This window comes from Gossypium raimondii, chromosome 10 (assembly GCF_025698545.1).
Source record: "Gossypium raimondii isolate GPD5lz chromosome 10, ASM2569854v1, whole genome shotgun sequence".
Taxonomy (NCBI): domain Eukaryota; kingdom Viridiplantae; phylum Streptophyta; class Magnoliopsida; order Malvales; family Malvaceae; genus Gossypium; species Gossypium raimondii.
Window position 1 is genome coordinate 5,151,312 of NC_068574.1, and position 121,233 is coordinate 5,272,544.

At 33.4% G+C, this 121,233-nt stretch overlaps 8 protein-coding genes and 1 long non-coding RNA gene across 17 annotated transcripts; 2 read left to right on the top strand and 7 right to left on the bottom strand.

Annotated features, from left to right (window-relative positions):
* Positions 1-16,821: 16,821 nt before the first annotated feature.
* Positions 16,822-18,611, top strand: LOC105776224 (protein TIFY 11B). Its single transcript, XM_012598771.2, has 5 exons — positions 16,822-17,174; positions 17,389-17,578; positions 17,732-18,030; positions 18,130-18,187; positions 18,298-18,611. The coding sequence occupies exons 1-5, from the start codon at positions 17,048-17,050 to the stop codon at positions 18,434-18,436; spliced, it is 813 nt and encodes a 270-aa protein (XP_012454225.1). The 5' UTR covers positions 16,822-17,047; the 3' UTR covers positions 18,437-18,611.
* A 2,469-nt stretch (positions 18,612-21,080) lies between these two features.
* On the top strand, positions 21,081-26,130 carry LOC105776221 (oligouridylate-binding protein 1B). The gene is made up of 12 exons (XM_012598764.2): positions 21,081-21,377; positions 22,421-22,482; positions 22,805-22,907; positions 23,066-23,142; positions 23,218-23,279; positions 23,384-23,471; positions 23,673-23,748; positions 23,846-23,876; positions 24,227-24,346; positions 24,528-24,613; positions 25,145-25,321; positions 25,597-26,130. The coding sequence occupies exons 1-12, from the start codon at positions 21,276-21,278 to the stop codon at positions 25,876-25,878; spliced, it is 1,266 nt and encodes a 421-aa protein (XP_012454218.1). The 5' UTR covers positions 21,081-21,275; the 3' UTR covers positions 25,879-26,130.
* A 140-nt stretch (positions 26,131-26,270) lies between these two features.
* Positions 26,271-29,871, bottom strand: LOC105776223 (peroxisomal (S)-2-hydroxyacid oxidase GLO4). 3 transcript variants are annotated; one of them, XM_012598769.2, is made up of 14 exons: positions 29,714-29,871; positions 29,578-29,630; positions 29,143-29,182; positions 28,879-29,033; positions 28,673-28,797; positions 28,547-28,593; positions 28,378-28,455; positions 28,160-28,284; positions 27,921-27,978; positions 27,736-27,801; positions 27,260-27,329; positions 27,005-27,105; positions 26,775-26,879; positions 26,271-26,616 (listed from the first exon to the last, which is right to left on the bottom strand). In XM_012598769.2, the coding sequence occupies exons 4-14, from the start codon at positions 29,019-29,021 to the stop codon at positions 26,434-26,436; spliced, it is 1,101 nt and encodes a 366-aa protein (XP_012454223.1). In that variant the 5' UTR covers positions 29,022-29,033; positions 29,143-29,182; positions 29,578-29,630; positions 29,714-29,871; the 3' UTR covers positions 26,271-26,433. The 3 variants fall into 3 exon arrangements, with proteins under 3 accessions (XP_012454223.1, XP_052478205.1, XP_012454224.1); XM_052622245.1 differs by having other exon boundaries at positions 29,768-29,823; XM_012598770.2 differs by lacking the exons at positions 29,578-29,630; positions 29,714-29,871 and adding an exon at positions 29,268-29,402.
* A 305-nt stretch (positions 29,872-30,176) lies between these two features.
* LOC105775154 (zinc finger CCCH domain-containing protein 62-like) lies at positions 30,177-33,161 on the bottom strand. Its single transcript, XM_052622243.1, is given in 10 exon segments — positions 30,177-30,434; positions 30,437-30,933; positions 31,074-31,201; positions 31,285-31,383; positions 31,720-31,831; positions 32,079-32,130; positions 32,301-32,362; positions 32,458-32,572; positions 32,707-32,813; positions 32,965-33,161. Coding segments are annotated over 10 exon segments (1,485 nt in total). The 5' UTR covers positions 33,141-33,161; the 3' UTR covers positions 30,177-30,297.
* A 1,280-nt stretch (positions 33,162-34,441) lies between these two features.
* LOC105776222 (peroxisomal (S)-2-hydroxyacid oxidase GLO4) lies at positions 34,442-37,565 on the bottom strand. 3 transcript variants are annotated; one of them, XM_052622247.1, is made up of 12 exons: positions 37,475-37,565; positions 36,568-36,714; positions 36,360-36,484; positions 36,229-36,275; positions 36,078-36,155; positions 35,838-35,962; positions 35,679-35,736; positions 35,513-35,575; positions 35,306-35,375; positions 35,108-35,208; positions 34,903-35,007; positions 34,442-34,814 (listed from the first exon to the last, which is right to left on the bottom strand). In XM_052622247.1, the coding sequence occupies exons 2-12, from the start codon at positions 36,708-36,710 to the stop codon at positions 34,632-34,634; spliced, it is 1,098 nt and encodes a 365-aa protein (XP_052478207.1). In that variant the 5' UTR covers positions 36,711-36,714; positions 37,475-37,565; the 3' UTR covers positions 34,442-34,631. The 3 variants fall into 3 exon arrangements, with proteins under 3 accessions (XP_052478207.1, XP_052478206.1, XP_012454222.1); XM_052622246.1 differs by lacking the exon at positions 37,475-37,565 and adding an exon at positions 37,228-37,458 and having other exon boundaries at positions 36,568-36,734; XM_012598768.2 differs by lacking the exon at positions 37,475-37,565 and adding an exon at positions 37,228-37,457.
* Positions 37,566-38,175: 610 nt separating this feature from the next.
* On the bottom strand, positions 38,176-41,761 carry LOC105777725 (25.3 kDa vesicle transport protein). Its single transcript, XM_012601118.2, has 7 exons — positions 41,708-41,761; positions 41,501-41,582; positions 40,740-40,969; positions 40,402-40,562; positions 40,154-40,300; positions 39,364-39,440; positions 38,176-38,674 (listed from the first exon to the last, which is right to left on the bottom strand). The coding sequence occupies exons 3-7, from the start codon at positions 40,925-40,927 to the stop codon at positions 38,591-38,593; spliced, it is 657 nt and encodes a 218-aa protein (XP_012456572.1). The 5' UTR covers positions 40,928-40,969; positions 41,501-41,582; positions 41,708-41,761; the 3' UTR covers positions 38,176-38,590.
* Positions 41,762-45,890: 4,129 nt separating this feature from the next.
* Positions 45,891-79,301, bottom strand: LOC105776396 (midasin). Of its 4 annotated transcripts, XM_012599024.2 has the most exons (78): positions 79,198-79,301; positions 78,872-79,116; positions 78,173-78,489; positions 77,494-77,578; positions 76,800-77,074; positions 76,476-76,679; positions 76,196-76,365; positions 75,222-75,331; positions 75,016-75,135; positions 74,486-74,564; positions 73,655-73,777; positions 73,477-73,576; positions 73,308-73,404; positions 73,074-73,208; positions 72,932-72,988; positions 72,676-72,852; positions 72,437-72,562; positions 70,590-72,350; positions 69,817-69,857; positions 69,531-69,726; positions 69,343-69,447; positions 68,940-69,245; positions 68,478-68,671; positions 68,346-68,400; positions 67,664-67,808; positions 67,299-67,372; positions 65,979-66,123; positions 65,430-65,528; positions 65,145-65,245; positions 64,966-65,055; positions 64,823-64,888; positions 64,493-64,657; positions 64,191-64,398; positions 63,202-64,076; positions 61,596-63,107; positions 61,287-61,464; positions 61,126-61,191; positions 60,213-60,295; positions 59,858-60,103; positions 59,594-59,732; positions 59,432-59,517; positions 59,268-59,353; positions 58,732-58,873; positions 58,567-58,653; positions 58,291-58,414; positions 58,058-58,212; positions 57,427-57,540; positions 57,188-57,337; positions 56,913-57,092; positions 56,643-56,825; positions 56,454-56,555; positions 56,156-56,380; positions 55,941-56,063; positions 55,484-55,565; positions 55,279-55,409; positions 55,005-55,169; positions 54,604-54,679; positions 54,405-54,517; positions 53,637-53,716; positions 53,449-53,562; positions 53,133-53,201; positions 52,878-53,034; positions 52,599-52,762; positions 52,402-52,499; positions 52,066-52,298; positions 51,727-51,972; positions 51,265-51,486; positions 51,036-51,194; positions 50,738-50,962; positions 50,313-50,615; positions 50,082-50,228; positions 49,526-49,732; positions 47,688-49,433; positions 47,304-47,585; positions 46,909-47,088; positions 46,699-46,797; positions 46,478-46,618; positions 45,891-46,383 (listed from the first exon to the last, which is right to left on the bottom strand). In XM_012599024.2, exons 2-78 carry the CDS (start codon positions 78,974-78,976, stop codon positions 46,351-46,353), a joined length of 16,359 nt encoding a protein of 5,452 aa, XP_012454478.1. In that variant the 5' UTR covers positions 78,977-79,116; positions 79,198-79,301; the 3' UTR covers positions 45,891-46,350. The 4 variants fall into 4 exon arrangements, with proteins under 4 accessions (XP_012454478.1, XP_012454481.1, XP_012454477.1 ...); XM_012599027.2 differs by having other exon boundaries at positions 52,066-52,289; positions 78,872-79,290; XM_012599023.2 differs by having other exon boundaries at positions 78,872-79,290.
* A 7,100-nt stretch (positions 79,302-86,401) lies between these two features.
* LOC105776708 (myosin-17) lies at positions 86,402-101,165 on the bottom strand. Its single transcript, XM_012599555.2, has 38 exons — positions 100,614-101,165; positions 99,455-99,583; positions 98,705-98,848; positions 98,431-98,576; positions 98,178-98,334; positions 98,034-98,092; positions 97,718-97,877; positions 96,571-96,720; positions 96,349-96,485; positions 96,098-96,244; positions 95,874-95,975; positions 95,728-95,785; positions 95,542-95,643; positions 95,353-95,390; positions 95,095-95,221; positions 94,838-95,008; positions 93,981-94,112; positions 93,744-93,853; positions 93,557-93,617; positions 92,652-92,829; positions 92,003-92,208; positions 91,732-91,851; positions 91,540-91,638; positions 91,196-91,417; positions 90,553-90,692; positions 90,067-90,184; positions 89,863-89,976; positions 89,523-89,693; positions 89,210-89,365; positions 88,895-89,101; positions 88,276-88,413; positions 88,118-88,188; positions 87,910-88,009; positions 87,761-87,817; positions 87,596-87,652; positions 87,424-87,504; positions 86,983-87,065; positions 86,402-86,894 (listed from the first exon to the last, which is right to left on the bottom strand). The coding sequence occupies exons 1-38, from the start codon at positions 100,614-100,616 to the stop codon at positions 86,771-86,773; spliced, it is 4,575 nt and encodes a 1,524-aa protein (XP_012455009.1). The 5' UTR covers positions 100,617-101,165; the 3' UTR covers positions 86,402-86,770.
* A 10,331-nt stretch (positions 101,166-111,496) lies between these two features.
* On the bottom strand, positions 111,497-113,758 carry LOC105778201 (uncharacterized). 2 transcript variants are annotated; one of them, XR_001128582.2, is made up of 5 exons: positions 113,561-113,758; positions 113,376-113,468; positions 113,102-113,301; positions 112,464-112,555; positions 111,497-111,689 (listed from the first exon to the last, which is right to left on the bottom strand). It is a non-coding gene; the product is annotated as an uncharacterized LOC105778201 (long non-coding RNA). The 2 variants fall into 2 exon arrangements; XR_001128580.2 differs by having other exon boundaries at positions 113,102-113,308; positions 113,561-113,756.
* Between the last annotated feature and the right edge of the window lie 7,475 nt (positions 113,759-121,233).

The following is a 121,233-nucleotide window of genomic DNA, read 5'->3' on the forward strand; positions in this document are numbered from 1 at the left end:
ATGTAATTTAAGTATAATATTAATGTAAGTTATGTAAGTTATGTAAGTTATGTATAATATTAATTAACTAACTTATGTAATTTAAGTATAATATTAATGTAAGTTATGTATAATATTAATGTAATTAGTTATGTAATTTATGTATTTTAATTAACTAACTTATGTAATTTAAGTATTATTTTAAGCAATTTAATAATTAATATTAACAGCATGTGTAAGCTTACACATTCTCATCAATGATCTAATGTTATGTATAATACAAAAATTTAAGTATAATATTAATTAACTAACTTATGTAATTTAAGTATAATATTAATGTAAGTTATGTATTTTAATTAATGTACTTAGTTATATATGTAAGTTATGTATAGTATTAATGTAATTAGTTATGTAATTTATGTATTTTAATTAACTAACTTATGTAATTTAAGTATTATTTTAAGCAATTTAATAATTAATATTAATAGCATGTGTAAGCTTACACATTCTGTCAATGATCTAATGTGTTGTATAATACAAAAATTTAAGTATAATATTAATTAACTAACTTATGTAATTTAAGTATAATATTAATGTAAGTTATGTATAATATTAATGTACTTAGTTATGTAAGTTATGTATAGTATTAATGTAATTAGTTATGTAATTTATGTATTTTAATTAACTAACTTATGTAATTTAAGTATAATATTAATGTAAGTTATGTATTTTAATTAATGTACTTAGTTATATATGTAAGTTATGTATAGTATTAATGTAATTAGTTATGTAATTTATGTATTTTAATTAACTAACTTATGTAATTTAAGTATTATTTCAAGCAATTTAATAATTAATAGCATGTGTAAGCTTACACATTCTGTCAATGATCTAATGTAAAGTCTAATACAAAAATTGCTTGCCAAGTCTAATTAATAGCATGTGTAAGCTTACTGATTTGGTACTTGGATTAGAGTCAAATTTATACTTTCACTATATTTAAATATGGAATTTTGCTACTGCACATTCCATTTCATTGATTTATAAATAAAAGAATTGATTATTAGAATATTTCCTATTGCATACAATTTGTTAATGTTCAATAATGATTTATGTTCACTAACACAAACTTAATGAAATATTCAGATTATTAGTTTGAATTGATTGATTTAATTAGTTACCTTAAGGTGATTCTAGAATTAATAATATCATTTTCATTATTATGATTGGTGGTCATAAATTATTCACTCGACAATTAAATTATTTTGACAAAACTTACTATTTTCCTCTAAAACATGTATATTCATGAATCTTGAATTTGATCCCAGTGGAGGAAAATTTTAATTTTATGGCTATGAATTTGGAAGAGTTCAAGTTCATCTTCATCAAAGAGATGACAAAGCTATTACCTTGTCATAGAGGAAGGTAGAGCAATTTACCGTGAAGAAATTTGTCAAAATTTACCTCAAGCTAATGGCTTAACAATTGAAGTAACGAATGATACGTAAGCGAGACAAATGATGCGAGGCGAGACAAATTTCATGATTGAAGTAGAATGCTCAAGTTAGGTTTACGGGTTCAAAATTACACTCTATCACATTCAACTATAGAACCAAAAGGGGAAAAGGAAGAAAAACAATAAGGCGAAAATAAGGAATGAGAAATTGAACCAAAAGGCATAAAATATAGAAATAGAAGGAATACAATAAGAGATTCCAAGAAAAGAGATGAACAGATTTGCAAAGAACTATTTGAAAATGAAAGTATTATCAAAAAACCGAACGGATTTGAAATCCAACCACAAACTTGCACAATTTCACATGAACTGAATCAAAAGGAAGTTGCAAACGTAAATCAAATTACAAAAAGTAAAAGAAGTCTCTAATAAAATGATAAAATCAAATCACAACAATGAAAAGGAATATACCCTTGGCTCGATTCGATGTCGAGAAGAAACGAAAAGCTTACAGTAGTTTCGTTACGGCTTGAACCCACGATTGGGCTTTCTCAGTTAGAAGAAAAGGGGAAGTTCTGAAAGTGAAATCTCGTAAAAATCAGAAATAATTAGAATGAAAAAAAAACGTGGCTGATTTTTATGACAGAAATAATCAAAAATCTCGCAAATTGCTCACTTGAAATCGATTCACCGAATAAACAAATTTTTATGACAGACTCAGTTTATTCGAAACCCTAGATCCCAAAAAAACAAAACCCTAAAATTTTAATCTTAATCGGCCATCGACAGAAATGGCTTACCTGGGATACAAATCTCGCAGCTTTGCCCAACAATGGTGTAAAGATCGATTCCAAACGAAGTTGATTCCTGAGATGTCGGCTCCTAGAACTTAGTTGCTATTTTTTTTTCTTCCCTCTCGAATCGCTGCTGTTACTCTGCAAAAATTTTGAAAATTTTGGTAAAGGAGACGGAGGGGAGGGATGAAGTAAAAATGTCCTCTTAGGAAACGACACCGTTTAAGGTAATTTTAAGTCTCGTTTGCGGCGTTTTTAAAAAAAACGCCTCTATTGTATTCACATTTGCGGCGTTTTAGACAGAAACGCCACTAATATTTTAAAGCACGTAAAGAAACGGCGTCGTTTTAATAAATTATAGTGCCTCTTGTGGCATTTTCTGAAAAAACGCCACAAAAATTAATAACCTGAATTAAACCGGCGCCGTTTTTACAAACACTTATATATCCTTGCGGCGTTTTCAATAAAACGCCAGTAATAGATTATATTCTTCCACTGAAACGGCGTCGTTTTCCAATATTTTAAATTTTATCCATAAACTGAAACGACGTCGTATCAAAACAGCTTGGAATTCTTTTGTGGCATTTTTTATAAAAACACCGATAATGTCCACCTTTAGCGGCGTTTTTGGCAAAACCGCCACCAAGGAATTTAAATTCTATTACCAAATCGGTTCCGTTTTGGAAAATTTGTATATATATTAGCGGCGTTTTTTCTAAAAACGCCACTAAATTTCACATTATTTATTTATTTATTTTATTGTATTTTCATTAAAATTTTAGTAAATAATTATTAAAGTTTAAAGTAATCTTTAAAAGTTTTTGATTAAATTAACATTATTAGTTTTTATTTCCTTTTTTTTCTTATATTTTGGTCCAAATTAAATAATTAATTACACATATATATATATATATATATATATATATATATATTCATATAAAAAATATCAAATTGTTAAGGCTAAATATTTTTCAGACATTTTAGTATTAATTAATTGTGTCATTTAACAAGTCTCAAATAAACCTTGTATCAATTAGTATGGTAGTGACGAAAAATTGGGGAAACAAAACACATACGGCAGGGCGGTCAATATATAAATTAATATATTTTAGAAATATATACTCATAATTTAAATATATTTATTTTATTATTAAGAACATATTTAATATATAAATTAATAAAACTAATTAATCTGAGCTTAAACCTTAATCTGATCTAAACCCTTAAATCACTAACTCTTAACCCTAAACTACAAACCCCAAACCCCTAAACCCTAAACATTATTTAATATGTAAATTATAAAACACTAATCAATCTAAATCCTAAACCCTAATTGGACCCCGAATCACTAACCCCAAACCCCTAAACATTATTTATTAATATATATAAATTAAAAAAACTAATTAATCTAAATCCTAAACCCTAACTCGACCCCAAATCACTAACCCCTAACCCCTAAATATTATTTAATATATCAATTAAAAAACACTAATTAATCTAAACCCTAATCCTAAATCCCTAACCCCTAAACAATATTATTTAATATTATATAATTTAATATATATATATTACTTAGTCTAAACCCTAAACTCTAACCTAACACCGAATCCATAGACCCTAAACTTCTAACCTTTAAAGGTCAAATTTAACCTCTAACCCCTAACCCCTAACCAATAAACCCCCTAATTCCATATTCTATATATAAACCTTAAAATTGTAACTCTTAAACCGGCCCTAATTAATCCTAAATTAACCATATATTTATACCCTAAACTATAATAATAATTACGTTAAATATTTTTAAATTAATACTATCGTATCTTTTACAATTATATTTGAAATTATTTAATATATACTTTAAAATTAATCAATTATGTACCCAAAAATTTTAAAATAATTTTAAATAATAGTATTGTAATTTCTCCATTTTTAACATATATTTTTCTATGTTTTTTTATTTCAAATTATTTCTACGTGTCATTATTTCAAATTTATTCATTTTAACAAATATTCAATTAAAATAAATTGGATTTTAATTAATATAAATAAACAAATTACATAGCAAATAGATAGACAAAATGTTTTTATGCGCTTTTTTTAAAAACGCTAAAGACTGAGCATTAGCGCGCTTATTCGAAACGCGCTAAAGACCCTAAAACTCGAAAACGGTGCCGTTGGGCTTAGGCTTTTTGCGCTTTTAAAAAACGCTAAACACTCAAGATTAGCGGCGCTTTGAAAAACGCCGCTAAAGACCCCAAAACTCGAAAACGGTGCCGCTTTGGCTTAGGCTTTTGCAGCTTTTAACAAAATGCCGCTAAAAGACCTAAGAATTAGCGGCGCATTACAAAAATGCCGCGAAAGACCCCCAAAAACTCAGAAAACGGTGCCGTTGGGTTTAGGCTTGTTGCGGCGCTTTTAAAAAAACGCCGCTAAAGACCTGAGCATTAGCGGCGCAGTGCAGAAACGCCGCTAAAGACCCCAAAACTCGTAAAACTGCATCAGTTGGGTTTAGGCTTTTTATACCGTTAAAAACCGCCGCTACAGACCTGAGAATTAGCTGCGCTTTATAGAAACGCCACTAAAGACCCCCAAAAACTCAGAAAACGGTACCGTTTGGCTTAGGCTTTTTGCGGCGCTTTCAAATAAACGCCGCTAATGCTTATTTTTAGCGGCGATTTTTAAAAAACGCCGCGAATAATCGACCCTTACCGGCGTTTTCCTAAAAGCGCCGCTAATGCTTGATTTGTAGTGGCGTATTTTGTTTAATCGCCGCTAAAAGCCAGTTTTGGTGTAGTGGTTCCAATCTATGTTAAATAAGTGTTTGATAATAACTTTAATTAACCATTGCTCCATACAAGTCAAGACTTGTGATATTACTTTTTTTTTTAGCGCAAATCGCTTTTCAATAAAACTATAAAGAAAAGAAGTAAAGAATTAGTCTAACACCAAATTGAAAGGGAACTACACTAACCCCAAGTCAACAGACTTACTCCGTACACCTAGTCTTAAACATCCCTTTCAACCGTAAAGTTATTCAGACATTGCTCAAAACTTAAAATTTTAAAAAGACTAGAGAAGAAACAAAATATGTATGATTTGTACTGGAGAAGACAGTCCTAGCCAGACTGTGAACCGCTTTATTAACAGTTTGACGTGTCGAATGGAAAGAAAATATTGAAATTGTGTTTTCAATTGTAACAATCACGCAAAATTAAACAATATTAAGATAATCCTAAAGATTGACTATTAAGTGAAATAATAGCATCCTTGGTGTTTGACTCAACCTGGACATTATCCCACCCTTTTGACTTAATCCAAGAGAGAGCTTCTCGGATGGACAACGTTTTTATCATAAACAAATCCTAGAGTACCAGACAAAAATTTGTCAATCCAACTGCAAATCGCCCATATTCATAAAAGTATACTAATAACTTCAAAATATATGCACAAATTAAAGAAATAAACCCTTCAAAATATAAATGCGACCTAACGCTAGAAGCGTAAATGAGAAATTGATGCTCATAATTATTCGAATTGGACTGGGGTCGCAACAGGAGGTGCGAGGGGCGGAGGTACCTGCAGTATGATACAAGCTGCACAAGTAAAATCCGTATGGAAGTTTACTTCCTCTATTTGATGTTGATTAGAATAAGGTATTTTAATCTTACTACATTATTTCTATCTGACTTTGATTATAATATAAGATTTTTAAACCTATAAATAGGCGTAATCATTTCTCCTCTTGTGTCATTCGAATTCGACATAGTGAATTTTTTTCCAAAAATATTTTCACGTAAAATTCTGTGTGTTCTATTTTTTCTCTCTTTCTTTGTGATTCATTATCATTATCGACATTTAATTCTCACGCACGTATTAAGTCTAGGGTAGGATACGTGTTGATGTGCATGGAACCTATTTAGTACGTCACATCAATAAATAATATTCATATCATATAAATAATCAAACATCACGATCTAAGGAAGACGGGGAAGAAGACTCATCAATAAGAAAAAGGAAAAAAGAGAGAAAATGTTTAAAACAATAATACATGATGAAAACAATTCCTGCTAAATTTTTTGTTTTTATTCCACACAGTACCTGCCCATAGTCCTATCGGATCACTGGATGGGGCATATTTTCTTTTTTTTCTTTCTTCGTACTTGTTTTTTTTATCTAAGTTAGTCCACATTGTCGACCTAAATTCACTATTCAATTAATTACACTTTAAAAATATATTTATTAATATTTATAATTTTTTATAACCGAGTTAAATAGAAATAAGTTTTTAATTATAAACCCATGTTAAGCCTATTAAATTATGCAATTTAGACTTAAATCAATTTAAACTCTAATCGGTAAGAAATTAAATTCATTATTTAAATTATATTAAAAATAAAAATATAATAAATAAATCAAAATTTATAAAACCTCTATCGAAACTCTAATTAACACTTAAACCTAGTTTAATAATACTTCTCAAAAATACTTCTGAAAAAAAACATTTTAGGGAGAAGTTGAAATTTTCAACTTTGAAAACAGTGCTTTTGAATAGGAGCATTTAAATTTCGGTTAAAATCGAATTAACCAATTAAACACTCTTACTTTTGGGCCACTTAAGAGAAACAATTTTTCTCTTAAAATTTTTGTGTTAAAAGCATTTTTTGTGGTAAAAACACTTTTGAGAAACACGTTTAATCAGTTACAGTTATTGGTGCTTTGAGGACTTCAACCCCCAAAGTTGAAACTTGTATATAAAATAAATAACTATGGTCAAGGAGCGGCTACTAACTAGGGATGAGAATACTTAGACAAGTCACCTCTTTGACTTTTATATTTTGTTAATGTGAGAATAGGGAGACCTTATTTTTGGGTTTACTTTTGGTCAATATACATTTTAAGACTCGTTCAAGAAAAATAAAAAGTCTCGTTAATTAATACTATCATTTTAGGTCTTTTTCTTTTTCTTTTTAAATTATTCATAATATTTATAATAAATTTATTAATACTATAATTTATAATTTTATTTTTTATTTATATTTTCGTGGCTAATATTTGTGTGAGAGGAATAATTCACTTTTATGGCGTTGTAAAATTAAATTGGTTTTAATATTTTTATAATTTTTGTATAATTTTTATTTTTGTAGATAAAGTAGATCAAAGTTCGATGAAAATTAAAATTTTCTTACTATTTGTTATTGTAGGTAAAATATTAATTGTTAAATATATTAATATAAATAATTTTTAGATTGACGGGTAGAGATATTGAATCGATTTAATAATTTACATAACAACAAACACAATTATATTAATAAATTGAGTGGTTGGATTATTAAATTATCTAAAAAATTACAAAAATAAGTAAATTAATTTTAATTTAAAATTGTGTAAGCGGATCTCTCCTCTTTTGAAGAGTTATTCATTTACACCTAGGGGTGAATTTAGTTCAGTCTGGTTTTTTGAATTTTTCAGATCGTGTATGATAATTCGATTTGGTTCTTCAAATTTTTCATATTAATTTTGAATTTTGAGTTTTTAAAAAAATTAATTTAACAAAATGAGTTCGGTTAATAACTTTTGTGTGATATTTGATAAGTTTTAAAAAAAATCATAATTATTTCTAAAAATTCATTTCTCAAGCAAATAAAAAAAATCAAGAATCATTATGTAATTTTTATTAAAAATAAAATTATTTCTACAATTTTAAATATAAAATATTTATTTTGAGGGTTAAATATAAAATTGGTACTCGGATTTGTCTACTTCTCTCAGATTTGTACTTATAGTTTTTTTGTCCTAGATTGGTATCCGAATTTTTTTCCGTCCACTATATTGGTACCTAAGACGAACGACATTAACTTTTTACTGACGTGCAGCGGTAACCAATCACATGCCGCCACGTGGCATCCTAGTGTACCTCCTTTTCCTTTTTATTTTCCCTCCTCTCCCCTTTTTCTTTTCTTTTCTTATTTTTCTTTTTGTTTTCTGAGTCTGCTCCTATACTTCATCTTTCTTTTTTTTTTCTTCTGTCAAAAACCCCTAAAATTTTCCCCAATGTTCGTACATCTTTCTTTTTCTTTTCTTTTTATTTTCATTAAATCTCTCTCTCAGTTTTCTACTTTTCCATGAATCAAGAGTGGCGTCGTTAAATCTAGAAGGAAGCATTTGAGTTCTTCCTCTAGATAATTTCAACAACGGAGGCTTAAAGTTCCTCTTGGAGCTCTTCTTATTTTGTTTCGCTTTATTCAAACTCATCGAATTCGACTCGAATTCACCAGCCCAGTACGAATCCTCGCTACTCCAATAACTTGAACCGTTATTGAAATCATCAAACTCGTCGTATGAATAATAACTGTTCGATTTTAATCTCTTCAGATTACCATTGTAATTGTAAAAGATCTCTTCTTCTCCCCCTTTTCTGTATCCAAACCCTGATTTTCACATCGAAACAAAGCCTCCAAGTAGATTTAAAACCCAATCACTTATCCTAATTTCAAAGCAAATATCATACACAATCACACCTGAATCCAATAATGAAAACTCTAAAAATACGATCCATACAATAAAGATAAAAAATTTGCACATTCTTCCTGTGAATCCAAACCCTGATTTTGTTCTTTGTTTTTCAAAAATAAACCTTAGAGGAGAATAAAAGACAGATGAACAACACTCTTCAAACAAACTCAAGAAGCGTCGCCTAAATTCCTTGTGGTTGTAACATGCCTATACATGAATGATACCATGTACCAACGACAAAGTTCCGTTCTTTCTTTCTCTCTCAGCTGAACAAAAGAGAAATTTTAGACTCTCAAAGAAAGAAGAAAAAGAGAAGAAGCTTTTGATTAAAAAAAGTTGAAAATCTTTTAGATTTGAAAATATGAAAAAAAAAAAAAAGAGAGAGAGAGAGAAATGAAAGAGATTTGGGGACAGAAAGATGAAGAAGAAGAAGAAGAAAAAAAGGAACAACAAAATTGGGGGTATGATCTCACGTGTTATAATTTTATCCTGCCACGTATTTTAAACTTAATTTAGACTCAGGTATTGAATTAGTTGATAAAAAATTTCAAGTACCAATTTGGAACAAAAAAATCATAAATATTAATATAGAAAAAGTGAATAAGTTTAGGTACTAATATTATATTTAACTCTTATTTTTACAGCATAAATTTTAAAACTATTTATAAATTAAATTAAAATAAAATTCAATTTAATTTAATTTTAGTAACCATAATTTTTAAATTTGTATTCCATAAATCATCTAAAACTTTTATTTAAATTAATTTTCTACTTCTCGATTTTCTTGCTCAGTATTAGTTACACAATATAAAACTAAATTAATTTTACACAAATTAAAATTTTTGTAAGATTAATATTTTAAATAATTTAACCTATTAATAATTATTTATTTTGTGTAGAAAAATTACATCCATATATAATATAAAATATGGGATAATATTTTGAGCCCATTTTGGAGTCCACCGAGACAAGAATTGTTTATCACGTGCTTTATTATTAAATATTTAATAAGCAGGAACCTACTACCTAGTCAATGTAAGGTAGCGAATCATATATATATATTTAAAAAGAATTTTGAGGCTCATGGGACCCACAGTGCAACCACTGTCGGCACTTGTGTGTGTATAAATCCATCCAACTACCACCCTTAAAAATGCGCCTAACTTTGTCTTCTCACTGTTACCAATCAGAACCTTCCTTGCATTTAATTACCACCCCTACCCTTTTTTATATTTCATTTGATTTTTTAATTAATTAAAGATTTTTTTAGTAATTGAGGCATGAATTATCCAAAAATGCTGATTTTAAAAAAAATTATCGGATTAGGTCGATTTTGGTGAGAGAATGAAAACGCTTTTTGATGGAAGAATTTTCAACAGAGTTGATAGGAAAATATTTTCAAATAGATGCACTTTCCTGATCAATTAGCAAAACGTGTCTAGTTGGAAATATTTTCCTACTCTCCCCATAATTTAGGCCTTTTAGAGTCTTAAAGTTCATATTTAAGATTTTTTTGAGGGTTTTTGTTTAGGACTTATAAGGTTTTTTGTAATTTAAGGTATAGGGTTTAGGATTTAGGTCCCAAAATTTTATTTCAAGAACTATTTTAATTTTAACATTTTTATATATTCTTTACAATTTTATAATATTTATATTTGGTGGAGAATATAAATTTTAGAATTGTTATAAATATTTTGAGTTTTAAAATAATATTATTTTTAACATTTTAAAATTATTCTAATTTTTTTGTTATTATTTTGAGACCAATTTGGTAAATTTTAAAATTGATAGGTATCAAAGGGTATTTATACTAATCTGTTATTCAAATAAATCAAATTGTAAAATTTAACTCGATTCGAAATCGAAACTCGAATTACTCACTTTGATTAACTCAAAGTTCGTATTTTTTCTATTTTTTCCAATTGAATCGAGTTTTGGTCACCCATAATTTATGGTAGGTGGAGGTCAACCCAAAATGTACAAAAAATATTATCCCGGGATTCTCAAGACATTTGACAGGTGAGTGGCAACTTTGCAAGGGATTGAATTTGTGAGAGTAAAAATGCTACCCACAAGGCGCATTTTCAGTGACATGTAAAAAAAAAACTGAAAGCGCGCCCAGCTGAAGCATTTATAGCACAGTTGGCTTTCAACCCGATCATACAATTATCGAAGCTTTGTGTAAGAATTAGGAAAAAAATTATTGAATCCACCCAGATGAGAATATCGTCATTGAAGTATCGATTTTGTGTCTCGGTCAACCCAGTTAAATATGAGGCTTTAGATATTAGAGGTGCAAATGGGATGGAGGTGATGGTCCAAACGCATATTTCTAATGGATCACTAATACTCGAGTTATATACGGAGTTTGCAACCACAGATGAAAGTAGTCGGAGGTCAACATGTGTTCTAGTTCGAGAGGCCAGAACGGAAGTGCATGCTGAGAGTCTCACGACACCATTGTGCGGTGAGTTCCCGGCTTTGTTAGAAAGTTTCCATTATGATATCCCGAAATCATCAATAGGAAGATACTAATCTATTTTATCCTTAAATTTTAACCGTGACAGGCAAAACGTCCAACAGTCAAGGTTTGGTAGTAACCTAGAATTCGACACCCCGACACGACACTGTTGGAAAAAATTCGGTTTGAAAACGATTTTCTTACACAACAACAAATTGAATTTTTGAAAACCGACCAGGTTTGTGATATTTATAACAATGAACCTTAAACCAAAACCGTACCTGTGTTTTTAGATAAGCGGATCCTTGATATTTTTCGGCTTTCAACCAAACAATCTTATCCACTATTCTTGTAACACCCCTAATCATATCCATCGCCGGAACAGGGATATAGAACATTACCGAAATTTACAAATCAAATACAGTTATTTCATATAATTTAACATTCGTATCAGAAATAAATCATGTTTAATCATTTTGTTCCTTACATGAGCCTTCGAGGCCCAAAATATTCATTGAAAGCAAGTCGGGAATAAACCGGGTACTTAGAGAATTTTTCGCAAAATGTCAAAATTTTTCCTAGGTGCAGAGGACACACGCCCGTGTGGCCAGGCCATGTGTCTCACACAGTCAAGAGACACACGCGTGTCTCAGGTCGTGTGGGCATTCGAAATATGGATAGATAGCCGTGTCCCAGCTCGTGTCCAAATTAGGGTTGTTACTGGCTTGGGTCACATTGCCAAGCTACACATGCCCGTGTGCTAGACCTTGTGAGCATACTGACTTACATAAATTAGGTGCAGGGTTCACACGGCCAAGTTACGCGCCCGTGTGAAAATTTCTGAGCATTCTGTTTTGTAAATTTAAATATGCAGGGGACCGTGTGTCACACACGGCTAAGACACACGCTCGTGTGGACGAAAATAAGTCATTTCCAAGGCCATATTTCTCACTAAAACTTGATATAATAGCCCAGTTTTAGTTAAATCAGAACAGTAGTTTCAGAACCATAAATCTGAGGTCGTAAAATTTATTTTTTTATTTTAATAAGGTTTATAGTATGATAGAATTACTATGTGAAAGCTTCGTAAAGAAATTTTACTATCATAAACCAATATGTTTATATGATTTTCATCACTCATTCATTTTAAACACACATCAAGCATATTAAGACCATTTTACATATCAAAACTTACCAAACATAAGCCATTCAAATGGCTATTATCAACCAAACACTTACATGCCAACATTTGGCCAATTTATCCTATACATACCATTATAACCAAAGTTGATTTACTATATATACCGAAATGGATCGAAGGATAGTGTGAGATATCTACGCCAAGCTTCCAACCCAACAAGCTTCTGAATACTATAAAACAGAGAAAATAACACAGAGTAAGCATTTAATGCTTAGTAAGTTCGTATAACGGGAAATTAACTTACCATTCATTTACATTTAAGGTAAGCATGCAAAATTCATCCAAAGAAATTTGGCAATTAGCCTAATTATATATAACATCATCAAACATGTTAGTCATGTACTTCATGTAAATATCAAGAAACAAAGATGAGCCCATTATGTAACCATTTCCATGTATTTTCAAGTAGACACAAATAATGATTCATGAAGAACTTATCTTTAACTTTTATCGGAACTTTGCCTGTTGAACCATATGAAATATCGATGGACTTACGGGTAGTACACACGAAATGTACGAATCTGTAATCTATCAATTCATATTCGGGAGTGCTCATTAGAGCACATAATTGGGAAGCCCTCTCTCGAGCTATATAACGGGAAGCTCATGTGAGCCATGTAACCGAAAGCTTATCTGAGCTATAGAACGGGAAGCTCATAATAGCCAATAACGGATAACTCTGAAGAGCATTTAATCAGGAAGCTCATAAAGAACCTTTAATCGAAAAGCACTGAAGAGCCATATATCGGGACGCTCATAAGAGCTACGGTGTGTCCACAACACATGCAGGATCACAACCGATCGGGATGCTCTGAAGAGCTATTAACGGGAAGCTCGCAAGAACCATATAACAGGAAACTCGAGAAGGCTAATAACGGGACGCTCTTTCGAGCTATGGTGTGTCCGTAACATATGCAGGACCGTAACCAATACTGGTAATCCTGTATCCATCGAATTGTATTTATTCAAACGAGACTTGACATTTATCGAGCTTTTGTCAGATATGTAATCAATTTCATATTAATAGTAATTACACAATTCTCATATACAACATTCAATTCAAACATATAAATATACACGATTTAGTTATACGAACTTACCTCGATAATATTCGTGTATGCAAAATCTACTAATCCGACACTTTCTATTTTCCTCGATCCATTTTCGTATTTGGTCTATCCGGATCTATATGAATGAATTTAACATCAATTCATATTTATTTCAATTCAATTCATATATTTGGGAAAATTACCGTTTTGTCCCTATACTTTTAATTATTGATGATTTCGTCCTTAGGTTCTGAAAATGAAATTCATGCAATTTAATCCTTATTCCAAGCCTAGCCGATTTTTACATATAACATTAGCAGCCCATGTTTTTCGCAAAATTTAGAATTTTTCATGAATTTTATATATTTTCAATTTAGTCCCTAAATCAGGATTTCATCAAAATTTCATTAACAAAAGTTGTTTATCTATCAACAACCTTTCATTTTCTACCATAAAGCTTCATAATTAAACTATATTCATCCATGAAAAAACCCTAGTAATTTTATAACTTTGCAAATTAATCCCCAAGATAGCTAGATTAAGTTATTACGATATCGGAAACATGAAAATTACTAAAAATGGGACAAGAAAACATGCCTAATTGAGCCAAATAAGATTGTCTTTCTTCAAGCTTCAAACTAGGGTTTCCATGTCTTAGTTTTTAGGAAAGATGATAATATGATGATATTTTATGTTATTTTATTATTTATCATCTTTTCATCTTTTTCTTTCCAAATTTAGTCATTTTTCTTTATTTAATTTTTCATGGATGAATCATCATACTTATCTACTAACTCCTATTAATGGTCTATTTACCACATACGGATCTCAAATTTTGAATTCCATAGCTATTTGATACTTATAGCTACTAGAACTCAACTTTTGCATTTTATGCAATTTGGTCCTTTCCATCTAATTAGACATGTAATCGGTAAAATTTTCCTAACGAAATATCTGTAGGACATTCCTATCATACAGTAGATCATAAAATAATATTAAAATAATTTTTTCTTTCAAACTCAAATTTGTGGTCCCAAAACTACTGTTTCGATTTTACTGAAAATGGGTTGTTACAATTCTCGTACCACAAACTGCTTCAAGTGTGGACTTGAACCAATTAAATCAAAACATAAAATTATAAAAAGTTTTATTTTCCTTTTGGGGTTAAAATGAAAATTCTCTCTTCTTTAATAGAAAATGGTAGAATTGTTATTCTAGAAAAATATTTAATAGTTGAGAATAAATTCTTTTTATTTTTCGGTAAAGTAACAATATATTAAAGTTGTGTAAATAGCTCTACATGTAACATCTAATTATAGGGAGAGAAGGTAAAACCCTTACTAAATTGTAGAGATTTATTTCAAATAGAAAAACAACTTCTTAGTCTAACTAGGAGTGGGAGCGGGGATAATAGGATGTGTTTCCCCTTATATGTATTATTATGGGGATTCGGGCCTCTCTTTGTATTGGGCATAATTATATATGCTTTCTAGATTTTTAACCCAACAATTTATAATTTAATCCAACCCAATACATATTTTTCTATTTTTGAGAATAAAATTAATTTTCCAATTAAATAATTTTATTATCCCAATTTTACCTTCGATAAAATTGTGACGATTTTTACTCTTGGTAAAATTTCTAAGAAAGTATATTTAATATTTCACAACTCAACTTGTTCACTATGATAGAATGATTTATTTTCATTTTAGGCTTTAAAACTGCTTAAAACACAAACTCATTGTTTTAATCATTTCTCAAGAATTCATGTACATTTGCAAATGAAATATTTCTCATTTTCATTTTTATTTTCATTTTGAGAAAATTACATTCATTTCCAAATGATTTTATTTTTTCATTTCGGAGAAAACCATAATCACTTTTAAATATTTTTCATTTCTCTATTTCTATTCATTCTGTTCATTTTTGATTCAACACACAATTCATTTATGGTTTCAACGAGCTAGTGGAGGGACCAATTGGACATATGTAATTAGGGCTCAAATGATTTATAATTAAGTTTCGATTTTTTTGGCCCACCAATGGGTCCCCTTTGAGTTATTCTGATAGGCAACTTCTTTCGACATCTCGATAGTGCCTTCGCAACCTAAGCTCGGATAATAACTGTTACAGGGCTAGAACTTTAGTCTCGCAATTTGTGTGGCCTTAGGCGATTCTCTCGTTTCAGACACACCTAAGTCAACCTAACCATCAACAATTGGGGATTCTCGCAGAATTTCTCCAAGGCACCAATTTATATAGCGGAAGCAACACAAAGCCAAAGGAATGCTCAAATAATAAAATAGCCACAAAAAATAATACACGATAGGTATTTGAGTAAATGCTCTCACTTTATTATTTCTCTCAAAGAATAATGAATACAATGGAACAATTGATGATTTACAAATGAGGGGGAGACTCTATAGTTGAGCTCCTCTCAAACCGACAGTCTAGATCAAGTTACATCGACGGATGAGCTGGAGCCTATCCCTACAATTAAGGGGTTTACATGATTTACAATATCAAATCACATTTAATCTTATAAGATATTATTCTACTCAATCTTCTAAGATTAGATTCCCTATTTACCAAGGTAGCTTAAATTTTCATATCTGCATCATTGGGTAACCTAGGCTTTAAACGGACAAGATTCTCCAACAGTTCTTTAAATCGAGTCAGCTCTCGTGGGTCAAATAATCATAATCTAAACGGTAGACCTTCATAATATGCATTTTGTACAATGGACACGAGTTTTGAGCTACGACCCATGACAGTAGTCTGTTAGGATCCGATTGGTCATGAACATCGTAAGGTGCTGCTCTTCGCGAATCCCAGCATACCCCTGGTTGGGATGGGTAGGCCCACCACTTCACTTTCACTTAGGCCCGGGCCAAGTCGATGAAGAGACTTTGTCAAGTTGCTCCCCCCCCCCCCAAAAAAAAAACTTCGCTTATTTAGATATATCGTTCCGTCTATCACCACAACCATCTCCTCCATTGTTGAACAATTATACCAACAAAATTTAAAGAAAAAATCTATTTGCTCACATTTATAATAACATTTTGAAAAAAAATGCGAGTAAAAACATGAGAACCACGAAATCTTATCCAATAATTTAAGAATTATTCAAATATTAAAGGAGAAAAAAAGAAGAAAGAGAAACAGTAAGGGCAAGCATGGAAAAAAGTGAGGTAGGCAATTGCATAGAAACCCCATCTGCATCCCACTTGACTTCTTCTACTTGTTTAATATTGTTATTTTTTCCTTTTAATCTTCTGTGCAAAAGAAAAACGTGCTTCAAATAAAATAAAATAATAAAGATTTTAATAATTACATGATAAAGAAACCAAGACAACTCACAGCTAATCAGGTTCAAGGAACATGGTGTGAGTAGGGTTCAATTTGTTGAAACTTGCTTCACCTTATATTTCTTCCCGTCATCATTTTTTAGCATTAATCTCTCTCAAAGTAGCTAAACCTTTTGAACACCCCGAATCTTCATGTTTCTGTAGATTTATTTTCTTTGACAAACAATTCATTCATTTGAGTTTTTGTAAGAAACTTGAGGGAGTTTTCAAACATCAGAAGGGAGGAATGTCTAATTTAGGGCAAAAATCTCCTGACAGAGCAAGTTTTGTCAATCTTCTAAGCCAGTACTTGAAAGAAAAAAGGAATCTTGGGGATTTCAGCCTTGGAATGACTTCAAAACCAGATGCTAAAGGTACCTTTTTTTTTTTAGGCTTCTATTAGTAAAATACTGAGGTTTTTGTTTGGGTTTTTTTTTAAAAAAATCTCTGTGGAGGATGTTTGGTGAGCGGAATTTATGATTTCTTGATTTGTCAAAGAATTTTGTTTCTTCTTATGGATGTTGTTAGGAAAAAAAAGGGTTCTTGGATTTGGAAAGAAGGATGACATGTATATGGTTATGTTTGCAGGGCTTGAAACATCTAGGCAACATGCAAAAAACATGAATTTTTTGTCCAATATGCCGAATTGTTCTGAGAGTTCAAGACCAAATCTTGTGGCATCTACCTCAAATGTGAAATCTTCAGATTTCTTTCCAGAGATTGGCAGTTTTGGTGCCTCCAGTTCCAAGGAAGATACCTTTAACAAGACAGATTTCATGTATGTGTTTTTGTTTCTCATTTATATACCCCCCCCCGCCGTTTGATCTTTAATTGGAAGCAATTAGTCTATTTTAGTTGAAATTGTTAGATCCTGACCTTGTTAGAAACATCTATGGTGTATGGACTCACAATCTTGTTTTTTTTGGTTTAGGAAATCAGCAGCAGTGGAACCAAAGAATGCTCAGCTGACCATATTTTTTGGTGGCCAAGTGTTTGTATATAATGATTTTCCCGCGGACAAGGTGAAGGAGATCATGGCCGTAGCTAACCGTGGATGGTCAACTGCATGTAGTGGTGTTGTTGCCGACTCTGCCATGGAAAAACTGAATGCTAACCTTGACAAAATTGACTACAGCAGTCCTCATATCCCTGACTTGAACATCACCTCTGCAACCGCAAATAGTCCAGCTCAAGATCCTTCGGTCGAGCGATGCCAATATGTCGGTTCAGGTAATTGATATAAAACCAGGCCTTAAATCATGTTGATGAAGTTTCATGACCGTTAATGACAAAACCCCTAACTTGTTTGCGTTCCTTTGATCTCTGCAGATTTGAGAATTGCAAGAAGAAACTCACTTCACAAGTTCTTTGAAAAGAGAAAAGACAGGTACTATAAAAACTACAAATTTGAGAATTTGAGATTTAACCTTGTTCTTCTTCACTTCATTATGGAATGATATTGCACTAAATTGATCATCAATGGCATTCGTTTTGCAGGGCGGCCATGAGAGCACCATACCAACTGAACAACCACCAAGGTTCCCCGCCTCCACCTAAGCCCGACGAAAACAAGCCATCTCACGAGGAAGGTCAATCATCAAAAGAAACGCCAAGAGACATTGATCTCAACTTATAGTTACATCCATCACTTGTGTTGTAACTTTAGTATACTTTTAGTGATACAGGCTTAAAAAGGTCTTAAAACTCTTTTGACTATTGTTTATTAGGCATTTTTATACTTCCACCAATATGTTGCTCTCTTTTTTTGTAACTAATCTATTTACAATTGAATTGAGATTTGATTTTTTTTTTTTGCCCCCGTTCATGCCAAGTTTTAATCCGTTGATTGTTTAGCAAACTCAGAAACAATTGATGGGTTCCATTTTTGAAAGTTACTGTGACAGTGGATAAATGGAGTGAATGTCCTATTGTACTAGTTGTTGCCTGTAATACAAAACTATCAAAATCCCAAAGGCCCTAAATAAATTCTATGAAATGTCTTGGAATCCTTTTCTCTCACTAATCAGAGGCCACAAATCTCAACTTAGGTTTGGTTGCATGGTGAGTGGTGGAAGAAGCCTATTATCTGTTTGAAATGGGCCCAAGTACAGTACAAAGCAGAAAACAGACCAAAGTTTTAACAGGGAGATCAATATCATGAGGTATTGCCCCCCTGACGATGGCTAAATCCCAGTGGCTATTTTGATATCAATTCGTCTTTATACATTTCAGCTTTTCCGGTGCCTTAGCTTGTCCAAATTCAGAAAAATGGGTTAATGAAGACTAATTCACACTATACTAACAGCGACAAAAGAACTTGTACACCATGTCCATGATGTATGAATTAGTGACGCAGGATTTGGTCATTTGCTCAAACTTTTAAATCTTGTTCGAAATTCGAAAGGGTTTAGAAATGAAATATCAAGTCCAAAAATAAGCTCATACAAAAATTAAAATAGAGACAAAGCTTCGACTCCAACATTTAAAGCTTAAGTTATGCTTTAATCCATTAATTGAATCTTTAGTTAATAGTATGTAAAAATAGTAAATTGATATGATACTATTATTGCATCATATTTAGGAAATAGAAGAATTTAACGTAATGAATTTAATACCTATCATTTTCTGAGGACTGAAATTTCAGAATTTAAAAAGTATGCGGAGTAAAAGTGACCAAATTAAAGTATAATAACTAAATCCGAAACTTTTATAAAGTATAGTGTCTAATAGCACAATTTCTCCGTTACACGAATAATTGCAAATTGTAATTGTACCTTAAAAAAAGTTTTCACAGAAAGCTTCGGTCTCTTTTAACTGTTCAAGTGGGCCGTTTTGTTAAAAAGCCCATTTTCTAATCCATTAGGCCGAAGTTTATGTGGTTGGCAACGTTGAGATTTTTTCCTTGTCCTATTAGATCTTTACGTATTTGTATTTTGAACTCATTCCTATTTAATATTTTAATGGTAAATTCAATTTATATTATAATTTATAGAATTTTAAAAATAATCAAACATGATTATAAAATTAGAAAATAATTATTTTAATTAATATATCGAGTTGAATGAATTTTATCTAAACTTTTATCTAAATTAAAAATTTTAATATAATAGATGCATGTTGATGTTTGATTTTGAAGGAGTCAATTAATATTATATTTTTCAATTAAGTAGAGTAAAATGAAATTTAAATCGAGTAAAATTATTTGAGTTTAATTAAAAAATAAAATTTTATTACAATATAACTTTATGTTAAAGCACATAAATTGAAAATCATATATATTTAAAACTTTTTCAAAGTAAACTTTAATCATTAATTAACTTATTTGGGTCCCAAAATTATTATTTTAGAAAAAATTAAAATTTTAACTTTATTTATATATTCTTTATATTTTGAAATTTTTATAAATATTTTGAATGATTTTTTTGTAATTTTGTTGAAAGAGAGACCAATTTGCTCATTTTAAAACTAACAAAGATTAAAGGGTATTTACACAAATCATTATTCAAATTATTTGAGTTATTCAATTGTAAAATTCAATTCGATTTGATTAACTTGAAATTTGATTTTTTGAATCAAATCGAGTTTAGCTCACCTCTAATTATACCTACAATGAGAGTGAAAAAACTATATAATAAATATATATCGTTAATCTTTAAGAAGTTTTGTTTGATAAATATATAAAAATTATATTGTTTTAAGTTAAAATGTCACTATATTTAATATTTTATTAATTTGATATGAAAATATAAAATGATAAAAGTATTTTATAATAATATAATTTATTTTATAAAATAATATTTTTAAATGAGTTAATACTTACACATGTATATTGATAACGTTAACGTGGTATGGAGATAGATATAGAGTAAAATTCAAGTGAAAGGAAAGAAAGATTGTAATAAGGTAGAAACAAGAAAAACACACATTTGGTATTTGGTTAAGAAGTTATAATCGAAGTTATTGTTAAAAAAAGGTAATTTGGTTTTGTTAAATTTACATGATTGTAATTTAAAAATAAAAAACAAATTTTCGAATTTAACATAAATAAAATAATTATAATATGGTTTTATTTTAAAAATTATATTATGAGATAAAAAAAATGAGTAGAGATGGTAAAAGTTTTTGGGGGGTCCAGGCCCAAATGAAAGATATGTAAAAACGTGGCACTGTTTGATTTGTTGTTGACAAACACAAGTAACATTGAGCAATAACTTTATCTTTTTTCCTTCCTCAATAATAATCCCGCTATAAATACTTTTTTGGAGCCACTCGTTTCTCTTCCTCTCTCTTTAGGGGCCTCTTCTCTTTTTCCAGTTTTCTTCTTCTTTTTTCTTTTTTTTTTTTCCTTTTTTTTTTCTTCTCTCACTTTCTCGAGGCCTCCATACTTTGAACCCTAGCTGGAGAAAAAAACCGTAATTTTCTTGGAAACCAAACACCTCGATTAATTTATCTCCAGTCAATCGCCGAGAAAAAAAATGCAGCACCAGAGGCTGAAGCAACAGCAACAAGCCTTGATGCAACAAGCTCTTCTTCAACAGCAGTCTCTCTATCATCCCGGCATCTTAGCTCCTCCTCAGGTTTTCAACTGTTTTGTCTTCTATCATCCCTTTAATTTTTTTGTTAATTTCTCTTTTTCGTCAATTATCGACGTGTTTTTCATCTGGTTTTTACGAATGTTTTGTTGAATTTTTTTTTGGAAATCGTTTTTTTTATCTTCGAGCTCGTGTTTTTTTACTCCTTTTTGATTGAATCGTAGAGCTTGATTAGCTTGATGTTTTATGTGGTGACGGCTTTCTTCGTGTCTTTTGCTTGAATTTGGTGGGTTTTGTTTCTGTTTTTGTTGATTCGTAGGCTTTGAATGTTAATTAATTAGCATTTAGTTTGGCAATGTATTCGTCTTTAACATGCTTTTGGTGCAAATTGTTTTGGTTAAATTTGATGAGAGATTGTTTTGTTTCTTAGTGTTTTACATTTTCGTCGCATGAATTTCTAGTGTTGTTAGTTCTCTTGTATGAAGTTGCAGCCTTCAAGCTGAAGTTTTTCTTTGGTGTTTTCTTTATTATTTACTTGTGTTTCTTATCGCTTTGGTTATATTTGGTTCACGGCTACTTGATATCTTCATGTTTTTATTTTTTTGCTAATTTTGAGAAATAATTGAGTATTTCCCGGTAAACTTAGTTACCATCTTTCTTGTCACGCTCACAGTCAATTAATCGATCAATCTATTTGTCTATGTTTATATGCATCTAAACATCTATCTGTGTCTCGTGTTTACAGTTCTGCTGGAAGTATTGCATATTTAGATTAGGCAGAAACTTTTTGGTTTGTTGTCACTGAAAAAACCAAAGGTGTAAAAAAGAGATCATGGTAAAAGCGAGTAAACGTGTTGTCTATTTTGTCTTTAAGTTGATAGTATCAATGAGGTTGGAGAAGTGATGTTCCCATTGCTGATGGTCGTGTTTTAGGTTGTGTTGGATGCCTCATAAAACCCTTTTTTGTTCCTGGATTTGAACACTGTAAAATTGGGTTGATTGGGAAGGGACTCTTGCTGTACATAATTTATTCTTTTCCCCCTTTTTATTCTTTTATTTATTTATTTTTTTCTTTTCTAATTTTGCAGATAGAGCCAATTCCCAGTGGAAATCTGCCTCCTGGTTTTGTTCCAAGCACTTGCCGCAGTGTGTGAGTGTTTGCCTATATTTTCTTTTTAGTTTTTGTTTCTTTTATATTTGGTGTCTGTTATTTCCCTTGCTTAAGCAACTGTACAGTTGATTTCATGCGTATGATTATATTCATTGGAGAAATTTTTCCTTCGTGAATCTGACAATCAAAGATGTTGCAACTACCCTTAGTGCAAAATTTGAAGCCAATGGCTCCTTTGATAGATAGTTAAATGGTTTTGGGAACTTGATAGATACTTGTATGTTCTTGCTTCTTTGAAAATTCAAACAACTCAAAAAGTTGCTAATAGCCTTTTATTTGTTTGTTTTTTGAGAAACTGCAGGTATGTGGGAAATATCCATACACAAGTGACTGAACCACTACTTCAAGAGGTTTTTGCAAGTACTGGCCCTGTTGAAGGTTGCAAGCTTGTCAGAAAGGAAAAGGTATATTGTTTTCAATATTGTATGTTTTTTATTTATCTGAAACTGAGGATGTTCAAATTTGCAATTATTATCTTGTGTCTTTTTTTTTCTTTTTTTCCTTTAGCCTTTCAATTAGCATATTATTGATCTGTTTTTTGTTCTGTACTTTACTTAAGCAGTCATCGTATGGATTCGTCCACTACTTCGATCGCAGATCAGCTGCTCTTGCTATATTGTCTCTAAATGGAAGGCATTTGTAAGTATTAACCTTTGATGTCTCCTCTTACTTTTTTTTTGAGTGTGCATTTCCATCATCTCATGTAATCCGCAGGTTTGGACAGCCTATCAAGGTCAATTGGGCATATGCTAGTGGTCAGAGAGAGGATACATCAGGTTTGCTTCCTTTCTGGTTTACAGAAGTTCATTATAAAATATTTGTGATGAGCTGGAAACTATTTTTATAACTATACTGTTTGATGGTATCATAATCTTTGCAGGTCACTTTAACATTTTTGTTGGGGATCTCAGTCCTGAGGTTACTGATGCAATGCTGTTTGCATGCTTTTCAGTCTATCCCAGTTGTTCGTAAGCATCTTCTCTTTTTGATCTTGATTTCAGTAAAGGCTTGTGTTGACAATGTTGGACATTCTTAAACTAAATTTCTAAACTATCAGTGTTGCAAATTTATTAGTTAGTAAACCTTGATTTGTGTTTCATGTTCAAATAATACACTATTGATCCATTAGTGTCACCGTAAATAACAAATTGACGTCTTTACTATTTCAGGGATGCAAGGGTTATGTGGGATCAGAAAACTGGGCGTTCAAGAGGATTTGGGTTTGTTTCATTCCGTAACCAGCAGGTACTCTTTGTTTAAGTATCTGGTGGCTCTTTGTGTTTCTCTTCTACTGTAAGGTTGTTTCATCTATTGATGTTGACTTTTTTCCTCCTCTGTTCAGGAAGCACAAAGTGCAATTAATGACTTAAGTGGTAAGATTGATGTTTTTCACTCTACATGTTATTTTCATTAGTTGCATTTTTTAACTCATCAAATAAAGCTGTGATTTATAGCTCAAAATTTTTATTTCATATATCTCATGCTTCAGAGTGATTTTAATAGGTTGCTGTAATAGTAAAGCTAAAAAGAATGACTTTCTATTTATTATGCTATTCCTTGTATTTGCTGTAAAATCACCATGTGTAGAGTATTTATTCATTAAATTGTCATGGCCCAGTTGGAAGAATTGTATTTAGCACTGATTTTTTAGATGAACTGTTACTTGCATGAATTGTTGTTCATTGCAGTCAAAATTTAATTGTGCTTTAATTTATATTTCTAGGAAAGTGGCTTGGCAGTCGGCAGATTCGTTGTAATTGGGCAACAAAGGGTGCTAGTAGCAATGATGACAAGCAGAGCTCTGATGCCAAAAGTGTGGTGGAACTTACCAATGGCTCATCTGGTGTGGCTTTTTGCTGCAATTCATTATATTTTGTTTAAAATCAAGCATTTACAATAATTATTTCATTGTTCAATGCTAGCCTCATTACTATTGGTACTTCATCATTTTATTTAACCCTTTGTATATCTTTATCTTTATGCTGAAAGGGAAATAAACTTACATCTATTACCTTTTTATGCAGAGGATGGTAAAGAGACAACCAATACTGAGGCTCCTGAGAATAATCCTCAATATACTACTGTTTATGTGGGCAATCTTGCTCCGGAGGCAAGTAACTATCTCCACCTGCTTTTAAATAACGGCTGCTGATCAAGTCTTCAACTTTTTCTGTTTTGATTGTTTTGCTTCTTTTGAATCCTTTTTTCCTCTCTTTCTGGTTTATGTTTGATTATTGCTGTTAATATTATTATTTTTTGAATTCCTTCATCTTCTCTTTTCTGGTTTATTGTTCAAAGTGTAGCTCTATAAATACTCGCATGTATATCAATAGTATTCATCATTCAAGTTACAACAGAGTGGGTTTCACAATGCTTTATGAGCTTACTTTCATTGGACAAATGTGTGGTTTTTAACCACCTAGAGTAAAAAGAACAATTGATCTTTCACCTACCAATTCGAGCTTTTCAACTGTATTTGGTATGAGTTTGAACCTTTTGGTACTTTGACCCTGATAACTATCATTTTCTGGTGAAGTCTTTAGTCCATGCGAGAGTTGCCCGTGTTTTGAACGCATCAGTTTGTACTGTAAAGGAGTATCTTATTTTCTCCAAGAAAACCAATTTTTTTTCATTCCTGCAGGTCACCCAACTTGAACTCCATCGTCACTTCCATGCTCTTGGTGCTGGGGTGATAGAGGAGGTTCGGGTCCAGCGTGATAAAGGCTTTGGCTTTGTGAGATACAGTACTCATGCTGAGGCAGCTTTGGCTATTCAGATGGGGAACGCTCAGTCATATCTATGTGGCAAGCAAATAAAGGTTTGTTCTCTGCTTTTAGTCAAAAGTCATATGTATTTGAGAAACATAAATATGCAACAATGATGCTGTGGCTATTCTTTCCGTAGATTATTATGTTAATTGAATCATTAACCCATAAGTATCCTACAATGAGCCATAGAATGAGTTGGATTTGTTAGGGATGGCCAGTGTTCTTAGATTACATCTTGCGTGGAAATCCATGTAATTATGATTCCAACTTTCATTTTTATTTAATTCCCCATGGATTATTATCTTTCATTTGTTTGCTTGTGTAGTGTTCTTGGGGCAGCAAGCCTACACCACCAGGGACAAGCTCCAATCCACTTCCCCCACCTGCAGCACCATTACCCGGTTTTTCAGCCACTGACCTTTTAGCTTACGAACGACAACTTGCCATGAGCAAGATGGGTGGAGTTCATGCTCTAATGCACCCACAGGGACAGCATCCTCTGAAGCAGGCAGCAATGGGGGTGGGTGCTGCTGGAGCAAGCCAGGCTATATATGATGGTGGATACCCGAATGTTGCTGCTGCCCAGCAGCTAATGTACTATCAGTAACATATAAAGAAATAAGTGGTTGTGTGGTAATATCCTTATTTCCTGCATTTGCAGGTTTTTAATTTGAGTTCTAAATAGGAGGAGGCTTTTTAAATGTATTTTCCCTTGGATAGCAGTGAGGCTGCATGCCATCCTGCTTTTTATCTTTATATAGCATATGTTTGTCGATTGTATCAATCTTACGTATTTCCAGATTTTATCCGAGTTCTAAAACGTGTAGGAAGCTTCTTAATGTATTTTCTCCTTTATACATTTCATACGGTTTGGTATCCAAAATCCAATAGATGTAGAACCCATGCTTCGTGCTCCACCTCCACTTTCATATATTTCATACTGTTGCTAGGCATGGTTTTTAATGAAATTTTAGGAGGGGGAACGAATACATCTGAATGTAGGAAAAAAAAAATGGATACTTATTTTTTCAGGTTATTAGGCATATAGACTGCATTAAGTGAAACAAGTTTCAGTGAAGCAGCCTGCAATTATTTGGTGCCTGTAAAATAACTGGCATAATCCTTCCATCAACGGGGAATATGTTATGGTTGTAGGTAAACATTAAAGCATTGAGCGTAGCTGCTGATCATGTTTGGTCCTCACATGGCTCCTACTAATTTCCTTCACGCTACAACAACCAGACAGAGCCATTGTGAGTTCAAGCTCCTCTTTTAGCATTTCAAGCACTCGGTTCACTCCTTTTTCCCCTTTTGCTGCTAGTCCATAAACAACTGCCCTTCCAACCTATTACACATCCATTACCATTCAAATTTCTCTTATTACGCCCATATTACTATATGTATGTGTGTGTGTGTGTGTGTGTGTACAGAAAATCATACAGAAGCTCTGTGATTTCATGATTTAACTTGAAGGTAAATGTGACAAAGAATAACATAGCTTACTAGGACAGCTTGAGCACCAAGGGCCATTGCCTTGAAAATATCAGTTCCTCGCCGTATTCCTCCATCAACCAAAACTGGAACTTTTCCTCTAACAGCATCAACTACCTGTGACCTCAATAAGAAATTTCAGTAATCTCTAGTGTGTATATGCCTTTAACTAAGAACATATGAAATTTATAGCTGCAACTATGCCACGGTCACCATCAACAATAGTAAGTGAAGTGGAGCACCTCTTCTAGAACAGAAATTGTAGCAGGAGAATAATCTAGCTGCCGACCTCCGTGATTGGAGACAATCATCCCATCAACACCTACTTCCAAAGCTTTTATTGCTGTGAAATATATATGCCAATATTGACCAAAATCAATATCCAAGCGCTTCTTTTAGAAGCCTTCTAGCGGAGAGATTATACTCCTTATAATCTATCCTAGATAACAAAGAGAGAAGGAGATGAAGAATATTATCAAGCTCTGCCTCAACCTTACCATCTTCACGAGTGAGCACCCCTTTGATCAGAATTGGCAAGTTTGTAATAGATTTCAACCATGTGATGTCCTGCAGGAATATAAGAATGTGATAATTAACAAACAAGACTACCAGAACCATGGATCTCATGTTAACCCCTGACTTCCAATCCAACATCAACATTAACAGAGAATAAATTGTTCATTTACATGTATGAGGCCCTATGCTAAGCGTTTAAGCCAACAAGTACAAGTTTCCTAACAACTAAGCATTAAATCAAACTCGTGGGGTGGTCGAAGAATATCAGTCCTGAGCTGAGAACCATAGGAAAAGTCACTTTCTTTTTACATAAACCTCATGCAATCGTGGTTCACAACAACAGTTTTGCAACCTAAGCACAGTGTCAAACTGGATGGAGGGAAAACAAAGCCAGAGTGCAACTTCTATATCATTGAAGCATATCCCGAAACAACCTGGATTGATTACTCATTTTTACCTCCCAACAGAAAGAAGCATCAAGAGTCCCACTGGCCAGAGCAGCCAAACCTGAACCTTTTTCATCCTGTAAAATTTATTACAGGGAATATATTTGTTATTAAGCACATCAAACAGGCATAATGAAAACAAGTTTTGTCTCCGTTAGATAAAACAGATGAATTGGATAGGGGATATTCGACTTACAGAAACAAATTTCGTTGGTAATAGACCCTCCAGGTTCTTCAGCGGAGGTACAACCAGTCTGCAAATGTTCATCACAAGTAATCTTTTCACATAGGATGCATAAGAAGTAACTTTTCATGTATGACGTTAAACTGGAACAGTATTTCATCTCAATGATTTAAAGCAGATTAATCTACACAGTTAAAAGGAACTCAAGTTTTAGTTGATAGAAAATGAAAGTGAGAATGCTGATATTTCACTTGTTCTTAACATCTGCCTCCCTTCTGCCAAGTCTTGGAGAATCGACAGTTAGGACAATAGCTTTATATCCATTATTTTCAGCTCTCTGCACCAGCTTAGCCGATATATCCCGTCTCTTATACACCTATTTGGAGCAAACCAAGTTAGTGTTCCTTTCCTGTTGATGGTATGGACATAAAAGAAACTATTGAAAGAGCTCTGGTAACGCCAAATATACATATAGTTGGAAGAAGCGAATAGCATCGCAGCAGGCTGCTACTTCCTCCAATGAGTAGGTAGATGAGGTGGATAAAACCTGGAAATAGACAATAATTTCAACATCGAAATTGAAGGAAGTCTTTTTTGGGCCATAACCTTTGAGTAAAGTTCGTGTGTATTATTAGTACCATTATCGTGTTACACGCAGATGCAGCTCTGGCAGTTGCGATCTCTCCTGGAATGAAAATAGAAAGGTATTCAATACAAGTTTCAAAATAAGTAATGTTGAGAACTCTTTGAAGAGGACTTTTGACCTTCAGGGTTTGCGAGCTTCTGCAAAGAAGTAGGGGCAATCATAACTGGCATTGAGATGTTATAACCCAACACTGTAGTTGATAAATCAATGCTCCTCACATTTCTAAGAATTCTAGGCTGAATACTGACAAGTCACATACCATAATCAGTAACATGATCGGAACAAGCTTTGCTATAGAGCGTTAATCGATTTTAAACACATTACATGATTCTTCTAAAAGCTTCCTCATTCTCTTTTAAGGTGTACTGATCCTCTGCTCCTCCAGTGTAGAAATCATAGTACATTTTTGGAAGGGCTTGCCTTGCTAATTCTCTGAATTCATTGACATTAACAGGTTCTTCTGTCATTGTCCTGGTTTCCTGGAGCAATAATATGATGTTTAAACTTTCAGGTTTACCTAGCTTTAATTACCAACAAGCCAATGTATAAGTTACAGAATAGATCTTAGAAGAGTTGTGATATACAGACCTTTATTGCCAGAATCCGAGCAATGTTCCTGCAGAAGCTTCTGAAAAAAAAAAATGCTGCTGTCATTAATATTAAAGATGAAATGCTTATATAACGTATGGGATTCTCAAGCTTTTATTACATACTAGATATTTAAATTGTAAGCGGCAAGCGGGCATGAAATCAAGGGAACTCTTGAATGATGAACTTTATTGACAGAAGGGAGAGGGAGCTGTGTTATGATTACTGAGCATTCTTAGGTACAGATATGTAGGTTTAAGCTGGTACAACAAAACTATAAGCTAATCACTTTTAAAACAAATGAACTCTTGCTCACATATCAATATCTGAATCACATGATGTCATTTTATAGCAAGCATGAAAGAGACTGAAAGTGGCTTGAGTGCCATGAAAACCAGTGCATGGATTGAAGCTCAAAAGATGACGATGAATTACCTCTTGAAGCAGAAAGCTTCTCCAGAAATATTTTTCTCTTTTCTTGAGATTCTCTGCAACAATAAATAATGAACTATAAAAAATGATCTAGTTGTGTACCTTTCTACTTTTTAATTCTTCTGAATTTTCCACGCACCTCAAGAAAAGTAAAGATTAGTTTTGTCTGTATTCGTATTCAGTTTCCACGCACCTCAAAAAAATGATCTAGTTTTTAATTCTTTCTCAGCCCGCTCATGTCCTTTTCTCAACCTCTTACGATTCATTCAGTTTTTTCAGTATTGGACCATGGCTCTCTTGTTTTGGTCTAGGGTTCATGAGAATAAATTACGGGATTAAATAGAGCACATCAATTTTGTCTTATGTTACTTGGATTTTGGTATAAACATTTGATACCCATACATGTTCAACAAGAGTATATTTAATTTATTGCAAATATTTTCATATATTTAAAGAATCTTTTAAAGGGTTGTAGAATACGTATAAATCCAAGACTTGTATAAAAAAAAAATTCAAGACCGTCAACATAAGAGATTGTCAAGTTTACTGGTAAATATTTACTCTAATGGTAATGGTTATGAATTCAGTTAAGGCAGTTTCAGTTCCAAGACAATGGCAATATAGTAATCTCCGAATAAAAGTGACTGAAAACATGATTCTTAATTACTCCTTTACACTATGAAAAGTCCCATCAGTCTTTCTACATACAAAATTTTTGATTGTTCATAAAGCCATCTTACTTGAATTGCCTTTGGCACCTCTTTCCTCTGCTACATGCAACTCTCTTGGTTCATGCAAAAATTTGCAATTTTCTCCATAATAGCATCGTCCTTGAGAATAATATCGGCAAATTTGTTGGAAAGGAAGCCTTGTCTCTGTGGTGGAGTTGCTGGATGACAATGGTTCATGCTTTTTAGCCGTTGTCTACGATAATTCGTCTCTGGAAATTCATTTGCTATGAATCTGCCATTGGTAAGATTCCAGTATCTATCCATAGGGAAGTTTGGTTGGATGCTGTTCAAGTAAATTTTATCACCCTTTTGAAGCTTCACCTCCTGAATGCCACTGGTCTCAACCAAATTATGAGGAACTTGATCTCGTAAATGATTGTTATGACTAGAAACTGACTGACGACTTCTAATTGATAGCTTCTCCAAATCAAAAAGCAATCCTGACCCATGGTTTTGACTTGTTAGGTGTCCTCCTTCAACAATTGAACCTGATTGTTGATGTTGGGGTGCTATGAACCCTGAATTAGTATATGAACTTGGCTGTCGAGGTTGAATTTCCTTTGTTGTTGTTGTTGAACTTAACTGGGTCTGGGACTTTTTCTTGTTCTTTTCTTCTCTTTTTAAGACTCTAAAGTCCAACATGATAATAGTAACTAAAATGAGATTCTAGGATTAATCTCTTTCTTTTCTGGATTTCTGAATTAGTGCAGAATACTTAGCATAACTCTAAACTAATATTGAATCTTTTGAATCAAAACCAACATTTACCTATTTGATCTGAGCATTTTCCTCCTTTCCTTTTCCTGGATCCGCACTTCTCTATCTGACCTGGCTAGTAAGCCCCTTGAATGCTTTTCCACCAAAACTTTTTGCCTCTCCCCTTCATCCTCCCATCTCTGATGAATACTATTGGTAAGCTAGCATCATATTCAAAAATCAACGGACAGCTGAAAATGTAAACCATTGAAATGGTTCAAACCTGTCTCAAGGTCTTTAGTCGGTAAAGGTTTCGACCCTTGATTAGGAGGGGATGAAGTGGAGGAAGTGGTTTCTCTCCTTTACTCCAAAGGACCTCTATCTGATCACATTAGCCACAAACATTGTGTTAAGGACTATATTAACTTTGAGGCTGACATATCATCTTCTCAAAAGGATCATATCAAAACTGCATGTCTTCTGCATACTGTTGTAGGAAACTCTGCATCAAGGTTGCTCAGAGTTTTATAAAACAATGGAATCGGGTATGTATATAAACCGATTGTTTCATTCAGTGATCTTTCTCACTCAAGTTATTGCCTCAAGATATCGTTTAAGCTGTATTTGGATGTAGCCCAACTAGGAAAAACAGTAAACAGTTTAAATATCTGGTTCTCTTTATCTAATCTAAACATGTTTATTTCTGTCTTTGACTCACAGTAAATGTATGCTGCTGCTTGGCACTGCCATAGCTTTCTTTGACAATGCGCCCTACAACAATTCTTGTACCACATGGAGGACCAGAAGCTCTTCGCGATGCCATGTTAAACCTGAAACAATTTGTAAATAATATGTGGTAACAAGATATAGAAATCAAGGATAATTAGATAATATAAGTTGGAAGCTATAAGAACATATATATGCTCAACTTTTAAAGATTTTTCACATACAATTTGGAGGGCCATAATCATATCCTTGCTAAAGAAAAAAAAATGAGGAATTCAGGATAAAGTGTAGCCAAGGTCCATATCAAAGGATATTTTGCATGTATGCTAAAAGAGAAAAAATAAACCTTACATTTCATAAACATTCTGCTCAAACATAACAACATCACCAGTGCATGCATCACCTGCACCAGATTCCTTTGATTTTTAGAACAAATTTAAAAAGAAGGTAGGCACAAATCTAAAGAGTCCCATTAACTTTTATAATGTAGAAAGATACAAACTGATAGATATTAAGTGTTTCCTATATTTGTTAAGCTGGATTCGTAAACTCTGGGTTCGGTAAAATGTTCACCTTTGCAGTTCACTGCAAAGCTTGATAATGGATATTTCTTCTCCCCTCCACCATTTGAGATTCTAAAACACAGAAAAAGAATAATTAAAGAAACAAAGGCCAATCAAAGCAAGGCTAAAGAATCATGAATGATGCTAATGTAGCAAATGGATATTACTCTAAATGCTCCTTTATGCGTTGAATAAGAACATCCTTGTTTCCACTCAATCTAAGTCCATTTCTCCTCAGATAAACTTTACACTCATCTACTTTAAGCTTCTCTAGCCTCCCATCTGTCAAGCATTGTAACAAGAAACTCACATGTACATAATAAATAACCATGAAATCTATATAATTTCAGTGAAAATGATCCTTTTTTTTTTTTTTAAATTTCTCATTTCATTGTATTGAGATCATAAACACTAACCTTTAATAATATTTTGAACATTCTCGTAACTTTTATCATCAATGTGTGAAAAATCCATCCCCAACTCTGGGTCTTTCACATTACTGAAATCAGAATCCTTGGCAAAACTGCAAATATAAACAAAAACCAAAAGAAATGAAAAACTATAGCACAACCCATCATGTTAAAACTAAATTTTAAAAGAAAACCCAATTAAATTAAATTAAATACAAATACTACTATTATTACTGCATATAGGGATATGGGAATTATCATGACCTTGATTTTTTCTTGATAGACAAGTTATGGAACTTGGTGCTAGTGTCCTTGTCATTGCTGTAACTTGAGTCCGTACCCAAATGATAATCCGGGTCGGACTCAGAGTTATTACAGCAATCTTTTTCTTCAAAGATTTCATTGTAATCTTGAAAACTTTCTGGGTCAGAAATTGCCATTGATGAATTGCTAGACTAGCAGTGTGGTTCCTGGTTTTAACGTTGAGGTATGGGCTTTTAAGGAAGAAAATTTGAAATTCAAAGTTTTCTTTACCGTTTGGGTGTCTAATGGGCCCGAATAAACATAGAAAATACCCACTAATCTCTTCATTTAATTCTAATTTTTTATATTAAAAAAAAGTGAAAATGGTTGACTGGCAAGATACTCTTATTACATGCGCCGCATTGTGCCTGCAATGCGGTATTTATGTTCCTGTTAGTGTTTGGCACTCCAACCTCGTTCGAAGTTATATAGGTCAAATGTGTGCTTTTTTATGACGGTATTTTATTCAAAGAATAATGGGATGTTTATATTTTAGAGGGCCTCACAATGAATGAAGTTTGTTGTTGAGAGGAGTTGGTTCCTTTGGCATGTTTTGGATCTTTAATGAATATATTGTTCTGGCAGTGTTTAGGATTTGATTTTAGTCCTAAGTTTTATCTTCCTATTTCGAGAAGAGTTTAAGAAGATTCTCAGAATTTAACCGTAACAATACCCTCAACAAGTTTTGTATACTCAATAGAGGTATTTAGCTCTCCTCGAAATAGGAAGATAAAATCTGAGACTAAAATTGAGTATGGACACCTTAAACACAATACCTCACTATTTGAGGGTCTAATTAGTTGCTCAAAGGATGACATTTCAAAAACTTCTCTTGACATAGAGTCGATCCCCTCAACACTTTTCAACCATCGTGATTTCCTTTTCAAGCATCGAAAGGCACTCCTAAGCACTCTTCAAAATTGGAGGACTAAACTTTGAGAGTATGCTATTCACGATAGCACAGTATACTTAAAAAGAAAGATATTTTTGTTAATGTGCTAAAAATATAATACAAGCCTGATTCATTGAAGATTGATTGCTAGAGTTAGTTCAAGTGGTAACATGATAGGGGTGAAGCCGTGAAGGCAAAAATAATATTTTAGGAATCAGAATTGATTTATAAATTTTTAGGGAGTAAAAATGAATTTTGCCATTATGTTAATTTATAATTTTATAAAGGTTAAAACATGTCATGGGTCCCTGCAATTTTCATAAATTTGAAATTTAGTCTTTGTATTTTTATTTCTAAGAATTTAATCCTTCTACTTTTTAGATTTTAAAATTCAGGTTCATTTGTTAATATTGTTAAAATTAATTTGTTAAATGTAGTTTCATTACAATGTCACCTTTTTCATTTATTTCAAAGTGTCATCAATAAATTTATTAGTGTTTACAATTGGACCTAAATTTTGAAATCTAAAAAGTAGAGAGACAAAAGTACTGAAAATAAAAGTACCAAATTTATGAAGAATATAACCTTTTACAAATTTATAATTCGTTAGTTTATAATTTTATCATTATTATGCATTTTTTTTCTCAGTTTATGAGATAATATTACCATTCATTACTTCCAATATTAACAGAACATAGAGCACATAGGCTATTTGATGTTTGTAGTGGATAAAGTATTAAAGCAATGAGAGGAGCTGCCTATCATGTTTGGTTCTGACATGGCTCCTGGTAATTTCCTTCACATTGGAACAACCAGAAAGGGCCATTGTGAGTTCAAGCTCGTCTTTCAGCATTTCAAGGACTCGTCTAACTCCATTTTCTCCCTTTGCAGCTAGTCCATACAGAACTGGCCTTCCGACCTACCAAGAACGTAACAAGCAAAATTATGAATCCCAAATTATGGCCATTTGCAGGACTGAAGTCATCAATGGAGATCTATATGCTTACTAGGACAGCTTGTGCTCCAAGAGCCATTGCCTTGAAAATATCTGTTCCTTGCCGCACTCCTCCGTCCAGGAAAACCGGAACTTTTCCACCAACAGCATGAACCACCTGCAACCTCATTGTGCATACAAAAATATGGACTGAATTGGTAGCCTGCTAAATTTCACAAGTAGAAAAATGAAATCCTATTGCAGGGCAAGGAGAACACCTCTTCAAGAACAGAAATGGTTGGAGGACAATAATCAAGTTGGCGACCTCCATGATTGGAGACAATAATCCCAGCAGCACCTACTTCCAGAGCTTTCAAGGCTTGTGAATGACAGCATGAGATTTCAAAAGTTAATCAAATGAAACTAAACTGAATAAAATGTAAGCTGAACTAAGAAAGGTAGTGCCTCAACCGTACCATCTTCATGAGTGAGTAACCCTTTGATCAGAATTGGCAATTTTGTGATGGATTTCAACCATCCGATGTCCTGTAGAAATGACAATGTACTAGTTATATCAGCAAGGGGAAAGTGGAGGAGGGTGAAACAAGCTTGAGAATGGAAGTTCTGTAATAAATAACATAAACATATTACAGAAATAACATGAATGATTTATTCATATTTACCTCCCAACTGAATGAAGGGTCACGGGTCTGATTGGCCAGAGCATCTAAATTTGAACCTTTATCCTGCAAAATATATTACGCTTTATCTTTATTTCATGATAAAAAACATCAAAGAAGCATCAAATAACTCTGATGGAAGATGCAGGATTGGGAAAATTCTACTCACAGCGACAATCTTAGTCGACAATAAACCCTCCACATTCTTCAGTTCTGGTATAATGATCCTGTAGAGATTCATCAAATTAATGTTTTCACATGAGAAGCATAAGTAATAGCTTCTTTAGTGCCCGGAAACTTAATGAACGTGAGAACATTGATACTTCACTTGTTCTTGATGTCAGCCTCCCTTCGACCATGTCTTGGAGAGTCACCGGTTAGGACAATGGCCTTATATCCATTATTTTCAGCTCTTTGCACCAGCTTAGCTGTTATATCCCGTCTCTTATACACCTATTGAGAGGGAAACCAAATTAGAGTCTATTTCCTAGCAATGATATTTCTGCTGCCAACCAAAGATAAAGTCTAAATTATAATATTAAAAAAGAGTTTAGGCAAGGCGGAATACGCATAATTGGAAGAAGCGAACGGCATTGCAGCAGGCAGCTACTTCCTCTAAAGTGCAAGTGGATGAGATAGATAAAACCTGGAATGAGAATCAACAATGAAACAAACATTAAATCTGCACCTAATAGAGTAACAGTTCATATATATTGTACCATTATTGTGTTACATGTAGATGCTGCTCTGGCCGTTGCAATCTCTCCTGGAAATAAAACAAACAATTGATGAATACAAGTTGGAACAAGTTGGAACAAGTTGAAAGGAATTCTCTGTAGAAGACTTAGACCTGAAGGGTTTGCCAGCTTATGTCTAGAAGTTGGAGCTATCATGACTGGCATTGAGATACTGTAACCCAATACCATAGTTGATAAATCGATGCTGCTCATGTCTACAAGAATTCTAGGCTGAATACTAAGAAGTTACAGATAATAATTAGTTATAATGATGGAACCTATTGGCTCAGTCTTGAATCGTTAGACAATTTAAGGGATTACGTGATTCTATGAAAAGCTTCTTCATTCTCCTTTAAGGTGTATTGATCTTCAGCTCCTCCAGTGAAGAAATCATAGTACATCTTTGGAAGGGTTTGCCTCGCTAGTTCTCGAAATCCATTGACATTAACAGGTTCTTCTGCCATTATCCTAGATACATATATAATGTTCTGCTACATCAATTGCAGTAATAAACCCAAGCATGAGTAATGATATACAGACCTTGGTTGCTGCAATTTCCTAAAACAGGCAAATCCCCTATCTTAGGCCTCTTAAGAATTTTGCTATTAATAATGAGGTAATACATGTTTATATCATGTACACGGTTTCTCAAGCATATCATAAATGACAGATCAAAGTTTCTTCATTGACAGAGTTGGGATGGTGAGCTAGGGCAAGATTCAGGTATAGGCATGCTGACATTAGCTGGTATGCACAGAAGTGGGAGCTAACTATTCTTAGCAACCCTATTCTTGATTAAATACAATACATAGCATGAAGTAATCTGATAACATGCATAAGAACAAATGAGAAGTGCTTAAATTGCGTCAAAAAGTTTAAAAAAAAAAAACCAGTACATAGTGACCCTGACCCATCAGAGCTAGGGTTTAAAGTTCATACAAAAATAATGAAAGCAAGCAAGCTGATCTTGGGAAAACATACCTATGACAGCTGAAAGCTTCTCCAGAATTCTTTTTAGTAAATGATAAGGTTATCCTACTAGTTTACTTGGTTATGCTAACTAATTACACTGAAAACAGGAATGTTTACAGGGAATAACTAAACTGATAAAAGAGAAGTTAGTACTGAATATGGTGTTTGCCTTCTCTGACTTTGCCACCTTGTAAACTGTGATTTTGGAGGTGATCTAATATGATAGAATTGGCTATATAATATTAGGGAATCTTACCCGTTCAGCAGTCTAGACCGTGATGACCTCTTGTCTCGACTTAAATTTCCCCTTTTTTTTAGGTTAATATACTATTTAGCACATGAGTTTAACTTTAATGTTCAATTTGGTATTTGAGTTTAGTTTTCACTTTAGACTGAGTTTTTTTATATTTGATACTTGTGTTTTTAATTTTTTTCATTTAAGTACCCAAATTTGTCTTCACTTTTTAATTTGGTAAATGAGCTTTATTTTGTTTGTCCCAATTAAGTACATGCGTTTTTTTACTAGAATACAGATGTCAAACATTCATTATTAGATTTGAGTATCAAATTGACCATTAAAACCAAATTCAAATACCAAATAATATATTAACCCTTCCTTTTAATAAATACACCATAATCAAAGTTTTTTGCCACTAGACCAGTAGCTTAATATATCATTAGAATTTTACCTTGTTTGATTTCTTTCTTTTTGTAATTTGGAGGATGAATAGTGTTATAATTTTACCTTTTGGGTCATAGGACATTGGCTCCTAGGTTCACGACATGAATCCTGGAAGCAAGTTTTTGAGAAAAGTAGATAAATCATTATAATTTTTGTCACAGATAGAGAGAAATCTATCCCAATTTTAAGGTAAAAAAATCAAATAAAAACATTTGCAAAGCTTAAGCAGGGGTGGGGATGAGCCAAAAATAAATCATGATGAGGAAATTTGGCTATTTCATGCAGTAAAAACTAAATTGATATTATCTTAATCTTCAACATAAATCCTGCTCATGTTCGTGGCGGGCCAAGCATTAAAGAGAAAATAGACACTAGATGTGCTAGAATTTAAATTAATTACCACAAAAGGCTTTCTTTTAACTAGTTTACTATTTGTTGTTCTATTCTGGCTTTTGACATATTGAAAGAATAGTTTTGTCTTTGAACATATGCTCTTAAGGTAGGGTCTCTCCTTCACAATTCCACATTGCAAATCCGTCCCTATACTTTGCCGAATTGTATGATGAACAAAAAACCATAACTCACTCCAATGTTTGATCTCTGGGTGTGGACAACAAGCTACCCACAGCAAAACAGAGAAACCTAAGAAACTTGATGATGAGTTGTTAAAACCATGAAGCACGGTTGAAATCACCACAGCTTTGCTTTCACCCAAAAGAGGAGGAACACAACTCCTAACACGATGGCAACCGGAGCCCACTTCCGAATTAAAGCCTACAGGCAAGAGTTTCCAAACTTCAGAATTGCTAACAATAATGATCTTTAGAACGAATCAAGAACAGTTTCAAAAATAATCCAGCCACAAATGCATGGAAAACCACTTAAGCTCTAGCTAAAGAGACTTACATTAAAAAATTATGTAGTTTGAATTGAAGGAATTAGACAACAAAATTAATAACCCATGGTACTTAAGGCAAACTTTAATCAAACAGTCCAACATAAATCATATCACATTTAAGTGCTGATCTTCTTCTTGATTTTTGTGGAGAGGGAGCAATCATACATACGTAACTAGCCATGCTTGTCTTTATGTCTATATGCAGAGCCTAGAACTCAAACTAATTGATGCATTAATTGCCCAAAGCAGACATTGATTTTTTGTGGGGAGGGAGCAATCATACTTATGTAACTAGCCATGCTTGTCTTTATGCCTATAAGCAGAGCTTCGAACTCAACTAATTGATGCATTAATTGGCCAAAGCAGACATTGACCTTTTTTTCTTTTTCTTAACTGGATAGGCCAGTCCATGCTCAAGGAGCCATTTTGACATTGATCATGTACATTATATCAATCGCCTATGTTTTCTACCAGAAAATGACTTTGCAGCATGCATTTGTCAACAAAAATGTCAAAAGGAAAAAGCTAAATGCCTCAACCTAATTCACTAATCAAGAAAACTAACCTGTCGATTTAAGTCTCTCGCCTTATCAGCATATATGCGAGATTCCGACGTCAAACGACTGGACATCTGACTGACCTCTGTATTGTCAGAAAAGGGAAATTAGCGCTTAGATAGTGAAAAGCAATACAATCTATCCTCAGTCAGTGAAAAGGAGAGAGATCAAAGCAACAGTAAAGACAATCTGATTAGGTGACTTCAATCTGAAGGTAATAGTTAGAAGTAAACTAAGCAGTGACAAGGTGCAACCATAAATGACTTTGCCCTTGTACTGCTAGTAGAGAATAAAAATCTACAAGCCGGGTTCTTTTAAATTGGCATAATGTGAACTGGTGAAAAGTTCCAGAAAAACTCAACAACAAAAAGACCAGAACAGCTAAATCTGACTATTAAAGGAACAAAAGCTACAAAACCAACCCATGACCTCACACTAGAAAAATGCTTTTTCTTTTAAATACGAATATATAATTACAAGGAACTAAAATCATCCAGTTATCAGTTATGTTCCAGCTTGGATTACGACTTGAGGGTAATTTATAAAAGTTAAATTGGGACAGAATCAAATATAGAGTAACAGGCTGGTCTCACCTAAACGATTTTTTTTTTCACATCTTTAACCAGTACATGCAATGCAGATGCATTAAAATTGTAAAAGCAAAGTTTACCTAGCACATGATTGTAAATTTTAGCATTCCTCATGGTGCATTGATTCAAACAAAGTTCAATGAATTTTCAAACTAAATCTTATAAAAATGTCCTAAAGTAATTCAGAAAAGAAAAAGGAATCTCTTACGGTCCAACTTTTCACCAACACCAAGAACTTCTTGCACATTGCGAGTCATTATTTGGTGAACTTCATAGAGTTCATCATTCAACTTTGAAATATTCCGTTGAGTACGGGTGTCCTGGTATAATTTTTTTGTCTTCTGTATGAATGTATCTGAAAGACAAAGAAAAAAGTACAATCAAGCCTAGGAAGAGAAAGAACACAAAGAAAAGGAGGAAGAAATACTAATTCCAAACAACAGAAAAGGAACCTACCAAATTTAATAAATGCATAAGGCCTGGCAGCAGTTTCAATTTGAGCTCCATTAACACGTTCAAATTCATTCTTGAGGTCTTCCAGATATTGAAAAGCAAGTTTCTTAGGATAAGAACGGTCACACATTGTCAAGTAACAAACACGACCTTCAATGATATAGCTATGAACTTAGGTCAAGGTAACACCATAATGGTATAATTCAGATGCACCTGCAAATCGTACTGAGAAAAACATACAACAGAACTTATTTCTTTCCCTCAATAGAACATAAAGTATAAACCTATTTCATAATTCAAAAAATATGGCATCCAAAAAATAGACACCAGGACAAGGATACTGGAATACATAAGGACCAGTCTCGACAGACATCCTTGAAGCTTCATTATGGCCTTTAGAGAGATTCTTAAACAAAGCCTTAACTTGTTGTTTGTACATTTCGGCATCTGTCAGATCCCGACCATCATCTAGTCCCTCCGCCAGAGGAAGACCATCAGTAACACGAGCAATCATTGTCAGTTTCACCATCTTTACTCCCCTTTTTCTCAGCTTTCACAAAATCCCTTCAAACTAATAGAAACGCAAAATTAACACCTTAAGTAAAAATTAACAAGCCAAATTCCATACCATGATATTAAAAAAAGGCACAGCGTATTTCAATTGACTATAATTCGATAATTTCATTCTCAATCTTAATGGTACAACCACCCACCACAAAGCTGAAAATAAATATTATTTTCCACTTGAACAATTATCATTGCAAACAATTAAAATTACCGGAAAAAAAACATAAATTGATTCCATAATTCTGATATTCACTAAACCCTCATCATTGGTCAAAAGCAAGATCGACCCAACACTTCTTTTTCCAATCGAAAGGTCATTAATGTAATCCAAAGACAACCAATCAAGTCAATGTCATCACGATCTGACAAGGAAATATATATTTTTCAAGGATTCCAACAAAACCCAGAAATTCAGTAGAAGAAAAAAAAATCTCACATAAGAATTTCCACAACGAACGATTTTTTTCTTCAAATAAGTATATGCATGCACATTTAGAAATCGATAAACAAAAGCTATTAGTTTTTAATGGAATACCTGATTAGAGCATGTAGGTCTTCGGATTTCTCCTTGATTTCAACGATCTGAGGAAGGGGAAACGACCGGTGGTCCGACAAGTCTTAATGAGATGGAAATAAATGGAAAGTGAGGGCGTTAAGAATAGGATTTTTATTTATAAAATCAAATAAAAATAGGAAATTAAATGATGGCTTTTTGAGGGTGTCGTGTTATCAGCGATTGTACCTTTGAGATTGCCGTGCGAACTCCGAAGTTTCAAAGGTACAATGCCGTCTGGGAGTTTTTTTAAATTAGACTATTTTCAAATTTTCTTTAAAGATTATATTTATAGGTATAATAAGTATAAATAATATAATATTTTACTTTTATTAGATATTAAAATCTTAAAATTTATCAAATTTTTATTTTAATATATAGTTATTTTATAATTCAAATTTTATATATAGATATAATAAATATAAATAATATAAATTTTTGGTTTTTGTCCTAAATAAAATTCTATTTTATTTGATATCAGAATCCTAAATTATATCAAATTTCTTATTTCAATATACATTTGTTTTACAATAATGGAAAAAAACTATTGACGAAAGAAAAGAAGTGTTAATATATTTCAGTGAGAACAAAATCACAATTAAAAGAGGAAGTATAACAAATATTTACTTAACATCATATAATATTTTAAAATAATTTTAATTTAATTAATTTTTAAAATGTTTTAACATTTTCTCAATAATATTTCACTTAATATTTAATCCGAATTTAGGAAAATAATTGCTTAATTTGATTAAATACGATAGTAAATCAAATAAAAACATAAAGTTGAATTCGTGTAAATCAAAATAAAAATATTCCAATTTTTGGAATAATTCACTTTAAAATAAATAAATCTTAAAATTAGACAATAATTTTAATATGACTAGTATGGAACGATATATTTCAAGTATTCTTTGTATATTTAAAATTTAAATTTTTATTTTTAGAAAGTTGGTGCTTTTATTTTTCAAATTTAAAATTCAAATCAAATTGTTAACACCATTAAATTCTTCTATCAAATTCGCTGATGTAACATTTTAAAATTAAAAAAATACTCACTTAATAGTTACGTAACAAAAAAATTGGCATTGCAATGGACTTGAATTTAACAAATAATTTTAATAGTACTAATAAATCTTAAAAGTTACATCAATATTTTAATAAAAAAGTATTAGAGCTAACCAGTGACATTGTAAAAATTGAAGTACCTAGTTATGTTTTGAGTATAAAGATTGAATCCTAAATTTAAGTGTAACACAGGGATCAAAATTAAAATTTGACCATTATTATATAATTTAAAATTTGAGTGTAGGATAAAACTAAAATTAAAATTTTTCTCTTTTTTTTCTATAAAATGAAAAAGAAAAAGAAGAGAGACTATTCCATAAGGAAGGTCTTGTTATATATAGTTATATAGATATGTAACTAGTTTATATTCTCGTGCATCATACAGGGATCAGTTATGTACATTAATATTAATCTTTTTATAATATTACTTTTTATTTACAATCATCAATGAATTTCCTCAAAAATGATGAATGAATTGAGAAAGTAACATAATTACAAAATATTTTAAAAAATTAATTAATTTAGAATTGATTATATTAAGGTTATTTAATCTTAAAAATATTTTATATTAAATCATCATAGTTTGAATATTTAAATATAAAAGAAGGGTAAACTACTAAAATGGTCATTTTTGTTTACTTCATGTTACATTTTAGTCATTTACGTCATCATGTTGTAACATTTTAGACACTGAACTGTTAATTGCATTTAACGATGTAACGGTAAATTGACGTGGCATGTTAAATCATCATTTCAAACAAAAAAAATTAGGTTAAATTATACAATTGGTCCCCATATTTTTCATTTTGAGTAATTTAATTTTTTTCCTTTTATGATCTTTTAACTTTCCTTTTTTTTTCTTCTCCCTTTATTCTCCTCCCTTCTCTATCTCTTTTAACATGGTTTTTCTATATTTTCTATTTGTTAAAACTAATCACTATACTTCATGAAGGTGGTTCCCACTATTTTCTTTCTGAAATCAAAAGAAAGTGGAAACATGTCATGAGAAGGGAGCAACAAAGAAACCCCATCGATGGTATTTCAGTCGAGTGACAAAGTTCAAGGAACAATGGAGGAGTTAAGGAACATATTGGGATGAGTTCTCCAACTAAAGATCACTTCTTTAACGAAAGAATCGCAAGGCCATCTTTCGGTGTCAACAAGGGAGAAAAGCCATGCAAGCTAAAAGGCTCCAAATTAGGCACAAAATCTGAGATTACTAACTTTTCTCGGCATTAAAACCTCTAGATCGAGGTGAAGAAACATCTATCCGATATAATAATAAATGGGGATGAAAATGTGGATTTTTCATGCCAAAAGGTTTCTAAATCCTCAAGGAGGATTCTCTCTCCCAGAGTAACTTGTCCCCTTTTGGTAGCCCTAGGAGGAACTCAGAATTTAGTTTTATAACTACACGGACGAGATTTACTAGCTGTGACAAATTCTAGAATGTAAATGAAAACAATCAGTAAAACTATGTCAGCCATCCAAGTCAAGTAACAACAGAGGAACCAGAGAGCTAACTTTGCTTTTCGGATGACAAAGCTAGTGATGAAGTCCAAGCTGATAATGCAATTTTGAACAAACCCAATACTTGTCTAAACGATGACAAAGAAGATCAAACTTATTAGTCTACTAAAGATGAAATGAGTATTGAAGGTATTGTTTTGCGTTCGATTATTTTATGATCCAATTATGAATTTATATTTAACCTTTATAAAATGTATACAAGAGGGGTGAATATTGTTGAAGATGACAATATGGTTACGGGGGAAAGCAACCTTCACAAAGTATGAGGACTAGTTTTAACAAATAAAAATATAGAAAAACTATATTAAAAGAAATGACAAAGAAAAGAAAATAGAGGGAGAAGTAGAAGAGAATAAAATTAAAATAAATCCAAAACTACAGAAAATAATAATTAATAATTAAATATAAAAATTATAAAATTCAATAAAAAGTATAAAAATTTTTAAAAATATAAATAATTATAAAATGATAAAATTATAAGAAATATAAAATACATAAAAAATGAAAATTATAAAAAATAAATAAATTTCCCAACAAAAAAATAAAACAAAATTTTTATTCGATTTAATAATAAATTAATCGAATCAAACATAACGATTCAGAACAAAATAAAAACCAACGATCAACACATGAAGAGTTAAAAAAATTGAAAGAACGTATCACCCTGAATTAAGGGTGGGTTTGGATGGGCGGTGCGTTTACCTGCGGTTAGTGTAAAAATAACAGTGACGGTGAGATTAGATACTATAGCGATACTGTAACGTGAGACAAAAAGTAAGCTGAACGCACCGCACCGCACCCAATCGCCCATCCAAACTCACCCTAAGTCTAGCAATTGCCAATTTGTCAGAATCACCACTCACCGTCCTACAAGCATGGGAAATAAACCGTGTTTTTTAATTCATCTAAACTTTTTTTAATGTCCAAGTGGTGAACAAAGTGGACTATTTTTTTTTTTTTTGAACTTCTTTTTAGGTCATAGATAATTTTCTATATTGTTTTGTAGTTTTTATCATTTTATATATTTCTTTATTTTTGTAATTTTCTATAATTTTAATTTAATTTATATAATATTCTTAATATAAGTTATATTTTATTTTTGTCGGGAAAATGAAAAAATAATCATATTTTTATTTTTTGTAATTTTTATATTTCTCTATAGTTCATAATTTTATCAAATCTATAATTATCGTTATTAATTTTATAATCTTTTAAATAGTTTTACAATTTTTTTATAGTATGTAATTTCTATAGTTATTTATTAACTTTAATTTTCAATATTTTCTATAATTTTAAAAGTTTCCATTTTATTAGTTTTATGGTTTTTATATTTTAAACAAAGTTAAAAGAGAATATCAATTTTCTTTTCCATGTGGCACTACTGTGATGTTCAATGTTACAAACATAACGCACAATTTTTTGTTCGAAAATGAAACTATGCATTCCATAGGAATATTAGAATTTTTTTTAAAAAAAATGGGTGACACATATACTACAAAATGTGAAAATAACCTATCGGATTTTTCTATTCGATTTTCCAGTGGAAATGCTATAATCCTAGTACTTCTCGAAGCAGGTTATAAACCAGGGCAGCCACATTCCCACGTAGTGGTGCATCGCAATCACATATAATTTCTTTATCAATTTTGAGCCCTGTTTGTTGGTTTATTTGTTTTTTATAATTAGAGGAAAATGAAATTATTTGACATTAAACTCAAGCTTTTATACCTACAAAGATTATCGGCCCATTTGTTTGCATCTTATATGCAAAAAGTTATTTCAATATAAGTAAATTTATTAATGCAAATTACCAATACTGTGTGCCAAATGATGGTGACCAAATGGTATGATATCTCACATTTGGACCATAAAAGTTGAGGATGGTTGGGTTGGCCCTTTCGACCACAACTTTTATCTTCTTTCCCGAAGTAGTAAACATCCAACTATACACCTATGTTAAACTGGTTTACCCATTTTAACCAGTTTAATGTTTCTATATATATTTTTTCTATTAAAAAAAATGATATGACAATTTCACAAAGAAGCTTATCTAGCTGGCTTCCATATACAAACTGTCTTTATCATATTTGTACCTGTAAAGTACATGGACTGGATCATCATCTTCAGTCTCTCCTAGGCAACTCCCAAATTAGCTTATACAGTTTGTTGGATATTTCCTCATTTGTGATCCCTTCAACCTCTCCACATCTCCATCCTTCAATCGAAAAATGTGTCTAGTCTCTTGAACTCTGCATGAGCTCGAACCACTGCCAACAGAAAGAGTAAAACCGAAATTTACTCATGCTAATCAAATAAATGAAATAAGACATACATGCAAATAATCACCTAGAGCCAAATTACCTGTCTTAATAAATCAGCTAGGGTCTTTGGAAGTGCTTCAATATTCCTCAACACGACGTAGTATGGGAAGGGAAAAGAATCTAGATATTTCGAAACTGAGATTTTAAATTGATTGTTGTTGTCCTGACTAGTTATTACCTCCTGTAGACCAAACAAAGATATGTCAAAAGAAATCAAATCTTATATCTTCAGAGGCAATCTGATACAAGGCGTCAACAGACCTGAAGATCCATGATTGATTCCTGCAGGCTATCAAGAATAAGGAAAGCAACCATTCGCTTACTACTTAAGACATCCCTAACACAACGCTTCAAGTTCTCCTGCATACATAGTGCATAAACACACAAGTAAATAAAACCATTTTAATCAATTTGGATTGGACAAAACTATCAGCACATGATTCCGTTCTCGTTTTTCTTTTCAGCAAGCACCTTCTCATGTAGCCGGCCATCCCCAATAATTAGTACAAGTTGCTGTAGAGGGTTTTGTCCAGAAGGAAGTCTTGCATTTGTAACTGCAGCATCCAGCTTCTTATTTAAAAACCTCAACAGATCAACAACTGGTTCATCCGTGATAGTATTCTCTTGTTTGAATGTCAGACTAGAAATCATCTGTCCCAGAAAATTATTTACAAAACGATCAGTCCTGTTGAAGATGAATAAACCTCTGCTAGATCCAGAAGAGGAAAAAAATTAAAAGAAACGCATATTCTCAGAAGCTTCAGAGTTCAGTGAGCAGTTAGACACACATGTAGTCTAAATGAAAGACACAGCAATAAGGCAAATAATCTCATTCTCTTTCAAGAAGGATAATTCAGAGTACTAACCTTAACACCTGATTCACCAGTGAAGGGTTGATCAAAATCATGCAACAACCTTATGTTTCCTTTCTTCCCGAAGCTGGCAACAGCCAAATTTCCAACTTCCAATTGAGACATGGCACGACAAACAGTCACTAAAGCTTTAACAGCAACCTCACTACAACCACTTTCTGCCATACTATGAGAGTCATCAACTGCAATAATAACTTGGTAATCTCGCTTATTTGGCTTGGTTCGCCTTAGCCATATTTTATCTTTCTGGTAGTGACTAGCTATGTATGGAATGACCTATAATTTCCAAACACGTAGAAAAATAAGGTTTTGCAATAAAAAAAAAAAGAAAAAAAAGAAGAAAGAGTAGGTATACACTCGACGTATCATACACTCTACCTTCTTCATGTTAATCCTTTTGCCAGTCTTATAATCCCCTTGGAGTTTGCTGGCAAGAGTGGGTTCCATAACAAGACGTAGCTGTTCAGCCAACTCATGGGATAGTCTTGTTGTAAGCAGCTCATATCTTTTCCAAAGAGCAGTTGCATTATTTTTTACATCACCTGCAGCTTCTTCAAGGTCCTGGACTTGCCCCATCTCCTCTTCACCTATTGAAAGTCTGTTGAGTTGATATACATCCTCACTCAAGTAAGACTTCTTTACAGAGATCAAGCCCTCTGAAATGTTTCTTTGATCACCATCATCATGACTACAGTCTCCATGGGATAGATGATTTGCTTGCTCCTCTATCTCAGAAACCTGAACCTGTTCCTTCTCCCTATTTTTAATGACGGAGGAAGAGTGCTTAATAGGATGCTCTTCAGGATTTTTCTCATCTATTTCCATATCAATGATACCATCTTCCTTTTCCGAAACAGTATTTTCATCAGGCTTCTTGACATTGACATCAGCATCCATCTGCTCAGCTGTAGCAGGTCCCAGTGCCTGAGCCGTTCCTTTTTCAAACTCAGAGACAAAACCATATTCGTTAGCATTCTCATCCTCAATTTCTTCCTGTGACTCCTCATTACCATCCTGAAGATCAACAGAGATGTTGACTCTTTCTTTCCACTCCTGAAGGGCATCTCCAACATTTCTGTAAGGGTTTGATTGTTTTTTCTTAAATGGAGCATCATCTGGGCGAGGAAACTCTGATTTTGGATGATCATCACCAAACTTCCCACTATCTGATGAGTCAGCAACCATGATATTCAAGTCGGACTTGTTAGTGGAGGGAAGATTTCTCTGAGCAAGGTCATTGTAGACATCACTGCTATTAGCCCAGTTTGCTTCGGGTGCAACATTACTCACATCCAATGCCTCACTGTTTGGCTGAGTCGCAGTTCCCCCATCAGGAACAGGATCACTATTGAGATCAGAAATTTCCGATTCAGAAACATTTTTCTTTGCAGCCATTTGGTTCATCTCAGGATCCTCCTGATCGCCACCAAGATCATCCTTCTCAGAAGTAGCATCCACCATATCATCCTTTTCAGCAGCTCCATCATGTCTTTCACTCTCCATCTCTTCATTAGTTTCATCAACAGGATTTGAGTTACCTTCATCAGTGCCATCTTTAGCAGATTCTTCTTCCTCGTCAGCACCATCATCTTCCTTAACATCAGTTTCATCCATGTTGATATCTTCACTAGAATTTTGATTCAGCTCGTCAAGTTCCAATCCAGTTGGATCAGTAAATGCCTCTTCTTTGTTTAAGTTCATGTCTTCAATGTTCTCATTCTCATCGACATCAGCCTGATTTTCACTCTCACCAGTTTCCTTCCCAAGTTCATTCATTTTATTTTCTTCAGGTTCATCAGCATTACCAGCAGAATCTTCCTTGCCTCTGAACTCCCTACTGCTCATGTCACTGTTCCTAACTGAAGGCCCAGATTCATACTTTTCATTGTTATTTGGATTCTCATCATCATCCTTGTCCTGAAGCTTCTCATCAACCACTTCACTCTTTTCTCCAGTTTCCCCCATAGCAGATTCCAATTGCTGATCCTCAGTATCTTCGTCATTATCCTCTCCAGAGTCATCCTCACTGACACTAAATGTATCAGCAGCAAAATCCTGCTCCATCTCAATTCCTTTTTCATTCTTACTTGGAACATCATTTGAGGCATCTTGTTCTTCACTTGGCTGCAGCAGCATGGAGTGAAAATTTATTATAATTTCTCACAATTAAATGTTATGAGTGAATAAGGAAACTCCAATTTAATACAGTAACATACCTTTTCAGATGCCCCAAGAAGCTGATCTTCATCATTTATCTGGTCGCTGACATCATTTACCCCAGCACCTTCCCCCATACCTGTCCCACTGGCATCTCTAGTCATATCATGACTGGTATCATCTTCCTGGTCTTTCGGTGAAACACCAAATCCTTTGGCAAACAATGCAGCTAAAATATTTGCAAGTCCATGAGTAACTACAGAAACCTGCACAGAAGAACAAAAATCAAGTCCTAGAAATATCCAGCTGGGGAACCTTTTGCTGCTTTTTCTAATAGTTAAAAGATTGTACAAAAGAATACAATAAATTCTATAAACAGAATTGCATAAAAGTTTTGATGGCAAAACTACCAATCCAATTTCCTACACATTTTATTAGGGGATATACCAAAACAGAATGCATAAAGGTTTAGATGGGATGAAAATGTAGTAACTGTGATAGCTCAATCGCTCTAGTTAAGTACTTTCAACATACAAGTTATGCCTCATTACAATGTGGACAGACAGGAAAAGCAACATAAAATAAATCGCAAGGATTCATAATGAACCAACTTACTGTTTTATGCATAACTAAGAAGTCTTCAAGGAAACTATCACTAAAGCTTGATATTAAGTCCAGCAAGGCATGTATGCACTTTAAGAGTGTTCCACAATGCAAAGAGAGACTGAAAACATTCTTGCCAGAATGATTTATCAGATATTCCTGCCACAGACAGAACTAAATCAGAAGGCAAAAACCAAACATATTGTCAGGAGTCACTTACAAACACAGAAATAATGAACTTACTGCGAACTGGATTGTTTCAAGAACCTTATCACATAGTTCATCCACTCTCAAATTTACAGATTTAAATAGGGACTCCCATGCTGTTATACTCGCTGATTGAGCTTCAGGTTGAGGTACATGGTTATCCAGTGAACCTAACTTTTGCAACACGTCCATAACATGAGTAATTGTTCTTTTGAAGGCATCACCAAACTGAGCCTCAAGTTCAGGACACTTTTCACAAGGACCAGCTAGCTCATGAAGATTTTTGCATTCACTCTCCTTGTCAAAGGCTATCCTAAACCATTCGGCGATCAACTTCCCCTGCAAAAGGAACACTTGATTCACTAAAGCTCCCTCTAAACACACCAGCAATGCACAGAATACATTCAACTATTTCGAGACTCTATAATTGACACATGTATACTTCTAGAAATAGAAGATACCTTCTTGAATCTTTCACCAAAATGACTGAGCACGGACTCTATAATTGAATTTTTTTCAAAATCTCCCTTGACAGAAACAGAAAGCTTCTGCTCAAACTCCTGAAGCACTTGGAAGTTATGAAGCACCAATTGTTCCATCTGTTCCGAAATCACACAAGGATGAATGGTACCAGCCAAAGTGACTATAGATCCATCACAACCAACAAAATAGTTGTCCAATAATTCCTGTGACAGAATTCTAATTAGTAACAACACCCTTGTGAAAAGGCCAATACCGCTTAGAAGAAAGTTTTTGCACCTTAGATTTCTTTAAAGTTGGAATAAATTCTTCAATGACACCAAGGACCCTATTTGCTACAGCTTTGACATTTTGACAAGAGTTCAAATGGGTAGATTCTACAGTTCTGAGCAACAGAGACTCTTCAATCAACATTGCGTCCAGATTATCAAACAGTTGCTGCAATATTACCAACATAACTTAGCAGAAGCTTTACAGAAAATAGAACAAGCAAAAATAAAACATATACCTTCTGTTGCCACAAGCTGTTAAAGGTGGCATGTTGACTTTTAGCAAAAACACAACCTCCATTTGTCTTTCCAAAAGAATCCGTGCAAAGCGAAAATGAACTTTCCAGAGCAGTGGCATATTTGTGCAAAGTGTTTAATTGTCTGGCAAAATCATAGGCAGCTTCTCTTTGCATTTGTAGTATAATTAAAAGATGGCTAAGATAAGAAACCGACCGGCTAACCTGCATAAATTATTAAAACAAAGAAAATTTTATCATAAGCTGTTTTTAATCCCCCTTTCCTTATTGCTTAAAGCTTAACCTTCCAGGCAAGAAGGAAATAATTAAAATGGCTGCACAATTGCAGCAAATGAAGCAGATAAATAAGATGTGATTTATCCTTAATATTCAAAAGTAGAGGTATAAACAAGCATGCAAAGAACCAGGTTTCTACCGAGCGGCATTGATAGCCACAAATTCTACCTGCTCAGATGTAAAATCTTGATGATGTTTCAGGCGAATCTGTTGAAGAACCTGCACTGCAGCCAAGCTTTTGAAGTAAAACTCATTAACTCTTTTCCATTCAGACTCCAGATTTTCCTTCGGCAAACATTTTTCCACATTAGAAGCAACATCAGCAACTCCATTAGGTAGCCTAGTTCGTGCCATCAACAAATGCTTTGCATCATACGAGGGCTGAAGGAATAACCAGCTTGAAGGATTTGATATCTACCAAATGCCAGTACAACCAATTTAGGATGAATCATAAAATTTAAACAGCAATGCACAAAAACTACAAAAGTGAAATCAAGCATCAGTTACCTCCATAATTTCAAACTTGTGTCTATGTAGCCCAGTGCTTTCTAAAAGCTTTAGAAGCTCAGACAACGCCCTCTTCTTCCCTTGACTTCTGTTAACATCCATCCAAAGGTCACCACAATCCATAGTCGTTCTACCTATTTTTTCAAGTGTGTGCCACAAACCATTCCACTCATCCTGGAAAGATAAACATGCATTTTGGGAGAAGGAGAACTGCCTGGTGACACCTGCAATGTCTTCAAAAATTAATTTCTTAAGAATTTCATCCGATAATGTCTCCTGAACATTTTATTTAAATGAAACTGTAAAGGAAAGAAGTAGGAGCAAAAAGAAGAAAACCTTCAGAATTAATAAAATGTAATTCAGTTATCTTCTCAAGGTGCAAGTTTTGAAGGGTGTCATTTACTTTCTTGCCCCAGTTGGTATACCACAGAGACCTAGACCAGAGAAATGACCTCAATGTTAAGGAAGTTTTCTTGATGAAGAAATAGATGAATACAAAGAGCCCAAATGGAAAACAGTAAAAGCAAATGAACCTGTATTCATCATTAAACTGTGTCAGATTTAAAACAGAATTTAACATCCTAATGCTCTCAGAGGTATTGTTGAGTGGCTTTGGGCTTTGCATTGAAACAATTTTCAATCCTTTCTGCCCCGCCTCTTCATTAAGAATAAGCATAATAGGGTGCTGCAACATATCCTGTCCAACACATTAAAAGCAACTGAAAATGTTTGTCTCCAAAAATAGTTATATAAGCCTAAACCAAGAACACTGAATGAAAATCCTCTATAACTGCCAAGGGGTTGCAACTTACACTATACTTCTGTATTAGTTTCTGGATCTTCTGCCGAGGCTTTCTCAAGTGATCAAAGGACAACTGACTCTCAAAACGATCCCACCGACACAACTTCAGAAGATCTTTCAGTTCAGTCTCTATTTTTTTTCTATTAGCTTCTATCAACTCCATTACACTGAGGAAGGTACAGATATGATAAGCAACAAAACAAGTATACAAATTCTCAGACCAGGGTTTGGGTATTATGGATGGCAATAATAGAAAGTAACTCACAGCGGTAAAAACTGCACATAGAATCCAAATATGTTGTACAAAATTTTGATATTTTCCTCTTGCCAAGGGCTGCATTAAAATTTTGAAACAAAATGCTTACAATGAGAACATATCAGAGAAAATTGGACAGCTAAAATTGCAACATGGCCTAATTATGATGAAAATGCCAAGCCACTAAAAGAAGCAAAATAATGAAATTATATGCAGTGCAAATGTAAATAATTCTCCAAAAAATTGTTATTAATAGTAACTAATATGAAATGTATCATAACAGATGCAAAAACAGTAAAGGTGTCCAATCTCCAGCATGACTGACCTTGAATATATTCCAAGACTTCTACCACTAATTATTTGTCCCAGGAATGCAAAAAGAAGTTTAAGGCGCTTCCTGAATTCACCTATGCTTGATGTTTGAATGAACTCCTCCAAACTGCAAATGGTATTTGTGTTAGACACCAGCTCTTGCAAAATGAAAATTTACAAATAATAGAAGTCAAAACATGCCTTGCAATTGTAGACTGATCATGTCCGGCAGAATCAGAGGAATGCCTTGGATGAAGAACAGAGTAAAGCGGAAACCATAACTGCAATGAAAATAGTCACAAACAAATATTAAATAAAAATCTTTAAAAAATTTTAGTGATTTAAAAATAAAAAGATTTCTGAAGTTTTGCTTTTTTAGTTTTTCCCATTTTTTCTGAATTTATTACATATAAGAATATATTTTGTGCAGTGTGGCGCTTTCCCAACAGATATGACAATTTGCAACTTTAGGGGCCAAACTAAAAGAAAAAAAAAAATTTCTTTAGGTACCAAAGTAACAATAGGGCACAACTTTGCGGACTAAATCAACCTTTAACACAAAATTATGTTGTGGAAATGGGATTCAGCTAAAAGATAAAACAGCTTCTTAAATATGGCCAATTAGTATGAATATAACTCTAATGAGTTTAAATACCCTTCAATGTTCTGAGCATAATAAATAAGGCTGATTATACACTATAGGAATAATTGGCTTCAACTTTTCATGAGGGAATGATCAGAGCATCCAGAAGAACGGACACCAGATTTTCTTTTTCTATTTTTTTTTTTGGGGGGGGGGGGGGAAGAGGGACGAGAACAAAGAGGGAGGGAAGGGGGTCTACTAGAGCGAGTGTGACTGCACATATGTGTGTATGTGCACATCTCTAAATATCTAGCTCAATATCTCAAATTTTTTTCTCATTCAAATTTATTTGTAGTCCATACATCAAACATATATCCACTTCATACCTTCGCAGCATTTACATCACATTGGTCGTGAACCTCATCAAGCAACACAGGCCAAGAGTCAAACTCCATCTTTTGCCACGAGCACACCAAAGAAATAAGGGGTTCAAGTTGTTCTACCAAGTAAAAAACAAGAGAAAATGAATAAATAAATCACAAATCCAAGAAATGATTTCTAAGACTTAGCGCATTAAATACATACCAGAGAGAGAAAACTTTGATCCATTTTCCAGTAAAATCCGGGTCCTGTTAAGCAGAAACTGCAATCCTGATAGAGCCTTCACAAACAAGATGAATTCAGCCATCAAAAGGAGAGACTAAGGTCTACAAGCAACATGTCTATCACATTTATATACATTTCCCTCCACCAACCCCCCCACTCACCCCACCACCTCATTTTCATAATAAATGCCACAAACATGCAATTGGGAACATATTTAGAAGATCAAAGAAAGCTTTTTAACAAGGCTGGGTGGGGGATATGAAAACCTTCTTTTCACCTTTGGACAAAATCATAAGTATTTTACTGCAAGCTTAACCTTTACATAAAAAATAAACAACCAGCACAAATAGCTCAACAAGCAGCATTGTTATTTATCCTACCTTAGCTAAAGGGGTGCACAGAGGAATAGCCAAAAGCATTTCAATCACATCCAGGACTTTTTGTAGACCAGGGTGATCTTCCCATTCACTTAAAAGAGTGAGAACTCGCTTCTTAAGAGTAATGAGTAACTCCACCATTTTGGCCATTACGTAAGTATTTGAATCCTATGCGAAGGGAAAAGGAAACAAAATAAATACAGTTGAAAATGCTTTAAGCTGAAAATAGGAATACAGAACTGGTGTAATAATAGTAAGATGCACTGGTTTATAAAACCTTGTAAAAATTGTATTTGCAAGCTGCTTTATGAGATGAAGGAAACTTCTCCTCATACTCCCACCAGAGTCGAAGTAGATGCTCCGGCACAAGTTTGGCATCCAAAGTGGAAGAAAATAGACCTCCAAAACCTGCAAATAAGAAACAAGATAAGTTCAGTGTTTCTCGAAACAACAAAATACAAAATATTAACTGTAAACCACACCTTTGATCATTCCAACTCCCAAAGTGTAAGAGCCACAGAAGGAATGCAATCTGTCCACATCAGTGATTTGAAAAGATCCAGGCTGAAAAGAAGAAAATAGAGGTACATGGCATAAAGTTCACATGAGAAAACTCAAAAATCAACATAAAGCCAAAAACGCACTAATACAAAGAGAAGAAAGAAAATCATGATGGACATCCATCTTATGGGAGCAAAAAATTAGAATTACAACTACAAGATTATACACAGATCAAACTTTAAGAGGAATGAAAAGAAACCAAAGTAATAGCTTATGGGGAGAGGGGAGCAGAGAGAACACGTTCTACATAACAAAATTAACGACATTTTTACCATAACTCTTAAAGGAGTTAAATCAATTTGGAACATTGAATATGAACTAAAAAGTCATTTCCGACATTCTATTAATGTATTTCAGTACACTCTCAGGAGAACTTACAGTAAGGACAAGATCACTGGACCCAAACAATTGATTGTGTATATGGATCATGTTAATCAGAATAGATTCTTCCATTAGGCTCCATTCATCCTGTAAATTTTCATTTCTCTCTCCCTCTTCCATCTGAATCAACAGGCCATTAACATTATTATAAGATAAAAGATGGAAGGGAAAAAAAAAACAAATAGATGGTCATAATGGCATAGGAGCCTTACTATTTCAGTGGATTCTTCATCAGACAGCAATTGTTGCCATTCGGTGAAGTTGTCACTTGAAAGCAACTTGCCCAAAGCTGATATATCCACTTCCATCACATTTTCAATTCTAAATGCCCGAGGTCTGAACTTAAAAGATTGACCATGAAGGTCTTCTTGATTCTTCCCCTCAATTTTCATACGCATCCAAATGGTTGCAAATCCAGAGAAGATTTTGTCCAATAGCTGATTAACAATACATAATGAAGCATCAGCAAGACATCATGTACTGGTGCAAATGATCAACCAAAGGGCTTACCATAAAAGATGCATCATCCATCAACTTTGCAGTAGCCACCAAATGTGCAATACGAATAAGAACGTTATTATAAAGAGCAGCTTTCAGTTGCAAAACAGATCCCTATTTCAGATATGAAACCATGTCAGGCATGATGCAGGTTTGACAATGGAAAAATACAATTAAAGTGTCAACAGGAAGCGCAAGTACTTTTTCAGTTTTGACATCACTGGAAATGGTAACCAACTTTTCCAACAAGCTCAACTCCCTTTCGGAGAATTTTGTAATACAAGGCATGTCAAGGGAAGAAAACATAGGCAGCCTCCTGTCATTGACAGAAACTAACTCAGATGGGCAGCCCCTTGGGAACCTCATAAACGAGTGGATCGACTCCTGCAAGGAACTTCAAGTCAGCCAAGAAAGCTAATAAACAAGATTGACAAACAAAGAACCCAAAGAATAAACAAATGGATACATCACCATTACTCTATCCATATTGTCCTCCTGAATTCTGTCAAGATATTTTTTCTGCAACACACTCGACAGAACAAGTGATAAGCCCAGCTTCATTTCATATACAGCCACTTGAATTGGCTGGGCTACATCAATATACTCGGAATATTCAATTGACAAACGATCAATGAAACAGCTGGCTGTCTCCTGAAAAAATCAATCAGACAATAACAAATAAGTATGGTAAAGCTACCTACTGCATTCAATGGGAATATCGTCAAACTATGTCTAAAGATTTTTACCTGCCAGTTGCACACTTTGTCAACAATCTGTTGCAACTCCATGCCTTCAGTATTTTTGACCAAACTCGTAGAAGAATCAACAAGTACAAGAAACTCATCACATTCTTTTCTCAGTGCTTTGAATTTTGCAGGATCAGGGCGGAAAACAATCTGAATAAAAAACAATTCCACAAATGAATATATGGAAAAGAGCAAAATAAATATAAAGATCCAAAAAAAGAAGTAAAAAAAATTCAGACCTTCCGTAGCAGCTTCCTACGTTCAATTTCAAGCTTTTCTAATGCTTGGGACATCCTGCTATCAGTTTCTTTAGATGAAGACCATCCGGCCAAATAATTGCATTCTTGCCGCACCTATAAAAGAATAAGAGTTAAGCCCCAGACTAACAACATTAAGTAAATGTTAATAGCTGCTCATTTCTGATAAAACTTATTTTATAAGACAAGTGATTAGGAATTTTTCACCAAATTCAAAAAATATTTTGAAAACAAAGACGTTTAAAAGTTTCTAATGGTAGTAGCTTACAAGGGAAAAAAAAACTAAAAGAAATCAACAAGGAATATCAAAAGTTGAGAGTTTTAGGTATCCAGAAAGAAAAGATCATTAGGTTTGGCCTTTTGGGACATTCTTAAATGAAAATGTAGGCATCCAACCTAGGACAAAGATGGTATTTAAAATGTTTCTTTGCTTTATGATGCCTAAACTGATCAATAGACGTGTTTACACATAAATAAGTCTTTATCTGGATACCATAGTTCATATTTGAACATGTTATCGTCATCCAACATCACAGTAAGATTTGTGAGAACTAACAAGTTGAGACAGAACTAAATACCGCATAACCTTTCAAAGATAGATCAAGATACCTACCTTCATCTCAAGTTTAGAAGAAACAATCTTTTCTTCTAAATGGGACAATTTCCATGAATATTTTTTGGCAGGATCCATACTATCACATCTAAGCAAGAGTTGAAAACGTAATCCTCCAATATGCATCCAAGCAATACCAAGATCCAAGTACGATTCTATAAGAAAGGATGTCAATGTTAATCCAAAATTACTACTTTCAGAATTGAACTCGAAAGACAACAATGAATAGTCACCAGGAGATGAGCCATTAAGATATAGTCCTTTGAGTAGTGGATCAATGTGTAAAGGGATCAACGACTTCAGACATTGATGACTTGATGATGCAATAAGCAAGCTCACAAGCTCTATACTTTTGTCCTGTCAATAAAAGAAGATGCGGCGCTCAGAAATGGAAAATTATGATACATTTAATGAATAGGAAGTGCCTAAGTAAAAAAGTCAAAATCTGTATCATGCTCAAAACAGCACAGAAGATTCCCATATCTGTAACATGCCTAAGTAAATCATACCGTCACACTGTTAGAAGATGAACAGAGAATAGACTTGATGGCAGCAAACTTCTCAGCATCAAATGATTTTTTATGTGAATAAATAATCTGGAACATTATGACATCAAGATTTGAGCATCCATGTTGAGATCAAAGGAAATGAAAAATTAAACAAAAGTAAGCTACCTGTTGGAAAAGAGAGCGAGCAGCAGAAAAAAGAAAGTTACATATATCCGTCCTTGGGGAAGAAATTTGAGAGAGAACACATGAAGAAACCTTAAGCTTCATAGAAAGCACAGAAAAGTCCTTGATATCATGTGTACTTTGCCTAAAATAAAATGGAAAAAACGTGAGAATGGAAGTCAAAATAACATAATCTTTGAGATTACTTTTGAATCTAAACTTATGAAAAGTAAGCTGATAGATGGAATCCTACTTGCCAGATTAGTTTAAAAAGGAAGTTTAGCTACGCAAAATACCACAATAACAGTCAAAAGCATCTAAACACAGAATATAGCCTCAAATCATAATGGAAATCACAAACAATGAGAGGACAGGAGCAAACAGTTAAGAGAAGAGAGAATTTCCCATCCACTTTATATTTTACACTGAAATGTTGGAAGTTGAATGAAATCTCAACAACAGAATTCAATTTTCCAGGCACCATTCTATGCATATTATAAAGATTCTAAACAGGTTGAGAGTGAAATTAGTTAACTTACAATATTTTGGCAACGCTAGCTGTTCTCACAGGCTGAAAAAGTGCATTTGGTAGCGGAACATCATAACCGTCAATTACTGAGAAATTCTGGAATAAGAAGAAGCAAATCATGAATTTTGAAAGGCATCCATGAAATAAAAGCACAGAGCTTTCTGATAAACATACCTTGACAGGATCAGTGAACTGGCTCCACAGAAATGAATGCCACCAAAACCACATCTCTAATACAAAACTAGAAACTTTTGCATGCACTATAATACAAGGATAGAGAGCATTAAGCTTCCTGATAAGAAACAAAGACAAAGATGTAGACAAAACCATACTGACCTGCATCCACTGATGTCCATGCATCAATTAACCATAACAGCTTTTGATGTGGTACAAAAGATTGCGGAGGCCTTGTTGAATAAGTCAGGGAATGTTTCAGGTTAGAATCCAGAAGGCTAGACAGATCAACTAAACCCTTCTGCCATTAAGGAAGACCAGAAGTTAGGTGTGCCTCTTCATGCTCTTTAAATAAAATGGTAAAGCAGAAAAAAATTACCATTCAAGGAACAAAATGTAGTATGAAGAAAAAAGTTGTCCACTTACTCGTTGTAGGTCCACACTATCAACAAACATGAGCAATGATAACTCTTGAAGTAGCTCCATATCTAGGAAACAACTAGCACAGTCAACTATCGGATGTATATCCAGCCAACTGTCAAAACCAGACCTTGAACACAACATTTCAGAACCAAAATCACATGCAGTAGAGTTTGCCCCAAAAATAGCTTCACCAGTCCCATATTTGCTCAACAATTTGCATTTCTCATGTTCAAACCGTTTCAAAAGCATCTGGATACAGTAAGTTCAAATCCACAAGTGTCAGATAGTAATGCCAAATGATTAAAAAAAAAGGCCTGAATAATAAAGAAACAAAAATAATACGTGAACAGGAAACAACCTGATACACCTCCCCCATTTGATGAGAAACATGGATTTCATCTTCATCACGTTTACCCATAATAAAGGATGACATGCAAATGCCTAAAGAAAGAAGACAAAAAGAGAAATTGAGATGGATAAAGATATAAACTTTTAAGTGCTGAAGGAGCAAGACAAAACACAAAAATTCCACATTGACACCATATGCCGATTACACATGCAAAGTAACAGAGGACACAATTGGGCAAGTATGCCTATGTAGGGAAATTGAGATGGATAAAGATATAAACTTTTAAGTGCTGAAGGAGCAAGACAAAACACAAAAATTCCACATTGACACCATATGCCGATTACACATGCAAAGTTACAGAGGACACAATTGGGCAAGTATGCCTATGTAGGGCTCATAGTCACTACGACAGCACACAACTAAATTAGAGAAATAAGGATTTATGTCTGTGGTAGAATTTTGGGAAAGATTTATCAATCAGGTATGGTTTGTTTCAACTGACTAGAAAAATGAAATCAACACTGCATCTTACTAACCTATTTTAGATAAGATTCATAGCAAGAGTCATCAGTGAACAAGTAATTGAAGTTTGACTCCAAGAAAATGCAGAAGCTAAACCCTAAGATAAAGGGATTGCATAACTAGAATGCTATGAAGTATCCAACATTAATAGTATAAGATCCTAAGTAAAACAACAAAGAGAAAACTTTAGGTCATTAATGGAATCACCACAAACAACATAAAAATACTATCTTAAGCATACTGAAGTTCTTATTTAGAAAATAAGAAAAGCACGATGTTAGCAGGTACAGCTTTAGCAATATTAGACAACTCAAAATCCTATCTCGATGCAACAAGCAACAACAAAAGGAATATTAAACCGATGGAAAACTGTGTGTGCTGAAAAGTTTTCCAACTCTACCTTCCAATGCAATGAAGCGAAGTTCAGGATCAACAGAAACAACAATCTCAATAGGAATCTCGTTTGCTGCAATATCAGATAAGTCCAACAAATCACAAACCCAAGTCATGATAAAGCAAGAAAAAGAGTTTCCACAAAGATACCAGCATAGGAAACAATACCCTTAGTGCATAATTTTCCCTTTGTTGGCCAAACTAACTCACAAAACTGTAAAAGCTGACGCTGTTGATAATACAATTTGGGAGATGGAGGCAGTATTGGGTGACCCCCATGAACCCATAGCAGTGATCTCTCCCAATCGAAACGCAACGATAAAGGTTCAGCAAGATTCTTAGTTTCCTATGCAGCATGTTGCCAAAATGATTTACCCCTCAATTACATCAAAGATAATAAAGTAGCAAATTCTATAATTAAAGAATGAAATAATAAATATGAGAAAAGTTGCAAGATAGACTGTTCAGGAGGCTAACCAGCATATTCTTAACTGCAGTAGGGCAAAATTCCTTCAGCTTTTCAGCATCTTTTAATAATGAACGCCCAGATAACAGCAAGCCCTCAAGCTGCCATGAGATAAGAGCTTCCCAGAACAGTATATGATCTTCAAGGAGATTGGTGTAAAAATCATATAACAAATCAAAAGAAGTAGACCCAACAAGCATTCTTAAGACTTCCTCCTCCAAACTATGAAGAGCTTCCAGAAAAGGTATGAAACAATGTGACTCATCTGTGTATTTATGCCTACTTTCAGTGTTCCATTGTTGATAACTAAGTCTGAGTAGGCCCACACAGCGAACAGCATCATACAGGAGCTTACTTGATGAATTTGACAAATGATCTGATGAAGTTAAATTAAATAATTCTAGAGAAAGCATAGTGGTTGGATGCAAGTTTGTATTTACTTGATTAAGTGATATAAGCTCTTGACGACAGTGAATTATATAGGTCCAAATCGGATGCCTCCTTTCCTGTTCAAGTGAAGTTAAAAAAGATTCGAAAAACTGACCATATGGCTCCAATTGAAAACTAAACCAGCTAAACCACTTAAGATACAGCTGAAAATCATCTTCTGTTGCCTGTTCAATTACCCAGTTTGCAGCGAACAACAACATCTTATCTACAACATTTAAGTTAAATTCCTTTTTGTCATCAGAGTCTGAAGTCAATCTTTTAGAAACATGAGGATAGAGAGTCCTATGTAACATCTTAGAGTTCAATAGATATGTTCGCTTGCATCCAAACCTATGTAACATGTCCTCAACAGGACAGATACCAATAGCAAGTTCATGTGATGCATAGTGTGCTCCCAAGAACTCCAAATATGAGCAATTCTGCTTGACCAAGGCCCCTTTTGAATACCATGTAAAATCTCTCAAAGTTAACGGTATTGGCCACCCTCCAGGTAAACAAAGAGAAGACTCCAGTGATGAATTGGATGCATGCAATTCAGTCACCGACAAATAAGCATTCTTCGCATGATTGACAATATTAATCCCTTCAGCCTCGCCAAAAGATGAAAGATAGGTATGCTCCCAACTTATTTGGAGGCTCCATAGCGGCTGATTACCATTCATGAGAAGGTGCTGAAATAATTGAACCCACCGTGCAAGCTCAAGATAAGTGATGCATACATTAAGACATAAACCTTCATTCCTAGCATAGGCATGTGCTTTGGCCATTGAGTCAACCAACTTAACGCCAGGAATGCCTGCAAGAACAAGAAATCTCTGCACATCTTTCATCTCTAGCTCCTCAGAATTATATCCACTTCCTTCCTCAAAAATCCAATACGGATCCATCATGAATATTTCAACACCTCTGTTTCGCATCGCTCGAGATACTTCACCGAAGCTTGGGTTTACAGTGAGAAACATTCGAAAATTAGAGTGTGGGCGGAGAACAACAGGTTTTCCATCAACAAACCCGCACTCATTTACAGTAATTGTTCCATCTGGTTCCACCAAAGAGTTTATTCTATCAAGAACCTGACAGAAAAAACCCAGAAAACCTATTAGTTAATGAACAAGATAGTAACAAAAATATTACAAGATTTTAGATCACATGACAAAATCTGCATACCGTAGGATTACAAAGATTTGCATTCTCAAGAACAATCCATTCTCCATTCTCTATAGCCTTTATCAATAATCCCGTAACCCATTCGAACTTAACAGAAGACGGCCTTTTCATGTGCTCTTGCAATTTCAATATGGTTTTCATGGTTCTTTCCAGGTCCTCTCTTGCCCATGAAATTGGCAAAACATTTTTTCCTAAATCGGACTTCAGCTGTTCAATAATTTCAATCAATGAAGAAAGAGACTTGTAAAAGCCATCCGAAATCTCAGAGCACATAAAAGAACTTGGCACTAAGTCAGAATTAACATCAGATAAAAAAGCAAGCCATCTGGCAATTAAATCCTTTCTGTCATGTAAGAATGTCTTCATTGAGGTCTCCAATACCATACTGCTATACTCATTAACAAAACGACCAACTTGAGCAACAACCAAGCGAAAATCACGAAGGGCATTATATTGCTCAAAACATCCAAGCAGTTCAGAAATGTCAGTTGCTGATGACAGATTTAATTCATGTAGTACATTGCCAGTAAGCTCAGCCAGCAACCTTATCAATGAAGTTTTTCCAGATGATGGTGGGCCTATCAAGATACACAACCATCCTCGTTGTACACAATGTGCAGCAGCTTCTAAATTGCAACGAACACTGGGCAGAACTTTCAGCTGACTAGAATCACTCAATGGCTGTGAAAATTTTCTTTTAATAGCAGCACTCCCAACAATCAAGTAATCAGGATTGAGCTGCACTCTTGGGAAAGGATTTATAGATGGTTTAACCCCAAAAACCTGTTCATACAGCTGCATAACTTGTCTGCGATCAGCTGCAGTACGCATTCTTTGAACATAGATAAGATTGATGAAGCTACCAACTGGTGTACCTAAAATAATTTATCTTAAGACCTCAGTAAGCGCCTTTTTATTAAAAACAAAAACCCTCAGTAAACATCAAGTTGAAAATTAGCTATTAAAAGAAAACATAATACAAATTACACCTTGTAGGATTTGGCATGACCGAAGCACATCACGCAGATTAAACTCCCAAGGTGATCCATTCTGAGCAAACTTGTGATGCAACATGGTATCCTCATGTAACCGTCTATTAAATGAGATCAAATTTGAAAGTACAGGACATGGAATTGATGGATAAAGTGAGCTGCAGATGAAAAGGTAGTCCTCCTCAACTAACTCATCAATATATACCTGAAATGGCAGAATGTTACATGGTCAGTTCATCATTCATCAACCAGATATATCTTACGTGTACTTTAAGACCAGTGGAAGCAGATCAACAAACCTTAGTGAAACGATTAAGAAAAGACCTCGGTAGCCCCTTCCTCCCACCGCCTTGAGAAGAAGGATTCTGACAAGCGAAAACTCGGAAAGATGCCGGGCAACTAAAAGTACGACCAAGTTCTGGAATAAAAACCTCAGCTCGATGATCCAATATTGCATTTAAACCCTAATGAACAACAACAGTGCGCTTAATTGACATACTTTTACTGTTTACTTTAATTAATTTTGGACATGAAATATAAAATTAACAGCTTTCTTTTGCCTGAAAGGACTTGCAGGAGCTGGCTATTTAAATAAACAACTCTACTGTAACAAAGCTTGGCAACCATACCTCTAAGACAGATTGTGGAGCAAGATTAAGTTCATCCAGCAAAACCCAACAACCCTCCTTCAAAGCCTACACAGACAGAGAGATATTGTGTACTTCCACGTATAATAAAAATAAAAAAGCTTTAAATCTAAAAGTTGTATTACCTGCAATAAAATTCCATCAGACCAAGAAAACTTCATTCCTTCATCACTCTCGACAGGCAAGTCAGACCCCAGCAAATCCATCATGTCAGTCTGCACCAGATGCCCAATTAGATCCACTCGAATACATCATAAGAGTAAGAATTAAAAACATTTAAAGTAATAATAGAAAAATTACCAACCTGCTCAGATAAGTTTATGCGAACAACTTTATGCCCCGAAAATTTTCCTAATGCAACTATCAAACTTGTCTTCCCAACACCTGGACTACCTTCCAATAGAACTGAGAAGTATAGGAACAATTTTAACAGATAAGTACAAAGATATCATTGAAATCACAATAACAACAGCCCACGTAATGTGTCGAATAGGGGTGTGTCTGAATATGTATCAGACATAGGTGTTGATGCAGGTACTTTAGAGAAGACAAATCTAGCAAACGTAGCATGCAACTTATAGAGACATACCTGGCTTTGAAAGTCGCATGGCCCTCAACATTCGTAACGCATTTTTCCGTGTAGTAGGTGCCAAAAACTCAAATCCACGTGCTTCAATCTTTTCAGAACCTAGACACAAAAAGTTGTTTAAGCCGTTGACACTAGGGTAAGGATAAAAGGCCAAACAGTTTTGTGTAATACAACTGCATATTGAAAATGAGTCCCAAGATTATTCTTTTTTCCAGTCCCCAATACGTAGCTTCAGTACTCAAATCATGGAAAAAAAGAGTCTGACAAAACTCTAACTTGACTAGATTATTCTGGTCTAGTATACTGAAGTTCTATCTCCAACCTAAGCCATTGTTTTGTTGCTAACCTCAATTTCCTTAACTGAGTTTAGAACAAGCACAATTACAACAGCCATAATGTCACAGAACCCATTCTAAATGTGAACTTCCAGAATTAAATAAAAGCGTCCGGTACAAGTACAATATTTTCGATTAACTTGAAAGAAGAGAGAAAAAGAAACAACAAATAATAACTAAAATGCTGCACTATTTAGATTGAATAAGTAATCACCTTTTTCAATATAAAAGGGATCAATACCAAAGACATCATTGTGTAGCATGCTATCTGTGTTAACTTCTGTAGGTGCTCCTATATCGCCCCAACCATAGTTCTCCATTTTTGACAGTTTTGAGTACAAAAAATTCTTATTGTCCAGCTGCAGAACAAAAAGTCCAAGCACCATTAATCACTAGGAAACTAGGACTACAGACAGAAAAAAGTTAAAACCAAACATTAAACAACAGCTTTTGAGCAACCAATGAATATCAGAAAGCAAAGCAAGAAATATAACAACATAAATTATGAAATGTATGATTCCTTCTGAACATACAGACTATTGGGAAAAAGTAACATAATAAATTATGGAATGTATAATTCAACAAACTATCGGGAAAAACAATTGGCATCAATTTGACATGAAAAGAGAGAAAAACACAATTCCATCATTTTCCTTACCATTCAGACACATTTCCTATTATAGATGCAATACTTCTACTAAACTTGCTTGTATTTTACAATATAACTAGAGAAAGTATTTCTTCTCTTCTTCAGAAGAGTTAACTTTTAATGAAGGCTTGACATGTAGAGAATTTTTGCAGAATTTGTGATTCAATTTTTGATCCTTTTTTCTTTATCATGTACATGTTTTCTCTCATTACCCAAGTGCACTTCCAGATACTTCATGGAAAAGGAACGCACAGATGGCAAGCTTTTTACTTCTGTTGATACATGCACCCTTTTCCATTAATTGCAATTCTCAATACAATCAACCCACATTCTAACATAGCCATAATCCCCTCAATCTCTCTAACTTCAAGCCTTAACCCACCATAAAACCTTAGTAGACAAGCTTTATTATAGTTCAGCAGATACACGTACCCCTTTACATTAATTGGAAATATGAATCCAATCAAACACATATCCTACATAACCAAAAACCCTCAAACTCAAATTTCAAATGGTAAGAAGCTTTCCTGCACCAGTAATTTAAGTCATGACATATGCACCGGTCATTAGAAGGGAATAAATGTAAACTTGTTTCTCTTGCAATGATTCAAGGTAACAGCTTTAAGAAATAAACAAAGGGACAGACTAGTAAAATCCAATAAACACTGGTATTAACTACTTATGAAAAGTTAAGAAGAAAATATGCCCGAGTTTCAGTTCATTTAATGAACTTTAATGCCAAGCTAACTGAATTTGGTAGTGCTAAGGCCAGCCACTACCATTGTTAGTTGTGGTTGAGAACCATAAAAGCTTACAAACTAACCATAAATCAATGGTACGCTTCTTTAACAACAAAACACAATAAGAAGAAGAAGGCCACATTACCTGTAACAGCTCTAAAAGAAAAGACAAGCATCTTTCCCTCAATTTACAACAATCCTTTTTAGAAAGACCAGTCCCTGAAAATAAAAATTAAGAACAATAAGAGGCAAAAATAATGACAAGGATCATTGGTAACATAGAAGACAATATAACAGGATTAACAAAGTGTCAAAACAACTAACAAAATACAGGGAAATAAATGCTAAGAGTAGGTCAATATTAACCATGAAGGCTAGTCATAATACTAAATAGAAAAAGCATTTTGTGTGAAGTTGTCTGTCTCAGTACTATCAAGAAATTCATGTCACATTCTACGCATCAAGCAGAAGGAGGAATTACAATAACTAATTGTTACTGGAAGAGTATACCTAAACTTAATCCATCAAGCAAAACAAGGAAGGCACCATGAATAAACGCATGCTCTGGTCCCAATTTAGACACATTAACAAATGCTACCCAAGATAGAAGATCTCTGACAGTGAGGAACCTCCCAATTTGCAATTGATTAAACCACTGCAAGGTACAAGAAATTAATTAGATCAGTGAATTACATTGATTCAGCACAAATCAAACACAATGAAAATTATTATTTTTTGGTCCACCGCCAGCCAAGATGATTAAAAATTGAAATAAGGAAAAACTAAATTCCATAGGACAAAGAAATACTACAATCATATCCAGTGGCAGTCTCAAAGGGAAAAATAAAAGGAGTCAGCATAAAAGAAGAGAACAAGGAAAAGAGCAACTTAAAAAGAACATATTCTAATATCATAATTATTAGATACTTTAAAATGCATGATAAGGGTAAGCCAGCCCCAACACACAGAATAGATGAACAGTAAGGCAAAGTATATCATATACATTATAAGTTAGAAAGTGTGCAAATAGGAAGGGGATTTCTGAGTATCATAATTAATAAGAGAGATAATTCTCCAAGCTTTATGATGAAAAAACATGGGAAAGATACTTCAACCTTGCGAAGTTAATTGCGTTATAGTTATCTATAGGCATGGTCAGAAGCCACAAATAAGGAATTATATCAGAGCATACCTCGTAGAAGTTGACCATAGGGCTTACAATATAAGACAGTTCAAAGCGGGATAATCTGCAATATAAATAAAATATTATTACAACATTTCAATGACCTTAGTCGACAACATCTTTTCTTGAAAGCTTCCATACCTATTCAAAGCAATACTCTTAAGCTCGATCAAATCGTTGACAGATGGAACCCATATCTCAGTAAATCGATTACGAAGAGCAGGAGATAATTCCTTTTTACCATAGTCACCACCAGGATTCATAGTTGCAAGAACTAAGAAGTTTTCATGAGCTGTAATATTCTCTAGAAAGTTTCCTCCTTTCTCAGCCAAAGACTGCACAGAAAATACAAAACAAGGTGTAAGGGTGGCAGTTGCAACTAAAGAACAATATACTCCCAGCAAATAGCTAAAAGAAAATATCATATAATCAGATATTCAGAAACACCCTGCCTAAACTATTCTATGAAATGGAAATTACAGGTGGAAGAACAGTTCAACTCAACATACAGAAGTATAAAAGCACCAGGATATCTAATATTTTTTAACTAGCTAACTTGAAATACACTGCAAAGCCCAAAATCTTCAAACAAGAATAGTTTACCAGTTTCCTTTCGGGCTCCAACACACTATTCAACCTTTCCAGCACACTATCGTCAGCCAAAGAAATTTCATCAACAAGAAATAAGTCACCAGACTTCATAGACTGGACAAGAGGCCCATCTTGCCACATAAAAATTGTCTTCCATTTACGATTAAGCTGATCAAGCTCCTGTTTAACCTCCTCTAAATTATCAATATCTTGCAAAGTAACACCAGAATTTGAAAGAAGCCCTTGTCTGTATTTGCTGCTAATTACATTCAGCTGATTAAGAGTTGATGAAGCACGATTAATATCTGAAGAAATATCCTGCAGCCGAACATATTTGAGAAGCTCATCATTATCTTACAGGAAATAAAAATAAGCTACGAAACCCACAGACTATTTCCAACCAAAACAAACTAACCAACTCTTCAGGAAAATTAATAAGGGCCTTCAATGGCTTCAATCGTTCAATGACAAGTTCGTATTCCGAGGACAACCTAGATCTATCTCGAATTGGATAGAAACCCTGTTAAACATTGCATTAGAATCTCAAAGAGAATTTAAATTTCCAACTATAACAATAGCTTGTGAGAAAGAAAGCAAACAAACCCCAAGAAAATCAGACGTTTCAGTATACTGGTGACAATTCAAAATGTGTAAATTTAACCCCAAGGCAATACTCAGTAACTGGCACACTGTAGTCTTCCCACCACCAGTTTCACCAACAAGGAGCACTGGCTCACGGAACTTATAGCAACGTCTAACAAGAAAGTACAATCTTCTCATGCTTTTAGTTAAGATAACACTGCAATGAATGAGATCCTTTAGAATTAAAATGAAATTGAACAGAAATTAGCAAAACCAAGATCAAATAAAACAGGTTATCAGTCCTTACTTCCCAAGACTCTCCGGAACAGGCTCCTCACCAAGCAACTCCTAGAAGAAAAAAGGATAGCAAAATGTGTATTAGATGCTAGAACCTTTTAAACAGCAAGCAGAGAACTATTGACCCAATCAAGATACTATTCCCATTACTGCAAATAAAACAGAGATGGAGACACAGAAACCCATAAAGAAATTCTCAGGTGCAAATGCTTGAAAGAAAAATGCTTTGTCAGGTATGATAATCTTTATACAAGTTAGCAAGCACTAACCTTGCAAACCCATGAAACTAGTGATTATAGCCAGACTAAATGCATTAAAAAAATACTACATTTTACCAGTGCATACTGATCAATAATTAACCAGATTTACTGGATCAAGCTGAAATGATTCATGGTGGATATTCAAAACGAAAGATAAGCAGTAACTTCCAGCATAAATAAACAAATTAAAGAGAAAAAAAAAAAAAACTATGAACAGTAGTAACAATAAGAGGTAATATTCAGCCATCAAGAATTTCAAGAGTTGCATATAGAAAATGTCAAATGTGTATTGGCCAAGCACATTTTAAATAAAATTGGGAATGTAATGCACACGTCAACTGCATGCAAAACACACAAAACTAACAAACAATAAATCTCCCTCAAAATGCTTGATAGGTCACACATATAATGTAATAAATGGTAAATCCATGAAAAGAGCATGCAAACAGCAATGTAAAACAAATAAATAAATAAAATAATATCAAACTTTATGCAAATTATCTAGATCAAGAAGACAAGATACCGATTTGTATAAGTCATCTTTGACAAGTTTGACACGTAGATGTCTCTCCAAAACTTCTTGGACCACGCGTTTCTCATCCTCAACCCGTAGCCTCTCAGCCAAAAGGTGATATCCATCCCTGGCCAAATCTTCATAAGATATCCCAGAAATTCTGAAGCGATCAGCCCAACGGAACAAGTCCCTTGGAGTTATAAATCCATGTTTTCCAGCAAATACTTTGCTGCTTTGGCGATGCAGCTGCAACTCCTTCATAACCTCAACCATTTTCTTGGCATAGCTTTCAGGTATCTGACACCTTTGCTTCAAAATTGTGCTCAATTCATCTTCTGGTATTTCATCAACATGAATCTCCACAAACCGATTGCGAAATGCTCGAGAAAGCATTTTACGCCCACCATATAAAGTAGGTGGATTTTGAGTCGCAAATAGCATGAAATTTGGATGTGCTCGAATTGTTTCACGCAGTTCAGGCACAAAGAGCTCCCTGTTATCATCAAGCAACCGGTTTAGTGCCTCTAGAACATCAGTTGGAGCCAAATTTAACTCATCCAAAACAATCCAGTAACCATTTCGAACTGCTTTAACCAACACACCCTCCTGAAATACAAGCTTCCCATGGGCATCGGTTATGTAAGTACCTAAATACTCCTGCAGATCAGTGTGTTCATGATTATTTATCCTAACAAATTCATGACCAGTGATGGTAGCAAGATACTGAACAAGGCTAGTCTTCCCACTAGAAGTTGGACCTTGTAAAAGAACAGGATATCTTTTAATAAAAACAGCGCGTGACAAGTTCCTTAGATGCTTCTTAATAGTCTCAGTCAGCACATAGTTCTTCAAGAATTCATTAGAACTGGAGTTTTCTTTAATCATTATGTACTGATGAAATGGTACATAAGAAGGTTTACTTCCTCTTAACAGATAGTGCAAAATCCTTTCCTTCATTTTCTTCGCACTTGGCCTATCCAATAAACTAACAAAAAACATATAGAAACCATCATAAATTGCATTCTGAAACCCAAATTTTCTCTCTGCTTTCCTTGTAAATTCTAGTGCCCTGTACAGAGACCTTAAACTGTATTGTGGCTTTTGATTGGCCCCATCTTGCAGCCTTTCCTCAGAATCCTTCTTGGCTACTTTATAAAGACACCTAATTCTTTCTACTAGATCACTACCTGATCCACTGTCACCCAAAAATTTTTGAATAAATATGTCCAAATCTTGGTCCTCCAATATATCATCAACAAAGTATTCTGTAAATCTACTCCGTAAAGCATATGGCAAATCCCGCTTCCCAGCATCAGTTGCAGGATTCATGCAAGCAAATACACGAAAATTAGGATGCCGGTTAATATTACTGACATCACCTCTTTCAGCTAAACAAAGTGACCCATTCTCGCCTTCAAGAACGCCAATAACTCTCTGCAAAATCTCAGGAGGAGCCAAATTCACCTCATCAAGCAAAACCCACTGACCATTTCTAAGCGCAGTCACAAAGACACCTTCTACAAAGGAGAACACCATCCCAGAAGAAGCAATCTGCCTGTGAGCAGTTTCAAGTCTAGCAGAAAAATCCTCCCAAGCTTTTACTTTCTTTTCCACATCTAAAGGTTTTTTCCGCTTTCTTGCTGAACCAGACCTCTCTTCTTCGATTAACTTTTTGAATAAATTAACACCATTCTTAAGTTTACGAAGTAACTTCTCCCAATTCTTACTGCACAAAAGCTCTTGCAAACGAGCAAAATATTCATCGTTTCCCTACATATTCAAAGCAAAGAGGGGTAGAAGTTACATCCCAACATAAGTTACAACAGAAGGAAACAAAATACTAAAACTAAGAATACCTTCAAAGAAAATGCCCTTGAAAAAAGAAATTTAAATTCATTGTATAGGGGAATGCAAATAGACCGAGCATCCATAGGCTTGAATCCTCCTAATAGATCAGCAACATCACTTTGCTGACTTAAGTTCTGGGGGAGAAAAAAAAACAAAGCATAATGATGTAAGTGACAATCTATCATTCACAGCCCCATGTATGTGAATCTGCCTGTGCAATAGATAGAGAGATGATCAACCAGCATACCAGAACAGTAAGTTTCTGCCCTAGCCTCATAGCTAGATTCTGCACAAGTGTAGTCTTCCCTGTGCCAGTTTCACCAACCAATAGAACAGGCTCATTGTACTTAACAGAGCAAGCTATTCTCTCAAGTATATGCAAAGAACTACGAATCTTGACAAAAGGTCTCTTCTCATCATATAACTGCACGAATCACAACATCAAAAAGAAGCAAAAGGTAATCAAAGTCAAAATAACACAATCCAAAAAGCTTGCTACTCACAGTTGCTTCAGTTCGTTGAAGAGTGACTCGTCCAATCCTAAGTTCAGATAACAAATCCTGCAATTAAACTCTCAGTATGAGAACCAAATTGTCATCTAATACTCATATGACGTATCTCACAACAACCTAAGATAATAGCCACCTTAATTATAGGTTCATCGTGAGGATACAACGTCTCTGCCTGATAAGTTGAAACCGCCCACTTCTTTGCAACCTCTTTCATTATAGCCAGCCTGTTTCCAACTGATGTAGAAAAGCTAGCAAAAATTTCCACAGCCTATAAGAATGAAAAAATAACTCACTAAGAACAACATGTAAACTATACCAATAACAAAAATCAGAAGCATATATATAAAATACAAAGCAAAAACCATACCTCCTGATAAATACAAGAGCGTTCAGAGGCTGGCAGAACATCAGACGTAAAACTATAACCCAATCCAGCAATTCTCTTGCACCACTTGAGTAGATCCCTGTCATCAATTGCCAGGAAAGTTTAATCTAGCTGCTGCCATCACAATACAGAATCATTAGTGACCTCTTACCTCAATGAGAACTTGCTGAGTGAACTTAAGGAAACAGATTTTCCAGGATTGAAGTCCACAGATTGGTGTAGATAGACGGAGTTAACCCCTTCAAAAGTTTCTGAAGCAAAAGCATAATTAGTAGCCAACAAACAACATAGCCCAACAACAGAGCTTCTTGAGGCATAGTTGGACCTACCTACAAGCTTTTTAGCAAGAGGCTCCAAATTTGGATACCATGCTGCTACTATCTTTTCTAAGTCAAGATTACTTGGTGGCTCAATCATCACTTTCCTCCACAGGACTCCATTTAAATTCCCACCTGCCACCAAAAATTGCAATGGAAACCATAACTAAAAGTACATGAAGCCTAACGGTCTGCAAAAGATACAGTAAAGAAAATTTCATTATACAATACGCCAAATTCATCGCAAATGCTTATATTTCTAGGATTGTCAAGTTATTTCTAACATAAATTATTATGAGAGAGTCACTATTATAATCACTTGAATTCGATTTTTTCTTTACAAGCTTTATATTGAGATCGTGACCTCCAGATTTGTTTTTAACAACTGACTGCCAGACAGGATGAAAGAGTTTGTTTCAGAAGGCTTGTACACCGATGGACCCTTTAACTATGACCAAGAAACTTATGGAATTGAGCCTTTACCAAGGATAAGAATTACAGATGTCTCTCCAGCAGCATATTGTAACAAGAAAAGGAGAAAAAGAAACCATGAAAACACAAAAAACACAATGAAGCACCTGGTTTTAGAAGATTGAATACTGGCAGTATTCTTTCAACTTAAACCAAGATCAAACTACAAAGATCTCTCCAGAGATAAGGTCAGGTACCCTAAGAAAACTATCAAAAGTAACCAAGGAGCAACACTCCAACAGAACACAGAACTCAACACATAAACAACTGAGAAATTGAAGTTCACTCAGAAAAATATACAGTAAACAGGAAAAAAACGAAAAAAAACAACCAGCAAGTTTTACAATGCAGAATAAGAAAGCATTAACAGACCTTCTATTCCGTGAGAGATATCACTTTTGGAAGTAGAAATAGTTGAAAATAAACGGAAGCTCTCGGCCACCCTAATTTCCTGCACAAGAAGCTCTGTTGGTTTCTAAAAACATTAACTGAGGGATTAAGCCATTTTCTCTATTTGTTCGGTCTGTCACAAGAGTTGCTATTGATGTAGAACAAGATGAAATAAGTTATAAGAAATATGATCATCCTCAAAATTAGACATGAAAAAATTACACTAACTGGTAACAAGGAGAGTGATTTAAGAAAAGAAAAGCAAGACTTTTTCAATCAAGTAGAAGCTGCATAGAAACAGGACTTCATTTGGACTCATGTTCAGCTTCAACAAAGAAAAAATCAAAATAGCAAACAGCCTATCAAGGCCTGATTAACATTCATACAATTAACCAGGTTAATCCAATTAAAATGCTATAACAGTTCAAAGAGAACTTTTCATCCCTGGAGCTACAAGGTCAAACGAGAACAACACTAATTTCATCATAAAATTTTAGAACAGAGTCACATACCTCCCCGAAACCAGTTATAAATAAGCTTGAACCTTCTAACAACGGTAATATAATAGATAGTACATCTGACGGTGCTTTGTCAATATCCTCAAATACAACCCAAAATCCATTCAGAACAGCCTGAGGGAAAGTGGAATTTGAAAAATAAGCCAGACCCCAGAAGATCGGGAGCAAAAGTAAGGAAAACAATAAAACTCATTACAAACCTGAGTAAGTGATCCAGGCTGCCATCTAAATTCACCAGGTTGCTCAGTACAAACATAACTCCCAACCAATGTTTTTCCATCAATTTGATCATCCATGTGAATAGAAAGAACTACAGACAGAAACATACCATGAACACGAAACAAACATAAATGAGCAAGCAGACAAGAGAGAAAGAACAGACTGTATACGAACTTAAGCATCAAGTTGTGTAAGGACATCCACGGGATATTTGACCCGTTTAGGACCACCCATATTAAGAGTTATTATTATTAGTTTCCAAATTATTGAAGTTAGTAACTGGCACCTGTATTTAAGTTATATGCAATTTAAAGGCTAAAGATAATTTAGAAAATCAGGATCTCCAAATTTTCTTGAAATCTCTAGAGGCAGGTCCTTAACATTATTATTGTTTTATTTACGGCTTATGAGTTTTTAGGATTTATTTTTTATAATTGCCTATGTTTAGTAGAAAACAAACATAAGCACAAAAGCCATAGTGAAGAACAACTTCATGAGAGTTCCAGAAATAGTTATAATTCTATTCTATGAAGCCATACTAAACTAGGGTTTGGCCATAGTACAATTAGGCAGCAAATATAATTGGGTAAGACCTGCCTTAAGGCCCTTATAAGAACCCTTAGCTTTCTGTGTAACCAATAAAATCAGAGCACCTGTTTAAATAAACTGATGAAATATTACCTAAGTTCTATCAAGGTACTGAATACTCCTACAGAATAACATTTTATCCAAGATAATTAATACTCCAATATAATAAGAAGCGAAAAATGCAATTTTGACCATTACTCCTCCAAGTTACTAGCCTTGTTGACAACATAATGGAAATAGGTAAGTACGTATCTTCAAAAGTGACTAAATGGTAGGTATTATCTGAGCTGCTATCAGACAGTAGTATGGTTATAAATATGCATAAAGATAAAAACAATAATAAAGAAATATATTAAAAATAGAATACCATGGTTCCCACTATCAGAGGCCATCTTGCTAATAAGGGCAGATTTCCCAGCACCTGCAGGGCCATACAGAAGAACAGGCCATTTTTGGCTGACGGCCAAGAGCACCATCTCAAAACTTCGCTTTGATCTAGAAGTCATGACAAAAGGTATTCCAGCTGACTTATCACCCCTGAATCACAAAATGAAGTCAGCAAAACACTAAAGCCACAAACAACCGTGAGTCCACAAGTTCAATATAACAGCAAAAGAAAACAACAGTTTCAGGCCAATTTCACATACCACTCCACCAGCCTCTGATTTCTTAAAGGTGGCTCACTTTCATGAAATTGTGATGATGTAAAAGAACAAAGGCCACAAGATTGCTGGTAGTTTTCTTGGCTGAAACTAAGTTCTATATTTTCAGAATCCAACTTATTGTGTTCAAAGGTTCCAAAATATGCACCAGCTTTCTCAATAGCTATATCTTGGCAGAATTCCTCCCATCTGAAAGGAGTCAAGACAAGATTCAACAAAAACGCAAAATATGAAAGCTCTGTCCATTATAAAACAGAAACTGTATAAGCTCTGTCTATAATAAACAATTTGTTATGAAGAAAAACATACCGCAGAAAACAAGAATGTGCTTCTTCGGCCCCAACACCAAACTTTGAGACTGCCTTGTCATTCATATTTAAGATTACAGATAGAATCCGTATGCCACACCATCTTATGTCAGAGATATCCTTTTGAAAGCTGATATCACTGCCTTGATCAAGATTTACAACCTCCCTTACGAAGTCCAAGAAACATGACCAATCCCAATATTTAGAGAAAACATTGGTTTCCACAACCAGAAGGCGATAAGATGTCCGCACGACATGCAAGTAATGAGTAATAACCTGATTTAAGTAAAAAAGACAAAGCATGTAGTGAATGGGAAGCAGAACAAAATAGTTAACTTCTAATCTTCTAGCATGATATAAGAAAGACAGGAAAAAAAAGAGTATTATTGAGTAGGACGTCATAACTAAAAGATTTATTTACTAGATACTGAATTAACTTAAAGAACACCTCCACCCTTAAGCAAATTCACCACGTAAAATGGATGTAAATATAATGTTGTCAAAAATATTGATGAAAGCATAACCCCTGACCACAACTTATCTCCACATCCAACAATTTGGTTATGCCTTATAATCAACACAAAGTTGCCAGACATCTGACCATGAATGTTGTACGATATCTTAGCTGGATATGTTGAACAAAAGAAAACTTGTTCTAGTTCTGACTATGAGAAATAAATTAAGGCCAAATATACCTCTGCAGATAGCTCTAAATCACTCCCTTTCATCAAAATGCGCTCAAAAGGAGGAGGAGCAAATTTGAAGTAATTTAATGCAGACCTGGTCCAGAGAAAAAGAAAAGACCAACTTACTTTCAAATGTTGCTACAAATAAATCCTGTAATGATGTATATAGCATAAAAAATTAATTTATATCCATGTGAAAACTCAGACAGCAACCATTTAAAGCACGAATGAAGGAAAATCAAATTCAGCTGTCCTAGCAGAGTTTCTAAAATGAAATACAGCCAAATGATTCAAACAATCACCTATTAAACAACTCAAGGCATAACAGCCAATTTCTAACATAAAGCTTAATTAAGATGTTTGCTTTCAAATTATTGCATTTACACCAAGCAAAAATGCAAGAAAAGACAAACAACCATCTCATAATTTGGCATGCTCACCTATAAGAAGTATAAAGGTGAAAAAGTTTATTCATCATCAGGGGCAATCAGGGATTTACAAGGTGAGGTGGTATAAAGTAGGCCTTCCTCTTCAGAATTAACTAAACTTAAAATTAAAAAAGAAAATTGTCTTCGGGATATGTAGAAATATACAGCTAGATTAGATTTAGATACAAATGTAACCTGCCTAAAGTTATTTTCTGAACAGGCTTAGAACAGAGAAAAATGATGCAATAACATAAATTTACCCCAACAAAAAAGGAGCCAAATCAAGGGCACGGCAGAAAGCTAGGCAAGCAAGCTCATGAAGATCCAAACCCCTCCCATGTTGAATATGGAACTCAATAACATTAATAACTTCTTCATCATCAAGATATCCTGATTCAGCAACACTAGCACCTAAATTTGACCTCAAACTAGGCACAAGCCTTAGCAAAGTCACAGCTTTGTCCACCACTCTTCGTGCTATTGGGCGAAAGCACCCAATCAATGGAATTGTGTATTTAGGGTGGAGAAGTAACTCTGCCAGAGAACTCACTACTTCTTCTTCAGTCACCAGGCATCCCTGTCCCAAGTTCCAACCAAATTCAAAATAGACAATTGTTTAAATTTAAACCAACTATTCAAAATAGCAATAAAAATCGTGCAATGCACTCAATAGTTTTCATCTTCCCTCGTTTATCGATAAGAAAAAATCGTCCCCACCACAAAAACCGAGCAAAAAGAATGAAATCAATTTGGGAAAAGTAGAAGTGAAAAGAAAAATGATTCATGATGAAACGCTGGACTCAACATTAGCATTCAACAACCTACGCTCTTAAAAGGCTAAATAATTTTCTTTTGCGGTTCTTTGCCTTCCTTTCCTATTCTCCACAAATTGATCATCTCCCAACAAAATAAAACAAACAAGGAAAAGGCCAAACAAAACCTGTAGGAAGAATAAATACCTTTTCCACAAGGGACTGGAAGCGCCGAACACGCCCAACCTTAGGACAGCGAGCAAAAAACCTCTGAAGTGACAATTCAAGACTAAAACTCCCGTCCATAGACATTTCTCCCTCAAGACAAAAAAAAATAAACAAACAAACTATATATTAATTACAAAAACAAAACGTAGCTTTTTAATCCAGAAAAAGAGATGCACGGCTCGGAAGCAACGCCGCTTTTCTTTGCGTTTTAACCTGCAAAATCACTTTAAAAGAAAAAAAATTAAGAGTAAAAGGAAAAGAAAAATCAAATGTATTTTTAGTTCATTTCTTCCTTGCTGTGCTACCTCTTGCTTGAGCTACTTGAAGTTCTGTCCTTTCTTTCAGGGTTTAGGGTTTTTCAAAACGAAGCGCTTTTCTATTTATATATTTGAGAAGAAGCGCCGTTTCTACGTAACTTTTAATATTTGTTTCTTTTGGCTTATATAAGGTCGTAAGTTCGGCGGTAGATTTTTCGGAGGTTCTACTCCTACATAAAAAGCTTAGGAAAAGTTCATAAGTGGGTTGAAAACAATTGCAAACGAGTTAGTTTTAAAATTTTTGATAAAATGCTATATATTTTAAAAAATTCATATAAATATTGATAATTTAATAGATATATGGGTAAAGTCTAAGATGTTTTGGTAAATCTAAAAGGTTAGATATTTTAAGAAATCTATAAAATATTGATAAATTGATAGAAATATATTGATAAAGTCTTAAATATTTTGGTAAATTTAAAATTTTAGTTATTTTGTTAAAATATTAGATATTTTGGTAAATTAATATAAATATTAGTAAATCGATATATATTTTGGTTAATCCAAAGTGTTTGGTAAAATATTAGATATTTTGATAAATTGTTAGATATATTGATAAATCTTTAGCAATTTTGGTAAACCGTTAGATGTTTGAATAAATCTTTAGAAATATTGATATATCGCTAGAAATATCGTAAATAAAATTTCAATAATTATTAAGACTTGATATATGGTTTGAGAAAAGTTAAACTATCAAAATAGTCACTTTCAAATTATATTTTGGTCATTTATATTTGAAATGTTACGTTTTAGTCACTTATGTTAATGTGTTGTAACATTTTAGTCACTAAACCGTTAATTGTCGTTAATAGTGTAACAATAAACCGACGTAACACATTAAATTATCATTTTAAACAAATTTTTATGTTAAATTATACAATTGGTCCCTATATTTTTTCGTTTTGAACAATTTTTTATATTCTTCTAACTTTCCTTTTTTCTTTATTATTCATTCTCTTTGTTTCTCCCCATGTTTTCCTCCCTTTTCCATATTTTTTAACTTAGTTTTTCTATGTTTTTCATTTGTTAAAACTTTTTTATGTTTATGAAAAAAGAAAAAGGCAAAAGTTGAAACCAAAATAAAACTTACTTTGCATATTTTTACCACACAATTACAAACCATCGCCTACCTTCGCATTACTTAACCAATTTGGATCTCTCAATAACCTAGTCCACAAGCTTGCCTCACTCGAAGACCTTGCCAGTCATGACTTATAGCAGTCCACGCTTAACAAAGTTCCCCGAGCCCGTTCCCTTAACCTCCTAACCAACCCCCACGACCACCTTATATATCTTACCTACAACATTCTCACCCTCTCGAAACTACATTGTTTCACAAATTCTTCAAACGAGCTCTACACTCTCAATAACTAAAACGACCACCATACGAAACTTACCATCAATTTTACCTAAACCTAAACCAGTTTAGTTCCATGCTTCCTTTCTCTCTTCAATTCATCCATGCTCGGCTTCCAATCAAACTTGCTTGGGAATATCCAAAAAAGTTTAGATCAATTTTATCGTTTGCTTAATTTTATTCGTCAGAAAATAAAAGAAATAATCTACACGATTCTGTAAAAATTTAGAAACAGAAAAAATTTGTTTTGAATATAAAGAATTCAATTTATGTTTATATTTGATTAAGGACATGACTTTTTATATTAATTAACTAGATCCAATTTTAGTTTCAAAATTAGGCTATATTCAAATCAAGATTCGATTAAGAATTATTGATATTCGGTTTTGAGTGAAATTCAATATAGAAACCATGTGAAAGAAACAATGACTTGGTTTATTTGGTGGGCAAAATTATATTTTTGCAAAGAAGAATATGATAAGAGAGAAAATTAAAAGGGAAGAAGAAAAGGAAAATAAAGAAATAAAAAATTTAAATTGTTCAAAAAAATATAGGGACTAGTTTTAACAAATAAAAATATAGAAAAACTACGTTACAAGAAACGGAGAAGGGAGAAAAATAGAGGGAGAAGGAAAAGAGAATAGAAAATAAAAATAAAAAAAGAAAGTTCAAAGAATATGGGTACATGATATCCTTTCATTAGCATTGCATGGTTGATGAAAAGTAAACTTGGCCATGGGTCATCCATCTTTGTGATGGATGGCTTGATCACTATTTGATAGCGATTGACTTTTCATGAAGGAATATGTAATGGTTATCATGAGATAAAATAGGATTATATTGGAAAACGAATATTATCCCAAAGAGATCAAGGATATCATATGAGGGTAACACACTTATAATAAGGTCATTGGGCAAGTATTAATTAGTTGCTTTCGTAATAGTATGTCGTCGGGGAGAGGTCAGTCACGATACTATAGTGGAATGATTTCGTGATTAAATGAGTTCATAATTAATAGGCGAAAAGCTGAAACTTAATTATAAATCATTTGAGTCTTAACTTCATATGTCCAATCAATCCCTCCGCTAGCTCGTTGAAACCAAAATTGAATTACGTGTTTAAATAAAAATGAATGGAATTAATAGAATTAGAGAAATGGGAAATATTTAAGAATGCTTATGATTTTCTTCAAATTGGAGAAATGAAATCATTGAAAATGAACGTAGGTTTCCAAAAATCGAAATGGAAATAAAAATGGAAATGAAAATTTGCAATCCTATATAGGATTACTTAAAAAAATGATGGAAGAATGAGTTTATATTTTTGGACTGTTTTGTAGCCCAAAAATGAAAACACCATTCAATCATAGTGAACATGCTGAGTTGTGATATATTGAACGAGTTTTCTCAAAATTTTACTGGGGGTAAAATCATCAAAATTTTACCAGAGGATAAAATTGTCAAAATTTTACTGGAGTAAAATTGAGATGAGAAAATTATTTAATATGCAAATATTAAAATTTATTTTGAGAAATAGAAAAACTTAATCGAGTTGAATCAGATTACAGAGAATTGAGTCAAAAAGGCTCAGGAATATCTCGTAATTGGACCCAATGTAAGAGAGACCCAAAACCCCTCATATAACATGAAGGGGGAGACAAACCTAGTAGAATATAATGGTGAGCCGTTCAACCCTCTCTTACTCCAAGCAGGACGTTGGTTTTCTATTTAAAATAAACCTCTACAACTCTACAAGGGTTCTACCTTCTATTCCTATAAATAGATGACGCCGATAGAGCTATTAACACAACTGTTGAGAGATTATTATTCTGCCGAAAAATAGAAAGAATTTATTCTCAAATTTTAAATGTATTTTTACAGAATAACAATTTTACCGGTTAAAGAATAGAGAATTTCTTTTTCACCCCCCAAAAGAAATTTTTTTCTAATTCTGTGTTTTGGTTTATTTGGTTCGAGCCCACACTCGAAACAGTTCGTGGTACGAGGATAGCGGAGAAGATCATTTGGTTGAAAGTCAGAAAATATTAAGGATCCACTTATCAGAAAACACAGGTGAGTATTCGATTAAGATTTATTGCTATAAATATCACAAATCAGGAGGAATTTTCAGAATTTTAATTTTTCACTGTGCAAGAAAATCGTTTTCAAACCGAATTTGTTTCCAACAGTTAGGACAGTAAACATTGTATTGAATTTAGTCGTAGTTGTAAGCTATTTTTTATAGTAATCCAAAATAGTTTTAACTTAGTGAGATTTTAGTCTGTAATCCAGTTCTGTTGCGATGCCCGTACCCGAATCCGACAAATGGGTCAGGTAAAGGCATGAATAGTACAATCCCTACCAATAGTATTACCAGTACCCCCATCACGATACTAAATTATTATCCTCATAGCCACACTAAAGACTCCCTCGCCTGATTAGATTTCCTAAAATCCCCAATTAGGATCTCAGCAATTTACAAAAATGGAAGAAAAAAATGAAGGCGCTCAAGGAACAATTATCTTCCCATCAGATAAGGTATGAATAGCAACAAATATTTCTCCGAGAATAGTTAGAAAAACAAAGACACATGAATTTAAGAGTTGAGAGCGATCGAAAAAGCCTAGAGGCAAGCCCTCCAGGAGAATGAAGATGAGACGACTCACTCTACTCACATACAACAGATGGCACTAGGAGTACAAGTGATCCTACAAACAATAGCATTAGCCAGAGCTAATGGTTGAATAAAGATGTGTTCAATGAGTGTTTTATTTTGGTTAGCAAAATTTTGAAATCCTAGACCACCAATATTCAATGATTGGCATCATGTATCCCAGCTAACCAATGCCAACTTTCTTCTATTGTTAGCACTCCTACAAACAATGTTGTGTACCATTTTTTTTTTCAAATTTCTTGTAAGAATCACCATTGTTTGCATGAAAAAGTTTGATATTGTCATGACTACGAACTTGACTAGTGTAACACACCCTACTATGGATTGGAGGCTTGCACTCCATCCTCTAAGTCGACTTCAAACTTTGTCAAGCACACACTAGTACTTATTCTTAGTGATACGTTTATGGAAGAGTAGAATAATTGCTAATATGATCAACAGTCATATCATTTGTGTTTAAACAGAAATGGATCAATCTTTCGAGTACTAATCTTGTGACCCAAGTGAAGACTAAAAAAGTCGTAATATATGTTTGACCATTGTGGCTTGTCCCACATCTGTTTTATAGAAAATCACCAAGTCTTCTTCAAAAAATAGATGTGATAAAGGTGTCCCATTTTTTCTAAGTTTAATAGGCTCCCATTCTTTACGCTTAATTGCATCATGAATGCTTTGGCCAAGACATTACATCCCAAAGCACAAACATATATGGAAATAAGGGATTCTTTCATCGGATTCCTCTTGCCCTGAAATCTTCGGTTAAGGACCCATTAAAATCTTTGTAAAAGATAAAGAAACAAAATGCATAATAACATGGGCAAAATTTTGTGGAATGCATCCATCTATGATTGAATCATTTAAAAATATCGTCTCACTCTATCCTTTTTCCAATCTACGTTAATTACTATTCACCCCATTTTCCCTTTATCAATCCTCCATCAATTGGAGAACCTTTTTAGGCAATTAAAATATTATCAGCAATACATCTCTTGGGTATGAAGCTCACTTGATTTTAGCCAATCCATAATGGAATAATTGGCTTTAAACTATTGATAGTTGTTGGTCACTACCTTATAAAGCACCGATGACAAACTAATTAGCCTGAAATGTGAAAAATTCTTAGGATCACTATTTTTAAAAATAAAGACTATTAAGTTTTTGTTTAACTCCAAATTGACGATGCTTTTGCCAATGACATGTCGCACCAAGTTATAAATATCATTTCCCAAAACCTACCATCGGCGTTGGAAAAATTGTGTGTGCAAGCCATAAAACCAGTGGTTTTTGGAGGAACCATGTCAAAAAGCATATTTTTGACTTCTTCATTCGAAACCCTCTTTTGAAGTGAATTCAAGATATTTGAATCAATAATGAGAAATCTACCACTTATATAAATTATAAAACTAAGAAATAATCGCTCTTTTCAAAGTGACATCATCGTATCACTAGTCACTGCATAGATCTTCTTTTCTCGTAAAAGTTCTATTATAAAAGTATTTCGTATTTTAGTCCCCCTTGTGGAATTCACTCACATCTAGCCTTCCAGTTCCATGGGACTCCCTCTAATTCAAGGATTTTCTCAAATTTCGTTCTAAGGTCATTGTCAAAATACGAGAGTTTTTGGACTCATTTTTCTCTAATACCATTTGGATTCCCTTGAGCATGCCATAATAATCTTTTTTCTAGTCCTAATATTATCAAACAGTTTTTATTCCATTTTTTAACAATCGTGACAAATCGTAATGAAATATTATTGAATTATTGCCTCATTGATTTAATAAGCTCTCCAAATAGCTCATGTGTTGGCCAACCTAAAAATAATTGAAATAATTTTTTATGGCTTGTCGATTCACCGACTCCGGCCTTTATAAAAAAAGGTTGAAAAAGCCTCGATTTGCAACCATTCAAAACAATTTCGTTCTACCTTTTGTTGAAACAGAAGTTGGACAAACTAGAGAGATTACATAACAAATCCAAATTGTAAATGAATCAAAGAGATAAAAAGAGAACTGACACGCGATATTTATTAACGCAATTCGGATTCACGAATCCTACTATACGGAAACTCACTTAGAGAATGGTTTTGCTCAACAATTTATTCAGTACAACTATTAGCAAAAGCCTAATTTACACTCCCCCAATGAATAATTGCAACCCCAAAATTGAACCTAAATTGTTACAAATTACTACCTCTAAATACAAAATAAATCGACGACCTAGCTATTTATAGCTTTTCCCCAACATTGATGAATAGCCAAGAGATAAGAAACTATCACTAATTTAAACACTGATTTTATCTAAATATTTATCCTGACAAATAATCCCATAAACAACATCATAATCATATATCCCATGGTTGCTACAAATGCCCTTATCCGAGAAGATAAGGATAATCTCTAACAAATCAAATAGTTTAAAATTTTCATGCTACTTCAAAATATGCGTGATGGTGCTGATAGCTCTGAAGTATTGGGCACAAAAGTCACATATTGTCAAGTGTTGTTCCATCCCTTATTCTAACAGGTTATGGAACAATAGAACAGTCATAACTCCGATAGAGATCTATGGTCTAACTTATCTCTTTCTAGGTGATAGATCACAGTTCCGGGGTTAAGCGACTCCCAATCCAAATTGCTCTAACCTTTCAAAGATTATACCCTACTCCAAGTAAACTTCAAACCTATGAACCCCGAATCCCTGATATTATCGACAAACATGAAATTTCGAAACCGGTCATAGCCTCCTGAAAAAATTGACCCCGTCATCAATCAAGAACGAACTAAAGATCCAAAATATATAAAAGTAAAAAAAAAAACTATTTATGAAAACTTATTTGATAACATATTAATTATAAAAGTTCAAAAATTATATAAAAGTTAACTTTCTAATTTATCAAATATTATTATAATTTATAAATTCTATAAAATAAAAATTATATACAATTACATAGAATATAATTAATTAAAAAGCATATACAATTTTGAAAACTTAAAAGAGTTTATAATAAAAGATAAACAAGACTGTCGAATTAATGTCGGTATATGACTGAGCCTAATCCAGTATCAGAAATACAGTGAACAAAAATAATTTATCACTTTTCACAAGACATGCACATTTTTCTCTAATAAATATTGAAAATACTTTACATGCAAGAAGTCAAATAGTCTAAAAGAGTGTTTGTTCATCATATAAAATTACAGAAAAGACTGTTATTACATATTTCATTGGCCTATAAAAGTGGCACTCTTTTTCTTTTTCGAGTTACAATAAAACACTAACAATGACCAAAGAATAAAAGATTACAATACTTGAATAAGATTCAATTTAAAAAATAAAAATAAAATAAGAAAAAGAAACCCCTGAGAACCCCAACTATTAAGCTTTGACCCTACAGCAAAAACCTCCAATCTACTATATGAAAAGAAAAGTCTATTATAATTACAGAGTATGCACATATTTAGGCAGCACATAAATCCTGGGGTGTGCAAATATTGCAACAGAGTGAAGGGGGGGCAAAGGGATGGCTTCACTCATTCCGTATGCTGTAACAAGAACGAGAAACCAGAGTGTCCACGAAGCAGAGGTGGTGGATCGATTTCAGCCACCTCTGTTTGTTGCATTGACTTGGAGATATCATCCATAGAGAATGGAATGCTACAAGAGAAAAGACCTAAATGTTACAGCAACGGGCGAAGAGCAATACTACCAATAAAAAGGTTATGTATGTGATGATAACTGGTACCTTGAATCATCATCCAGTAAAAATGAACTGCTGACAGCATTGTTGGAGTCCTCAGTCATCTTAACTCTCATACTCGCAATTACCTGCAGCGAGAACATTTTTGGGCAGAAGTAGCCGTTATATCAAAAGATAATGTTTGAGGTATTGACTTTTGTAACAGATAAAGGGTAAAGGACAGTTCTATATGTAGACACAAAAGCAGGAACTGGTGATGCAATCGAAATCGTGAATTATATGGTAAGGCAAAGACCATAACAAAACTATTAAGAATTTGTAGGACAAAGCAAGGTTCCAGGTAATTCAATAAGAATCCAGAAATGCTGGCAATGAAAAATGTATGCATGCACACATATCCAACTGTGAGAATCATGTTGTGCTAGCTCTGCACTATCAGAAAGATTTGAAAGGTGAGGAATAAAATGACCAGCATTTTTAACTTACATCTGAAGATACACTGTGTGTACCATATTTGTCATCCCAGTACATTGTACTTATCCTGTACAGCTGCTGTATGCTAAGCACCTGGTATTTGAAAAAACCAAAAGGAAAAATCAGAGAAATGAAGTGAGAAAAGGAGGATTTAGGAGGTGCAAAAGGTGTGTAAGCAACTCACAGGGCAAAGATCATTGGTTATCTCTTTCAAGGTCTTTTTGGGCTTCTGGTGTATGACCTATTTTGGAAGAAAAATTCAAATGAAAACAAAGTTTAATGAGAGATTAAAAAAAAGAAAGAGCAAAAGTTTAAATGCCATGGTAACAGTGTAGCACTAAAGACAAACCAGGAAGCCAACTGCTTGTCTAATATGCCTCAGCTCATCCCAAGCTGAGCCTGCAAACTGAAAGTAAAGCAAGCATTCAACATTTCTTCTATTAAAAAATCAGTAAAAAATTGAGGTGATGATTGCTTGTTAGAGTACGGTGTTGCTACCTCCTCAGTTGCATCATGGCACCATTGTTCCAGCTCAGCTAGCCCAGCTTTAACGTACTCCCCATTGCTGAATGAGCAACATTCACGCCGCAAAAGAAGGCTGCAAAAACATGTTTAAAATGTAAATAAAAATAGTTTGATATATGATAAGCAATCAAGAACAAGAAGATAGAACCTCAAAGTTTTGGTACTTTTTTAGTGCATTTACCTATTAAACAATTGAACATTAATGAATGAAAATGTCTGAGTGAACACTTTGCAAATTAAGAATGAAGGAACCTGCAGGGACAAGAGAGCAAAGAGAATTATGTTGCCATAATGGAAAGCAATTCACTTTTGGTCAAGGCATAACTGGCCCTCACTCACATAATTGGCCCTCATTGTCTTCAAGTAATTGTTTAAAGTTTTCACTATGCTTTGCCAGTGCGCAATAAGAGCTTGTTGAGCCACAGCATTAGCTTGAGAACGTCCCTTACCTAGGCTAGCCCGGGAAGTTCTGGGTGCCTGCATTGTAATCGTAATGGACATGAATAGGGAGCAAAAATGATTTCGTTATTGCAAAAAATAAGAGTACTTAACAACACAAACCATTAACATGGCTGCAAACAAAGCAACAGTGTTGGGTCAAAAACCATTTATTTGAACTGTTGGCTGTCAGTTTTACCTTAAACCACAAAATTCAAACATATCTACAATCTATCCTCGTTCTTAATAAATATGCTAATTAGAAGAAACATAGAATGTGCAGTGACAAATAAATCATAAGGGTGAGCAAAAGTGTAGTTTAGGTTACAAGAAATCCACAAAAGAGCTGGTTACAGAATAGAAAAAGCAGAAATCGATGGAAAAAAAAGAGTAGCTCAGGTTTGATTGCATATAAAAGACCTCAAGTCTCAATTTTGAAACTTGAAAAATGAAGCAAATTATAGTATTTTCTCCTATTATTGTAACTGCTAAAAATGTTAGGCAGAATTGCTTTATATACCTGAATACATGATGCAAGCACTGGAGATATCTCCTTTTTCAAATTGTCCCTTATCATTCCATATATCTTCTCAAGGAAGGCTGTCAGTTGCTGTTTGAAAAGCAAAGCTGGATATTTTGCTTCGACTTGTCGTAGGTCATCAAGACCACCAAGCAGCCGGCCATTAAGAAATGAGAAACCAGAAGTTTGTGGAGAACCTCGAAGTCCCTAAGAGGTTAAGTCAGAAGACAAAAAGGAAAAGAACTAAAAAACTCGATCAAGCTGCAGGTTGAGGTAAATGTATGACAGCAAATATACTTTAAAGGTTATCCCTACTTGAGACATCCTTCCAAATAGAGAAGCTGAAGTTGATCTTCGCCTTTGAGGAGTTAGGCTTGCTGCACCACTTGCTTTGAGCGTGCGTTGCAGCAGCAATAGTAGAGTGGATGAATTTGATAACCAATAGGATAACAAGTCATTATTATCCGCCACCTAGAGTAAGGCAATATTTTAAACATGAGTATTTATACAGCAATAAAAGAAACAAAAGAAAATTACTGCTTTATAAATTATCCCATTGAAAAATTTCCATGCAATCTGTCTTGAATCAAATTGATCAGCCACAAAATAATGGTTGATTTGTTAATACCTCTATTGATGCCCCTATGGTTTGAATTATTCGATCAAAAATACTTGTTCTTTCAACTTCAAATGATCTCCAATGGAGCAGGCATTTATATATTAGGCAAGCAGCAACTGGCTTGCCCCCGGAGAATCCTAAATCTTGAGAAATACACTTTATTAGAAGCTCCTGATTCTCCTGCACCAATCAGAATAAGGCCATTAATTGTAGTTCATCAAAGCCTTCCAGAAAACCAAAACAAAAAATCTAAACCTCTTGATAAAGATCATTTTCATGTTAATAAGTAAGCATCTTTCTAATGGCCAAAGGAAAGAGGTATGCATCTTTTTCAAATTTCAGAACTGACCTGTTGCTTTTCATTAAGAGACTTTTGGGGCTTCTCCTCAGTCTCAGTTAACTGTGGATTTGGTAGCGCTTTCTTTATTTCTTCATTCACAACATTACCATTCTCAGGAGTTCTCTGAAATTTCAGAAAATAAAATACATAACATAAACCTCCATAATATACAAGGTATTTAAAAAAAAAAAAAGACTTCTAAGCAACCAGTACCTGAAAAATTGTCGTCTTGGGTCTTGCTGCCAAAGCTCTGCCTGTTGGTGACATAGAGAGTGCTTGTTGACGGAGTACCTGATTCTCTGATTCTAAATTAGAGAGCTTCTCTTCTAGCCTGAACCATGGGAAGAATAAAAAGTTGATAAAGGCTTAAGCTGTAAATCATGTCCAATCCTAGTCATGCAATAGACCATTATATACACAAACTGTTGGTGTGAGAGCTAGCAGCCAAAGATATTTAGTCAACCTAATCAACAATGTAACGCATGCGCAGATTACAGTAACTCCAAATATAGTTGACAAAACTATGGCAAAAGGACCACCATAAGATCGAATGTCTTTGCTGCAAATTATCCGAATAGGTAATAGCAAGAAAAGAAATGGAGACACCATAAACAAGCAATGTAATCATAACTGATCCTACTGAAACAGTAGTGATCAACCAATGAATTTATTTTCAATATCATGGTATTAGTGACAAACCTCTGCACTGAATCTTGAAGCTGATCTACTTTCTTCCCATCATCTTCAAGCTTCTTAGTCAGATCCACATTTTTGGCCTGCTCAGTGGCATGAGCTTGCTTTGCCTCCTTAGCTGTTTGCTTTTCAGCCAGTAGCAAAGCCTGTACGGATTTAGAAATTCGTTCATCAGAGTCAAGAGATGCATATTTGACACCAAAGGCCAGGAAGCCTCCTCTAATCACCAAAGGTTAAGGCAGCAATGTTTTTGAGCAAGCATCTGGTCAAAGGATAAGCTCCTTCAAACTTAGATCACTTGGACTTCGTTCCTCTTGTCCAGATAAATTTGTGCATATACAAATCAAGAGAATCCAGAAATTGTCTAAAGAAAAAGTAAAACACCTACAGATTTACATTGGAGCTAAAGCATTTGAGCAGTACAAACCATGCAAACTCCATACAAGTAGAAAATATGATGCAACGTATGAATATAGGGCTCTCTCAAATGCTTTCTGATATACCATCCTTGAATACTAGCATAACCAATTTTTTTCTTCAAATTACGAAATAGAAAATTAAAATAATCTTTCAGACTCAGCATAATCAAACAGCCACACTCTACTTAAGGAAAAATTATATACCATCTCAGACAAGAATGGATGAATACCTTCAACTTCTCAACTTCAGATGTCAACGAATTTATCTTTTCTGTATCTTGAACAATAACAGGAGTTTCTTTGACAACAGGAGGTGCTTCCTCAATGGCTTTTCGTGCTGCCTCTCTTTCCTTGATAACCATAGATTTAGCTTCTTCCACTTGTGATTGCATTTCATGCAGTGCATCTTGCAATTTTGCAATTTCTTGAGCTTTTGCCTCCTCAAGATCAGTCTGCATTTAAGTTCAAATAAGAATAGCATAGACTAGTAAACTATAAGAATACCACCTACAGCATTAAACTATTCAAGTAAAAAGATAAAAGGCTTTGGTAAGCAATAATATAACTACGCTACCCTCAATCGCTTTTCAAGTTGCAAACGCCATGTAAGTTCCTCCACCCGCTTCTCTAGCTTGTCCTTTGCCGCCTTCAAAGCTCCAGTTTCTCTTGCAGCCTAAATAAATTTAGAAAAATCGGGTTTAGCTTGGATAAGCAACCAAATATGTATTAACATTCACATGTATAAATTAAGCAGCAAAAGACAAACCATTTTGAGCTTTCTGAGCTCTCTTCTAGCAACTCTGCACCTCCAGCCACACTGTGAAACTAATACAGCCTTCTGAAGACTCTTATAATAAGAATAAGCTTGGTAGCAACGCCAGTGAGCCTGCAGACCACCAGGAGTCAAGAACCAATAACATTTATCATAACTAAAGAGTTAAAGCCCTTTTAAGCACCGATATGTTAATAGTAGAACTTCCCATATGGTAAATACAGTATCCTTCTATGTTTTCAATAAAGATGTCAAGTTACTCTACCTGTATGATAATGGCAGCTTTAGTCTGCTTCCTGAACCTAAACTCATTACGAGCAGTCATCGACCTTAATCCCGTCTGCAATATAATTGCAGATTTCCTCATTGTCAAATAGGATTTTCTGTCAATGTGTCGGCGCAAATTCTTCTGAATATTCAAAGCTCCAGCTTCTCTCCTCAGCTCATCATATATTTTGCGTGCCATATTACCTACAAATTGTGGAAGGAGATTAAATCAGAACTCCAAGCCAGGTCCATAAGGAAAAAAAAAAAAAGAAGGAATGAACCTAATAACTGAATAATTGAAAGGGAAATGTTATACTTTCCAAAAGCAGCGACAAAGAGCTATTCTCCTAGCACAATTTTGAAACTTGGATTTGTTTTTTACCTCATTTATTAACAATTTTCAACACCCAATGCATCAGGATGATTAATTTTGTCACTATCACAAAGCGAAAAGAAAATTACAACAAAAACTCCCAAAAGTTCTAAACATACATCTCAGTCAGAATAACTGTCACTGTTTTCACCTCTAAAATTCTTAAACACAGCTTACACACATCTAGACGTTGAAAAAGCCAGTACCATGGAGACATGACCATTTCTAGCGGGAAACTATAGAAGGTAGGCTTTAACAGAGTTCAAAAAAACACCTCTCAAATAAGACTGCAGACTGATAGCAGCCCCACGTAATGAGATGAATTCCTTGCGAGCAATATATGTACGAATCTGTCGCTGAATGGTCCTGGCCGCATTTCCAAGCACCTCTGCTCTCCTAGCATCCAACTCTGCCATCTGACCTGCTCTAAGGAAAATCTTTGTCTTCCCCACCTGCAAATACACATCATCCAGGAAAAAAAAGGAGACAAAAAACACTGTTATACAAGGCCGCAAAGAAATGACATTTCTTGAAAGTGAGCAAAAGACATTAAGAACTTAAAAGATGTCAGCAAGCCCATGTTAACCAAAAGCACTTGATACTTCTGCAAGAGCTTTCACAATTGCAGCCATCCTTTTCATTTCACAGGGTGAAGGAGGGAGCATACCGCATTTCCTTCCCTTCGGAAAAGTTGGTGACAATATTTTATCCCATTTACATTCTTTTTCTATAATATATAACTGGAGAGAGTGCAGCAAAGATACACTTCAATTGGGTATATCATTTTCTGAAGCTAAACCAACTTCTAAGAACCCTACAGATTATGTACTTTCAATGTATTGGCCAAAAAAAAAATTACTAAAACTCCAATAGAGAATAAAAATATTATTTTCAGCAATGAAATAGAAGGAATTCAAGAGAATTTAACTGCTTATTAGGTAAATTTACAAGGATCGAAGCTCAAGTTGCAGATGAATAAAGTTAGGAAGAAAGGTGACTTTCTCTGTAGGTTGATAACATTTTCCAAGAATAAGCAAGCAATTTAAGGATCCTATTAAAAAAATTCCAGTTAAGTATGGTAACCAAAAGAATAACTATCACCAATCACAATATTATTTTGCCAGATTTATTAAATAACAATGGATACACAATAAAATGAAAATGATAAAAAGAGATTACCTGATATCCTTTCAGTCCCTTCTTATCAAGTATCAGTTGACATGCAACCTTATCATCGTAACTGAAGAAAAGAGAGAATACCAGATGAAACTCTATTAGTTAGTTGTTGTTCAATCAAAGAAAATCATAGCAGATCTTCTAAAATGTATACAAGCATGAAACACCTAGAACCATTACTCAAACTTACTTTCCTTCCAAAACATCTGGAGCAAGTAGACCAAAACGATTGAGAAAATCGTAAAATGTACGTCTGGTAGGATATCCAGCACAGCTGATCCTAATTGCTTCAAGAACACCCTAGAAGAGAAACAAATACAAATTTTAGTCAAGACAAGGTATGAAAACCAAAATATAATGAACCAAGAGAATCTTGACAGGTAACACTAAGATTCAACAATGGCATTAATAGCATATAAATACTTACACCACAGCGTAATTGTTGAATGACATTGAAATTCTCAAAAATAGCAGGCTTCAGGACATTATTTGGTTTCACACATCTAATGTAGTGAGGTTCTGTAGCACTCAAGGTCTCCATCAGAGATTGAAGTTGTAGCTGCAATTTAGACAAATTGTTAACAATTTCTCATTATCAGAGCATAAAAAAAATAACAAAGTTGTGATGCATGGCAAGTCTTTCAAAACCATTCAAGCTTAGTGAACAGCCAATATGCTATCCAAAGTAGAGCAACCAACATAATGAAAAATGTTATAAGCAGGTGGAAGCACTAAGCATATAAACCATGACCCAACTGGAGAAATAGAAGATCATAAAAGCATAAGTTGACTGCTAATGCACTGGAAGTAGTAAATGCTTGCCATGTCTTAGCCAACTCGCTGTCATGATTTAAACATGATAAAAAGCCAAAAGATAGTCAACCAGGAAATTCATATTTTTAATCAGTTTTCATATACCAGTTTCCACGAGTTTACCATATTTCAAGCTCTGGAATCAAAGTAAAACAGAGCACCATTAGCAGTTAACTAAATAAAACCCTACAGTAAAAGAAGTCGTATATAAGCTGGCCCCAAATTTAACAAGATAGGAAGGATGAGCAAACTTGTTGGGCAAAGGAGTAAAATATGTTACAGCCAGGGCATTAGCAATATAAGCAAGAAGTCTATCATATCTATATGCTACAAGCAAACTTACAGATAAGGAGAAAGGACAAGCAAATCTCTGTGAAAGAAAGTTAAACCAACAATAGGGCATCTATAAATGGAATGTTGTAATCACATAACTCTGCAACTGAACAAGAGAGATTGACTATGATAAAATACCTTGAAGCGCGATCCAATGGAAGAAAATTTTGATGACTTTGATGATTCTTCTGGAAGTGGAGGAAAAAGACTTCTCACAAAAGAACACTCTGATGCAGTCAACAGAGCTTGATGCTCAGCCACAACATAATCTTTGTTTTTGTCCAGAAACTGATTTGCTTGATAGGTCACCTAGTCAGTGGATAAAGACATCAAAAATTGTGAACAATCTACAGCCAACAAGGATAAGGTTCATATGCTAGGAAAAAAAAGTTTACCTCCCCTGCATAGTGTGAGATAGTAAAATCAGTACGGGAAAGCTTTGGTTTGATAAAACGCTTATTATTTTTGAAAGTCTGGTACAACTTCTGTGCAAAAGTCTCATGAGTAGACTTGGGGAACATGCTGCATTGATGAAAATAAGCACAAGAACATTGGCCAAAGGAAAGAATAAGAGAAAGTATAGAACTAAATAAATTAACCTATCATAGATTAAAATCATTTTGAACCAAGAATTATTAACCAAAGCAGCATACCAGGCTTCATCTAAAAGCGCAATTATTCCTCCAGGCTTCTGTTATATATTGGATTACACAAAATAACATATTAGAATAAGGGGGAAATGAATACGACAGAACAAGAAGATGCAAAATCTATTTACTGATACAAAAGTATCTTGCAATGAAATAAAAAATTGAAAAACTATATGAAAACAAACTATAAACCTTTTCAATTAGGTCCAAGACATCTTGATTATCAACAAACTCGATGTAGCTCCAATTAATTTCTTCTTTTGTATATTCTTCCTGCTCCATCTTGAATACATGCTGCAAAAATATATTACAATGGATGATAATCAGTCTTACTAAATCTCCAACCCATGGCCAGGCCTATTTATGAAGAAATCTAACCTGATTGAAATGTTGCTGCAGCTTTTCATTCGTGAAGTTGATGCAAAACTGTTCAAAGCTGTTTTAAGCATCACAAGTCAAGCTTGTATTGGAGTAATATTACTATTACAAAAGCAACTTCCAAGTCTGCAAAGTTAAGGTGTTACCTATTACACTTAAAACTTTCAAAACCATAAATATCAAGAACTCCAATTATTGACTTTGAGTTTGGATCCTGTCCAATCGAAACATTAATTTTATCCACAAGCCTGGAAACAAGAATGTAGATAGAACAATTAATATTTAACATATACAAAAAAAATAAGACAATTTTAGTTCAAATCATTAAGCAGGAAAACGGAAAAGGGCACCAGTTTAATTAGTACTATACCAGTCAAATAACCGAGAATATACTGTTTTGGCCAAAGCATCCCTGCTGGCAACTGCATTCTCAGGGTCAAGGCTTCTTGTGATAATTTCTTCTGGAGTTACCATGACACGTTTGATGAGGGCATCTTCCAAGCTCTGGGCATCACACCTATTAATGATTTTGATTGATGAGTAGGAAAATATAACTGTTTAACAATCATTAAGAGAATGCAACATACACGCTGAGAATATGGAAATGTTAAAGATAAATACCTAAGAAGTTCGGCGGTCATATTAAGGTGGAATCTAGACTTTTCATCCTTGACGACTGAGGAATCTATTTCCTTTCCCTTGGCAAAATTAATGTTCCCAAGGTGAAGAATCGCAGCAACTACTCTAAAAATTGACTCCTGAAATTTAAGGTGTATCATTTGTATTAATAAAACATCACAAAAACACAAATGGCCTGAACTCTAAAAAGTGATATAGTATCACCTGTTCTTCGTCATTGATTCCAACAATATCCATAGCCCTTCTGGTTGCAAGATACTCGTGAGCATCATTTACACCATCCAACTCATAGCAACTTGATTGATTTAGATAATGGAAAGTTTTTGGGCTGCCCAACTTATATCTTTCAATATCCTGCAGAATTTCGAAAATAAAAAAATATATATATTTTACAAATACAAGGATCTATGTTGCTCAGACTTGATTACGAGTATCAGGTGTTGGTACATGTCTAGCTGTTGACTCATCAATTTCCTTGAACTTAGGATAACATGGGAAAAGGGTCCAAGAGGAGGATAAGGCTGCAGGGACTAGTTTTTGGCATACAAACATATATATAAATAAGGTTACACGATTTATTTGTTTGAACATGAGAGTTAATTTCAAGTTATGTGATAATTGTAAGGGATGGTGAACATATCAATATGTTTTCTTGCATATACGATAAACGTAAAGTCAACTTATTGAAGGGGAACTATGAAATTCAACAGTTGCATATTTTAAGGAGATTTGGAGGTCTACTTGTGCAGAACTGGGCTCAAAAGGCTTAATTCGTATTATCTCAAGGCCCAAAATCCAACCTCATTGAAAACTATACTTTTGTTTACTTCCTAACACAGCAACAGGTAAGTACAAAAAAATAAATAAATAAAAATAATGCAGAGACCGGTTTTTTCAAAAAAATAAATAAATAAAAATAATGCAGAGACCGGTTTTTTCTCTTTTATATGTGAAACCAAGAAGAAGACATGACCAACCACATATTTTCCTTCTTTCTTTTCTCTCTATTTTACTCTCTTTTTCTTTTTTCTTTACTAATTGATTTCTTGTTTTTCTCACTTTGAAAGTTCCCAATGATTTTCACCTCTCTCTCCTCTTACCCATGATGTTAACAGTAAACTAGAGATCTCTATTGGCTTTGGGGTTCAGATCAAAACACGAAGACGAGTTCAAAGGTTTTACCAACATCAAACACAGATATCAAATCATATCAAGGTCATTTTGTGTCAACACCCATCAATCTCACTTTTTACCGAGTCCAAGCAACAAAGCAGGGGATCACTAGCAATATTAAAACTGCTTGATGAAAAGAACATAAACATCAAATCAAAACCAAAACATGGCAACACACCTCAGGTGGTGCAGCACACAGAAGGTAAAAGCAGTGGTAGTTCCTCTCAGGATCAGAGATTTGGCAAACACGAGATCTTTCAAGCAAATAGGTTCTGATTGCTGCCCCAGATATCCTTCCATTCTTGTCAAATTGGATTTCAACAAATTTACCAAAACGACTGCATTGGGAAGTCTCAAATAAAATTAAGGAAACAATGCCAAGAAGAATACTAAATATGCATAATCTGTTGTAATCGAAATCAACAAATACTCTAGCAACACTATAAACTCATAAGTTATCATATTTCTATAACGCTACAATAACAAGTGCACACCTTGAATTGTTGTTCCTAACCGTCTTAGCATTGCCAAATGCTTCAAGAACTGGATTGGACTGCAATATTCAGTAGCAGAACAAGAAATAAGATGAAGAAAATTGCGATCAATTTTGTTCTCCAAAAAGAAAATGTACAGGTTACCTCCAAAACTTGCTGTTCAACTGTGCGCCCTTCTACTCCAGATCGCCCACCCAAGAATGCAAGATATCTCATGAGCATTTTTGTGGTCTCAGTTTTACCAGCACCACTTTCTCCACTAACCAGAATAGAATTGCTTTTGCCTTCATTAATCATTGCCCTAATTTTTTTTTATGAAACAGCACAAAGTAAGAATTAAAACAAAAATAGAAAGCAAATGTCTACCATGGGATGAAAGAGATTGATAACTAATCACCTATATGCAGCATCACCAACTGCAAAAACATGGGGACTTAGTTCTCCAAAAGTAGCTCCTTTATATTGTTCCATCATATGAGTATCATAGAGATGAGGTAATCTTTGAAATGGATTTACTGCGATCAGGATATTGCCGGTGTACGTCTAAGACAGTAAATGTATTAACATGGTAAGAATATGCTTCAAGTTCTTCCTTTAGTATCTAAGTACCTCTAGCTGTTGGTACATTTATATACACACACATATAAAACGAAATACAAGTATTGACTCACATAGATCTCATTAAGTTCATATCTTGTAGCCAAGTTTTGCAAAACTCCAGGTTCGTGCAAATATGAAAGCTTCGTCATGTCATCTACTCCACCAGGTGGTGCTTCTGTATCTTTTGGAAAAGCTTTTGATATATTTGTGACAACCTGCACAAAGCAATCCAATTGATTATATCTACATATATGCACCACAACCATCAACTTAGCTAACAGAAAAACATAGAGAATTTCCTCAGTTATGACCCAACATAATCAGGAAATAAACATATTGTGCCAATGTTCATTCTCATTTTTTTCCTCTTTCTTTTCTTTTATTTTTATTCACAAGGGAAGGCATGAGTGATCTTGTTTGCTCCAGACTCAATATGCACTTTGGCCACCTTTATCGTTACAATAATAATTTATCATTAGGAATTCGGGGGGAAAACATGTGTAGACTCAGACTTAAAACCCTCTCTTATTTTTATATCTTTTATATTCTTCAGCATTGCGGGCAAACTCTGACCAAATCATTCTTCTTTACTAAAGAAACTACATTTTGTTCCTATACTTCTAGATAGAGCATCATCTACAATAATAGTATTTCATCAGTTTCTTTTTTCCATTTTTTCATCTAAATTATGAGCATCAGTAGCTTCAAAGCAATAAGTAAGCACTCCATTGCTCGAATTTCCACTTACAATTACTTACCATGCAAAAACAAAACAGCTCCATTAATACTAATTAAGAAAGAAAAGATAAGGGAGCACTTACAGTTTTTCCATGTGGGGTTTTAACATGAATCTCATTTCCATTGATACGAATAACTTCTCCATCAATCCATGCTAAGCCAGGATCTTCAACCCATACATGAGAACCCATAATTATGTTATCTGGGCCAGCCTGAAAATTGAATTTTCCAAAATAGGAAGTCAGATAGAGAAACTTGAACAACATGGAAGCATAGGAGATATATATCAAATGTATAGCCTGAAAGTCACAATGATCAAGAAAAAGAAAAATCTAAGCTCAGGATAGTTAGAATTCAGAAGAACCTAAAGCTAGAATGGATAAGAAGGAAAAATCTAAGTTGAGTTAGGGATATTCAGAGAAGATAATAATTCGTTAGTAACATTCTTTCAGAAATAACACATAGTTAACCAGAAGTCAAATGTTATATAGAAGTAAAAAAGCAGCAAAAACCATTCATGGAGAAACTATAACTTTTAAAAATAAATTATTCTTCGAATTTTACAAGTACTTTTAACTTGGAACATAAGGCAGTAATCCAAAAGACATCACTTCCTTACACAGATAAGTGCTCTCTGAAACATTAGGTACCTTCTGAACACGAATACTAAATGATAAACTAAGGTCATTGAAACATCAATGTTTGCTTCTAAGCACATTAAGCTAACTCGCCTATGACTACAATTGGCTGAAACAACTGCAACATAAACTGAAAAATGCAACCATCCAACCTAAAAAATTGAACATAAAATAACTGGCAGCTAATTCAAGCTAATCCCTCATTTATTTGCCTATTCAAACCAATTCAATCACCAAATGAATCGAAATACCCATTCAAATACCTTGACAACACTGCAAATAAATCATTGACATACAAGTTTCAAATGCTATTTGAGATACATTCATCCCAGAAAACTGCCTCCTCCTATGCTCTGTTAACAAACCCCACTTCCCTTCGAGCTTACAGAATTATCAAATAGACAAATTACCCACTTCCTCAAATTAGAATTGCATGCAAAGTCAAGTCAAGCAGGGAAAACAAAGTCCAATTTCAAATTTCACAAATAGCACACGCCACAATCTTGTATACTCAAAACATTCAAGCAAAAGACTAGATTTTGCTAAAAGCAAAAGTAAGAGGCAAAAGAAAAACAGAAATATATTGAAGTGAGCCAGTCCTTACCATTGAAAACAGCAAATAAAAGCCCTGATGTTTCAACTCATTCAAGTACGAACTCTCTTAGAAAGCCAAAAAACCCCCCAAATAAACTTTCAAACCCAGAAATCCTCTGTTTTTCTTCTCTTCCTTGTTCAAACCCAAAGCTTGAAAGACCTTGTATATTCAAAATATCACCCCCTCTCTAAACTCTGGGTTTCCTTTTATTTCTTGTTTCTTCCTCCTTCCAAACTCTGGACAGTCTGTTTTTGAAAAAAAGATATAGGTTTTTTGAAGTTTCAAAAAAAGATCGAATTTTTTGAGTTTCAGTTTTTTTTTTTTTAAATTCCTCTCTCTCACTTCTCTGAATCAAAGCTATTTGGCGTTTGTGTGGTCAGCTGAGGATAGCAAGGTGTGGGGACAAAGGGTGGGTCCTACAGACCAACCTCTACCTCTCTCTCCTCTCTGCACCGTGCTTTGAGGACCTGTCTGTGTCTTTTTTTTTTCCTTCTCTTTCTTTTCTTTTCTTTTCCCCCAAACAGTCTTCAAAAATGAGACGCCAGCTTCAATATTTTGGCTAAATTTAAATCCAGGACGGTCACTGTTTACTAGTGTTTTTTTAAATTGCCTTTGTTACGAGATTTGCCCATACTTTTTGCCTTTTATAACTTTATTGCCATTTCCTACAACAAATATAAATCATTTAATATTCAATAAAATAAGATTCTGTTTAGTTGATTTTTATTATTAAATTCAATAATTAAAAATAATGGATAAATTGTAAAAGGAATACCGAACAAACACAATCTCAATAAATAAATCATTTTGAATTATTGTGAAACTAGTTTCTATTCATTTTATAATATTTTAAACTTATAACATTATTTTTAATTTGAAGCCATTGATGAATTTTTTTCAAAAATAATTAAAGAATTGAAAAATTAATATAAGTAAAAAATATTTAACTAATTTAGAATAAATTATATTAATATTATTTGATCTTAAAATACTTGATATTAAAACAATACAAAAATGTATGTGTAGTTAAATTTTAAAAAACTATTTTAGAGTTCTCAAATTAATTTTGTTTTTATTAAATAAATCAAATATATGTGAAATAACAATTAATGAAATATAAAGTACATGTAATTTGAGTATTAAAATAAATTGGTAAAAATTGAAGAATTTATATAGTATAAATTAAAACACAGAAGGATGTTTCTATAATTTAACCATTGCTTAAATATAATGAAAATGTAAGTGGAAGCCCTCGATAGTTAGAACCAGAAACAAGAAATATCTTTCCGTTAATTAATCCAGTTTATAAAGAATATATAAGTTAAACTCTTTTTAGTTCGATTGGTATGAATAATATTACCATTATAGAAAATATAGATTCGAATACATTGAAATGTAATTTATAGGTTAGAAAATAACTAAAATGTTTACTAAAAAAGTTTTTAAAAAAAAAAAACCCCCGTTGAATGCCTTTGCTTTTAGTTTATTGGGTTTTTTACACAAATAAGGTGAAAAAAAAACAAATCTATTGAAATAGGGTGTCAAAAAAAGTATTTACCAAAATGGGTTTTTTTTTATTGGAGCCTATTAGATAGGCGTCAATGAATAAAATAATAATAATAAATTTTTTTATATTTTTTTAATAATTTTTTAAAAAAAATACGGGTCAAAATACGGTCGTCGGGTCGGGTCGGGTCGGGTGGCGCCTATCAGGTAGGCGCCAATGAAGGTGCCTCGTAGAGAGGCGCCAATGAATATTGTAATTTTGTATGAATATTGTAATTATTTTATAATTAAATTTGTATTTATAGTTTTAGATTAATATTTTGTATGAATATTGTAATTTTTTGTATGAATATTGTAATTCTGTATGAACATTGTAATATTATAATTTTGTATGAATATTGTAATATTGTAATTTGTATGAATATTGTAATGTCGGGATATATTGTAATATTGTAATTTTTGTATGAATAATGTAATTATTTTATAATTAATTTGTTAGTAATTTAGGATTATGTTATAAATTTTGTGTTTGTAATTTTGTAATCAAAAAATGAATTCAGTTAATTTGTTTCAAAAATCAATAAATACTGTTAAATAAATACAAAATCAAATAAAATTTAATTATATAAAAGTTACATTATATAACAATTAAATTAGTTAACAACAACTATATGATTAAAAAAGTCGGTTATAATTAAACTTTTAATAAAATGATTTTTAATTTTTTATAATTAAATTTTTAATAAAATGATTTTTAATTTTTTATAAACTTTATATGTAAACTCACCAAATATTAAACTAAACCCAACAACTTATAGCTTAATCCTAAATTACTAATAAATTAAATTTTAAATAATTACAAACACACAAATTTATAACATAATCCTAAATTACTAACAAATTAATTATAAAATAACTACAATATTCATACAAAATTACAATATTCATACAAAAAATTACAATATTCTTACAAAATACTATTCCAAAACTATAAATACAAATTTAATTATAAAATAATTACAATATTCATACAAAATTACAATATTCATTGGCGCCTTTCTATGAGGCAACTTCATTGGCGCCTCTCTGTGAGGCACCTTCATTGGCGCCTACCTGATAGGCGCCACCCGACCCGACCCGTTGACCGTATTTTGACTCGTATTTTTTAAAAAATTTATTAAAAAATATAAAAAAAATATTTTATTCGAAAAAAATATTATTTTTTTATTCATTGGCGCCTATCTAATAGGCTCTAATGAAAAAAGTAACCCATTTTGGTAAATACTTTTTCTGACACCCTATTTCAATAGATTTTTTTTTCACCCTATATGTGTAAAAAAACCCTAGTTTATTCTTTAACTGGTTAAATTTTTCGCAAGATAATACACATTTTTCCATTTTTCTGGTGGCGGATATATATATATGAAAGCCAGAACATGATAGGTTTTCAAAATATATATATTTCTTTTTAATGTTTACTTTGCAGATTTACTTGTATTTGTTTTGATATTTTGTATAAATTATTTAGGGTAAACTATAATGTTCATTGAGTTATTGTTATTGTTTTATTTTGATACCCAACTATTAATTTTTAGATTTAGACACTAAATTTTTTTGAATCAAATATTTTGGTCACTCAAAGTTGATTTGGGCTTCTTGTATTGTCTAATAATAAATTTAACCCTCAATATTTACATATTATATCAATTTGATCCTAAATATAAACTATTTAACAAATGTAACCCTCAATGTTTACAAAATTTATCATTTTAGTTTGAATTCTAGTAAATTCAATAAATTGATTTTGGTCTTTTACAAAATTATTAATTTAAGCTTCTTAACCCAAAAATCTTAGCTTTAGGTTTCAAAATTTTATCCTACTTCTATATAAAATTTCTAACGTCGTCTTTGGCATAGATTAGTTTTTATATACCTTGTTTACCAACCCAACACGTGAAAATTGGAAGAAAAAAATGAATGAAAAGAACACCGTATAGTAGTAATATTTAAAACATTACAATTGATGAAGCAAAGTTGATTACAAATATCTGACAACAGCTGTAGTAGCAAACCAACTAGCTTATAATAAAAAAATCACCAAACAACAGATAAAATTAAGGAAATGGATTGTTTAGTTATAGATAAAGTTATGTGAATTTTTAGAATTCAAACTAAAATGACTTTTTTATAAACATCGAGGCTAAATTTGTTAAATATTTTATGTTTAAAATCAAATTGATATAATGTGTAAACATTGGAAGGTTAAATTTGTTATTAGACAGTAACAAAAGCCGACCAAAATATTTTATTTTAAAAATTTAATGACAAAATAAAAAAATTAATAGTTTCTCAATTATTTACTAATACAAATGTGAGAATTTAAGGTGGATAGTATTTTTACACAATGATTTGTCTATAAAATGAAACCATAATTTCCACCAATTCTATCTTATGTGTTGTGTTTTTTAAACTAAACATTTACAGTGTATAATTAATATTGCATAGAATAAATTATGAAATTCTGTAAATTGTAACAAGAAATTACTGAACAATACCTTTATGCATGGAAGGTAATGGAAATGTCTTTAATAACATAAATTATAGGAATATCTTTTGTATAATTAAAAGTTTTATGCAAGGGAAGATGCACATAATTGATAAACACAATATCAATTTAATTCATTTATTATGTTAACAATTTATTTAATATTATAATTCAATAATGGACTATTTTAGCATATATTTTAATTTGGTAAGAAATAAATATAATAAGTAATTAAGATTTTAAAATAAAATATTGCATATTAATTCATTGACCATGGAAGGCAATGTCAATGCCTTTCATAATAGGAAATATTGAAAACTTTTGTATAAATTTCATTGTTAGTTTTAAGGAAATATCAATGCATTAATTATGTAAGTAATGCAATTTACTGTAATAAAGGTAATTAACCATATTAAATGTCATAATATTTGTATATATTTTTATTCAAGATACACAATTTCTTTAAAAAATTAAGATACATAGTCAAGCTGTTTTCTTATTATATATATTTTTGTTAGAAAATCAATATAATAAAATAAATTGGTTCAATTATCAATAATTATGTTTTTATTTTGAAATTAATATACAATTAAAAGGTTAGTACTACTCATATACTGTGGTAAAAACACACCGCATCGCTTATATAAAAGTCTACCACTACTTCTTCAGAAATTCGAACTCGAGTAAATTTTATTAGTGAACAATCCTTAATTACCAAGCCAATAATTATGTTCAACATATAAACACTATGTCATTGATTTTAATAAATACAAATATATAATTTTCACTCGATAATGGATATAAATCAAAGTTTAATTATTGTTGAGGTGTATTTTTTCGTCACATTAGATCGTCAAATTAAAATATTGTAAATATTTGTTTAATGTATTAAAATATTAAAAACATGACTACATATCAGGAAATGAAAATAAATTTTCTTCAATAATATTTATATAATATTGGGACAACTGTAAAATGAAAATATAAAGTTCGTAAACAACAAAAATATTCCAATAGAAAATTTAAAAGTGAGATTAAATTTTATAAGGAATAAAATTAATTCCTTGTATTGTCTCATTATTTTACACTACTTACAGTTTAGTTTTCTCAACAAATTTATATATAAATTTTAGTTTAACCTGTAATTTAATATATGGATTTTAATTTAGAATAATTATACACGTGAAACTTGAATTGTGGTTCATATGTATAAATGAAACTTTGATTCAATTGTATACATTTAAAAAATAAATACATACATTTATTTTCATATTAAATTGATATGATTGTTTGTGCATACAATAAATCAACGTAAAATTATGCTAATTCAACAATGTTATTATGATTTATTAAATTTGATTCAAATCATAATTTCAAGTATAAAATCTCACAAAATCAAAATTCATGTCTAACTTTACACATTAAATCAAAATTATTTATCTCTTTCTCAGAAAATACAAACTCTTATTAGATATTTAATTTTCCTTTTAGTATCTTCATCTAATTATAATCCATGTGATAGTTAGATAATAAGTCTTACGAATATTTAGAAACCGCAAAAATAAAGAAAAATTACTGAAGAATTAAATTGAAAAAAAAAACTAAAAATTATTTATGGATTAAATTGAGATCAAAAAATGGATAAACTACATATAGTACTAACTTAACTATACAAAATTTTCATTTTAGACACCCAAAATAAAATGTTTACAATTTAAGCACCCGCGTTACATAATTCAGTCATTTTGATCGCTCTCGTTACAATCACAAACGACAAGCTGATGTGATAATTAAAAAAATCAATATAATAACAAGTTTACACCTCAAATTTTACATATTATACTAATTTAGTCATAATTTTAAAAAATTAACTATCAAAATTTACATATATTCTCAATTTGATTTTAATTCTAAAAAATCAAATAAATATATAAAAATAAATATTTTCTAAGAATATAATAATAATTTTAATTTTTATACTGATATTAATATTAAATAAAAAACTTCCCCATCCCATCGCTCCCCTGAAAAATGATAAAATTACATTTTAACTTTCATAAAATTATAAAACTTAATCCTGGCCCCCCAAATTTTTAGCTTCGCCCTAACTATAAACAACTTACAAACTCTTTTATTTGAAACATTCAATGCTTCAAAATATGGTTGAGAGAACATATGTTATTTTAAAAAAATATTTCCCATGATAACCACATCATCTTAGTATATAATAAAAAAAAGGTGGGTAGTAATTGACATGTTACATATTTTATAACTCAATCATAGGTAGAATTGAGATGATTCATATACTTTGAAGAGTACTTAAAAATGAGATATTTATAATTTTAATGATGCAAGTTCAAATTCGGATGACGATGAACTCGGTCAATGACTAATGGATGAAGATAATAAGCATAAGTTAAATATTAAAGATAAAATAACCAAACAAATATGCACTAAAACAATTAGGTAAAATTGTATATGATGTTTATTTTGTTTTTAGACTAATAAATTTTATAGCAATTAATATTTTTTAAAATAAAATATATAGTTGTGTAATTACAAATTTAATCACCAAATATGATGTAGAGAATCACGATGTAATTATATTCTATCAACTAAACACATTTAAAATATTACAAATTTTCGTAATTATAAAAATTATAAATATTACCTTAATAATTATAATTTTATTTAATTTCTCTGTGTTATTTAAACACACTCTTAAATAAAATTAGATTGATTTTTCATGGGTTAAATCTATTGATGTAAAAATAATTGCATGGTTGGGGTGTTCATGAATTTCATCATTGAGAAAAAGAAGAAGCTTTAGACATGGACGATACTAATTAAAAGGCAAAAATATCTTGACCTTTTAATAAAAGACAAATAAATTCATCTTAAAAGTTAGCATTCCAAATAATAAATATACAAATAAAAATAATTCCCTCTATTTATTTAGCAACATCGATCGCATAAAACAAAAAGAAAGTAGCATTTTTAATGCTAATCCTTGTCATATTCAAAGTTTAAAGTTAAAGAGAATTTTTACCTCTTAATTGAATTCGAGTTACATTAATCATATTTGTTGTTCGACTTTTACTTTATTATTGTATTTTACTAAAGAAAATTAAAAATTATTTAAATGTTAGATTTAAGTGTTAAAGAAATTCAATAATTTTTCAGTTGAGTCTTAAATTGAGTATTTTGAATGAAAAGTTAATTATTCATTTAAGATATTCGACCTAATTCGGTTTAAAGTTAATTTGAGTATAATGTAGTTATCGAATGTTAGAATTTTTTAAAAATGATTAGGATTAAATTTTTATGAATTAGTCGTAAGGATTAAACTTTCTAAAATATCAAACAAAAGTCAAAATTTTCGAGTTATGATTTCCATTTTCATTTCAAGTAATATTTTATTTTATTTCAAATATTTTTAACATTCACTTAATTTTATACGAGACGAAATATAAAAAGCCCTAAATAAATATCTTCGAATAAACTTAAACCTTATATAAATATTTTTTAAAAACTTAACCTTTATATAAATAACTTCTAAAATATTCCCCCCATTCGAGTATTTCACCTAAATTAACTTGAATATTTAGAAAATATTATATAAATTGAATTTGATGTTAAAATTATAAAGGGCAGTCTCGTGATTATGTCAAAGACAAGGGTCGTTAAAATTGGTTCCGAAACGTAATCTTTCACGACAAGACAAGACAAGGGAAACCCGCCCATCTTTGATGCAGGCCTCGAATGCATTGCAATAAATAGTAAATTAAATCTTTTGTGAATATTTTATGGGTTAGTCCTTTAGTAGTGTACAAAGTAAATTTTCATATTTTTATAAATATTTTATTTTAAAATATTAAATACGGTGAGGAATATTATACTTGGACGAAATCATTATGCCATTGCTCACATGCTGTGGCAGCCACTGTTGCTACCCGAATATCAATCGGTCTTTAATTTGAAATGACCAAAGAACCCTTAAACCTATACTTGTTCGACTAAATTAGAGAAGCTAAGAAGGCTATAATCGTCCTTTCAATAAACGTTATCTTACTCCATTGGAAAAGCAACGTAGGATTGCAAAGAAGTTTCATTTTAGTACATTTAGAGAAATTATATTTAAATTCAAAATTTAAAAATTTAAAAATTTCGAAACATTTATAATATATAAACTGATACGCAATTAAAGAATTAAATGATTGTTTTAAAGCAAATGTAGTTATTAATTTTAAAATATTAAAAGTAAAATAGATTAATATTCTTATTTTTAAATTACAATTATATCAAAATTAATATTAAAATGAATTTTTATAAGCATTGAATTAAATTATTATGGAGAAAAACAATATATTTACCTAAGTTAAAATTCGAATATAAAATTTCAAAGTTTTTAATATTTTAATAATTTTTATCGTGGAACCTTAAAATTTTGAGATGTTTTTAGCAAAATACATTAATTGACGAAGCATAAATTAAATATGCAAAATATTTAACAATTTGCGTAATTAATCGTATTCATTATATATTATCATATTTTTGCTTTGTATTGTGATTTAATTATTTTCATTCATCGTTTGACTAGAATTGTTTCGATAATTACAATGCAAGTAAACTAATATTTAAATGATAGAAGATGGCAAAACTAGTTCATAACAGTTGGGGATATATAGTGGCAAATTACACGTTATTGAGAAACTTATGCACATAGTTTTAGTTGTGTACGCTAAATGTTTCTGGTTTCGGCGAAGACATAACTATGCAACTTTACTAGTTGCTTAATTTGCTACGTTAAAAGATAACACGTGTATAATAATTAAATTCAACCCATAAAATATAACATAATTTACTATTCAACCAAGGTATTTCTTCCACAGTGTAATACTTTAAAACTTTAATAAAAATTTAAAAAATCAATTCAACCCTTAAAAAATATCCTATTAAGTCTTTAATGACTAAAGAGATAATTAATTAGACCATTCCATTAATAAAAATTATTAATTGATTGGTTTAACTGTTAAACATATTGATGTGATAGGCGATAGTCGCAAAAAATTATACGTGACATCCCATATAAAAGGATGCTGACTTCATAATTTTAACTAGTAATGAAAATGTATTTGAAGTTGAGATTAGAAAATTAAGCTAATATTTTTATTAGATAAACGAGTAACTTTAAATAACTTAAATTTTCTATTTTTTTTAGAGTAACATCTTATCATTAAAATCAGATACGTACAAGCTCACCTAAGCCAAGGATCGAAACTATCTCGGATCAGCTGGTCCACTCTTTACACCCAACCTATGGTCCAATCTAGGTGAGAAGCCCAGAGCAACAACAAGCCCGTACCAAAAAAGAGAATAGAAAAGATTAATGTATAATGGGAAACATATGGAAAGTGGAAACCATAAAAATAAATGAACCGAAGCCAGCTTCAAACCGTCTCGAGCGGATTAAAGAAACTGGTGCCTGTTTGCAAAACCAGTTGCGAAACCCATACTCTGGTTGACTGATCGTTTATTTTCCTGACACCAAGCCCTATGCATCTGTTTGCAACACTTCCAAAAGCCCCTCCCCGACTTGAGCAGCGTAGCCTTGCTGCCTTTCCTTTGTCGTCATGTTCTGCGAAAATGGGGGTAATCCTCAACCCAGTAAGCATCCTCATCAGAACGGAGACCCTGCGCACCGAGAAGATGAGATGCTTCATTCTCCGATCGGTGCGTGTGCACGAATAGACATTCCTAAAAGCCCATCGCTACGACCTTAACTTCTTCAATCAAAGGGCAACCACAGACATGTCCAACTCAGTGGAGTCGAGCTTGCGAATAATCGAAAGAGCGTCTCCCTCTACCAAGATACGCTTTAGACTAAGATCTGCCGCAAAGCGAAATGCAGCTACGCCCGCAACAGCCTTTGCCATAAAGGAATCCATAAGATAAGGGGCCCTCACCATGCAAGCACCTATTACATACCCCTCCGAGTCTCTAATAATGACACCAATACTACCTCTGCCTTGCGAACTTAGGAAAGCCACATCAAAGTTTACCTTGTAAAACGAGCCAAGAGGAGGAAGGCAGCGAGCCGCCGACACCATCGTGCTAATAGAGCTCACGAACATTAAGGGCACATTTGGTTCGCTATAATGGAATAGAGGCATAATAGTAATTCAATTGTTTGGTTGAATGGAATGAAATAGAACTGTAATAGTATTTTTGTGTTGGGTTGAATGGAATAATGTTGTAATAGCATAATGAAAAAAATTAAAATGATTAGAATACCCTTAGCGAATTTTTTTAGGTAAATGATTATTATTGTTATTAAATTTTAATAAGATTATTACTATAAATAATAAATAATTTAATCATATTTTAACATAATTATTATTAAATATAATTTAATAAAATATATTATTTAATAAAATTCTTAATATTAAATATTCTTATATGAATTTACTAAAATCATAATATATAATATTATAAAATATAATTTAAAATAATTATTATTAAATATAATTTAATAAAAATATATAATTTAATAAAATTCTTAATATTAAATATTCTTATATGAATTTACTAAAATCATAATATATAATACTATAAAATATAATTTAAAATAATAATTATTAAATATAATTTAATAAAAATATATAATTTAATAAAATTCTTAATATAATTATTCTTATATGAATTTACTAAAATCATAATATATAATACTATAAAATAATATATAATCTACTTTATTATTTTTAAACTACAATGCATATTTAATGTGTTAAAATATCATTAGTGAAACAAATAATTTAATTATTCTACAATAAAAAAAATATTAACAGTAATAAATAACTTGAGAATTATATTTTGCATAAACATAATATTCATATATTAACAAAAAGTTACATGAAATTAATGAAATTCTATGTCATAATCCATATGTTATACAGTTTTACAACATCAAAAAGTTAGAACATTCGAATCTGCAATGTTGTCTTGTCCCGTGAATCCCACTGTGACATTCGAATCTGCAAAACCACTGCTATTAGATATAAGGACGTCAACATCATTTGAGATTCAAAAGGGAAAAAACTGCGTTTAATATCAATATAGGAGAACATGTATTCAAACAAAATAAACACCTTCTCACCATCTTCCCAAGGATATAAACCATTACACCCCTAAGCATGAACAAGGATTATGGGTGTAACGATAGGTTCTACACTTCTACTCATGAATCATGAACTGAATACTGATGAACACAAAGTCAATTGGCATTGGTCCAAACTATGATAAAGATGAGCTACTCTTAGCAACTAGGAAAAATATGACATAAAAAGACATCAACTTAATATTTTTCCCATGAAGCAAAAAAAGAACATCTTAACACCATACATCAATGGCAAGCAAGACCAAGTCATTTTGCCTCTATATTAATGGATTTTCCAGCAGCAATCTGAAACACAACTCCATAAGTTAAGCTATCATAAAGATACAATTATGGCTATAATAGTGCTACAGAGCTTTATAAACTTTAAAATACAGCAGCCAAGTACATTGAATAATAACTTGAGCAAAAGGCTACAGAAGAAAAAAGCAAACTGATTTCTATGATAGAGAAATCAATGCCCATATTGATAAAAAGAAGGCCAACAACCACAGTAATGAAGAGACATTTAAGCCATCTAAGAACAAACATAGGCATCCATGTTAATCAGATTCACCAATCTGACCATGTAACAACTTATAGAAAGATATAGAAAAAAAACGCTTATGAAAACAACTAAACAGGAAAAAAATACCTGCATATATCGCACAACAGTACTAGTATAATCAACAGCTCTCATTTGGGTCAGCTTTCTCATTCTTTTCGCAGCAAAATTGTCACCATGAGCTGAAAGAAGTATTTAATAGAAAAAATAAAATAATTTTGTCAGAACTAAAATTTAGATAGCCTAACTTCTCTGAATTGTAACTCATCTAAACAGGCAGTTGAGAGTAGCCATAGACCTAGAAGGGTTACCAAAAGATAAAGCTCATGGTAGAAAATGAACATCAGAGTGTAAATATATAAGGCTTAGAGCCAATAAAAGCAAACTACAATAAAAGCATATAGTATAAGAACATCAAATATCCCCACTATTAACTAGGCAGACAAAGTTATACAAAAGCAAAAATTAATTGAAGCCTAAAGAACTTGTTTGTTAGAATTCCAGCAGCAAATATACCTTCCAGAAGAATCTATAAAGTAACCATAAACCTAGGCGCGAAGCCTCTCAACCTTAAGCGTAGTCCCCCCGGGTGTTCTACTAATCTCTAGAAGTGCCTTAGTATGAACCAACTTGAACATTAAATTTCAAGAGCCAAGTAACTATTTTTCGATAGAATTATTACAATACCCACCAATTCGAACCAAAAGAAACAGAGATAATTACCCTACCGTTATAAGGCGGCATCTGAGGAGGAGCACCAGGGTGGTGGTACTCCGAGTTAAGAGTAGTGGAAGAAGCAGATGGCTGCCGCATCATTTGCGGAGGCAGAAGACCTCTCTGAAACTCCTCAGCTTGCGGGTGCGGCTGGTTCTGCTACTGCTGTTGCTGTTGCGGATCAACGTACATTATTGTGAAAACCCCAGAGATCCTAAACACTTTTTCATGCGGTGGGTTAGGATCAAGGATGCACAAAACCAAACCACAATAAAGTAAAAAGATTACCTCTGCAATCAATGGAATGGAAACGACGGAGAGGATGAAGCTTGATGACTAAAAAAAAAGATTACCTCCATTCCCTCTATTGTTTGTTAGTCGCTGCAAGAAGCGAAAGAAGAAGAAATTGTAAAAACCCTAAACAAAACTGAACTAGTCTTACCCGAGAACTGCAAGAAATTGTAAAAACTGACCTTTGGGAAGATGAAGGTGAATCGATGCTTGATTTGGGGATATGAAATCTAGAGCTAACTTTTTGGGGAGAATAAAGCAGGATATTTTGGTCTCAAAACTTTGGGGAAAAGAAATCAGTAAACAGTGAATACCAATTCGTTGCCCCCACCCCTGAATACCTATTACAGCTGCTGAGGGAATAAACAAGTAATAGCAAAACGGTGGAATAGTAAATGGTGAACCAAACAGTGGAATAAGCGTGTAATCACTGTAGCGCGCGGAATAGGTAAAGAATAGAATGGCTATTCATGCCAACCAAACATGCCGTAAGAGACTCCTATTCTCGAATGCGAGTATTGATAAGCTGAATAATCTGGGTTGTTGTAGAAGTCACATGTTCATGTACTGATTTATTTCGAACACGACACAAGGAAAGAGATTTACTCCCAATGAGTTGCCCGCATTGCATAACTCACTAGTGAAATTGTGATGCAAGGTGTGCCCTCTTGCAATGAGATACCAGTGTACTGCCAGAAGGGAGAAATTTCAGCAGTCCAAAAAATTATGAGCAAAGTCCTCAACATCCGAAGTAGAGCATCTGGGATGTATTGGTGATGCTGAGAGATGCCTGTAGTGTAAATTGCTTTAGGTGGGAATGAATTTATTGCAGATCCACCAATCAGTCAACTTCATCTTAATATCACGGCGGCCAATAACACTAATGAAAATTACGCAATGGTCTCATTTGTGAAATATGTGAAAAAATCCATATATTTAATTCTTAGTGGTCAAATGAAGCAGATGGAATTTAGAACAACCACGATGAATAGGAAAACTAATATTAGAATATATCTAATCTAATAATATTTGATTTTGTAATTTTAAAGTTTTGAGTGAATCTTTTAATCATTTCAGTTGTATATAGGCTTCAATCTCAATTGTTGATGTAATTCAATCACAATCGTTAGTTTCAAGGAAACTTAACTATAAATAGAAGTTTTATAGAAATACATTAAGAGTATTTACGCAATCATCGAAATAATGGTAAGATATTAAATAAAAACATATTAAATTCAAAATATTCTTCATATAACACCTTATCATTTTCACACTTAAAATTTTACCAGATAAGTTTTATCATGAATTATTAAATGTGTATAAAAATTAAATCATCGAACAATTAATATCTAGTTGATATAAATTTTCAACAAGTTATCAAATATGGCCTAATTCATTTCAAATAAAAACTATTTATATTAAATATTTAACTAAATATAAATTAAAAGATAAAAAGTATATCAAAATAAATATAAAAATGAGTAATTATTTTAACGCATAAATCCTAGACAAATCAATATCTTTTAATTAGTTTTACAAATATAATTATAAGTCAAATTTAAACACAAATAATACATATTTTAGAAAAAATATAATTAAATGAAATCAATGCCAACTACAACATTCTTTTTGTTATTTTAACTTTTCTTTAATAATAATAATAATAATAATAATAATAATAATAATAATAATAATAATAATAATAATAATAATAATAATAATGGGCAATTTACCAATATAAGCTTTTTTTCTGAAAAATTACCGAAATGGGCCCATTATTTAATTATTTACCGGAATGGTCCATTTTCCCAGAATCGCGTCCACGCCGTAGCGATGTCGGGGATCGCCAAAGAAATCGTGTCCGCGATTTGTCCCATGCAAGAACAGTGCTGCAACGGTAAAAAATTTGACCGTTGCCCCCCCAACGGTAAAAAAAAAACTATAAATACCTCTCACCCTTTTTTTTTTCACAAACTAATCCCCTCTCAAAATTCCTCTCAATTTCCTCTCAATTTCCTTCAAAATTTCTCTCAAATCCATATTTAATTTCAATTTGCTCTCAAATTCTTCTTAAATTTCTCTTAAATTTATTTTTAAATAATTTAAAAAATATTTTTTAAATTTTTTATACCGTAAAATTTTGTACGATTTCAAAGAATGGTCAAGAATTGACTCGTCTTGATAATCATCACATATCGGTGGAACAAATGAAAATGGTAAGTGTTAAATATAATTTTTAAATATTATTTAAGAATTTTTATTTATACATTTTTAGATAATTATTAACTTATTATTTGTTATAAAAGTCTGTAGATCGGGTATTGGAATGCAATATCCGGAATATGCATGTTCCTCCATCACCGTTGGTAGAGAACTACCTGCGGGAAGCGAGTTTTTGGCACGTGGCGACAGTATACCGGGGATGCAAGGTGGACCCGAAACTAATTAGTGCGTTGATCGAGAGGTGGAGACCCGAGACGCACACATTCCATCTTTCATGTGGAGAGTGCACTATCACTCTAGAAGATGTGAGTCTGCAATTGAGATTATCGGTGGACGGGTACCTAATCACCGGGCCTGCCCAATCTAGCAATTGAGGGGCAGTGTGCTACGAGCTTTTGGGCGCTATTCCGGAGAAAATGGAGGGAGGTAAAATCGAGATGGGCTAGTTACGTGACACATTCCCTGATTCGGAAGAAGATTCAACCGAAATTGAAAGAATCTGATATGCTCGGGCATACATTCTTCAATTAATTAGAGGTTATCTGATCCCTGACACGTTACGGAGCTGCGTACATCTAAAGATGGCCGCTGAAACTCGTTGATTTTAGAGCAGCCAGTGAATTGAGTTGGGGGTCTGCCGTCTTGGCAACGTTATATCGGGAGATGTGCGAGGCGACGCGACCGAGGAGAGCAAAAATCAGAGGTTGCCTGTCACTACTGCAGTCATGGGCACGGTCTCGCTTTCCATTTTTACGTCCTCGAGTGGACCACCCATATACATTCACACTCATAATGAGGTAAATTTTATATTAGATTTTACAATTATTATGTAGATTTTTAAAAATAAAAGTATGCTAAAAATTTATTTAATTAATTGGAACTATCCGGCAAGTTATGCTCGATTACCTACCTCTCTTAAAGATATACGGCTTCTATTGGACCAACGGTCGGAAGCACTAGTAAGTATTAAATAAAATAGATATTTTCATACATACGCTAGTCGATTGGTATTTAGTATTTAGTATTATGTATATAACTAATATTTCTATCATGTTCATATAGTTTCAATGGAAACCATACGAGGATCCGGTAATTCGGGCAATAATTCCGGAACAATTTTTACAAAATCCACAAGCTTGGCACGTGAAAGTCGTGTGGATCAACTATGCAACCGTGGAGCTGCACCAGTCAGACAGAGTGCTATGACAGTTTGGATGTAGACAACCGATTTTCGTGGATCCTGAGGTGTTTGATGATCAACACAAAGTCGAACTTTGACAATTGAATACGAATTTGCTGAGATACTGGTTCGAGTACATAGAAATGTGGGAAGATCGGTATGAATATATACCTACTCGGGAACCAATCATCGTTCCGGAGTTAGCGTGCGTTCCAGAATACATGCCATGGTTTAGAATCCATGGCAAGCCGCATTTACTGACGCCAGAGGAGAGGCAGCGACAAATACGTGCTGAAAGGAAAAGGCGCGGGCCTCTAAATCTAAGACGACAACACGACGAAAGCAGCCTCTCAACGAGGCCCAGACATTCATCCGGCTCATTATTAGCAGCCATGCAATCACCAGGCGCAACGAGAGCACCGACACTGTCACCCAACACAGCAGTTCAGCTGATGATACCCACACAATCGCCTTTTCAGATGATGCCAGATGCATTTCTTAGTCTTTATATGTATCCTAACCCTTATATGTATCTTTTTCCGAGTCCTATGGCAGGTTGGAGCCAAATGCCCAGTTCAACTTCATTTCCTGTTATGCCGAGTGGACCGCCGATGTATAGGCTAGCGGCGCACGAGAGATCGCAAGAGGGGCCATCAGGGAGATCTCCTTTTTACCAATCCCCACCAACGTATGGGTTTCAAACACCGTCACCGTTCGTAATGCAAACACCTCCACATACACTATTTTTTGAATGTGGATCATCGTCTCAAGTCCGACAACCATCTGCTGTACCGAAAGAACCAGAATCTTCGCCGAAAGAACAACAATCGCCGCCGGAAGCTAGAGAAAGGAGGAATCCAGCGCATAACCGTCGACGGCGGCCATGTGGCACTGAATCCCCCGAGCATAGACATTGATTGCCATATTTAAATTTATTTGTACAAATATTTTGAATATTTTGATATTATTTTATGTAATAAAATAGAAGTTTATTTGATGTAATAAAATAAAAAAATTTTGAGTTATTTTGATATTATTTGATGTAATAAAATAGAAGTTTATTTGATGTAATAAAATAGAAATTTTTTTGAGTTATTTTGATATTATTTGATATAATAAAATAGAAGTTTATTTGATGTAATAACATGAGCTTAATTAATTTGTACAAATAATTGAAAAAATATAATTTATTTACAATTACATTCAACTATTCCGATTAGGGCATGATCGGCTTGTATGGCCTGGATTCCTACACCATCCGCACAACTTCTATTGACTGACTATTTCTCAGATATCCATATTATTATATATTCTAGTCGAGCAAGGTCGACCCTTTGGTTTACGATGCAATTCTATATGCGGTAACAACTTAAAAGGAGCAAGAGATACGGGTTGCCACTTACGTTCATCTGGGACCGGTGGGAAAACGTGTCTCCAGACGTTGTACATGTTTTCTAATTTGTACACTTCGTCCACATAGCTCATCGGATCCAAACAAAGATTCTGACAAGCTGTAATAACATGAACACATGGATAACGAAGTGCATCAAACATCCCACAGTCACAAGTCCTATTTCACAAGTGTACACGATATTGTCCACCAACAACACATTGGTGCGGTTTGTCAAACTCTGTCACGTGAAACCATAAATTGTCTCGATCGTGACACACTGTGTGCATGGTGTTTGCCCTCGCATTGGCCTTTTTAATTTATTGAACTACCTTACTACACCATACATGGCCTCCCTGCATCTAGCCTGCATAACTTGCTACTCGCTTTGGAAATAACACCGCCAAACGAAAATATGTCTCTCGTACAACCGATGTTATTGGTAGATGGCACATTCCTTTAAGAACAGAATTTATGCATTCAGCCAGGTTCGACGTCATATGGCCATATCGTAGGCCGCCGTCGTATGCTTGTGCCCACTGTTCGAAACGTATGCTACAAATGTAGTCTGCCCCTTCTTGAACGTAAAATTTCCAACATCTCGTGAAAACGATCTTTATTTATTTCATACCCTGCAAATATAAGATCATAACGAATAATTTATACCACTTCTACCAATAAAACTAATTCAAATTAATAAACGAAATAACACAGATATAAACTAAATACCCATGTTAGTCACTTTTCGTCGTTTGCTCTTAGCTGGATATTGCCTGTAGTAGTTCGAAGCAACGTGTCTTAGGCAATATCTATGGTGTGCGCGCTACCATAAGCTTCCCTGACGATCAAATGCAGCTAGTATACTGGCGCCCGATCTGAAATAACACAGATATCAGGTTGGGGGCACACATGCCTCCTTAACCTAGAGAGAAAGAAATCTCAATCATCAGACGACTCCCCCAGTGCTATTGCAAATGCAATTGAAAGAATCCTCCCACCGTCATCCTGTGCCATTGCAAGTAATAGCCGATGAGTATACGTACCGAATATAAAGGTACCGTCAATTTGTACCAATGGCTTGCAGTATGGAAATACGTCTCGACATTGCTTAAAGGTCCAAAACAGGTGTTTGAACACTTGGCATCCACGTAGCAATCGGCCGTTGTATTACGCATGTTCCGTTTCAAGGTCTGTGATGGCACCTAGGACGTATCTCTCTAGCACCTGACACCACTGCCATATTTCATTATATGAGGCGTCCCACCTACTATGTATCTTCTCCAACGCCTTTTCTTAGCTATCCAAGCCTTGCGATAAGAGGGCGTGTACCCCATTTGGCTACGAATATTAGAAATTAACACCGGCACTGAAGTCTTGGGATCTGCTTTAACCGTGGGCAGTATCAAGCTAGCTAACATAGCTAAATCCATATTGGGATGATCTTGTGAAACACCTATAAATCGAGTACATTAAATAATGTAAAATTGCATAATAAAAGTATTATTCAGAAACCGTCAATATTGTACCTGCAACACATGTATGTGGACCTCTTTACTTTTTAATCTCCTACAACCCTGTCCTTTTCCTTAACGAAGCGTAGATTTTCCATGAATATGTGCCTTCTTGGACCGCACACTTTGCCTCAAACTTATCAGATTTGGATTTAACGACGTGGTAGTTAACGCCGTTTTTGATGCTATGTTGTTTCAAAGCACCCATAAAACTATCCTTGTTGGTAAACTGATTACCAACTTCAAATTCACCGAAATCTACCCCCGAACTTGTACGATCACACAACCGGTGTGGTAGATCTAGAAACTCTAACACATTATCTACAGACAGATCGACATTATGCATGTGAGCTGGAGGTGAGTATGCTCTGAATCGTGGATTTTCTTCTTTATCTAAACTCCTTTCAGCATCTTCAAGTTCTGTTAGAATAGGCTCCGGTTCAGAAAATAAGTCAACTTCTGCACCATCTAGCTCGAGCTCTCGAGGTGGATCCACATCGGAGTCATATTCTAATCCACAATCATCTGCAGCGTATGAGGTCCCCTCACCGGTTGACGTCGTAGGGAGTACATCATCCCTTCTTCTGGGCATTTGATAAAGTCCCCAATTGGATGTAGATTGCCACCCACTAGAACTTGATGCCGTTCCCCAGTACATATTTCCAGCATCAAACATCGAGCCACCGACGTATATGTCCCATCTATAGACAGAGTATCTTGCAGGGGATGTGCATTCTACACCGCTACCAAACATGGACTGTTCCGTATTTTGTAACCCGCTAACCGGGTGTCGGCCAGGGGTCGTGTATACATCACGAACACCGGTCGCAAGTACATCATTTGGCGATGTAAATTGTACATATAACTCAATATAAGGTGCTCAACTAGCAAAATGAGTCTGCACCATTGCCTCCAAGTTACGAGCACCTTTTATGTCGAACGAGTCATAAGTCACCGGATCAGCAGAAGAACAAAATCGGTATGTAATAGACAGAACTTTCATTGGCGTCGTTCCGAAAATTTTACGCCTAATTCTTTTACGAAGTTTTGTTAAATCTATGTTTTGGTTAAAAACCAGTCGCACCGTATTCTCCGAAAAAAAATAACACCATTCTCGGTGTGACAAACCTCACCATCGTAGTAAATAACAACACTAATACGTTCACTCATATTTGAAACTCTAACCTTCTTAGCCTCTCTAAATTGTTTCTGTTGTGACTTATGCATTCTGAGAATATTTTCTGCATAATTTATAGCTTCATTTCAAACATGTTATCAGAGCAAAAGCGGCCCACGGTAGGCGATTTCACAAATTCTTCTCAAATAGCATCATACTAGAAGCGATTTTATACTATTTGCTCAGAAACGTCAAAAAAATTATTTCTTTCATGACCAACAGTAGCAAAATCGTGACCACGAGGGCGCGATTTCACAAATTCTTCCCAAATAGCATCCAGCTAGATGCGATTTTATACAATTTCCTCGGAAACGTCAAAAAAAATTATTTCTTCAATGACCTACTGTAGCAAAAGCGTGTCCACGAGGGCGCGA

Excerpts from the sequence above, each read along its gene's own strand:
- LOC105776223 (XM_012598769.2), bottom strand. The coding sequence starts at position 29,021 with ATGACAGAAGAACCTGTTAATGTCAATGAATTCAGAGAATTAGCAAGG. Across the intron at positions 27,106-27,259 it reads GGTGCTCACTCGTGAAGATG|CAATAAAAGCTTTGGAAGTA; the intron begins GTAAGGTTGAGG and ends TATATTTCACAG. Across the intron at positions 26,617-26,774 it reads TTGGTGCTCAAGCTGTCCTA|GTTGGAAGGGCAGTTGTTTA; the intron begins GTAAGCTATGTT and ends GATGTGTAATAG.
- LOC105776222 (XM_052622247.1), bottom strand. The coding sequence starts at position 36,710 with ATGGCAGAAGAACCTGTTAATGTCAATGGATTTCGAGAACTAGCGAGG. Across the intron at positions 35,737-35,837 it reads GAGGCTGACATCAAGAACAA|GATCATTATACCAGAACTGA; the intron begins GTGAAGTATCAA and ends GAATCTCTACAG. Across the intron at positions 35,376-35,512 it reads ACCCTTCATTCAGTTGGGAG|GACATCGGATGGTTGAAATC; the intron begins GTAAATATGAAT and ends TCATTTCTACAG.
- LOC105776224 (XM_012598771.2), top strand. The coding sequence starts at position 17,048 with ATGTCTAATTTAGGGCAAAAATCTCCTGACAGAGCAAGTTTTGTCAAT. Across the intron at positions 18,031-18,129 it reads ATGCCAATATGTCGGTTCAG|ATTTGAGAATTGCAAGAAGA; the intron begins GTAATTGATATA and ends TGATCTCTGCAG. Across the intron at positions 18,188-18,297 it reads TTTGAAAAGAGAAAAGACAG|GGCGGCCATGAGAGCACCAT; the intron begins GTACTATAAAAA and ends TTCGTTTTGCAG.
- LOC105776396 (XM_012599024.2), bottom strand. The coding sequence starts at position 78,976 with ATGTCTATGGACGGGAGTTTTAGTCTTGAATTGTCACTTCAGAGGTTT. Across the intron at positions 77,579-78,172 it reads TTGGCTCCTTTTTTGTTGGG|GTCTGCATTAAATTACTTCA; the intron begins GTAAATTTATGT and ends TCTCTGGACCAG. Across the intron at positions 73,405-73,476 it reads CTCAGCAAGTTCTCATTGAG|GGATCTACTCAAGTGGTGCA; the intron begins GTAAGAGGTCAC and ends AATTGATGACAG.
- LOC105777725 (XM_012601118.2), bottom strand. The coding sequence starts at position 40,927 with ATGGTGAAACTGACAATGATTGCTCGTGTTACTGATGGTCTTCCTCTG. Across the intron at positions 40,301-40,401 it reads TTATGCATTTATTAAATTTG|ATACATTCATACAGAAGACA; the intron begins GTAGGTTCCTTT and ends TTTGTCTTTCAG. Across the intron at positions 38,675-39,363 it reads CGAGAGACTTAAATCGACAG|GCTTTAATTCGGAAGTGGGC; the intron begins GTTAGTTTTCTT and ends TCTTGCCTGTAG.
- LOC105776708 (XM_012599555.2), bottom strand. Across the intron at positions 96,721-97,717 it reads TGTGTGCTGCACCACCTGAG|GATATTGAAAGATATAAGTT; the intron begins GTGTGTTGCCAT and ends GAAATTCTGCAG. Across the intron at positions 88,189-88,275 it reads AGACAATGAGGGCCAATTAT|GTTCCTTCATTCTTAATTTG; the intron begins GTGAGTGAGGGC and ends TTGTCCCTGCAG.
- LOC105776221 (XM_012598764.2), top strand. The coding sequence starts at position 21,276 with ATGCAGCACCAGAGGCTGAAGCAACAGCAACAAGCCTTGATGCAACAA. Across the intron at positions 22,483-22,804 it reads CCAAGCACTTGCCGCAGTGT|GTATGTGGGAAATATCCATA; the intron begins GTGAGTGTTTGC and ends GAGAAACTGCAG. Across the intron at positions 23,143-23,217 it reads TCTCTAAATGGAAGGCATTT|GTTTGGACAGCCTATCAAGG; the intron begins GTAAGTATTAAC and ends TGTAATCCGCAG.